Source organism: Dasypus novemcinctus, chromosome 24 (assembly GCF_030445035.2).
Source record: "Dasypus novemcinctus isolate mDasNov1 chromosome 24, mDasNov1.1.hap2, whole genome shotgun sequence".
Classification (NCBI taxonomy): Eukaryota; Metazoa; Chordata; class Mammalia; order Cingulata; family Dasypodidae; genus Dasypus; species Dasypus novemcinctus.
The window spans coordinates 67,423,226-67,527,482 of NC_080696.1; the positions used below are offsets into that span (position 1 = coordinate 67,423,226).

The 104,257-nt window shown below is 52.3% G+C and overlaps 1 protein-coding gene across 2 annotated transcripts; it reads left to right on the forward strand.

The window, feature by feature from the left end:
• The first annotated feature begins 5,758 nt into the window (after nt 1–5,758).
• On the forward strand, nt 5,759–97,287 carry MYT1 (myelin transcription factor 1). Of its 2 annotated transcripts, none has more exons than XM_004464920.3 (23): nt 5,759–6,059; nt 23,955–24,055; nt 31,501–31,555; nt 32,300–32,330; nt 36,041–36,103; nt 36,368–36,588; nt 37,512–38,315; nt 40,391–40,525; nt 43,886–43,976; nt 45,016–45,129; nt 47,075–47,289; nt 48,673–48,797; nt 49,082–49,357; nt 52,323–52,477; nt 54,105–54,167; nt 54,276–54,344; nt 58,530–58,592; nt 58,949–59,032; nt 61,365–61,586; nt 62,169–62,260; nt 62,686–62,789; nt 94,875–95,018; nt 95,314–97,287. In XM_004464920.3, exons 3-23 carry the CDS (start codon nt 31,501–31,503, stop codon nt 95,452–95,454), a joined length of 3,267 nt encoding a protein of 1,088 aa, XP_004464977.1. In that variant the 5' UTR covers nt 5,759–6,059; nt 23,955–24,055; the 3' UTR covers nt 95,455–97,287. The 2 variants fall into 2 exon arrangements, with proteins under 2 accessions (XP_004464977.1, XP_004464979.1); XM_004464922.3 differs by lacking the exon at nt 5,759–6,059 and adding an exon at nt 6,351–6,547.
• The last annotated feature ends 6,970 nt before the right edge of the window (nt 97,288–104,257 follow it).

Below are 104,257 nucleotides of genomic sequence, written 5' to 3' on the forward strand. Positions count from 1 at the left end.
CTTCCAGGACTGCGTGGCTGCGAGGCAAAGGCCAGCCCTTAACCTCAGCCAATGCCTCTGTGTGCCCCAGGACAGCGAGGCCGACGGGCTGGACTGCAGGTGGCACCGTCTTCACCCCTCAGGCACGTGGGGCACTCGGCTCAGGACTGGCTTCACGTAGGGGACCTACGTGACAGTGGGACTTCTGGACCCCAAGCAGGAGGCTGTGACGCTGGAGAGCCAGCCTGAAGCGGGCCCTAGTGGCTGCCCCGCTGTCCCTGCTGACTTTCCAGCGCCCTCCCTCACTTGTCCTGGAGCCATTCCTTCCCTTCCTGAAGCTGAGGATGCTTGTCCTTCCACACAGCAAACGAGCAACTGTGGGATTCCTTCCCCAGGTTCCTTCCTGGGCCAGGTGCTACCTGGTCCCCACCTGTCAGAGACTCAACCAGCAAAGACGGGGAGTCCCCAAGCCTGGGGCACGGGACAGACAGGAAGTTACCTTGAGGATGAGCCAGGTGAAGCGGGTGAGAGTGAGGATTTCTTCTGCACGGCCAGGAAGCCAATGAGAGAGCAGCAGGCCTGGAGTCGGGTGTCTGTGAGGCCAGGCTCATTGCTCCAAATGTCCGCATGGCAGAGAAGGGTCACAGCCCTGGGTAAGACAGAAAGCTTCCAAAGAAAGGATACTTCTTCTCACCTCTTCCACATCCACGTCTGCCTCCATGTCCACGTCCACCTCCACGTCCTCCACCACCTCCCACCTCCACCTCCACATCCACCTCCATCTCCATGTCCAAGTCCACGTCCACCTCCACATCCACCTCCATGTCCACATCCACCTTCACCTCCATGTCCTCCACCACCTCCACCTCCACCTCCGCCTCCACATCCATGTCCACGTCCACCTCCACATCCTCCACCTCCACGTCCACCTCCACCTCCACCACCTCCCACCTCCATCTCCACCTCCACGTCCACGTCCACGTCCACCTCCACGTCCTCCACCACCTCCAACTCTACCTCCACTTCCACATCCACATCCACGTCCACATCCACGTCCACATCCATGTCCGCCTACTACCTCCATCTCCACCTCCACGTCCTCCACCTCCACCTCCACCTCCACCTCCAACTCTACCTCTAACTACCACCTCCCACTTCCACTTCCCACCCCCACCTCCCGTCTCTACCTCCCACCTCCCACCTCCCACCTACCCGCCCTGGTCTGGATGGAATTGACACAGGGTCCAAACCCAAGCTCCTCCAGCTCCCCTTGCCCCTCTTCCCTACACATCTCGATTTTCTGCCTGCAGGACCTTGATTCAATTTTGGGGTTGAAGCTGCTCCTGCTCCTGGAATTACCGTCTCCCTTCACCTCCCCCCAACTTCCCCCCATTTCCTGCCCTGGGACAGGTAACAGGGAGTGGACTTTGCTCAGTTACCTGCCCTTCTATGGCTGTGGACCGTGTTGGGGGGAGGCCACAGTCCCTCCAGAACTGACCCCCACCCTGCCGCCATCAGGAGCGAGGCCCGATCTAGCACTGACAATCTCACCTGCAGCCCATGCTTCCTGGGGTTTGTCTACCAGCACTTCCTGTTGGCCCCTACACCCTGGGACCCACCACCTGAGGCTCAGATTACTTGGGGGGAAGGTGGGAAGGAAGCAAAATTTCTGCTTCCATCAGCCTCCCCGGTGGGCTGTGCTCTTCTCCCACTCCCGGTCGTGAGGAGGGGAGGCTGATGGGGCTCTCCCAGGGAGGGGCGTGCTGTGCCTTCGCCTCCGTTCGGCAGGGGAGGCCATTGTCTGGGGTCTGAAGCCCATTGTGTAGCGACTGGCGGCTCTGCGAGCCTCATTGGCAGCCGCAGGGGCATTAAGTGGCGATTATCCTCTCCCTGGCCGCGGATTGGCTGGGTGCAGAAGGGCCCCCACGGCTCCGGGACCCAGAAGTTTGTGCAGCAACTTTTCCAGCGTGAAGTGCCTCGGCCCGGCTCCAGCGTGGAGGTGCGCCTGCCAGCAGGATGAGGCTCTGCAGGACCTTCCTGGGTGCGTACCTGCCCGCAGCCCCGCCCCCCGCCCCCTTCACGGGGCTCTGGGGAGAGGCCAGGGCACCGAGGAGCTGTGCCCCCCTCCCTCTCGCGCCCAGTGCTCCCTTCTGGGCATGCAAGGAGGTGACAGACATGTTCCCTCCTGGGCAGGGGCCAGGACCCCCGAAAACACCGGGCATTCTTCCCCCAGCTGACCATGTGACCCGCGGGCTCACCCCCTGCGCAGAGCCCTGTCCAGGGCTGCCTGTCGCCGACTCGCCCTCTGGAAGGCTGGAGTGGGGGCTCGGAGGGTGGGGCGGCGAGGGGCTGTGCTCTGCTGAGCCACCCCCGTTCAGGTAAGGGCGAGGTGTGTCCCCTCACACCCTCGACCTGCGTGTGTGCCCGGAACGACCATCTGGGACCCACCGGGGCTCCTGCACACCTGCACCAAGGTCAGCGGGTGTGTGAAACAGTCACCCAGTGTTTGAGCAAGAGTTTGTGTGTGTTTACCCTGTTCACACAGTGTCAGAAAGGGTTTGTGTGTCTGATGGCTCAGCATGAAACAAACTCACAATATGACACAAAGAGTGTATGTGTGTGAGAGAGAGTGAGAAGGTCTTGCAACCTGGGTGCCAAATGTGTATGAGTCTGGGGAAGAGTGTAAGACAGGCACACAAAGTCAGCCCAAGTGTCAGCAAAAGTGGCTCCACGTTTTGTTTGCTCCATCTGCCAGGCTGCCTGGGGCAGCGCCCCCCAGGCCTCAGCTGCTCGTATACAATATTAATGCTGACCATCTCACGCGCTCACACGGCCCTAATTGTCGTCAGGCGCCCATCTGCAGGGAAGCTTTCAGAGGGAAACAAGGAAACCCTCGCCCCAGCTGGTCACCGGAGAAGGTGGTGCCAACTACAGATGCAGAAAGTTTAGACCAAAATTACTTGAAAGAGTTTTTATAAAGCAAATGAACTGACACTTGGAATGTCTGTGTGCAGATTTGCACAAGTAATTGCACTTTATTTGGAGTGATCTTACCAGCTCAGCGACGATTAAGCCTGCTTTGCCCCAGCTCACACAAAGCTTCCTCAGAGCCCGGCTGCCGCCGTGGGTTGGTCCTTTGCATCCCTCCACCCGCTGCCCGCAACACAAGCACCCACCAATCGGGCAAAAGCTGCTTCCCTGTGGATCTTCCCGAGCTTAAAAAGTCACATGCAACTTCCCTGCAGATTTTTATGAAGTGAAAATTAAAGGAACAAAGTATTCTGTGCTTCGTTATGGAAAACAATTTATGATTGAAAAAATCGTGACTCTGTTTTTACCCATGTAAGAATTTTGGAGCACAGTTTGCTGTTGCCCTTACAAGCAGGGATCTGTTCAGTTCGGGAGGCTTGGGTTTGGAATTGCCTCTCCCAGCCCGGAGTTCAGCCACCACCAAATGCTGGCGCTAACTCCCCAGCGCTGCCGCGAGAACAAAGGGCGCCGGGCGGAGGGCGCTGTCCAGCGTGCTGGCCGCTGCGCCGCGGGCCTCGGCCGCCCCAGCCTTCTGCAGGGACTGGCTGGAAAAACCCTTCTCTGCCCTATACCCACCCCTTTGTTCTCTTGATGGTTCAGCTGAAGACTTAGACCCTGTGCTCGTCAAAACCCACCTTCTGAACTGGCTCCTCTAATGGGAGGCCCAGGGCACTGAGTGCTGTGAACAGACACTGAGTGGAAGTTTCCGGGTCTATCTGGGCGGTCAGCCCTGCGCAGCCTCAGGTGGGGTCTAGAGGTCGCATCTCCACCAGAGCGCCTCATCTCAGGGAGCTCATTGTTAGTCAAGGGGAGAAATGCTAAGTGCTGAAAGACAAGCTTGTGCAAATACAATTTCTGTTACCTAAAAAAATAGTTATGCTACACAAAGTCTTTTTGCTCACATGTGGGTTTCTCCCCATGGCCTCCTCTGTTTTGTTGTTGTTTTCTTAAGTTTAATTATTACATATATGAGTTAAACAGCTTTCACAGAACATTGGGTGTTGTTGTGGAGTAAGGCTGATTCAGCACCGACCCTCCCTCTGATTCTATCTGGAGGTGGAACAATGGAGCTCCGCGTTGCCCCTGAGCCTGCAGCTTGCCGATAAGGTTTAATCGAATTTCTGAATGCCAAAGGTTTGGGATGTAAACTATCCCAGTGCTCACAGCGTGTCCAGAGGAGATAGAAAATGGCTTTTCAGGAGTGCTCTCAACTGAATAAGTCCTTTTATGCTAATGGATGTGCACTTATGAAAGAATTAAAAAAAATGGTAGGCAGTCATTGTAGGAGCTTCAAACTGTTCTCATTTGGCTAATTAATATTTCATCTCAAGTTTGACCAGTGTTGGTTTGTACTTATTTCTTCTTGCTCAATCGGAAAGATTTCCATGCATTTTGTGTTTTATTTGTTGAGAATAATATGTGTATGTGTGTGTAGATATAATATGCTTGCTTTTAAGATGAAGCTCATTGGTCTATATGTAACCATGAGAGCACACGCTGCATGTTATAATAACTGCTTTTGGAAGAAGAGTTTTAGTTGATTTTCAAAATATGTTCTCTTAGAGAAAGCTCTTTATTCTAGCTCTGTTTCCTTCATGTTTTTGGCGGCCTGAGCCCTTCAGTGCTAATTTAGTTTGGGGGAGTTGTGTTCCTGCAAAATTTACCATGAAATAATATTTGCTGTCAGTTGGAATCTCTGCACTGAACTTCTGTGCCAAGATCTGTCCCGGGCTGTCGGCAGCTCTGCCCCTGTCACTCGGTTTGCGTCCTTGTGCTTCGCAGGGTATTTCTTAACGTCCTGGTCATGATAATGGCCACCTCCTTGCCTGATGGACCGGGAAGGAAAGGGAATTGTGATAGTTGGCAAGAACACCCTGGCTACTGGGTGCTCTTCCTGAGGAAAAGCCACATTTACCCCCAAGAGTGGAAAAAATCCACAACCTGAGATGAGAAAGTGATCCGGGTTTGCCTAAAGAGTGGGTGGAATTTCCCGTTGTGTGTGTTGTGGATTTCTCCTCTTGATTTTCATTGGTTAGGTCATTTCAGGCAGTTTAAAAAGGACTTGGGAAAAGACGAACAGGAAACTTGAGCGACGCGCTTCCTCCGGGGGTGAACCGTGTGGTGAGGAGGTCTCCAAGTTCTGGTTGAGAGGATTTTATTATTTTAAAAATTAAGACAGAAAAAGGAAGTGTGAAAAGAGGAAAATGCTTTTTCCTGATCTATCCTTTGTGTGTCTTTTTTGTGCCTGTGGCCATAAACACATTTTATGCACTTAAAAAATACAAACTCTTGAATATTCAGATGAGCCGACATGTAGTATTGCCAGTGCATCTGGGAAATAACTTCTGCAGTCCGTTCTTTATGATGAGAGGTCATATTCCTAACCACCAATAAATATTGTGAAGCACTTTTGCTGTACCGTGCTAACCCAGGCATCTGTCATTCCCGGGTTGCTGCTATTAGGAATTATTGGACTGTACCACCGGCAGGGAAAGCAGAGGGGGGTGAGGATGGCAGTTGCAACCCTCTCTGCCCTTTTGTGTGTTTTGCATAAAAGAACCCCAATCATGCTGCATATAAATTATGAATCCGTGTGGGCAAACTCAGGCACCTCCTGTTGGCTGAAGCTTGGGACACGGAGGTAAGGGTTTCCGCTGGCCTGAGGCGCCTCTCACTCCTCAAGTCAGCAGATCCATCTTTTTGATGCTATACTGTAAATTTATTTCACCTCGGAGAGTAAACAGATATATTGGCGCCCCAAGGGTTCATGGGTAGCGTATTTACAAAGGAGCCTCCTCCGCCAGCCGGTGCCACTGCCGCTAATGAGAGCGGTCATTAAGTAAATGAGACGTCGCCTGAGCTGGCTTAGGAGTTCGCACACGGAGGGGAGAAGATATTTAATTGAAACCCGCACACAGTCGTCCCCACATGTGACCGCAGCACGGGAGGCAGCTGCTCCCCCAGTCCACCCCTCACCCCCCATGTAAATTTCATGATTGCTTTTCCGTGATGTCATTTTGAAAGAGGACAGACAATAGCTGTGGGGAAAGGTAAGTCAATATTATGTTCTTTCGCTGACAAAGGCAGATACCCAGTGCTTGGCTCTTCACCTTGGACGAGGCAGGGCGAGGGTGTGAGAGCAGAGCTAATTCTAAGAGGAAGGCTTTCTTTGCAGGAAGAGCAGGTCTGGGGTGGGTTTTAGAAGCTGCTTGGGGGGTCTGAGGGCTCTCTTCTCCCGGGGATGTTTTCCTCCTCTTTCCCTGCCCCTCCCTGCTTGCTCGCGTTCTCGGCCTCTCTGAGATTCTCGCGGACATATTCTGTGTCTGACAGAAAAGACGCTTAGTTGGGGGGGAGCCCGGTACCAAGACAAGAAACTTTATGGGTATTTCCGGACGAGGTACAGCAGACATGTCTGCGTCGTGGGACCCGGGGGCGGCACGTCTGGGGCGAGGCTGACCCTGTAGGCAGAGCTCCCCGGAGCAGGCTTAGGACTTGCGGTTTGTCTCTGGAATTTCTCCTGCGGCAGCTGGACACCCAGGTACCGGCTGGAATGCTCACATGGCATTCTGCCTCGGCGTGCCCCCGATTTCCAAACTTAGGGAGCACCGCCTAGGGTGGAAAGATGTGCAGAACTAGATAGTGGCCATTTCTCTCAGTTTCTTTGCTCATTATGTGAGCATGGGGTTGGGGAGTGGACTTGTCTATGGTGTTGGTGCAACTGGATTTTCATATTTAAAACTAAAAATCAGGGTTTGCTGAAGCTAGTTTGGGCTTTGAACAACCTAATGTTGTCTGCAGGGCAACGTGCTGGGGGCCTGGACGCTGTGCTCCAGATTCCCTCCGTGAACCAGGACAGCAAACAGGCGCAGCCACGCCTGTTCTCAGTGTGTTCCTCGTTCTGTGTTCCGAGGGCTTTTCTTGTCTCACCTTTGACGCCGTAGAGTTGGGCATTTAATTCCTGGAACAAAACATCCTGAAGCGGGGACGAGGGAGCCGCATGTGGGCTTGGTCTCTGAGCCTCTGGCCGTGCTTCTAGAATGACAGTGATGATTGCAATGATCCTTTTGGGAGAGGGAGGCGAGGAATTTTGCCCTGGTGGTTTAATGAAATCCTAGAGAAATCTTAGGGCACCTCTGAGGCTAGTGGGCGGAGTAAACAAAAGCAGAGCTTCAGCCGCTGGCAGCAGGGAGGAGCAGCTGAGGATGCATTTCGACTTTCCTCTCTGGAGGTGCCGGCCGAGCCGCTCGGACCTGCCCTGGCCAGGGCAGGGGCTGTGCTGTGCCTTTACCCAGGGCTGCAGACAGAGGCGCCTGGGGCCCAGGACCTGCCCTCAGGGCTCCTGCCCTGGCCCCCTAGACGGGTCCTCTCCTTCCATGTGGCCCAGCTCACTAATGGTAAACGAAAGGGCGGAGAGCAGGCACCAGGGGGCTGGCGACTGGAGGCAGACCGGCCCGGCCCGGTCCCCTCCCCCACGTGGCTCACTGTGCAGGAGGTCGGGTCAAAGAGAAGGGGGCAACTCAAGAAGGCTTCTGTTCTGTGCGGTGGTGCCTGAGGCCCCTGGAGGGACCCCCACCCCTGGACACCTGAGCAGGTCTCTCCAGGGAGCGGGTGCTCCTTGAGGAGGCGTGCCCTGGTCCAGGGGACTGAGCAGGAGCTGCAGAGTGGGGGGCAGAGAGGCTTGGGCTCCCCTACCTTGGCCTCCGGAACCCAGATGCGGCTTGGGGAGCGTCCATCGAAGGGCAGCCGAGGGGCTGTGGGGCCCTCAGACCCTGCCCACAGGCCAGAGGCAGCCCTAATGCCGAGAACCTTGCTCCAGGCCTCTTGGAAGATCGGGGGGAGGCAGCAGCCACTACTGCCCGAATGCCGCCAGTGCCCGATTTGTGGACAGCCGCCTCCAGAGCCCTGCACCGTGGGTAGAAGTCACTGTGGCTGCAAAATTGCTGCCTGGAGATGATGGTGGCCTTTATGGGGCGCAGCAGAAGGTGTTCAGGCACTCGCCTTGGTTTGGCCCCTTGGTGGGCTGACGGGCAACGGTGCAGATGGGGAGGGGCCTGGGAGTAGGACCTGGGAGCTGACCGGCCGTCAGGCGCTCTCCCTGGTCCTGCCTGGGGCACCCCCCTCTACCAGGCCCATTGTCTTACTCCTACCTGTCTTACTCCTACCTGGGGGACGCCGGGGGGGGGGGGGTGAGGACATGGTGCCCAGCGTGCGAGCATGTGGGCAGGGGAACCAGAGGAGGTGGGCACAGGCCGAGCTGCCTAAGGCTGGAGCCCCCCTCGCCCCCAACACAGTGCCGGTGCTTCAGAGCATCGCCCCTGGGCAAGGCGCAAGTGGGAGCCGAGCAGGGGCCGAGTTGGGGGCTGGGGGTGGGGCCAGGAGCGACATGGACACCTTGCCACCGCCGGACCCGGAGAGGACAGGAGGAGAGGACAGGAGGACGGCTTCCTCGGGAAGAGGCCAGCTGGGGAGGGGGGGTGGCGCTGGCCTGGTGGTTGCCGGGCCGTGGCTGCCGAGACTGCGCTCTACTCTGGCATCTTGGGGAGATGAACGCTCTGCCAGTGCCAGCTCCAGACCCCCTTGTTGTTGGCTTTTCTCTTTAGGAAGCTCGGCGGCCTGTGGGTGGTGGGCACTGCTCCCCCAGCTGCCCGTAGCCCCTGGAGGCTGTGCTGCAGTCGCTGGGACCCTCACTGCCACGCTCTTTCCTGAGACCTTGCTCATGACCAAACCAGAAGTTTGTCTGCAGATGTCATTTTAAGGGGACTTTTGTGGCATATACAGGAAAACGGTCTGTGCATTGGTATGATTAGACCAGCCCGAAAGCACCGCGTTTCCCAGAAGGAACAGGAGCTGCTCCAGGGGCTTTCCCCTCCCAGAGACCCCCGGGCTGCTCAGGGAGAAGCCCCTCACCTGGGTCCCCGGCCTTGCCCCTAGCCCAGGCCTACAGAGGAGTTTCCTGGGGGCTTGGGGACAGAAGGTGCCGCCTGTGGCCTTCGCTGTGTCCTGAGAAGGTCTGGGCATATTTTCTGTCTTTAATGGATGGCTGAGCCGTCCAAATGGCACTTAAACTCAAAACAAAAATGAGGGAGAGGCATTTTCACTTGAATCAAAGTGTTTTCAATCTCAAGCTTCCACTGACCTGCTCTAGAGGGAGTGCATTAGTAAGTACTTTCAGGTGGAAACCGCAGTTGACAGCGTCTTCCTTCTCGCCTGGCTGGTCGGGTCCCCTGGCCAGCTCTGGAGTCTTCTTCCGCCAGCAGGACAGTGAGGAGCCCATGCTTTTCTTGAGAGAAGAGGGGCTTTGCCCGTCCCTTTTTCACTTTAAAATTTGTGCTTGAAAAAAAAACCCACAATGTTATTTTGATCAGATGAAGGGAAAGTAAATGACAGGGAAGGTCTAATGTGCCCTGAGGAAGGCTGCCAGGGCGTCTGCGACAGCTATGGTTGGCATGGAGAGGGAGCGAGCTTTCAAAGGGGGATGCCTGTGGTCTCCCCACCCCTCACCTTGCAGCCCCCACCTCACGAGCACGAGTCTCCACGTGCGTGCAGGTGGTGGGGGGCGTTGGCCTGCGAGGCCAGTGTGCTGGGGCTTTGTCTGGGGCCACCATCTGGGCCTGAGTGCCCAGTGGCACCTCAGAAGGCAGTGACAGCTCAGAAACGAGGAGACCGAAGGGCTCGGCACTGCCGCTGGTGACAGGGGAAGCTGCACATCCGAGCTGGAAGCCTGGGAGGAAAAGCAGCCGTGCCATATGGCCTCGGCTGCTGGAAATTGGCCGCCCAGCTCCCACCTCGCCATCACGCTTGGCTACACACCTGACAGCTTCGCTTGGGGCGGAGGGCTCTGGCAGAAGCCATCTGGGTCTGCTCTCATTCCCCGATCCTACTGCCTAAAAAACACACACTGGCAGAGCAACGTGAGCTCGAGGGGCGACCTGCTGCAGCGGCAGCAGCGTCCTGGAGGTACAGGAGTGGTGGGCTTGTGCCGCCCTGCCAAGCTTCTGGTTCCCCAGCCCTGCACATGCCTCGGTCTTCCTCGCGCAGACGCGGAGCCCAGTGCCCAGCACGGACTCCTGTCCTGCGGGAGGCCCCTGAGCTCTCCTTGCTGGGTTGGGGGCTTGGTACACTCTGGTGAAATTGAGCCCCAGACCTCAAACTGCAGCAGCAGGAGCCTGGGGTGGGGGTCCCTGAGGCTTTCTTCCTCGTCTCCACGTGGGATTTGCTGAGTTGACTGGTCACAGCACTTAGGTCCATAGGTCTTAACTCGCGAGTTCTGAGAATCAAAGGGTTTTTGGAACCCTGCTATCCTGGGCCTCCCCCCGTCGTTCCTAACCCAAGGTGCTCTGCTAGACCTGGGGGCTCACCTGTGGTGTAAATCCGTGCTTGTGGGCGGGCTCCAGGCATCCCAGGGGTCAACAGTCCCGGGGCCGCCAGGCCTGGTGGTTCATCTGCGGGTGCTGGATTTACAATTTCCCACACATCTACTCTTACCAAAGTTTTCTTTAGCCAGAAATAGGGACTTGAAATTGGGAGGTCTATTTACACTAACCTGGGCCCTCACTGCCCTCGACTCTCCAATGGAGCAGACACATCCTCTGGGGAGAGAGGGACCGTTCAGCACGTTTGGTGTAGCTGCTGCAGTCACCGTGTTGGGATTACGTTAAGTTAACTCATTTAGTTCTCCTAAAACCCCTTGTGGGTAGACTTTGTTACCATTTTGTTTACCCACAAAGGCTGGGACGTACAGCCATAGCTGGAGTGTGAAGTGCTCTCAGAAGTGCCTTCCTCTCGAAGGCCCAGCACCCCGCCTGGCACCCCAAACCCAGAGGGACCATCCTCAGACAGCTCTGCCTGCACCGTGTCTGCCGCGGCCCTTTCTCAGGTCCCCAACCCGGCCCCCACCTGCCTTCTTCAGCCCGGGTCACCAGACCCCTCAACACGCCTCCTCTCACCTGCAGTTGGAATTTTACATCTGTCCCGAGGCTGAGCATGGAGGCTGCTCTGGGAGGCTCTGTGAGTCTCGTGTTTATTTGTGGCTGTCTCGAGGGCTTCTCCAGACACTTCCACGGTCAGGAGGCTGCAGACCTGACCTCCCTCAGGCCTGGCCCGGGAGCCTCCAACTCCTTCGATTTCAGTGCAGGGTGATTGCCTGGGCCACCCTGGTAGACACGGCACGGGCCCTCCACGTTGGAGGCGGAAGTTTTAAATGCAGGCTTTGTGGGAACAGGTGAAAGAAAGAGCTACTAAGTGCTCAGTGGAAAAATTTCCGTTCTGAGTTTTCCTCTGTTATCTGCTTCTTGAGGTTGGTTCTGGTGAAGGGGCTCATGTCTACACTAGTAGACGATCCCACCTAAAGAGGCTCCTCTTTTTTTAGGGCTTGGATTTTGTTTTGTCTAGATTATGCAGCGATTTGTGTGTCCTCGAAGGCTGCACTCTGGTGCTAGCTAGCCTTCAGGGTGTCCGGACCCAGCCATGGGGGCTCCCCGCCAGCTTGTTGCTGCATCAAAACAGACGCCTCCCCCGACCAGAGAGCCTCATGGTTTTAAGAGATGTGCACTGCGAGTGTCCTGCCTTCCCCTGGAAACAGGATTCAGCAGCCCAGAAGCCCCGGAGGCCTCTGGGGGAAGAGAAGAGCAAAGCTGATTGTTTGGGTTGTGCTCTGCAAGCTTTGCAACCCCTGGAGAAGGTGCAGAGCTGGTGGCGAGGACACTGTGCTCTGGGCACCTCATCCACAGGACCCCCACTCTGGCCCTGCCCGAGGCCTGGACTCAGACACGCAGCTCCAAAGCCCTGAGCCCACCTGACACGGCCCTGGGTTTGCAGTTCTCCCAAGGGTCAGTGCTTTCCAGTGTTCTGAGGAACCTGGATTTGTTTTGACGTGGGAATACTGAGCCCAGCTCTTCCCTGGGAGTGTGTGATGTGCTGGCTCCTCCCCTGCCACCCCTTCCAGTGGACGGCCCAGGGTCACCCAGACGCGGGGCAGAGACCTGGGACCACAGGAGCACTTCTGCTCTCTCCAAATTCAGCTCAGAGCATGGCGCCCCGATGGGAAAATAAGCACAGCTGGTTGTCATGCCCATCCCCCAGCATTTCTGAGCTGAAAGGGGGTGGGGGGGTGTTGCTGGGTGGTGCCAGGAGGCAGACGGGGCACCCCCGGACACAGTTCCCCTGGCCACGCAGCCTTCATGCCGGTGCAGTAGCACAGCCCAGGGTGGTGCCTGCTTGGCTCCTCTGGGAGGGGAGGGCTGGGGTGGGGGGGGGGCCTGGGGCTGTGGCCCCATGCCAGCAGGCTCTGCCCAGGCCTCCTGCTGCTGCAGCAGTCGGGGCCAGAGCCCGGGCACCCTGGAGAAGAGCAGAGGCTGCTCCTGACCTGTACCACGGGCCCCAGAAGGCGCTGCAGCCTTGACTTCATCCTGCTCACCTGGTGACAGCCCGTTCTCATGGGGCTGTCTTCCAGGACCTGGACCAAGGGAGGCTTCAGTAAAGAAGGAAGCGGCAGTGTCTCCTCTTGCTTGGTGAGAGGAGCAGCTCGGCCCAGGAGAGAAGCTTCTGGGACTCGGGGATGAGAGACGCTGAAAGAGGATTCCAGAGGAAGACTCCTCTTGATCCCCCAAACCCAGAGGAGGGCTGCCTCGGGCCGCAGCCTGCGGGTGCTGGCCGCAGCTATCTGGGGACCCTGGCGTGAGATGCAGGGCCAAGGGGGCCAGGGGCAGGAAGTCTGAGTGGACGGCGCCCACTCGGACCTTCCCATTGGCTTTGTGCAGCCCTGGGGCTTGGACGAGGTGCTTCAGCTGCAGCTGCTCCAGCGAGGCGAGCATCTAACAAGGCTCAGGTGTTTGAGGCCGCAGGGGTCTTTCTCAGGGAGGAGGGCCCCTGCCGGCTCCCCTTACCGCCCCAGAGGCCTTTGATGAGCACCCAGTTTGTGCCAGGCCCTGGGCCAACCTCGGGGTGCAGCGGCCACAGGCCCCGGGGGCAAGAGTCCCTGCCGTGGGGGCCTGGGGCCTGGGGGGCCGGTCGGCTGTGGGCAATGTGGGGGAGCTGGGCTGGATTCCACAGCCGGGGGCCTGGCTCTCCGGTGTGGTCAGGGTGGCAGCCCCCACCCAGCGCCCGAAGCTCCTGCCCGGCCCTGCCTGCCCCATGGCCTGAGCCCAGACCTTGGGAGGCCTGGGGGTCGCCTCTGGCTGGATGGCTGGGTCAGGGGTCCTCAGCCAAGTGTGCCGTTGTGGCTCGATCCGCATGGTGCAAACAGCGTGGGCTGGGGGCTTGTGGACTGACCGGGGTGCGCCGGTGGGTCCCCGGGCCTCAGTAGGCAGGGACGCCCTTGCCGGCGACCCCAGATCATGCCGACGTGGCAGGCAGCGTGCCCGGCCTGGGGCTGACACCCCTCCCCGTTTTCCTGAGAGCCTCCCTGCCGGCCCGTGACAGGTGCCTGGAGAGCGTCCTGTGATTTGGTTTGGAAAGTCGTTATTACGGCAGCAGTTTAGCTGTTGTTTTTACAGTGCTCGTAAGGTTAAAAGAAATAATAATAATAATAATATAAAAAAGACTCAGCCACAGTAACTGCCTGCAACATGCTATTTGCATTTTTAAGGAAACACTTCTTTGAGACAGGCTGGGTGAAAGGTCACTATTTGCATATAAATGGAAGGAAAGTGGGTGATGGGGAAGTTACATCTGTATCATTTTCTCAGCAGCGAGCTGCTGTCGTAGAGATTAAGGGACATGCTGCATTTGGCTTTTATTGAATAGAGAAAGTACCAGCGAGGCTGATTTAGAAGCAAAATAATGAGAGAAATGTGCAAAGCTATAGAATTGCTGGCTCCCCTCCCCCCACCTCTCTCTTCTCTCATTTTCACCTAAACTCAGCAAAAGCAGGTCTGTCTTTACTCCACTCAGCAAGTCTTCATTTTACTTTTCTGTGAATTCCAGTTTAAAGAGAGAGACAGAGAGAGAGAACAAGCAAAACTTTCCTTCATTTTCCACCCTGCCCTGCTTGCTTGTCTAGCAAAAGCTCTTCTCAGACCCCAAGCCCAGTCACGGAAGCCCCCACAAATCTGGGCTCTGAGAAGGGAGGGGTGAGCAGTGAGAAGTCAAGGGTGAGGGGTGAGAGGCTGGGATGGGCACCCTGGGGGTACAGCCCTCCCCGCCCTCCCTGCCCCCACTTCCCGGGCAGACGCCCCATTTCCAAGGCACAGGCCCTTCTGTCCTGCTGCGGCTGCCGGACCCACTCGTGTGGGGGCTGCTGCTCCACGGCGCCGTCCCTGCCAGCGGCCCCTGGGACAGGGTGGAGTGTGCGCGTGGACGCCCTTGTGCCTATTTCTCCACTGTGGAAACCGTGAGTTCTGATTGTTCTTTCTAGATCTCTCCCCTGCCAGATGTGTAATTCCTCCTCCAGCTGTGAGAAGCTTCTCCTCCATCATCCTTAATCTCCTTCCTTATTTATCAGTCCCCGGAAGGGAGCCCGCCCTGTACCTACTGCTGCCTTCCTGTACCAATGCTCCCTCACCCCACCTGGGTGCTGACCCCTGCCCCCGGCCCCCCAGGGATCCCCATGCCCTGGCTCTGACCCCCGCCCCCGGCCCTCCCAGCGGACCCCCACCCCTCTGCAGGCTGGCCTCTTGGGGACCCTTCTCATCCTGCTCAGGCCTTGCACTAGGGGTGACGGGCTGGCTGGACCCCGCCTGGTGCCCCGTGAATGCAGATCTGATGCTGGATTCTTCCAGAAGGAGTGGGGCTCCTCCTAGGTGTGCTCATAGCAGCCTGCTGCTTCTTCACGACATCCCAGCATCTTCCTTTTAATGCTTCTCTCTGCACCACGGAGCATACGCCAGGGTTAGTGCCCACGCAGGTCTGGCTGTCTGGCAGGTGACAGTCCCTGCCCCTCAGTGTCCGGGGCGCCCGTGGCTGATCCCCTGTGCTGCACCAGCAGACCCCCAAGCACCCAGTGTGATCCTCCCAGACGAGGTCAGACGAGATCTTCCAGAGGCCCCCAGCCTCTGCCCAGGGCACCTTGTGGTCACCCCTGACCTCCCGTCACCACCCTCGAGGGCACCCCCCGTCCTGGACCCCATCCCAGGCCTGGTTTGCGCCACCCTCCATGGACACACACCCAGTAACGCCCTGATACGGGTAGCCCGGCAGGTGCATCTTGGGACCTGCCTTTCTCTACCACTTCCCTTCACTTGCATTTTGTCTGGCACAGAGGGTGGTGGTGGGTTTTCAGCTTGAAGGTGAATTCTCAGGATCTTGCTCCGCGTGTTTCAGCATCACGCTGCTGCTGAGAAATCAGGTGCCATCTGGTCAATGTCTCTTCTGGGAACTTCTCCCTGGAGGTTTTTGGGACACTCCTCCCCTCCTGGTGCTTTAGCACGTCACAGGCTGGGCTTGGATGTGGGTCTTACTCGTTTCCTGGGCTGGGTGCTTAATGGTTCTTTTAATCTAAAAATATAATTCCCTTTAGTTCTGGGAAATAATTTTTATATTTAATTAATACTCTTTCTTGGTTGTCTCTTTCCGGAACTCCCAAGTTGATGTCAGGTCCTCCATTTTTCTCAAGTTTTCCTCATTATTTTCCATCTTGTCTTTTTATTCTCCTTCCTAGTAGATTTCTTTGCCTCTAACTCCAACTCTTCTCTTATATTTTTCAATTTTCTTCCATATTTTATTTCCAAATTGGGAAGTCAAACACAACAGTGTTATGCCTTCCAAATCAACTGCCATGCCAGCTTCCCGTCCTGGCCACTGTCTGGCCTTGTCCAGTCGCCCTGCTCCCACTCTAAGCACCTTCCACTGGAGCGAGCTGCAGTGCAGCTTCCTGGACACCCCCCACCTCCCCCAAGTTCCTGGCCCCCAGGCCCGGCGTTGCCGAGCTCTCCGAGGCTGGGAATGGAGACCTCATGCTGCCAAGCCCTGGGCCTGCTTCTCTGGCCACCACCTCTGGATGCTGCGGTATGGGTGTGCCTGTCCCAGGCTCGTCCTCAAGTGGGAACAGTCTGGACCTCAGGATCTCCTGGGTTCTGGGCCACATCTGCTGTGGCCTGTGTGTGGGTTTTGTGGAGGCTTTGTGCTCTTCTAACCCCTGCTCCCAGCCTGGCTGGGTGTTACCTTAAATCTGAGCAGCAGCAAGGAGGGGATGGGTGAGAGATCGAGATGACAAGTAGGAAACCTTTTATCCTTCACATGGCAAGATGTCCCACATCTTCGTACGGGAGTCCAGGACCAAGCTCTCCAATGCCAACGTTCGGCCTCTGGCTTTGAGGGTTGGGACAAGAGGGAAGAGGGGTCGGCATTGCCGGCATTTCCTCTGCATGAGGAGTGATGGCGGCCCAGGGGTCTTCATGAGTGGCCGCGGCATCCTGGGCTCTGGCAGTACTCGTGTCCCAGTAGACCGTGGAGAGGTGCAGCTGGGCTCGTCGTCAGCTTGAATTGCCCTGAGGTCGTCCGTGTGGTTAGGGGCTGACCCATCCTGTTGTGAAGCCAGGGCTGTGTGTTGTGCCATTTATTTCATGATGCCACCTCCGGCCACCTTGTGGGCACAGAAGTAGCTGCTTTTGCTTGTCTGAGCCTTGGCTTGGTCCGTGGGCAAGACCACCTGTGTTGGCTGAGTGTAGCCACAGCTTGGACACCGAGAAGCCTCTGTGGCCTGTCCTGCGTAACTCACCACCATCCCCATGTCTCTGGACCCAGCCTTCCCTGGCCTCCAAAAGCGGCTGCTGGGTACCTGGAGAAGGGAGGTATGTGGTGTCCAGGGGTTCCAGCTCGGAGTGGTGGTCACAGTGGACTGGGCTCCAGGAGGCAGATTCCTAGCTTCCCTGCTCTGTGCCACTGGGAAGGGTGCTCATGAGGATGGCAGGAGAAGGGCCCTCTCACCAGGCAGTTCCTCGTGTCAGGAAATGATTTTGAGATGAGTGTCCGCCCAGTGATTCCCATAAAATGACATTGAACACACTGACCCCCTTCCTTCTGACATCCCCTGGAGCTTGACACAGGCACGCCCACCCTGCCCTAGTTTATAGAGTGTCTTGCCTTCCCATCATCATCCGCAAGTCTGGGACATGTGGTGTCAACCCTGTCCACAAGCTGGGAGCTTCTCTAGCACCGGTGTGGGCCAACCCTCTGACCTACGTACAGGCTTCCTCACATGTGCTGATCACTTAAAATAAAAACAAAGCAACTTTATTGGGATATAATTTACACTTTAAAATTTTTTTTTATTTTTTTATTTCTCTCCCCTCTTCCCCCCACCCCAGTTGTCTGTTGTCTGTGTCTATTTGTTGTGTCTTCTTTGTCTGCTTCTGTTGTTGTCAGTGGCATGGGAATCTGTGTTTCTTTTTGTTGCATCATCTTGCTGGGTCAGCTCTCTGTGTGTGCGGAGCCATTCTTAGGCAGGCTGCACTTTCTTTCGCGCTGGGCGGCTCTCCTTATGGGGCACACTCCTTGTGCGTGGGGCTACCCTACGTGGGGGACAGCCCTGCGTGGCACGGCACTCCTTGTGCGCATCAGCACTGTGCATGGGTCAGCTCCACACGGGTCAAGGAGGCCCGAGTTTGAACCGTGGACTTCCCCTGTGGTAGACGGACGCCCTAACCACTGGGCCAAGTCTGCTTCCCTAATTTATACTTTATAACATTCCCCCAGTTGACATGTACAAGTCAGTGGTTTTTATTATATTTAAGGAGTTGTGAATATATCACCACAATCCTATTTTACAGCATTTTCATCACACAGAAAGAAACCCTGCAACTGAAAGTGCTCATTCTCCATTTGCGCTTGGCCCACTGCCCCCCACCCCAAGCCCCTGGCCACCAGTAATTGACTTTCTGCCTCTATGGATTTGCCTGTTCTGGACATTTCAAATAAATGGAATCATAGTGCCAAAGGGGTGCTGATGCAAAACACCAGAAATCTGCTGGCTTTTATAAAGGGTATTTATTTGGGGCAGGAGCTTACGGATAACAGGCCATAAGCATAAGTTACTTCCCTCACCAAAATCTATTTTCATGTGTTGGAGCAAGATGGCTGCTGACGTCTGTGAGGGTTCAGGCTTCCTGGGCTCCTCTGGGCTCAGCTCCTCTGATTTCTCCACAAGGTCAGCTGTAGACTGTCAGGTGAACTGCTCTGTCTCTTTCCCTGGGGTTTCTGCCACGTCTAAGGAGCCATCTCTATTCCTCTATGTTCTTCTCCTGGCTCAGGTGCTCTCTTCCCGGGCTTGCTTCTCTTTCCTCTGTGTGTTTACTTCCTGGGGCTCCAGCTTAAGGCCTCAGCATCAAACTCCAACATCTAAACCCCTCAACTCTGTCCTTTGCCTTTTCTCTGTGAGTCCCCACCCACCAAGGGGCTGGGACTCAACGCCCTAATGACATGGCCCAATCAAAGCCCCAATCATAACTCAATCACACCCAGTAATAGACCAGATTACAAACATAATCCATATCTATTTTTGGAACTCATAACCACATCAAACCACTACATGCAGCATGTGATTTTTTGTATCTGCCTTTGTTTACTCAGCAGAATGTTGCAAGGTTCATCCATGTTGTAGCCTGTGGCAGCACTTCATTCCTTTATCCGGCTGAATAATACTCCATTGTGTGGCTAGCCACACCCTGGTTGTTGGACCTTTGGGTTGTTTTTGCTTTGTGGCTAGTATGAATAAAGCAGCCATGAACAGCTGTCATGAGGCTTTGTGTGGACATTTTTCCACTTTCTCATTGACACTTGTTATTGTCTGTTTTTTATTTTGTTTTATTTTTCTTAATGGCCATCCTGATGGGTTCCTAGGATACCTAGTGAAGTGGTATCTCCTTGTGGTTTTGAATCATATTTCCCTGAAAACTAATAATGTTGAACATCTTTTCATGTGCTCCTTGGCCATCTGTATCGTTGGAGACATGTCTATTTAAATCTTTGCCCAATTTATAATTGCGATAATTGTCTTATTATTGTGTTCTAAGAGTTTTTCTTCATGTATTCTGGATACAAGTTCCTTATTAGATATGCTATTTGAAAATATTTTCTCCCCATCTGTGGGTCGTCTTTTTTTAATAAAGATTTATTTTTTATTTATTTCTCTCCCCATCCTCACCTCCCATTGTCTGCTCTCTGCATCCATTCATTGTGAGTTCTTCTGTGTTCGCTTACGTTCTTGTCAGTGGCACCAGGAATCTGTGTCTTTTTTGTTACATCATCTTGATGCGTCAGCTCTCCGTGTGTGTGGCGCCACTCCTGGGTGGACTGCACTTTTTTTGCATGGGGCGGCTCTCCTTATGGGTGCACTCCTTGTGCATGGGGCTCCCCTATGCAGGGGACACCCCTGCGTGGAACGGCACTCCTTGCGCTCATCAGCCCTGCACGTGGGCCAGCTCCACACGGGTCAGGAGGCCCTGGGTTTGAACCCTGGGCCTCTGGTATGGTAGGTGGACGCTCTATCAGTTGAGCCAAGTCTGCTTCCCATCTGTGGGTTGTCTTTTCATTTTCTCGATGGTGTTGTTTGAAGTACAAAAATTTTACATTTTCATGAAGTCCAGTTTGTCAATTTTTTTTCTTTTATCACTTGTGCTTTTGGTGTCATATATAAGAACTCAAAGTGAGGAAGATTTACCCTTATGTTTTCTTCTAAGAGTTTCCACTCTTACATATAGGTCTTGAGCCGCTGTGAGCTAGTTTTTGTGTATGGTGTGAGGCAGAGGTTCTCCATTCCTCTGCGTGTGGACATCCGGGTGTCCCAGCACCATTTGCTGAAAGCACTTTTCTTTCTCCATGAATTTTCTTAGTGCTCTTGTTGAAAATCAATGGGCCATAGATGTATGGCTTTATTTCTGGATTCTCAGTCCTGTTCCATTGCTCTGTACCTCTCTCCTTATGCTAGGCCCACGCTGTCCTGATTACTGTCACTTTGTAGTAAGTTTTAAAATTGTAAAAATTGTAAGAACTTTGTTCTTCTTTTTCAGGATTGTTTTACCCATTCTGAGTTGCTTGAAGTTCCGTATGAATTTTAGAATCAGCTTGTCAATTTCTGCAAAAAAAAAAAAAAAGCAGCTGGAAGTTTGATAGGGCTTTTGTTGGTCCAAGTCTGTTTGAATCTCATTTCTACCACCCCAAGTTTTAGCCAATCTTTCCAGTCTTCTGCCTTATTCCGTCTGTTGCCTCCAGGGCACACCTCTAAGACCATTTGCTGCTTCCAGTCACTCCCATGTGCCACACATGCAAGGCACAACTTGAGGTGACCTCAGCTGGACCACACTCTAACTGCTGTTCCCGGGGAGGACTCTGCAGTGGCCCTGTACGTACACATCTTCCTCAGTGATACTTAAATTCCATCAAATGCTTCTCAAGTTAGGGGAGTGTGTGGCAATTTTGGTTTGCAGCCCACTGCTGCAGGCCTCCCCGCCCCCGGCAGTTCCAGTATATCCTTTCAGGGGTCACACCTCTCTTTTCCACTGTTCTAGATGCCAGGCACAGAGATGAGGCCTGGAGACAATCATTTGGACTGGTCTGATCACAACTTGGTGTCTTCTCATCCATCCACCCACCCATCCATCCATCCATCCATCCATCCATCCATCCATCCATCCATCCATCCAACAAATAGCTACTGGGCAACAATGACAGACCTGGCCTTAGGCTGGACTTTGGTGATGAAATACGAGTGAGACATGAGCTTTGCCTTCCAGGAATTTATGGCCATCTGAGGAGGTGGCTGTGCCATGACGAAGAGCACACACAAACGCGTGTGCATGTATAACACACAGCACATGCATGCACATGTGTGAGGCACACACAGCATTTGTGCATGCAACATGCACACATGCACACACACAGTTCACTGGTTCACACCACAAGTCCTCACAGCCTGACTGTGCCAGAAGGAAGGAGCGGGTGCCCAGCCCAGGTGGAGAGGACGGCTCCTCCATGAGCAAGGCCCTTCTCCCCTGATCGGGGAGTGATGAGAGGACAGAAGAGGGGAGGACACCTCCCTGTCTCACAGAAATGCAGGGAGATCCCCCATGAGTGTGGGGGGGCACAAGAAAGCTGAGAGGTGCCCCCTCCCACGATGACCTCCGCCCTTACACATGCTGGGGGTGGATGGCTATAACAGCTCTTGACCCTAGGGCCAGCCGTGGTCCCCAGAGACGCAAACTCCAGGGTGACTCTGGAGGCTTTTGACTCCCCATGCTCCCCACCTGGGCTCTCTGAGCCTCCCTGTCATCTGCTTTTGACTTGGGGAGGGGGAGGGGCCTCCGTGGCTGAGTTCACAGTCTCGGGATGCACACTCCCAGCAGGACCTACAAGGCTGTGCCGTCCAGGGGGCCTCATGGCTACGCCTGACCCACGGAGGCCCTGCAGTGGTGTGGTTGGACAGGCCTGGCTCCAGTGGCAGGACATGCGTGTTGAGTGTGGGCCAAGGGTCCTGTGGGCAGGGTGGCAGTTGAGAATGGTCATCGTGGCAGGTGGGCAGTGGCGGGCAGGGTGGATGCAGGGGCCTGAGACTCTTCCTGTGCCACTGGATCAGGCCGGCGTCCATCTGGTCGGCTGTGGAGCCGAGGTGGGTGGGGGAGGTCCAGGCTGAGGCTCTGTCCAGTGTCTTGTGCACAGGGCTGGGGTCTCAGGCCAGTGGAGGACGATGCCAACTGACCCCCTCATGGGCCCCAAGCATCGCCGATGTACTTTACTGGGCTTCTACTAGGAACCACAATTTGCTGCCAAGAAATTCCCCAGAAAAGGAAAGTGGAACCATGGTGGAGCTGTGTCCTCGTCTGTGGGGCTCGGAGCTGGGAGCTATGCTCGCTTTAGCGCTGCGCCGCCTCCCAGGGTGAGCTGAGGATGCTGCTGGGTGCCGGGCAGCAGCTGCTGGGAGGTGCAGCACTTAGCGCTTCTCAGCCCCTGCCCGAGCAGACGTGGAGCCCCAGGACTGGAGGGGCCAGAGCTGCCCCAGGGCCAGCGGGCCCAGGGGAGGCGGGCAATGGCCGCGGGCGCCACTTCCCAGGTGCCCAGGTGTGTGTGCAGGTGTGCACTGGTGGAGCAGTGGTGGGAACCGGAACGCTGAGAAGCCTGTGCCCACCTCTGCCAGGCTGCTCTGTAAGCAGGGCTGAGGTGGGTGGGTCTGAGGCAGAAAGAGCCCCGGAGCCGTGCGTGGGGATCCAGTCCCGGGCGCGGCGAGCAGGAGGCACTTCTCCAGAGGTGCCTGGTTGGGGTGGCAGGGGGCACAATCCTGCCGGCCAGTGAACTTCCTCCCAGCTGTCAGCGCAGCCCGCTCCAGTTGCCTCGCATATCTACACCCGTCACCCTAACCAGAATTCCACTCAAGCCTCAGCTTTCTGCAGCGTCTCCAGGACCTACGTGCAAAAAGTGGCGTGGCAGGGCCACACAATAGCTTCCACCTGCCACCTTCAAGGAGAAGCAAAGAAAGCTCAACTGTTACTGGTCACCGTTTTCAAAGTTGACTAGAATGATTCCTGCTTACTGCTTCCAGAATCTTCCAAGCATGCTTTCCTCTCCCTCCCCAGGGAACGAGGCTCTCTGCTCCCTCCCCTGTCTCCCGTATGTTGCTTTTACATCCTTTCTGGGGGCTCAGCTCCCAGCACCTCCATGTTCCTGCCACTGGTTTGGGAATTTGATCACTTGGTGGACAGCCTGTCCTCACGTAGAAGCAGCTCCCACCTGCTTGGTGCTGGCGGTGATGAACCCCATTTTACAGATGGGGGCCCCCAAAGGGCCAGAGACCTTGGGTTCTTGGGAAGTTGCCCCGCTTCCTCCTCAGGGAGAAGTCGAAGCCCTAGTCCTCTCAGGGCTCTCCTGCAGCTGGTTCACAGCAAACGAGGGGCAGCACAGAGTAGGTGCCAAATACTAGCAGTTTCCCCCCAGCCCGCCAAAGACCCGTGCGAGGCACCTGCCACCTCCTTGATGACCAGGTCCACTCTCCTCCATGTTTATACCCACAGAGTAATAAGGAGGCATTTCCAGAAAACAAGGAGCAGCTGTGTCCAGTCCCAGGGCTGTGTGGGGCCCACGAGTGGTCGGATTCTGTAAACGGCATTCGGGGACACATACCAAAAATGCAAGGAGAAAAAAAGATGATGGATGTGGCAACAGTGCGCTAGATCTGCCTTCAGAATTCAAACCTCTTAGAAGAAAAAGTGGTTCAGAATGCAGGAATATTCATTTCCTGTTTTTATTGTTGGTTACTTAATGACCTTCTTTTGAAATGCCGCAATTGTAGAGGGCTGGTTGTCATGGAAACATGGAGTGACGTGCAGGGAATAGGTGCACAGTGCGTTTCTTTGTCATGTCCAGCTGATACATTCGGCCTCTGCTTAGACGTGTGAATTTATGTGAGGAATTAAATATTAACTGGAGGGATTGCCCTGGAGAGAGGCCGTGCACAGGGGAGGGAAAAACACGAACTAGGACAAAGCAGTGCCGTGCCGTGGGCCCTGTGGCCCCTCTTGGGAGGCGAAGTGCGGGAGAAGTCGACTTGGGGCTGGCAGGGTGTCCTCACTTTCCTCAACCAAGGGCCTCCAGCGCAGGCGTGCAAAGCAGTCTTTATTGCACATGGGTCTGCACTGGGAGTTCTATTGGGGCCCTGAAAGACCCGGTTGTGATGTGAATAATTACTCAGTAGTGAGCTCATTTTCAAAGTTGGAGCACTTAAATACCAAGCCTGCCCAAGGCAGACTTCACCTGGACTTGCACCTCCCTCCCTGGTTTGGGCTGGCTGTGTCAGGGGGCAACAGGGCGCCAGAAGCCTGGGAACAGCGCTCAAGTTAGAGGGTGCATTTTCTCAAAGGGCTCATTTCTCTGGTCCCTGAAACATGGGGCTGCTGACTTGGTTTCCAGAAAGGTGGGGCTGTGTGAATGGGATGTGCCTCCTGCTTTCTCGACATGCACCAGCACGGCTCATCAGCAGCCATCACGTTTTCCTTCTCTGACCCTGTGCTTTTTCAAACCCTCAGAAAATGAGTTCCGGGGTGAGCTGCTGAGTCAAAGGTGGACACGCGAAGACAAGGCCAGTGGCTGCAGGACCTCAAAAAGCCTTCTGGGCAGACACAGCAAGGTGAGGCACTCAGAGGGTAGGGGTCTGCGCAGAACCCCTCTGGGGCCCCCCGATAAGCTGTCCATGCAAAGTTCTTCTCAGCTCCCAGGCATCAAACACAGAGTCCAGATCTGGCGAAAGATAAATGGGAAATAGGACAATCAATGTTCTGATCACTTTAACACTAAAGGAAGGAAGATGACTTGGAATTGAATGAAACTAAATAGGGAGAGAATGTGGCCCAGTGGTTAGCTTCCCATGTACGTGGACCTGGGCTCAGTACCTAGTACCTCCTAAAAAAAGGTAAAAAACCCCAAACAAACAAGCTAAAATGGCAAATAGTTTTATCTCCCCACCAGACCCCTGCTTTGAGGCGTGATCACATGTGAGCTCCACAGTGTACCCCTGTATTCCATTCTCCATTTATCTTGGGCTGGGTAGAGTCCCATCAGGCTCTGAAGGCAGATGTGGCTGGCAGATGTGCATGAGGTCTGCTGACCTTAGTCTATTTCAGTCTTCCTGGGGGAGGCAGAGGGTGCACGCCCTTCTCAGACCTGAGAGCCCTGTCAGCCATGTGATTCTTGTTCTCTAGCCACACCCTCGTTCTAGAGCCTCCCGCTGACCCACTCAGGTGAAGCCAGGCCCTTGGGGTCTGGCAACTCTTGGAGATGGAAATGGAGGTGGATTCTGACCTGCCACCTCCATGACATGTAGAAACATTCTCCATCAAGGGTGGTGCCAGGGTGCAGATGGGGAAGTCCGCCTTCTTTGGGGTGGGAACCTCGCTGGAGGGTGCTTATATTTTATTCTCAAAGCTCAACATTTTTCTTTTGAATCTTGTGACTGGAATGTGCACTTATATGGTCTGTCTTGCTAAGCCCCTCCACTCATATTTTTATTCCAGTAAGATTATCAGTACCCTGCTGAGCCATATTGGAGCCTGGGACAAAAAAGAAAATCAGCAATACTGGTCCTGTCTTTTATTGAAAACTTTGATATTGGTTAATTGTGGATTTCTTGCATTACTTTTGATTTAAAAATATTGCATTAAAATAGTATGCATTTTGATACCTGAGTTTTTGGTCCCCTTTCAACTTTGCACTGAAGAAGATGCCTCGTTCACTTCACCCTACTTCAGCGCTGAGGACTCAAGGAGAGCTCCTTTGACATGAGGCCATTTGGCCATCAAAGTCACCTGATTGAAGGCCATTGGCCCTGGGTGAAGGGCTGTTCCAGTTGTCTGGGATGGGTAGGAGCACTGGCCCTCCCTGTGGCCCTGGAATGACGTGCTCTCGGGCTCCAGGACCTGCTGTGGACCACATGTGACTGTTCAAAACCCACCACTGTGAATAAGCTCAGAGCCCACTCAGCCTCTCTGGCAGCATCGACACTGTCCCTTTCCTGGTTTCAACTTGAACAGAGAATGGTGACTGCTCTGAATGAAGAAACAGCAGTGAAGAGTGGGTAGGAGGCACTGTCTGTGAAAGGGCTGATATCCCAGGAGGATCAGGGCTGGCAGGGGTGCCTCTTGAGGGGGCTGGGAAGGTGCAGGACGTGGGAGTGGGGGTGTGCAGAGAGCAGCACCACGCAGCTTTGCCATCTCAGATCCAGGCCCCGGAGGCCAGGGTGATTGGGAAGGGAGGGGAACGGCGCACCCCGAGGCGCTCACAGGCTGCTGCGAGCCTCTGGTTTCAGCACCAGCATGTGGACAGCGCCAGGTGGTCCAGTGGCTGGAGTTGGGGGAGGTAGGAGGTGGAGATTTGGGGAAGGCCTGGGCACCTGCATCGATGGTAGTTCCTTACAATCCTTTTTGGCCTTGAAGAATAAAATATTTGGGTGCTGCAGATCTAAGGCATCCAAGAGAAATCTGGTGATAGGAAAGGTCCTGCCAGCCTACCTTCCTGTCCCCCCACCCCGAGTGAAGCCTCTGTCAAGGACGACAGGGCAGATGCTCCTGCTTAAGGGGGAGGTACGGCTTTTCTGGCCGAACTCATTCAACATTGCTGCAAAACCCTGGGTGGGTAGAAATTCCACTTACGCTGGAGTTTTTAACAGATGGAAGCAGACATGGCTTTTTCATTAGGACTTCTATTGTAGAGCTGTGATTTGTGACCTTGGGGTTGGAGTGAGCCATGGTCCCATGTCGAAGGATGTCAGGAGAGTCTCCTGAGATGTGAGTTTAGTAACATCGCATGGTGGTGTCCTTTCTACAGCCCAGGGAGAGGCAGGTGACAGCCGCTGGTTTATTCAGCTGTCAGTAGGTTGCACAATGGGTGGATGTGAGAAGTTCAGGCATACAGTGGCCATCTCCCAGAGGAGGGGCCAGAGGCTCACTGCGAGGAACTGGGGTGCTGGAGTACTTTAGGGTGCTTAGAAAGGAGGCAGGAGAACGTCTACATCCTTCAGTAGGAGCCTGCTCGGAGGGCAGTGATGGCCGTGCGGCTGCAGCCTGGGAGGGGGGAGTGCGGCATCCCACTGGAGTGTTGGGGGGCAAGGAAAGTACCCAAGCCATGGTTCCTGCCAAATGCCAGTACTCCTCTTCCCTTCTCGCCTCCCATGTCTTCCCTGGGTTCTTCCTCCTGGGCAGGGGCTGCCTGTGCTTCCTGGGAGTCAGGCAGTGGTCCCTCTTCTTCTAGGTCTACTCAGAGGAAAAGAGTCATTCCAGAAGCTCAAGCCTCCACAGGGACACTGGGCGCTGGCGGCTTCCAGGGCTTTCTAAGCTTCGTGGCTGTTGGAACACACATTTTAAATGAAGTAAAACCTTAACCTGCCTCCTCCTCCCGCCCAGGACTGGGGGGTGCCCTCCGAGGTCTCAGGAGGCCCAGACCCCTGCCCCTGGCTCCCATGCTCCAGGACCTGCTCAGCCCCCTCTGATCACTCCTCGCTGTATTCCAGGATTTCAGAGACATCCATTCATCTGTCCGTCCTTCTGGCGGTTCGTAAATCGTGTGTACTGAGCACGTCCGTGTTTTCCCGGGGAACGTAGTGCCCTGTCCTCTTAATGCAGGAGAGGGAACAATGATCTGGCTGGCCCAGATCCAGGCAAGGGCCAGGAAGGAGACAAGCAGAGGAAGGCGAAAGAGAGGTGGCTGAGGGGCCTGGAGGGAAGGCACAGCCGCCTGAGGGTGCTCCCAGCTCCCCGGGTCTGGACGCTCCCATCTGGGAATGTCTTCCTGAAACATCTTCAGGTCGTCGCCCCATCCAGGCCCCCGAGCCTTAGAAGCCCCTGCCACCTGTGTGCACCCCTGCCCGCCCCCACCTTGGTGACCCACCTGAGTGTCCTCTCAGCTCCGCTCAAGGTTGTCCTCCAGGAAGCCATCCATCCTACCTCATTCACACCCATCTCTCGCTTCCTTAAAATCCTTGACTTAGGCTTACACCATGCACTTGACTCTGGGAGGCTTTCAGCTACAAGTAACAGAATCCAAATAAAAATAAGTAAGGAACGTTCATTGCTCCTCCGACAAGAAATCCCAGTGTGGGTGGCTCCAGGCTGGGCATGCCAGCCTCTCCCCACTCTGGGGTTTGCATCCCACTGGCCACAAGAGGACAAAGCTCAGAGTATCCTGGATCCCCGCACCCCGTTTCCCCATTAGGTCCTCTCAGCTGCACTTTTCTCCACTTCCATCACCAGGAAGCTTCAGTCCGATCAGCTGAAGCCTCCCCAGCCTCCCCGGGTCCACACTGGTCTCCACAGGGCTCATGGAGGAGCCGGTGCCAAGCCGGGGTCCCCAGCCCGGGGCAGGAGCACATCTCGGGCTGCAGGGCCAGCACCTCCCAGTGGCCGAGGCAAGTTAGATGATGGATGAAGAGACAATTCTCTCTGGAATGGTGCAGCAAAACAGTGTATTGGCATTTGCAAGTGACCTTCCTGCAGTTTTCATGTTTTCCTCTTGAAATACTATTGCAAGCGAAGAAACGGTTTACAGGGCATAGGGAGGCGTGGAGCATGGTCTGAGCGGCAGAATCAAGTTGATATGAAAGAAACAGGAAGTTCAAATGTCCCGCTTGGCTGAGAGTGTCGGGTCCCACAGCGGAGCGGGAAGTGGCTGCCCTGCCCTTGGCTTGGCTGTGACAAAGGGGCCTTTTCACCCTGCAGGCTGGAGGCCTCGATCCTGGATTATATAAAAACAGGGACCTGCTTGGTGTGTGCTGGGTTCAAGTAAAGGTTTTTGGAAAAATAAATCTATGAAATTTTGGGAAGTGACTCATTGCCTTTGCATCAACGAGCTTCCCTTTAGGGCCCCTGGAGTTGCCATAAACCCCATGAGTATCGTGATCTGGTGCTGTGTGCTGGGTGCCGGTGCCAGGTGCAGGGTGCTGGATGCCATGTGTTAGGTGCTGGGAGCTGGTTACTGGATGTTGGGTGCTGGATGCTGGGTGGTGGGTATTAGGTGCAGGTTCTTGATGCCAGGTGCTGGATGTTGGATGCTGGTGCCAGGTGCTAGGTGCTGGGTGTTAAGTGCAGTGTGTTGGATGACAGTTGCTGGGTGCCGGATGCCAGGTGGTAGGTGCTGGGTGCTGGATGCTGGATGTTGGGTGCCAGATGCTGGGTGCTGGGTGACAGGTGTTAGGTACAGGGTGCTGGATGTGGGTGCTTGATGTTAGGTGCTACATGCCAGATATTAGGAGCTGGGTGCCAGATGCTGGGTGCTGGATACCAGGTATTAAGTACTGGGTGCTGGGTGCTGGTACTGGGTGCCAGATACTGGATGCTGGATGCCAGGTGCTGGATGCTGGGTGCTGGGTGCCAGATGTTGGGTGCTGGGTGCTTGGTGCCGGGTGCTGGATGCCTGGTGTTAGGTGCAGGGTGTCTGATGCCAGGAGCTGGCTGCTGGGTGCTGGATACTGGGTGCTGGATGCTGGTGCTTTGTGCTGGATACTGGATGCTGGATACTGGGTGCTGGATACCAGGCATTAGGTGCTGGGTGCTGGATACTGGTGCTTGGTGCTGATTCCAGGTGTTAGGTGCAGGGTGTTGGATGCCAGGAGCTGGGTGCCAGCCAGGTGTTGGCATTGGATGTTGGGTGCTGGTGGGCTCTAGCCTGGATCTGCCACAGGCAGAAACTTTCCATCTACTATGCGGGGCCTGCCAATTTTGGAGTCAAGAGGACAGCAGAGAACCCATCTTTGAAGTGCTGAGTTCATCCAAGACGGAAATGACCTAAAATGGCTGGCGGTAGTTTTTTTTACAGCTCTGCCTCCCACCTGCTCTGCAGCCCACCACTGATGGTTTCAAACAGCTCAGAAATCAAAGTCCCTGCTTCCTCATTGGAATCCATGTCACCCAGCTCTTCACAAACTCATTCTAATATTTAAGAGCCTGATATTTCCTCTGCAGTCCAGGTGCCCCCTTTTAAAGTCAAAGCTACATGCATGAAGAGAACTTTGTGCTGCTTGACCATTTGATCCAGGTAAGTTGCAGATAGAAATGTGGTTGGCAAGATAAATGCTGCAGCCGGACACACAGTCTGCAGGCAGCACCACTGCACGTCTCTGCAACCTCCTTATTCTCTGCTTTTTGAATAATTTATCTACAGGAAATCCAAATTGCCAAGGCTCGCTTTAACCTAGCAGATTGCTTGCCAGTTTCCTTGGGAAAACTGACAAAAAAAAAGAGCTGTAGATTGCATTTCAGCTGAGCACAAGTGCCTGGCAATTAGCTCCGTGGTATGGCTTGCCTAAGAAGGCGCCAGCCAGCTCCCTGGCTCAGCGCAGCACATTCGAAGGCGCCTGAATGTAATGAAGCCCCTTTGACACCTGCTCCTCTCTTCACTTTCTATGTGAGCCATTGGTCCGTAGGGAACCTCTGCTTTAAAAATAGGAATTGTGGTAATAGTCTTCTGCACTATTTATTGGAAGGTGGTAATGAACGCAGGGCTCTGAGCACTCGCTCCATGGCCCCTAGTTGACAGGATGCATAAATTATGCCAGGTTTTGATTTTTCTCCTTTAACAAATCACACCAATCGTGTGTTAGTGCTGCGGCCGCGGGGTGCACGTGGTGAATTCCATCTTCCTGATTTGGGCAATTCCTTCTTCCTGCTGGCACCTTGGAGACCTGCCTTGTGCTCTCAGGGACTGAAGCACCACTTGAGCCAGGGCCTGCCTGCCTGGTCCTGCAGTCCATCCACCCCCTCCTGCTGTGCCCTGGGGGTGGGTGCCCTGGGGGTGCCAGCTCGCAGGGACAGGGCTGAAGCTGGCCAGTGCCCTCGCCCCTGCGTGCACACCCCAGCCCCACTCCCCAAGCCTGGACACCCCGGCCTGGCCCCTCCCCTGGAAAAGTGTCTCCCAAGCTGAGCACACTGGGGCCTCGTGCGCTGGGGCCCTGCCTGCCCCGGTTTGTCACGGGGGCTGCCAGACGAAGGTGCTGCGGCGACGACCCCTTGTTGCCCCTCCGGGCGCCCGGCACGTGTCTGGGGCCGAGTCCCTCCTTCACAGGAGCTTGTCGAGGCACAGCGCCTGCGCTGTCTGGGCTCAGGCGGGGCGGCCAGAGGTGTGGGGTCTGGTGTGAGGGCTGGGAGGCCTGGCCTGCCTGGCCCTGGAGCCACCACCCGACTTGGGTCACGGGCCACATGTGGCTGGTCTGAGTTGAGATGTGAGCACAAGGTGCATGCTGGATTTCTAAGTGTTAGTACAAAGCAAGAATGCAAAATACACCGTTAATATTTTTTATATTGATCATGTGTTGAAATGACAACATTTTGGATATATTGGGTTAAATAAAATTTGATATTAAAATTAATTTCAATTGCTATTTTTTTTTAACCTTTCTAATGTGGCCACTGGAACTGTCAGAATCACCCGCGAGGTGTGGTCGTTCCTCGTGGATGGTGCAGCCCTCCAGGCTCCTCTACTGCTGTTTCGTGCACCTCCACGTCCAGCAACACAAGCTGGACACTCCTCCCTCTTGGGGCAGGTGTGGACAGGGGCTCGGTCCCTGAGCTGAGGCCACCTCTTGCTGGACTCGGTCTGCAGCAGGATGTTTTAAACACCCAAGGTGCCCTCGCTGCTGCTCAAAGGCGCTTTCTGGGACCTGGCGCTGTGTGTTCCTACCAGGAAGGCCCTGGTGGGTGCGGGTAGTTAGGTGGGTCTGGGGGCTGGCCCTGCTCTGCCTCGGGCCTCGAGGGGCTCGCAGTGTGTGGGCTCCCAGGCAGTGGCAATGGGGAAGAGTAGGGGGCAGCTTTCGTGGGGGGCCAGGGGCCGAGAGCTGGGAGGTGTGGGCTGGAAACTGAGGCCCCGGCTCTTCTGGATGCCCAGTGGCGCCTCCTCCCTGCCCTGCCCCAGCCCTGGCCCTGGCCTTCCTGATGTTCCTTGTCCTGCTGGGACCACAGCTCCTGTGCCTTCACTGTCAGAACTGCAGGCGGACAGCGTCCTCGGCACCTGCTGGCCCCAGCTGGGCCCTATGTGTTTCAGGAGCTGGGGGCTGATCTTCCCCTTGACATCAAAGCTGTTTACTTCTTGCAGATGAGCTTAGAGAATGAAGACAAGCGAGCTCGCACACGGTCCAAGGCTGCCCGAGGTGAGTCCTGCCCGTCGGGATGGGCCGCCCAGGCCCCGGCCACTGCCCCTTGCAAGTTGTAAAGGCTGCTTCCCCTCAGCAAAGGCTCGAGCTCCCCACATGCCTATCCTCCAAGCGCGGCACCTGCTTTCACGGGAGTCTTGGGGGCCTGACGCCTGTCCAGCCCCTTCCGTCCTTGGCTGCTGACTGGGGTTTGGAGGTGTTGGGATGGACCTGGGGCGTGGGATGGGGGTGCCGTGTGCTCTGGACATGCTGCAACCTGCTCTGCGGGAGCAAGCCCCCAGCCGCGGCCAGTCGGCGGAGGGCACACACATGCTCCCACGCCATGTGGTCTCGGTGTGCGCCGGGTTCCAAGCGCCTCCAGGCGACTCCCCCTCAGACTGCGCGGCAGTCCACCCGTGGCCCTCGCCGGTCACCTGGGACGGTGGGCCCAGCCGCGGGCCCGTGCCTCTCTCCTCTGTCCAGGTTTACCGGGCGGGTCATGTTCCTTGCCAAGCAGACTTTCCCTGCAATGAGAGGAGATGCACCCTTGGCTCCAGGGGCAGAGAGCCTTGAGCGCAGGGGCAGGTGCTCCGTGAGCCCTTGGAGGGAATTCCCAGGAGGCAGGGGCCTGGGAGAAGCAGCCATGTGCAGGTGTCTTCCGGCAAAGCTAGTCTCCGGGCTTGGCCTGGTTGGGTGCTGGGAGCCCCGTGGCTTCTCTGCCCTAACTCCCACCTGTGCTTTTCTCTGTCCCTCTTCTACCAGCACCCCCGGAGACCACAGGTGCAGACCTCAGGTAAGGACGTGTTCTCATTAGCGTGGGATTCACCCGGCGCCCTGTGGCAAACACTGTGGGCTGCTTCCTCAACCCGATGATGTCCCCACCATCCCCAACCCTGGGTGGGATGCTCTAGGATGGACACAAACCCTCCCGCCAGCCTCCTTCCCGACGGAGGCGTTCCTCCTTGGCTATGCCCAGTTCTTTTTATCCCTAGTCTGGTCTCTGCCCTGGCCCCATCATGTGAGTGTCCCAAGCCCAGGACAGGACACCGACCTGCTCACACCTAGTCACCAGCAGGGCCCGAGCCTCTCCTCGACCCTGAAATGGTCAGCAAGGGCTGCAAGTGTGCCCAGCAGCCAGCAGGGAGGGCGCAGGCTCGTTCCACCTGCAGCTTCCTCTGGGCTGGGACGGAGCCGCGAGCCATGACCCAGCGCCCGAGCACGGCCTGATGCTTGCGCCTGAGCGTGGCCTGACGCTTCCAGACCCCAGCAGAGTCCCGGCCTCACAGTGGCGGAAGGTCTGCCACCTGGAGACCAGCTCCTGGGGGCCGTGGCGCGCCTACCCACGCCTGCTGGCTCTCACCGCGGGTCTTGCCTGGGTGCTCCTGCTCAGGCCAAGCGTGGGTGTGCGTGTGCCCAGCAGTGGGTGAAGACTGCTGCCCCCACATGCCCCCTCCCCTGCCGAGGTGGTGACAGGCACTTGGGCTGAAGCACAGGGAAGGACGGGAGGTGACGCTTGTGGAGGGCTGGTCTGGGCACCCCGTCCAGCTTTCACCGGTTCCCTGCAAGGCCAGACCTAGCAACCGACCAGGGCCTCGCCTCCAGGGCTGACCTGCCCTCCCAGGGGCAGCTCGCCGTGCTGCCCTGCAGCCGGGCCACGTCCTGGTGCTGGGTGGGTGACAGTTGCACCTCGGTAGAGATTCCTCTGCGCTTCCAGACATCCACGTGGGAAGCAGGTGCAGCCTGGCTGATGGGCTGCTCTTTGCTGCTCCCTCGACCTGGCCCCAGAGCACACTTTTGCCCATAACCTGGCAGGCTTGATGGTCTCTGCCCGTCCTTTAGGAGGAAAGATTCTCATCAGACTGATCAAATCTGGGGTAGGAGCCACCTGTCCCCGCTCACCGGATAGTAGCTGAACGATGGCTTTTGCCATCTGGGCACATGAAGCCCAGAGGCAGAGGGCCACAGGGTCCCCCAGCAAGCCCCAAGCAGAGAAGGGGCAGGAGGCCAGGGGCCTCTCCAAGGGCAGGAGGCCAGTGTCCTCTCCAAGGGCAGGAGGCCAGGGTCCTCTCCAAGGGGCAGGAGGCCAGGGTCCTCTCCAGCACTCGAGGCTGCAACGCGGAAGCTGAGGGCCGGGGCGAGTGGCCTGATGGCACCCATGCTCCGGGCCTGGTGCCCGAGGCTCCCTGTTGGTGGGGGGATAATCGAGGCTTGGAGGGCTTGAAGTTGTCCAGAAAATCACATCTGACTGCTTGCTCAGACCCAGCTGGGCTCCGGTTTCTGGCCCTCGGTTCCCAGGGCTCCCCGGAGCACAACTTCCCGAGGCAGGGGCTGGCACGGTGCGTCGTCCCTGTGGAAGGGCAGGTGATGACGACACCGAGCAATGCTTGTGGCAGCCGGCAAGCACAGAGGACCACATGTGGTGTCTGCCTCGGGGACATCTTGGGGACACTGGGGGAGCGGGGCACTGTGCAGGGAGGTTCTGGGCCTTGGAAACAGCAGGTAACGTGGATGATGGGTGGCGCAGTGGCGCAAGTCAGGAAGGCCAGCCTGCTGGTTCGGCCCGGGTTTCCTGGGTTAAAATGCAGGAGAGGGCACCTCTGGGCAGGCTTGTTGGTTCAGAAGCTGCGGGAGGACTGGGCTGCTTCCCCGTGAGCGCCGAGTGACAGGACAGCGAGCCTCGGGCTGAGGGTGTCCCCGGGAGGCTGCAGCCACTTCTACGTGAGCATCTGGATTGCGTCCACCTTCACCAGCTTACCTGGAACTCGTGAGGCCCCGAGGCTTTTAAATGGAGGAATTTGGGATGAACGTGGTGCCGTCCAGTGTTGAAGCAACATCCCGTGGAAAATCGATGCTTCAGGCCCAATGGTACAACGCTGTGTCCAGGGTCAGCTAAGGGGAGGGCCGCTGTGTGTGCTCACGTGTCTGCTGGCAGCCAAGCGGCACGCAGCGTGGCCGTGGCTTGTGGTGGGCCGTGTGGGCATGGCGGCACGTTCTGTGCAGGCTGTGCTTGTCCGGCCCCTGGCTCCTGGCACTGGTGGAACAGTGGGGAGGGGCCTGCAGGGGCCTTGGACATGAGCTGTAAGGTAAACACCAATTTGTGAAATGCCTTGAAGGAAGACGCGCCTGTGTGGCAACCGTGCACAGAGGATTTACTTCGGGAAGAGGCACTAGAGACCCGTGTCCCCAGACCTGCGCATGCCCGGCCCTCCGCCCGGCCCCAGGGAGACTCCTGTTCTCCAGGCGGTGGCCGGGGGTGTCGGCAGGGCAGCCGTCAGGCAGTGGCAGGTCCTGAGCCCACGGTGGGTTTCGCTGTGCACTGCATGTGCACTCGGAGAGCCTGGGGGCACCCTCCCCTGCTGCAAGGCGTCCTCAGAGGCTCAGCACGAGCTGAGGGAGGTGGCGGGCGGCACCTTCTGCTGTCGGCAGTGACTGAGCCCACCGAGGGCATCGGAATGGAACGTGGACAGAGCGTGGATGCCAGTTCTGGGAGGGACGACCGGCGCACCTGCCCCTCAGGGCCGGGGGCTGGGCCGGCTCCTCTCCTGCCTCGGCTTCCTGCTGCAGACAGACGCTGGCCAAACCTCTGTCCTCCCGAGGCGCCGACTCCAGTCCAGTTTCTCACAAGAACAGGCCTTGCCGGCCGTGCCCACACCGAGCTGTCACCACCTGGGGTGGTGCGAGGCGCCAAGTGGGGACCAGCGCCTGGACCGGCCGTGCCTGCCCTCTGCCCCCGCCAGGGCAGGAGGCTCGTGAGGGCCGTGCCCGTGCCCCTCGCCCTGTGGCCCTGACCCCAGCCGAGCCCGGTGGGGCGCTCCGTGGACGCACGACCCTGGAGGGCTGCCAGCACCGAGCCTTGTGGGGGCCACCCTGGAGGCTGCCACCTAATTGCCTGATTAACTCAGGGATTCATCGACTAATTGGGGCCTCGGCTCCAGTCCCAATGACAAGGAGCTTTTTGTGAAAAGTCTCAAAACTGGAGACAACAGGGCGCAGTGATTAGGATAAGGCCAGCCCACAGCAGCTCCTCTCCGTGCGAAAAGGAAAATCCTCCATAAAACGGGCGCGCCTGCCTGCCCCCCTTCTGGACTCTCTTCCCTCTCGCCCGGGTGTGGCTTTGAAGCGGGCCTTCCCACCCCCAGCTGGGGGCCTTGGGGCAGCCCCTGAGGCGCGTACCCTGAGCTCTTCCGCCTGGGTGACCCCGGGGACCCTCAGCTGTTACGCCCTGGACTTGGGGCCGCGACTGCCGTGGGAAGTGCCTGCCGGGGGGGACCCTGGAAACGGAGGGGTCGATCGGCAGGTGCCCAGCTGTAGGGGTCTTGCTGGTATCTGTAACTAAACATGCGCAAAACTGTAATGAGCCATTTATTTATTTAAGTGGGTTAGTTATTTCATTAATTTTAGCGAACTGCTCGCAGCCCCTCTGAGAGGAGTGGTGCGGGTGCTCTGCCCCCGAGGGCGATGGCTTGGGGGGCCCCCGTGCTGACGTCTCCTCCTCCCCCGCAGCTGCCCCACACCAGGGTGCACCGGCTCCGGACACGTGCGGGGGAAGTACTCCCGGCACCGAAGGTAAGGCTCTGGAAGGGGGTCTCGGCACGGGGCCTGGCCCTCTGAAGCCCCCGATGGCGCCCACAAGTGCAGCCCTGTGCTCGTGGGAGCGCCCGCTGTGGGGGCAGCAACCCCTAACTGCAGGTGTGGCTGGCCCAGGGCGCTAGAGCGTGTGGTTTCTCGAGAGACGCTGAGATGCAGTGAAAAAGCACCCCTGGGAAGGGGCGGCCGTGAGGGGGACGCGGGGGGCACAGGCGTCCGGGTCTCACGCAGCCCGTCCTCCAGTCTGCAGAGCTGCCCGCTGGCCAAGAAGAGGAAGCTGGAGGGCGCCGAGGCGGAGCACCTGGCGTCCAAGAGGAAGTCCCAGCCCCTGCGGCTGGCCCTGGACGAGGGCTACGGCGTGGACAGCGACGGCAGCGAGGAGGCCGAGCTGAAGGACGCCTCTGTTTCGGGTGAATCGGAAGGAACTCCGGAGGAGGAGGCCCACCGCCCAGGCCCAGCTGAAGGTGCTTTGTCGTCTTTCTCCCGGAATAAAGGGCGCTTGGTGCGCCTGGGGGCTCGCAGCCTGCAGGCCGGGGAGGGGGCTTGCGTCTGGGCGAGTGAAAGGGCCGCAGAGAAAGGCCTTCCTGAGAACAAGGCCGGTCTTGTCCGGCATGTGCCCGGCTTCCTGGGAGAGGGGCTGCTCGGGGTCCGCGGGCGCGAAGGGGGTGTGGCGTGGTGTGTGTGCCGGGGGTGTGCCTGTGTGTGCCTGCGTGGGCTGGAGATCCCGCTGCCTGGTCTCCCTGAGCCGCCTGGGCTTGGGAGGACCTGCTTGGCCCGTGGTTTGGCAGGTGACATGTGGGGGCACCTGGGAGGAGCTGAGGTCCCTGCTTGACCCCTTCCTGTGGGGCCCACTGGGACTGCCACACAGGCCCCAGTCCTCGGTCTGTCTTGTGCGAAGGTGGCCACTCGCCCCTGGCCTCTGTCATTGGGCGGACTTGAAGGGGCTATGATGGATTTTTATTTTGCTTTGGAAGCCCATCAGTGAGGGTGCCCCCTGCCCCCCACCTGGACATTGGCTGTGGCGGAAGTGGGCACCTGGCCCTTTGGGGCAGCACATTAGGGTCGTGGCCGGGGGTCCTTGTCGATCAATCCCACTGACCTGAGCCCAGTAATCCTAGTTATTGTTGCTGAAGTTATGAAATGAGTTTTAAAAATAAGATATGCACTTTGCTTGGGGGAGTATCTCGATTTTGTAAAATGGAGTTTTACCTAAGTGAGCAAATACACGTTCGTTTACCAAAAATATCAATGCCGTCCTCGGCTTTAAAGCTTTCCCCGTGGTCACCCCTCCTGGAGGAAGTCCCCCGCCTCCCGGGTTCAGGCGGTGGGGCTGAAGGAAACGCCAGCAGGCTCTGCCTGCGCCCACACTGCGTTCTGCTTTGCGCAGGGAGGGGCCCCGCGAAGCCGCGCTGTGGAGCCAGCCCTGCGAGCAGTCCCGCCGGCTCCTCCAAGGGCAGCTACAGCAGCTATCAGAAAATCATCGCCTCGTCTCTCTTGAACCTGGGCCAGATCGCGGACGACAGCCTGCCAGGGGCGGACGCGGGCCAGGCGGGCACCAGCACCGCAGCCCTGGCTCAGGAGGGGGCCGCGGACGGGGCCACCAGTGACGAGGACGAGAGAGACGTCTTCGTCCAGCCGGAAGATGCTGAGGAGGTCGTCGAGGTCACCACCGGGCGGCCCCAGGAGCTGCGCCCCGAAGCCCTGGAGGGCAGTGCCTGGGGCCAGTGCGGCCAGCAGGGGGGCAGCGAGGACCCCGAGGAGGAGGAGGAGGACGAAGAGGAGGAGGGAGAAGAGGACGACGAGGACGAGGACGAGGACGAGGACGAGGACGAGGACGCCACCCCCGAAGTGATGTGCGAGGACGCCCCCCGTGCCTCCGCCCACAAGGCCCCTGAGCACCCAGAGCCCCCCAGCCCCAAGCCCGAGCACCCCGTCGTCGTGGAGGTGCGTTCTGACGACGACAAGGACGACGGTGCACACTCCCCGCAGTCGGCCGCCACGGACGTGTCTGAGATGGACGACGTGATGACTCGTGGCAACCTGGGCCTCCTGGAGCAGGCCATCGCCCTGAAGGCGCGGCAGGTGTGCGCGGCCCGCGAGCCGGGCGGGCAGGGCCAGCAGGGCCAGCAGGGCCCGGGCGACGGGACGGCGAGGGCCCTGGACGCCTCGCGGAGGAGCTACTACAGCAAAGGTAGGGCAGGGTGTGGGGAGCCGGGGCGGGCGGAGGACACGCCCCCAGGCCTCCAGGTGGGCGGGCGGGAGGCCAGCACCTGAGCGGATGGCAGGTGCAGGGGCCGTTCCTCACCGGCACCTGGACGGGAGGTGAGCTGGGCCCTAGTGCGAGGAGCCCGCTGGAGGGGGTAGGAGCGGGGAGCCGTGCCGGCAGAGGCTTGGGCTGACACCGGCCGCACCTGGATGTGCACCTGCCTTCCGGTTTGCACAGCAGGGCTGGGGCATCCCTGCCCTCTCCAGGAGGCAGCCTGGCCAGGCGGGCCCCAGGGGGCGTGGGTGTCTTGCTGCTGGCCCCGCCTCTGCCTCAGCCGTGCAGGGTGAAGGAGAGACGCCCCCAGCCTCACGGAGTGGCCCGTGCCGAGGCGAGGATGGTCAGGTGGGCTGCGGGGAAGGGGCTGGAGGCAGAAGGACTCCTGAGACCAGGCCGGCTCTGCCCGGTCTGCCCATCTCAAGTGTCTGCTTGACCTGAGGGCTGGGGACAAGGGCTCAGGATCCACTAAGGACAGGTGTCCGGGGCTCGGCCCTGCTAGCCCCCTCAGCCTGGTGCCAAGGGCCCTGCCTGCACCTGGAGCCTCTTTGCCAGGGACCGGGGAGCTGGTCCAGCCACAGCATCTCCCCTCCCAGCTCTGGTCAGAGCTGACCTCTCTTGGGCGGAAGCAGCAGCGGGAGAGCAGGGAAGGAGCTGACAGAGAACCAAGGCTGTCCGCTGCCCCTGGGTACCAAGTCGATGCTGCAACAGGAAATGAAGACGTGGGGGGCTCGGGCCCCAGGGGGCCACTTAGCCAGGCTTAAGCTGGACAGAGCTCAGGGGGACCACTAGCTGGAGGCAGAGTGTCAGGACAGGTTTTCTAGGAACAGTCGTGCAGGATAAGAGAGGCTCAGATGATTGGTATTGAGGGGTCAGGGCTTTGGGTGAGACAGACTTGGGGTGTAGCTGTTGGGCCGCACGGACTCAGGAGACACAGAGATGGAGGAGGTTCTGCTGGATGGTGACGCAGACCTGGGGTGGGCACTGAGGCCCCGGGCGGAGTGCCAGTCATGGGGCAGCTGGCCCAGATCGGGGTAGACGCTGGTGGACCCTGTTGGGGAGTACAGACAGAGACCCCCAGGAATCGACACATGAGGGACTCAGGGCAGTGGGAAAGACTTGGAGAATGCAGGCGCAGGGTGTCCTGCCTTCAGGGGTAGACTCTGAGGGCAGGGGTCCAGGGTGAAGTAGGGGCTGAGCTGGGAGCTGGGCAGGGCTGGGTCAGGGCGAGGGGGCCATGCTCATAGGATGCTGGTTTCCAGAGACGGATGCTGGGGCGCACATGCAGGGTGGAGGGATGACCCTAGAGTGCCCAGAGCCGCTCCTGCCTGGCCTTCCTGGGTGGTGGCAGGTCTGAGCTTGGCCTGATGACCCTGGCACCCTCCAAGGGGGAGAAGTCTGCCTGGAGGAGCCCGAGGTGGTGGCCATGCCCCGGGAGCGTCTTGCGTCCTGGCCAACATCCCCTCCTGGTCCCCACACTTGACAGCACCCTCCCCTGGGTCAGGAGGCAGTAGATGGGCTCAAGAACTGATATTTGGGTTTGAGTCTCTGCCCAGTCACTGTGAGTCATGCAGCCGAGGGAAAGCCACTTACCCTCTTTGTCCTCCTTGTTTCGGAAAAATCACAAGGACAGGTGGGCAGCGGCGTCACGTGCCTCGGTCCATGCAGAGGCCACTGTGAGGGGCTCTTGCCGGCTGGGTCTGCTCCCCAAAGTTGGCAGGTTCCACGTGGTGCCAGCCGCAGGGAGGAAACAGGAAGGTGCAGCCACCACCCGAGGTTCTTTCAAAGCACTGTGTGTCCTGCTGTGTGGCTGGCATAGGCCGGGCAGTGCTGGGCTTCCTATTTCCAGGGCAGCTGGCATGGACCAGGCTCTTGAGGGAACCCCCCTGCCCTGGATTCCCGGGCGGTGGATCATTCTTTTCTCTGGATGCCACCCACCCCCTCTGCTTGTCACCTACCCCCAGCTGCCTTGCCTGCCACCAACCGATGCTTCCTGTGCATTTCAGACCCTTCCAGAGCTGAAAAGCGCGAGATCAAATGTCCAACGCCAGGCTGTGATGGCACCGGGCACGTGACCGGCCTGTACCCACACCACCGCAGCCTGTCGGGCTGCCCCCACAAAGACAGGATCCCCCCGGAGAGTGAGTGGCCACCCCAACCACGCCCAGACTGTGGTGCTTGGGCAGCGTCCTCAGGGAGGAGTGGACTCCCTGGCCCTGCCCGCCTTTCGCTACCCCAACAGCTAAGCCCCACCTTGAGAGCTGCGGCCTGGGAACCCACCCCAGGCCCAGCTGTCACCTTGAGATGCTTGGGCCACAGCCACGGAGACTGTCACGGACACCAGAATGACCAGAGTTAGGGGAAATGGGTGTAGAGGGGACTGCGGGGGATGGGGAGAGGGCAGAAGGAGAGGAAAAGGACAGCGCAGCAGCTAACTCCAGCCGTGAAAGCCTCAGAGGAGAAGGACACTTGTCTCCACTTTTAGGTCAGAAGCAGTAGTTGTGAAAATTAAGGTAAGAATGTAATACACTTGACAATCAGATGGGGCTCAAGCAGTTGAGCACCTACCTCCCACATGGTAGGTCTTATGTTCAGTTCCTGGTGCCTCCTAAAGAAGATAAACAATGAGCAAACAACAAGCAAAAACAACAGGGAGGACAGCAAGCCAACAACGAACAGACAATGAGCAAAAAGAAACAAATGAGCAGGGAGCAGATGGTGGCTCAAGCAGTTGAGTGCCTGCCTCCCACACGGGAGAGCCTGGGTTTGGTTCCCAGTGCCTCCTGAAGGAAAAAAAAAGAATGTGATATACCACATAAATAGAAAAGAGGGGAAAACCCCACATGATTATCTCAATAGATGCAGAAAAGGCATTTCATGAAACCCAGCACCCATTCTTGATTAAAAACGCCCAGAAAACTAGGAAATTTTCTCAACATGCTAAAAGGTCTTTAAGAAAATAACATAGCTAACATCAAACTCAATGGTGAAAGATTGAAAACTTTGCCCTAACTATCAGGAACAAGACAAAGATGTCTACTTTCACCACTGCTACTTAACATTGTACTAGAAGTGCCAGCCAGAGCAATTAGGCAAGAAAAAGTAAAGGCATCCAAATTGAATAGTAAGAAGTAAAACTATTTCTATTTGCAGATAATGTGGTTTTATATATAGAAAACCCAAAGGAATCCACAAGAAACCATTTGAGCTAATAAATGAGTTCAGCAAAGTGGCAGTGTACAAGATCATACACAAAAATCAATTGTGGGGAAGTGGATGTGGCTTGAGCAATTGTCCTTCCGTCTATCTTATGGGAGGTCCAGGGTTTGATTCCTGGGGCCTCCTGGTGAAGGCAAACTGGCCCACACAGGAGTGCTGGCCTGAGTGGAGAGCTGGCGCAGTAAGATGAAGCAACAAAAAGAGACACAGAGGAAAGACAATTAGAGGTGCAGCAGACCAGGGAGCTGAGGTGGAGCAAAGGATTGAGAACCTCTCTCTCACTCCAGAAGATCTCAGGATTGGTTCCCAGTGCTGCCTAAAGAAAAGACAAGCAGACACAGAAGACTGCACAGCAAATGGACACAGAGAGCAGACAGCAAGAGGGGGAGGTGGGGAGAAATAAAAAATAAAGAAATAAATTGTGTTCCTATACATTAGCAATGAATAACCCAAAGAGGAAATTAGGAAAACAATTTCATTTACAATAGCATTTAAAAGAATAAGTTATCTAGAAATAAATTTAGCCAAGGATATAAAAGACTTGTGCACTAGAAACTATAAAATCCTGCTAAAAGAAATTAAAGACCTACATAAATGGCAAGATATCTCATGTTCATGGATTGGAAGAGTTAATATTATTAAGATGTCAGTTTTACCCAAAGATTCAAGGCACTCCATATCAAAATTCCAGCAGCCTTTTTTGCAGAAATGGTAAAACTTATCCTCAAATTCATATGGAATGGCAAGGGGTTCCAAATAGCCAAAGCAATATTGACAAAGATAAACAGGGTTGGAGGAATCACACTTCCCAATTTCTAGTTGTACTACCAAGCTATAGTAATCAAAACAGTAAGGTACTGGCATAAAGATAGACCAATAGACAATGAAACAGAATCAAAAGTCCAGAAATAGATCCTCTACTATGGCCAACTGATTTTCTTACAAGAGTGCTGAGTACATGCAATGGGAAAAAATGGTCTCTTTAAGAAGAGGGACAACTGGATATCCACATTATGCCGTATAGAAAAATAAACTAAAAATGGATCAACAACCTACATAAAAAGCTAAAACTCTAAAACTCTCAGAAGATAACATGGGGGCAAATCTTCATGACTGGGATTCAACAATGGATTCTTAGATATGATACCAAAAGAATGAAAAACAAAAGAAACAATAGATAAATTCGACTCCTTTAGAACTTCTTAAAAGATTTTGTGTATCAAAGTAAATTATCAAGAAAGTGAAAAGACAGCCTGTAGAATGGGAGAAAATAGTTGCAAACTATATATTGGATAAGGTTTTAATATCCAGAATATATAAAAAACTTCTGCAATAAAAAGACAAACAACCCAATTGAAAAATGGGCAAAGGACTTGAACCAATATTTCTTCAAAAAGACATCCAAATGGCCAATAAGCATATGAAAAAATGCTCAACATCATTAGCCATTAGGGAAATTAAATCAAAACCACAATGAGATACCACTTCATATCTGCTAATATGACTATTAAAAAAATCAGGGGAAAATAACAATTATTGGTGAGAATGTGGAGAAATTGAAACTCTAGTGTGTTGTTGGTGGGAATGTAAAATGGTATAACCATTGTGGAAAGCACCATGGTGATTCCTCAGAAAGGTCAATATAGAATGAACAAATGACTTGGCAGTTCCACTCCTAGGTATACACCCGAAGAAAGTGAAAGCAGGATCTCGAACAGATACCTGTACTAATGTTTGTAGCAGCGTTATTTACATTAGCCAAAAGGTGGGAAACAACCTAAGCATCCATCCACAATTGAATGTCTAGACAAAATGTGGCATACAAACAATGGAATATAACTTGGTCATAAGAAAGAATGAAGTTCTAATACATGCTGCAACAGAAGAAACTTGACAACATAATGCTCATTGAAATAAGCAAGCCACATAAGGACAAAAATTGTATGATGTCACTTCTGAGAGACGTCTAGAAACAGCAATTCGCAGAGATAGATGGCAGGTTAGAGGTTACCAGGGGATGGGAGGAGAGGGGAAAGGAATATTTGGGAAAAAGTTAAGTTTAGAGGTGCAAAATGCAGAACAGCTGGAGTTTTAAAGCTGAGTTGGGCTCTGTCGGGGGTCAGGAGTCACACAGGGTGGGGTGTGGGTGGGGGCAGCCTTGAGGGACTGAGGCTCTTGGGGCTGGGGCTGCCCCCAGGCCGGGCCCAGCTGCTCCTGCTCCAGCTGTGCTGCCCGGCCCGCTCTGCCTGCACTCACCATGGCCCCGTCCCCTTCTTTTGCAGTCTTGGCCATGCATGAAAATGTGCTCAAGTGCCCCACGCCTGGCTGCACGGGGCAGGGCCACGTGAACAGCAACCGTAACACGCACCGAAGGTAGCTGGACGGGTGCCCCACTCGCCTGCCCTGGGGATGGCGTGGGATGTGGGGGCATGGGGGCCGAGCAGCACCCAGAGGTGCTATTGCCTGTGCCCTGTGAGCTGGAGACCCCGAGAGACGAGAGGGGGCGGGGGCGAGGGGAACCGCCTCAGGTCAGTTTCGAGTTAGGGGACACAGACGGGGCAGCTCAGGTGGGTGTGCTGAGGCCAGGTGGAAGCTTCTGGATCACACACTGGCATTCGCTGTGTGCTGTGTGCCCGCCTTCCAGGACCAGAGACCGCCCCGAGGACTTGGCCCTGAGGCGAGGTTTGGTCCCGGCTGGCCGAGCCCTGCCTTGCCCAGCCAGGCTCGCCTCGGCTCCGCCACGGCCCTCGAGGCCACTGCTTTCCAGGTGAAGTTCTGGAGAGTCGCTTGTCCCCGCTCCAGGCGGAGCCAGGCCTGGCTCCTGGAGCTCGTGGTGACCTACTCCTGACAGGCGAAGCCTCTCCCTCAGTGGCTACAAGGGCGCCTTTATGGAAGGGCGTGTCTCACCACCCACCTGGGGGCCTCACACCTTCCGGATGTCATGCAGAGCCCTCGTGGGGCCTGTGGCCCTGAGTCTGCTAACCTCCCCCCCAGCGCAGTGTGAGCCGAAGGGGAGGGCAGCGATGGCCCCCGCTCAGCCTGGGGAGGGCCTGGCTAGGCCCACGTGGACGGACCCTGCAGAGCGGTGAAGCCTCTGAAAGTTGCTTCATTTTTTGTGTCATTGGCTTGGAATTTCCCCAAACAGGAACTGAGCAGCTTCCATCCACATTGAGGGTGTGAGAACACAGCCTGTGAGGGGTGACACATTCTCTAAGCACCTACTGCAGGCCGAGAAGGAAGATTCTGTGCGCACGTTAGCTGTCCTGCTAAGTGGGATGGTGTCTTTTCTGTTCCCTCACACCCTTCCCCGCAGCCTCTGGCCTCTTGTTCCTGGGGTGCGTGCATCTGACTGCTCACGCTGGGGAAGGCTGGCCTGGGGTGAATGCAGAGGCTCCTCCTTGTCTTTCTCTAGTTTGTCTGGGTGTCCCATTGCTGCTGCGGAAAAACTAGCCAAATCTCACGAGAAGCAACAGCCACAGACGGGGGATCCTTCCAAGAATAGCTCCAACTCAGACCGGATCCTCAGGTGAGCAGAAGCCACCGCTCCTCGGGGAGCCTGCAGGGCCTTCCCTCCCTCCCAGCCTGCTGTGTGTGCACACACATGCACACACATCAATGCCTAGTGCTGCCCTGGGGCCTCCGAGGGCTGGAGCTGAGGGCACTTCTGGGAGGGCCCCAGGAGCGGCCTGTCTGGGCCTCTTCACAAACCACCACGTGCTGCCCCGCCTCGGCACTGCCCTGCCTGCTCCTCTTGAGGTGTTGACCTGTCCCTGAGACCGGCCGTGACACACGTGGAGATGTGCGGTCCTGCTGGAAAGCGCAGACTCCACTAACCTAGGGCCACCACTGTCCAGGCAGCTGTGGGCTGCTGGCCCCTGCCTGTCCCGCCTCACCCCAGTGGACCGACCAAGGCCGAGGGACAGTGCAGGTAGCACTTGCTCCTTTGTGACCTCTGAGCTTCTGAGACAGCTGGAAGCATGTGTTCGCACATGTCTCTACATGTATGTGTGTGTGTGGGCAAGTGTGTGTGTGCATAGGTGCCTGTATGTCTGTGTATGTGCGTGTGGGCGCACATGCCTAGGACATGACTCTTGTCAATAAAGGGTCCTTCTGAGAGGCCACTCAGAACCATCTGCGTGGCGCCCCCGCCCTGCCCTGTGCATGGCCTCTGACCCGGGCGCACTCCCAGCGGACACCTGCGTGTCCTCTCCGTGTGCCACCGCGCCTTCCTGCATGCCAGCCGGGCTGAGCCCCTGGCCTCTTGGCTCGTGCTGGCCTGCTGGTGCCGCTCTCAGCCCTGCTGTGCAGACATGAAAACTCTCCAGGGCTGCACTTCTCAGCAGGGGAGCCGGCATTCAGGCCGGGCAGCCACGGGGTAGGCTCTGTCCCCATCTGGAGGGCGAGAGCTGGAATCACTCCCAAGCTCCTCGCATGGTCTCCAGACCCCTTGCTGCAGGCCTGCCCCGGGAGAGCAGGGCGCAGGGGCTCTTCCTTCCCTGCTGCCTCTGCTGCACCTTCACCGCCGAGGGGTCTCCAGACTGAGACCTCGTGGGTGCAGGGAGGGGCCTGGGCTCTGCTCGTCCCCACCCACATGGGGGGCCGCCTGCAAGGCCCCGCTGGCCCCTCTCCGCCGGGCGATGAAGGCTGGCGCTTTCCCCACATTTCTACGCCTCGTCAGTTGCTGATTTGATCCTTACTCTGCCTTGATCGATCCCTGATAAATGCCCCTCAGTCAGGGTGGGGAGGGAGGAGGAGGCCCTCTGGGCCAGGCCTTGCTTTTCCCGCAGCCCCGGGGCCATGGCTGATTTCAAATGCAGAGGCTGCGCCCTTGACACTTGGACCTTTTGTGGCCTCAAAAGAGAAAAGTCTGTTTTCCACTCAGTCTCCCTCCAGGCTGGCAGGCAGTTGTGGCATTTCCCTCCCGTGGCCAGGGGCTGTCCTCCCTGGCTCTAGCTGCTGTGACCCTGGACACAGGCTTCGGTTGGGCTAGGTCGACTCGAGCCACGGTGGCTCGATCTGGTCCCACGTCCTGGGGCCAGTGCTTTGGCTTCCCTGAAGGCCAGAGCCGTGGTCCGGCCAGCCCATCAGAAGGGGCCTCGGCATGAAGTTTAAAAAACTAGCTTGCAGTGGCCAGAAAGGGGACCCCTCGAGTCCACCCCAACCCCAGCAGGTGGCAGAGGCGGGCTGAGAGTTAGAGGGGCAGAGTGTGGAGCAGGTGGGCCTGCCCTGAGCCCAGCACCTCTGCTAGACCCTGGCTCCTCCTTGCTGGGAATTGCTGAGGGTTCTACGGTGAGACTTCTCCCGCCGCTGGACTCTGTCCAGGGCTCACACTGCCGGTCAGTTGTGCTCCCACGAGCTCTGGACCCCTGTCCTGCGTCTCCGTCCTCGGGGCTGTGTGGGGTCCCTACAGAGGGCAGAATGCGTGGGCCTGGCGTCGTCGTCACGGGCTCTGTCTCTGTCCCCGTGCCCAGGCCCATGTGCTTCGTGAAGCAGCTGGAGGCCCCTCCGTACGGGAGCTACCGGCCCAGCGCGGCCCCCGCCACCTCCAGGGCCAACCTGGCCAAGGAGCTGGAAAAGTTCTCCAAGGTCACCTTCGACTACGCGAGTTTCGATGCTCAGGTTTTTGGCAAACGCATGCTTGCCCCAAAGATTCAGACCAGCGAAACCTCACCCAAAGCCTTTAAATGTAAGTTGGGGAGAACCATTCGTCTTCCTCTTCCTGCGTTGCTTCTGGGAGGGCCAGTATAGGAGGGGCTCTTGAGCCCCTGTGGGGTCCCCAGAGGAGCTGGTGAGTCCCTACATGGGGGCTGACCGTGTCCGGTAGGCGTCGTGCTCACTGCGTGGAAGCCCAGAGGCTCAGGAGCACAAGCTTGCCGGCCCCCACCCTGCCGGACGTCCTCTTTCCTGCTGTCCTCACCTCGTGTTGGTTTAATCAGCTTCTCTCTAAAGGGAGCCCTTGCTTGAGACGGGCTGGGGGCTCCCCACCCTGAGTACCGGCAGGCCAGGCAAGCTGCACCACGTCCTCCCCTGGCCACACAGCCCTCTGCTGTCCTGCCTGGGACCATCTTGCTGGATGCAATGTGTTGTCTGTGATGTTAGCAACAAGTTTTCTGGGTAATTGTACTGGCAAAAATCGTTCCTACAAAATTTCACGGACAATCCTTTCTGCTTTCCTTGTCACTTATTTCACTAATTCGTGGACTGCAAGTCCATTAGCCTCAGAAGTGCACATGAAATGGAAAGCATCCCTGAGCTTACACAAGCTCAAACTCGGCAAGCCCGCCCTGCGGGTATCGGCTGCCAAATGCAGCTCTTACTGAGCAGGATGAATGTCCTACGCGTTGACAATAAACATACCCGACCGATGCCCTCGCCTCCCTTTGGGAACGTGTTTGTTAGGGTTCATGTGCACATACACCCACTTACACGAAGATACTGCCACGATGCCCGTGGAGAGCACAGACTTAGTGTCTGCAATTTAGACACTTAGACCTTCTGGAACATGCCTGTGCAATGGTCACTATGTGTGAGTGACAGGCTACGATCCCTAGCAAGAAAACATGCCATTTTTATGTTTTACAATATTTAAGCAATAATGTTGCTGTAAAGGCAGTGACCATCACTGGGAAGTCAAAGTCTGTCTAAATATGGCAACCCTCTTCGAGATGTTGTTATAAATGCCCTTACATGAGCCATTTCAGGGCATTGCATCCTGCTGGAGGAGTCTTTGATTTCCCAGTAAGCATTTGCTGTTAGACATGTTTTTGTTGGCACTATCATGGCTGCTGAAACATCTCTGGGTGGTTTTCTCTTTTTCTCCAAATTTTGATCAGGCCAGAATGTGACTGCCTCAGTACCCAGCAGGCTGGCAGGGAGGGAGGGGGTGCACGGGGCTCTAGCTCCTTGCAGCGCCCTCCCCACTCAAGTGCCCTGGCCGCCTGCAGCGCTGCCTCCTGGTCCAGCTGAACCTCCTGGGGCTTGTTCCCTTCCCAGCCAGACCCCTCCCAAAGGCCTCTTCCTGGTCCCAGCCCCCGGTGCCTTTGTGAAGAGGACCCCGCCTCTCCCGCAGGCTTTGACTACGCGCACGACGCTGAGGCTGCACACATGGCGGCCACTGCCATCTTGAACCTCTCCACACGCTGCTGGGAGATGCCCGAGAACCTCAGCACCAAGCCGCAGGAGCCCCCCAGAAAGGTGGGTCTGTCCCCGCAGGAGCCCCTTCTGAGGGGGCCAGAAGGGGCCACACTCTGCCCCACGTGTTCCCTGCTGTGTCCAGTGGCCGTGCTAATGCCAAGTCCCTCGCGCCTCCGCTGAGCCCTGTGGTCAAGCACACGAGTCCTGTGTATCCCCTGCTGAGGCCCGTGGTCGAGTGCATGTCGAACCCCACGTGTCCCCTAATACTCCCTAGCCCCACGTGTCCCCTAATACTTCAGAACGTACTGGAAGGCACATATGCCGATTTCATCTTTTCATTGCAGTCTGTGGACATCGAGGTGGACGAGAACGGAACCCTGGACTTGAGCATGCACAAACACCGCAAGCGCGACAGCAGCGGCGCGCTCCCCAGCAACAGCAGCTGCAGCAGCAGCCCCAGCCTCAAGTCGCCCGAGGGCCCCCAACGCCTGGCCAGCACCAGTGCCACCAGCAGCTCCCTTACCTCCCCCCAGTCCAGCCAGGCCTCCCGCCAGGATGAGTGGGACGGCCCCTTGGACTACACCAAGCCCAGCCGCCAGCGCGAGGAGGAGCCCGAGGAGGTGGGTGCTGGCATGCGCACCGCGGGGCCGCGGGGCCGCCAGGTCATGGTGTCACGGGGTCGTAGGGTTCTGGAGCCGTGGAGCGGCAGGGTTGTGGTGTCACAGGGTTGTAGGGTCACCAGGTCGTGGGGCTGTGAGGTCATGGTGTCATGGGGTGATAGGGTCTGAGGCCATGGGGCTTGGGGTCTCGCTTGGAGGTGGCGGGTGGCCTGCCGTGCCTGAGGCCTGGCTAATGGTGGAATCCTCCTTGCCATGAGCTTCCGACAGAGCCTCCTGTGGGTCCTGCCCGTGTCCATATTCAGAACACTTTCCTTCCCCCCACCCGCCCACCTGCGAGTTTTCAGCCTGGGGGCTGTGCTGCACCTTGCTCTGTTCAAGGGAAAGATGGTCTCAGACCCAGAAGGCACTGGGTCTGGGGCCTTAGGCAGAGGGGAAGCACAGGGCTCCTGGATGCCATAGGTGGTGCCCCGGAGGCACTGAGCTTTCCCGGGTCTGTGGGCTCCCACCATGCTGCAGGGTGCACCTGCTAGCACAGGTAGGTGCTTGGCAGCACCCCAGCTGGCCACAGGCCCCGAGCCCAGAGGCCTGCCTGGCCTCTTGAAGAGCGGCTCGATTGGACAGAGCTGGTCTGTGGCTGGGCAGCACAGGGCACTCTGTCCTTCACACAGAGCTGTGGGCCCTCCTAAGAGAGGTGTGCGAGCTGCTGGGCAAGCCCAGGTCCCAGGATGCTCAGATCCCTGTGGCTGCATCAGGAGTGGGTGTGACTGGGGGCGGGGCTGCAGGTGCAGGTGCCGGGGTGGCCCCTGAGCAGCTGGGTTGCCCAGCCACACAGCCATGTCTCTAGACCAGCTGGTCATTGCCAGCCCATGGGGCAGAGGCCGCTGGCTCTGCTGCAGGTCCTGCCCTCACGTGGGGGGCCCTCGGTGGCCACTTTTCTGATCTCGTGCCACCTTGTGCACCATATTCTACGTAGGTGGAGGTGGCCTGCATTTAGGTGCCCTGTCTTGGGTCCCATGGCCAGTCTGCCCACCTGGGCCATTGGCAAAGGAGAGGGAGTGGCCCCTGAGGGGTAGGGCTGCCCCTGGCTTGCATCCGCCTGAGCTGTGCTGGAGCCACCCTGTCCCTCAGCCTGGGCCTGTTTGAGGTTGGGGGATGCTCAGAGTGGCTCCCTGTGCACCATGTGCCTGCCAGGAGGCCTCTCCACGACGGCCAAGTGCTGCTCCCAGGGCTGCGCCACACACCCTGGCCTGTACCTTCCCTGAGTCTGCTCTGGTCCTTCCTGTCCTCACTGACCACCTGTGCCGACAGCACCTGACCTCAGCCCCCTCATTGTCCCTCCTCAGGACTGTGGCCTCTGTCCCCAGCAATGGCCCACTCTGTGAACGCCACAGCTCAGCAGCTGATGGCTTCCTGGCTCTGACAGTGACACTGTTCTGTCCTTTCTCTCATGCTCTGTCACCCCGGCTTTGAAGCACCATTCCCTGAGCTCCTCCCTGCCCAGCTCCTTGTCCTCTACCCACCTGCTGGAGGTTCCCTGGGGCTGGTGTTGCCCTCCTCCTCCCCTTCCCAGGACGAGACTTTCATCTGTGGGGCAACCCCAGGCAACTAGGCTCTAGGTCATGGCTCAGTGGTCCTGAAGTCATTGGCCAGCCCCCAAGTTTGGACCCTCTGGCCACCCCAGGCAGAGGCACTGCTGGTGGCTCGGGTCTCCAGCAGAAGCTTGTGGTTCCCTCAAGCCTTTCCTTGCCCCCACCCCCTGTTCTGCCCCGTGGTCCTGCTAGGCCCTCCTCAGAAATGCCTCCTGGCTCAGCTTTCCTGGCCCCTCTGCCACGACCCGGGACCCAGACTGAACTCTGGCTCTGCCTGTAGCTTCTTCCCACCTGCCCACCCTGACTGGGGCCCCTTTCCTTGCTCCTCAGCCTCCCTCCCCTGCCCCTGCCCCTTCTCATGGCTCCAGAGCACTCTGGACACTTCCCAGCCCAGGATGCTGCTCCCTCTAATGGGGAGCTCCCGTTTATCCCTGTCCAACTTGCTCAGGCTGGTTGGTTCACCTTCCCGGGCTAAGCACCTGTTCAGTGATAGTAGCAGTAACAGCCCATCCATGGCACAAACCATGTGGCTGGCACCCTTCATTGTGCATATAGGAGGCTTGATAGGTGTTTCCTCATTTCATCCCTAATTAAGCCTGTGAGGGGTGCTGTTATCTCAGATGAAAGATGTAGAGCCTGGCGCTGAAGACTTGAGCAACTTGCCCAACAGTGCAGATATCTGAACCTCTGAACCATGATTTTAACCCCACATGCAGCAGCCTCACTGTCCTTATGCTTGATGTTGACTTTTATTTCCTGCTGACTCTAACTAAAGCTTGAACCCTGATGGCAGCACTGAGTCCAAGGCTGCACACCTGGCATTGAGCTCACAGCTCTTCCCAAGAGCAGCTGTGGTCAGAGTGCTGCTCTGGACGGTGGAAGCTGGGCCAGGGAATTGCAGGTCCTATCATTGTTTTCATCATAATTCATGGTTTTTATATTATTCCTCTTGTTGTGCCATGAGGAGTTGAGCCTCATCTTCACGGTGTTTTAAGGAACATTTTTGTAGTGCGCGGTGTCCACAGAGTCCCGAGCTTGGCTCAGAGGAAGCTGCGTTTGCCTTGTTTAGAAGTGCACCCCAGGCTGACAGGGCCAGCCCTAGGCTTTCTCATTTCTGGGCTGGCCACCTTCTCTGTCCAGGCAGTAGGCCAGGAATGCAGCCTCTGGCTGGTAGGGTGGGAATGGGTGTCCCAGCACTGTGGAGGCCTTGTCTCCTGTGTTTTTGGGGGAGTCAGCCCTCCTACATGGTCAAGAAAATGGGACACTCCAGAAGATGCCTCTTTGGAGATGGTCCTGAGGTTTCCTCTGCCTTGGCCCCACCGGGTTACCACCTCCCCGCCAGCCAGTTAAAACATGTCCCTGCTGGTTTTTTGCAGTCAGAGCCAGCAGCCCATTCTTTTGCTTCTTCTGAAGCAGATGACCAGGAAGTGTCGGAAGAGAATTTTGAGGAGCGGAAGTATCCTGGGGAAGTCACCCTAACCAACTTCAAGCTGAAGTTTCTCTCCAAGGACATAAAGAAGGAGCTGCTTACGTAAGTTGCCCTCCTCAGCCAATAGGACTTCTTGGAGCAGCTTCTACAATGTAGAAAGGAGTACACCCTTATCTCAACCTGCACCTATCAGATCTGCTCCACTGGGGCTTTCCACTCACCCAGGCCCTGGGACTCTGACCACCCTCCAGCCCTCCTGAGCTGGGCAGCAGGTGGCAGGTGAAAGAGGTTCCTCAGCACCTCTTCCCTGCACTAAATTCTGACAGCATGCACTGGAAGTGATTATGTGCAAGACAAAGCTCCAGCCCAGCCATACAGCAGGACCAGGGTGGAGGCTGTGGAGAGTTCCTCGGTGACCAGGGGCTGTGCCCAGACTTGTCCCCAATCCCAACCTCATTTTGACCTTGTCCCTGAGCCTCACCTGGACTTGTGCCTGACCTCATTCTGAGCCCAACCTTGTCTCTGAGTCCGACCTTGTCTCTGAGACTGACCTTGTCCTTGAGATTGACTTTGTTCCTGAGCCCAACGTCGTCCCTGAGCCTGACCTTGTCCCTAAGCCTGACCTTGTCCTAACTTCATCCCTGAGCCCAACCTCACTCATCCTGACCTCATCCCAAGCCCAACATCATCCTGAGCCTGACCTTGTCCCTGAGCCTGACCTTGTCCTAATCTCATCCCTGGGCCCAACCTCATCTTCACCTCATCCTTACCTCATCCCAAACCCAAACTCATCCCGAGCCCAACCTCATCCTGAGCCCAACTTCATCCCTGAATCAAGTCCAACCTGACTTCATCCCTCAGCATGCCATTGTCTCCAAGTCCCACCTCATCCCAGGCGTGACCTTGTCCTGACCTCATCCTTGAGCCTGACCTCATCTCGACCTTGTCCCTGAGCTCGACCTTGTCCTGAGCCTGACCTCCTGACCTCCTCCTGAGCTGCTCCTGGGTGAGCAGTGGTTGGAGACTGCTTTATGGCTCATCACTCGGCTCTGCCACTCCCCCTGTGTCTAGGGATCCCCCAAGCTCATGAGTGTCCAGAGAAGGGACAACCCTCTCTACCTGCATTGGATCTGATGTAACTGGAAAAGCACAGGAGCCGTACTATGGCTCTGAGTCATCCCAAAGCCAAATGCCAGTGGCTTTCTGACTAGTCTCCACTCTGAGCTGCCCTTCCTCAGAGGCCAACTTCTTCCACACCATGAGGAGGCCATACTTGATCCCTGGGGTGCAGGTGGTCCAGAGACCCAGCCCTCCCATGTACGCAGAGTCCACTCCCAGGGCCCCCACCCCTGCCTCAGCCCTGTGGCTTCCTCTTCCACTGTTGCTGCCCCCCTCAGGGCCCACCTCCCTCCCCAGTGGAGGCTGTGCGGGCAGGGTTGCCCTGCCTACATGTCCATTGGCATGCACACTTGTGTGCACATGCTTCAGAGATAGCCTAACTTGCAGCTCAATTTTGCCTGGATCCCTTTTCCTTCTTAAATTGTATGGGAGAAACCAACAGTCAAAGGCAAGAGGTGTGCTCTGAGGAGAGAGGCGAGGACAAGGGGTCATCCAGGGCTCATGGCTGAGCCAGGGGTCAGTGCCAGCCCAGCCCTTCCAGACAGGTGCAGGGGCAGGCCTGGAGGCGCTGTGCTGCTCTGCAGCTCTGACGCTCTTTTCCTTTGTCCAGCTGTCCCACCCCCGGCTGTGACGGCAGCGGCCACATCACCGGGAACTATGCCTCCCACCGCAGGTTCGTCCCGCCGGTCTGGCCTGGCTCGGGTGCTGTGTGGTGGGTCTGGCCCTCCTCGCTCCCTCTCCGCTCCCCTGCTCCCCCTGATATCCGCCTCTTCTCTTACAGCCTCTCTGGTTGTCCTCTTGCTGACAAGAGCCTCAGAAACCTCATGGCTGCTCACTCTGCTGACCTCAAGTACGTTTGCGCTCCCTGACCTGCTCCTGCTGCACCTTGCTTTCCTTTCTGCTTCCGGGAGGCCTCAGCCAAAACTGGCCTTCTCCAGGGCTCCAGCCCCAGGCCGGCCTCTGCCTCCTGGGATGGGGGCAGCAGAGACCAGGCCTGGGAGCAGCTGGTCTACTTGGCTAGGGCTGCCCCTAGGCCTTTGCCCCCACCCCCTGCTCTGAGTACCCTGTCCTCACGCCTCAGGGCAGGGGCTGGGGTGGCCTGGCCCAGCCTTACGCAAGGACCCCTGGTGGGTGGCCTGGGCACTGCTTCCTCACTGCCCTGGAGATTTAGGAAAAGCCCACACTGCCTGTGGCTCATCAATCCCATGTGGCCAGTGGGCCGCAGACGGTGTGGCTTTTGCTAAATGAACTGGACATTGATGATGACAGATGACCACCCTCCGCTGCCACTCCCACTGCTGCTGGCTTGACCCCTCCTCTGTGCTCACCCCTTCCCTTGGCTGAGCCCCCTCGTCTCTGCTTCTGCTCCTTCCTGCCCTCACAAAGGCCGGCCTCATGGGCACCAGCTCCCCACTCTGACACCCTGTGCTAATGAGGCTTCCCAGGTTTCTCTTTCCTTGTGGCTGGAACCAGGCACTGCCACTGCCTTGGCTATTCGTGCCTGGTCTGAGCTGTGACATCACAGCCACAGGCCGAGCCCAGGGTGCTCATCAGGGCCCATGGACTGAGCCGAGCTGAAGGCTCTGGCAGAAACTTTGGTGGGAGAAGGACCTGCCTTGTCCCTCAGCTCTCCCCTCTCCAAGGGCATCGTCCTTCCCATGGGCCTCAGTTGGGGACCCTGAATCCAGTTGGCTCATCCCATCCCGGGGTCCAGTTGGAAGCAGAGACGGTGTCTCTAAGATGAGGGGTTGGAGGTACCCAGGCTCCCAGAACCTGAGCTGGATTAGAGCGGACAGAGTGCTCCAGACCTCAAGCCCTTGTGGGGCCCATGCAGGGAGGAACGTGTCACTGCATTTTCTGAAAGCCAAGATGTCCATGGCAGGCCCATGCGTCCATGCATGCATCATTCACTCGTTATGCCCCACCCACCCCCTGCAGGCCCCAGAGTCAAAGCCGGGGGGGGGGGGGAGGGGGGGGCTTTGTCCCTGTGGCCTCAGGAGCTTTCCCCTCCTTTCCTTCCTCTTCTGTGCCTTCTTTCTTGGGCTTATGTCTCCAATTTTTGCTTCTAATTCTACTTTCTTTCCTACCTAGAAAAAACATTTTCTTAACTTTCCAGTTTAAGGGTTGAATTATTTCAGTGCTGTGGACATGGCCACATGGACAGCTGGTGATCCTTCCATGTTGCAAAGAGCAGCTTGGGCATGATCTGAGCCCGGGGGTCTGGAAGGACAGACCCTCTTAGGACAAAGACCCCAGGAAGGACTTTAACCCCCAAACTTCTTTTGTAACAGCAACACAAAATCCCTATTGGCAATGGTGGGGTGGGTGGCTGAGGCATCCTCCAGTCCCCTCCAAATGTCCCTCCCTGCCTAGGGCTGGGGTGTGTCTTTCCCTGGGAGCCCGCCTCCTGGCCTCCTGGGCTGGGCTGGATGTGGACTCTCCCTGGCCCTGCTCTGGGCACTTTTCCTTCCTCTCTGCTCCCACTGTGGGCGTCTGTGCTCCACCAGCCAGTGGAGACCCTTGAGCTGAGGTGATCGCGCCCATCAGGTGGCTTCCTGTTGGCCGTGGTGTGGCAGCAGTGTCAGGTGAGGGGCAGGCTTGCTGTTTTTACATGCATCCCAGGCATCCATTCGTTCCATCCACCAGCACTGGCCTTCCCAGCCCAGCATTGTGTGGGGTCTGGGGACCTCCCTGGGCCACAGGGCTCTCTCTGTGGCTCCTGCAAGGGCACGATGGGCTCTGACTTGGGGGGGTGTCCACCCTATCGGTCGGACCTCAGGTGGCCACCAAGCGGAGCGCCCTCCTGAGAACAGGAGCTCTCCCTCCACGCCCAGACACCGTGCCAGCAGCAGGCGGTAGTAGGGAGCAGGGCTCCGGGCTCTGCAGCTGGTGGGGGTTGTCAGGAGTCCCGAGGTTGCTGGGGACACCTGCTCCCACAACAGTGTGAGCACCTGCCTCTGTCCCTGGGCATGCTCTTGGGGGAACTGCTGAACTGCACTTCATGAGAGAATGGGGCCAGCCCCACCGTGGAGGAGCAGATGCTCACGCAGCTCAGGGGCTCCTGGGGGCCCCAGCCAAGGGGAGGGTGGACTTCTGGCCCGTGGACACTGCTCCTCCTTCCTGTGATCGCTCACCGATGTGTCATGGACACAGATGTGGATATGAACATGGACACAGACAGTGGGCATGGATGTGGACACAGGCACAGATGGCAGACATGGATGTGGGCACGGGTGGTGGACGTGGACAGGGATGGCAGGCATGGATGTAGGGTGATGATGGACATGGACTCAGACGGCAGACACGGATGGGGGACATGGAGAGTAGATACAGGCATGGATGGTGGACATGGCTGTGGACATGGTGGCACCCCTGGGTGCCAGCACAGTGGCCAGCACAGGGCCGTCTGGGTGTACTTGCCCTTGCGACAGGCGTTGGTGGCACGTGCTTGCATCGTCACAAGGGTGACCGGGGCTATGGAGGCCATGCCCACTGCTGCCACCTCCTGGAGCACCATGTCTTTGGCCAGTCAGTCCCCTGAAGTTGAGAGGAGGTGCCCAGGTGGAGACCTCTGTCATCGTGGCTTCCTGGGACTGAGCTTTCTCAAGGGCTGGAGGGGCTCTGGCTGCCCTTGCCGGCCCAGGGCTTGACTGACGCAAGGACACCCACACACACTGGCAGTGCCCATGTGCCATGTCTGCAGAGCTCTCACAGGCCCACAGCACTCCAGCTGATGTGTCCACCCTGCCCTGAGAGCAGAAGGCCGGCTGCAGGGAACATAGAGTCGTCTGAGCCATCCCTCGGTGGAGGAGGGGTGTCTGTTAAAGCAAACCCTACCTTGCCCAAAGTGACCAAATGTGACCAAGCAGGAGTGGTTTTAGCAGAAAATGTGTTTGCTTTACTGCAAGACACAGAGGAAGACAGATTTGGTGGCCAAAGGCATCTGATGAGGGACTCCCCCAGATGGGCTGATGGGGGCTCAGGGAAGCACCCCAAGAAAGGTCTGAGGAGCTGCAGAAGGAATGGGTGGGGCAGGGGGAGGCGAGCCCCGCCCATGTCCGCATGGCCGTCCCATGAGGCCTCATTGATGGGAGCCAGGCAGCATCAGCCTCTTGGGATTTGGGGGTTCGCACAGAGGCCGTGGGGCTGTGCCCAGACTTGGGGTCCTGGTCCCTGCAGGGGCTGAGGGTGCTGGGGGAGGTGGCAATGTGCTCCCAGGACGCGCCTGGCTGCCCACGGAGTGTCGCCTGGATGAGGAGACCCCACCGGCACCCGGGCTCTGCGTCTGGGAGCTGAAGATGTGGCACTCTAGCCAAGCCAGGCAGCTGCAGGCGGGTCTTGCTGAGGCCGTCCAGGGCTGAGGCCGGCCGTCGCCATGAGGCCGGCCACCCCTGCACGGCTCCAGCTGCTTCGCTAAGGTTCTCCCACCATGTGATGATGAGGCTAGGGACGGCCTCTTCAGACAAAGCACCTGCCACGGCCGGTTCCTGCAGGACTGCAGTCACCCATCTTTAGCATATGCAGAAACCCACTTTTCCCCACTGGATGTTTGGAGAAAAGCACCGTAATAAGGCCCCATGCTTGTAATGTAAAGGAGAGCTTTCACCACTTCCTATGACGCATTCATCAACCTTTCTGGGCGTATATGTTTGGTTTTGTGCGTCTCCCCACCCTACCCACGGAAGCATCTACATCCCCTAAATAGGGACCAGTGCCATGTCTGCACATAGTAGGCACTTAATAAAGGCTCACAACAGCTCTCTTATGATAACGAGCCTCCTCCCAGGCGTCGCTGTTTCGTAGAGGCTTTGCGTGCAGGCGCATCTCATCCAACCTAGAGGTGCCGGCCGAATTAGGAACCTGGGGTCTGCTCATGGGTTGAGCTTCCAGCCTTCCAGGTCCCCTGGGGTGGGGGTGGCGTCCTGAAACCACCGTGCACCCACGCTAGAGGGCAGTGGGTGGAGGACTCCGCGGGCAGTGCGGGCTCCTGGTGGGCCTGTGCTTGGGCCCGGCCCCAGGCTCGCTTCCTCCGCAGGTGCCCCACGCCTGGCTGCGACGGCTCTGGACACATCACTGGGAACTACGCGTCGCATCGGAGGTAAGCCCGGGCCCGGGGTGGGCGGCCAGCTAGGGGCTCCTCCTTAGACAGCTAGGGCCCATTTGTCTCTTCCATCTGAAGTGTCGACATTTCCAGAATCTGCAGGTTGCTCTCGGGAGGATTTGGAGCCAGGGTCAGGTGCGTGTGTGTTGGCAGCCCGCCGCGCGCCTGACCGGCCATCCTGCCAGCGGCCAGAGGCCGTCAGCCACAGGCCCACCGCGGCCTCTGCTTGGCCTGGCCCGTAGCCCCCGCCCGGGGTGTGAGTCACAGAATGAGCCAGACGACATCGAGGGAACTCCGGGGCGCAGCAGGCGAGGCCGCTGTGGGACGAAAGCCTGTTCCTCTCTCACCTCCAGTTTGTCTGGTTGCCCCCGGGCCAAGAAGAGCGGGGTCAAGACCACGCCCACCAAGGACGACAAGGAGGACCCCGAGCTCATGAAGTAAGCCGGCAGGCCCTACCGGCGGGCGGGCGCGGGGCCAGGGCCGCAGGGCGTCTGAGCTGTGTGCTGGCTCGCTGGGTGGTGACGGCCCCCCCCCTCCCCTTCCGGGCTGGCGGCTGAGGTCAGCCCTGAGCTCTCGAGGAAAGAGCCCGGTGGGCCCGATGACCTGGGGGCTCAAGCTGTGCAGAGCCTGGTGCGAGCCTGCCCAAAGGAGCCACTCAGTGGGGCTCAGACCACTTCCAGCTTGTTCTCCTGCGGGAGCATGCCTCCCGGCACCCCCACTTTGGGTGGGGGCAAGGCTGTGCCAGAGGCACAGACAAGGTGGCCCCATCTGGTTTCCCGTACAGGGGACTCTCAGTGCCAAAACCAGGGGGGTCCTGGACCAAGCAGATGGTGGTTACCCAGAGAAGCAGGGGATCCCCAAAGCTGCCCTGTCACCCTGCCGTGGGGGCCGGTGCTCAGGGCTCATGGCAGCTGGCTTGTGCCCTGGCAGCTGGTGGTAGCATCTTGTCCTTCAGAAGGGGCATGGCTCTTGCCAGCTGTTTGATGTAATAAGGCTGTGGCTTGGTTAGTGAGTTGTTTATCTTTTGCAATAAAACTGTAACAAACGCTAAATTAATGATGTAGAGCACTTGGTTGCTGGTATGGAGAAGGCTAACTGCTGGGGTCAGTAAAAAGTACTTTCCCTCCTGAGTGCAGAAATTTGCTAGAGATGATAGAAATGCTGGCAGGACGTTAAAAGCAAATTGTGCTGCATTTGCAAATGATTAAAATCAAGATCAGCATTTTTTAAATTAACATGGAAAAACGGTTTTCCTGTTTCTAATGTGCTGTCAGTTATGCTTTATAAAAACGACAAGATTTCTGCAGCCCCGTGGAGGGGGTGATTCTAGAAGCAGTTGAGCGCATCTGGGAGGGATGGTGTTCCTGACGGACGGCTCTGCGGCTAGCAGGGGCAGCACCTGCGCAGCACCTCCGCGCCGTGGGCCCCACGCCAGAAGCTTTCCCTGCTTTAGCAGCTGCCTGGCCTCTCTGCAGCCACAGCAGGGACTGGAGGGGACCTGGCCTTGCTGAACAGCGACGTCTTAGCAGGCGCTGACTTTGAAGGGGCTGTGGGGAGGCGGGGTCTTCTCTGCCCTGTTTGAGATGAAGTTGTGTCAGCATTTTGTGGTAAATTCCTTTTGCCGCAATTTTACAACTGGCCATAAAAGTCTTCAGGGATTCCAGCACGTGCTCACAAGCCAGCTACACCCCTGCCTTCTGCTTGCCCCGAGAGGCCCACACTCCAGGCCACGTGTCCTGAGAGGGCAGGCAGCTGCCCCGGCCTCCCAACACACACCTTCACCCGACAGCTTTGGAGATTCTGATTTTGGGCTTGAGGGAAAGAAATAATAAAAGTGACAATGTGCACAAATGAGAAACAGCGCATGCAACTCTAGCAAGACATGGCAATTCCTTGGTACCAGAGGAAAGGGTCAGGGTTTTGCAGGAAAGCGGCAGGAGGCCTGTCGCCCCCACGCTGCGGCCGAGAGGAGCTGCGGTGGCGAGGAGCTGTGGCCGTGAGGAGCTGCAGCCATGGGGAACTGGCTCTCAGACTAGGAGGACTGGACATTGAACGTGAACCGCTGCCTCCTCTGGGACCGACCCCTGCCCAACAGGCTCTGGGTGGGCCACTGGGATGGCCTTGGAAATTCCAAGTGTCCGAGGACCCAGTGGGTGGTGGGGTGTGAGAAAAGGAGGTGCAGAGGCCCTGGGGCAGAGGGGGTGCCCAGGTGGTCCAGAAGGTGTCCAGGTTGCCGCGGCACAGAGCCGAGGCTTGGACCCCTCCTCCCTGCCAGGGCTGCATGGTCCTCCTGGGGGGCAGTGAGGGGGTGCAGTCCTCCTGGGGGTGGTCCTCCTGGGGAGTCCTCCTGGGGGGTGGTCCTCTTGGGGGTTCCTCCTGGGGGTGGACCCCTGAGTGGTCCTCTTGGGGGGCAGTGAGGTGGTGCAGTCCTCCTGGGGGGTCCTCCTGGGGGCTGACATGGCTCCCATCCCCTTTGGACCTGAGGTGCAAGGTGGAGTCTGTCTCTCGCAGGTCTTGGCACCTGCCCCCTCGCTCTGGCCTCACCTTTGTGCCTTTTCCTCGACCTCCCACCTGGTCCCCAGCAGCTCCCACCTACCTCCTTGGTGCCCAGTCTAACCCAGAGGCTTTAGTTGGCTCAGGCAGCCGCTCCCCACCGCCTTGACCCCTCTGCCTGAGCCCCCTCCTCAGCACAGCGGTGCCACCTGGGAAGGGTTAGGGTCAGGGTTGTCAGGTCAGCTGGCACCCACTTCTGGCCTCTTTCATGTGCAGGTGCCCGGTTCCAGGCTGCGTGGGGCTTGGCCACATAAGTGGCAAGTATGCCTCTCACAGAAGTGCGTCTGGCTGCCCGCTGGCTGCCCGGAGGCAGAAGGAGGGCTCCCTCAATGGCTCGCCCCTCTCCTGGAAGTCGCTGAGGAACGAGGGGCACACGTGCCCCACTCCTGGCTGCGACGGCTCTGGCCACGCCAACGGGAGCTTCCTCACTCACCGAAGGTGACTGCCGAGGCATGGCATAGCAGCTCGTGGCCCTTGGGCTCTGGGGATGAGGCAGGCAGGGCAAGGCCACAAACAAGTGAGCAAAGTGCCTGGTGTGGAACTGGTGGTGAGTGCTGTGGAGAAATGGCAGGGAAGGGAGAAGACCTCTGGGGGTCCTGGATTGGCCTGAGGGCCGCAGACAGGAGCAAGGGCTGGGGGGCCCAGGTGGGGGGCAAGGAGGGGCTGTTGGTGGACAGAGTGCATGGTGGGCCGAGGGCATTCCAGCTGGAATGGAGGTACCTCTACTCAAATGTTTTGGGTTCCTTTGGGATAAAATCACTGCATAAAAGTGAAATTATGCATGTGAAGCCACATGTTTTTATGTATTTTCCATCAGAAAGTCCATATCTGAGGTCTTTTCTCATTTAAGCTCATCCTGGGGTGTGCAACACCCCTGCTTCCTCTAGTGTCTCCTGGGGGCTCTGTGGCTGCAGCAGAGGGGGTGGGCAGTGGAGGCAGAGGAGTTCAGCCAGGGCGAGTCCCCTGAGGATTGTCGGGGGGAGACAGGACTGTTTTCTAATGCCGGTCTTTCTCTTCCAGCTTGTCAGGCTGTCCCAGAGCGACTTTTGCTGGAAAGAAGGGAAAACTCTCAGGGGATGAAATTCTCAGCACCAAGTTCAAGACGAGTGATGGTAAAAATGCCTGCAGGCCTGACAGGCGAGGCAAGATGGGGGGACTCCCAGCCTTGGCCCAGTAAAAAAGAGGCTAAGCACATTCAGCATCACCTGGGAAAATCTTGTTTTATTGTAGCAGTTAATTCCTGCCAGTGTCACATGTTGCCCACCTGTGACCGAGGCCAGGAGGCAAACCACAAACACAGCCTAAAAGCTTCCAAAGTAAACTCAGATTCTTGATCCCAGAATGAATATGACAATATGAGCGATTGAGAAAGATAAGCGTGGACCCTGGGTTTGACGGCCTCTGCTTGCAACGGGGCAGTGGTGGGGGTGAGAGGAGATTCTAGATCTACCTGGGAACCAGGTCTCTACTGCAGGCCAGCTGTGGCTTCCATGTATGGGGTTTGAGGCAGAGGCATGACCCAGTTCTCTCTGTGCAGTGCTTGAGAATGACGAGGAGATCAAGCAGCTGAACAAGGAGATCCGTGACCTGAATGAATCCAATTCGGAGATGGAGGCCGCCATGGTGAAGCTGCAGTCCCAGGTGAGTGCTGCCTGGCCCCTGGCTCCCTGCCACAGGCCATTGCCCTCCCTAGCCCCCCACTCTGTGACACAGACCCCTGCTCTTCCCCCCAAAACACTCGGTTCTTTGGTGCCGTGTGGCAGTGAGCACGTGGCAGGAGCAGATGCCCTTGAAGTGCCGTCTCTTGCTCATTGCCCTCTTCTGTGAGGTGGGCAATAGTGGGGCCATGGGTCAAAGTTGTCCCAGTGACTGAGCTGGGTGAGGGTGGTGCTCCAGTAGTGCTGGTCACTAGTCCTGCAGGGGTTAAGTGTGCCGTTAATGTCGGTAGATCTGATGGCGTTTGCAGGTCCTCAGGGTGGGGGCCGTGTCAGGTCAGTAAGTAATCCTGCTGCTCCATCGGTGAGAGGTCTTCTCAGTGTTAATAGCTAGGTTAGGGTACTAGTCCTTTCAAAGTTAGTAGGCCTGTTTGTGTTAGGAGTATATCAGTAGTCCTCTCCACTAGTCTAAGCAGGTGGGTAGCCCTGTAACCAACAGTTATCACAGTGAGTATACACATTAGGGTTTGTAATCCTGTTGGCATTTCAGATTGGTTGTCCTGCCAATTTTAGGACAACTATTAGTATTATACTCCTGTCAGTGTTGGAGGTCCCTTTAGGTTTAGCAGTCATGTAATGGTTGGGTCTAATCATGGTTAGTTGTTGTTTTACTTTCCTAGGCTGCTGAAAGAAGATACCATGTAATGTGTTGGCTTAGTTGGAATTTATTAGCTTACAGTTTGAGGCTGAGAAAATGTCCAAATCAGAGCATCATCAAGGTGATGCTTTCTTCCTGAAGACCAGCTGCTGGCAATCCTTGATTCCCCTGTCACATAGCAAGGTGGCATCTGCTGGTCTCTTCCTTCTCTTCTGGGTTTCATTGCTTTCATCTTCTTGCTTCTATGGCTCTCTCTCTCTGTATTCATTCCTTTTATAAAGAATTCCAGTAAGAGGATTGAGACCCATCCTGAATGAGGTGGGTCACACTTTAACTGAAGTAGCCTCGCCAAAAGGTCCTACTTACAGTTGTTCCACACCCACAGGAATGGATTAAATTAAAGAACATGTCTTTCTGGGGTACAAACATCTTCAAACCACCACAGTTGTTATATCAGCTTTAGTAGTCTTACAAGCATTAGTAGTCTATCAGCATTAGTATTCCTGTAAGCGTTAGTTGTCCCATCCGGGTTGTAGTCCTATAGCTTTAGAATTCTTCTTGGTGTTAATTCTCCTGTCAGAGTTTATAGTTCTGTAGCATTAATAGTCCTGTCTGAGGTAGTATTCCCTGTTTGTGTTAGGAATACTATTAGTTTCAGTTATCCTGTGAAGTTCAGTTGTCCTTTCAATGTTAGTAGGCCAATTGAGTTAGTCCTACTGTCAGGGTTAATAGCTCTGTCAGGGGTAGTAGTCTTGTTAGGGTAAAGGAGACCTGCAGGGATAGTATTCCAGTTAGGATTAGTAATCCTGTCCGAGTTGGTAGTCCTGTCAGAGGTATTAGTTCTGTCAAGGAGAGTAGTACTATTAATATTTTAGTCCTGTCAGGTTTAGTAGTCATGTTAAGGGTAAAAGTCCTTCAAGTTAGTAGTCCTGTCGGACTTAATAAATCTGTAAGGATACTATTTATGTCAAGGATAGTAGTCCTGTCAGGTAAGTAGACCTGTCAGGGGTAATATTACTTTCAGGTGTAGTTGTCCTGTCAGGGTTAGTAGTCCTGAGAAGTTAGTAGTTCTGCCAATGTTTCAAGTCCTGTTAAAGTTAGTAGATCTGTCAGGGTAAGAAGGTCCATTAGGGTTAGTAGTCCTATTAGGGTATTAAATCTGACAGTGTTAATAGTTCTCTAAAGGATAGTAGTCCTATCAGAGTTAGAAGTTCTGTTAGGGGCAGTAGTCCTGTTAGTTTAGTAGTCTAATTAGGTTAGTAGTCCTATTAGGGAAATATTTCTGTCAGTAGTAGTAGTTTTGTCATGATGAGAGATATTGTAAATATTCATAAACTTGTTAGCTTGGTTAATAATCCTGACAAGTTTACTAGTTCTGTCTAGGGTAATAGCCCAGTCAGGTTTAGTGGTCCTGTCAGGAATAGTAGCCTTGTCAAGGTTTATCATCCTATCAAGCTTAGTAGTCTTTTCAGTGGAGTTAGACTTATCAAGGTTAGTAGTCCTGTCAGAGGAATTAATGTCATTAGGATTAATAGTTCTGTCAAGGGTATTAGTCCTGTCTGATTAGTAGTCATAGCAGGGTTAGTATTCCGGTTTTGTGTAGTATTCCTATTGTGTATAGTAGTACTGTCAGGTTAGCATTCCTGTCAAGGCTAGTTATTCTGTTGAGGATAATAGTTACATCAAGGGGTAATAAGATTGGAAATGTAAGTAGTCCTGTGGAGTTAGATTTATCAAGGTTAGTAGTCCTGTCATGGATAGTACTCCTGTCAGGGTTAGCAAACTTCTTTGGGGTAGTAGTTCTGTCATGTTTATAATCCTGTAAGGTACAGTGGTACTGTCAGAGATACTTACTTGTCACCGTTAGTGGTCTTGTCAAGGTAGTCATCCTTGGGGGTAGTAGTTATGCCTACCCTCAAAGATAGTAGTCCGTCAATGTAGCAGTCTTGTAGGGGTTAATTTCCCATGAGGAGAGTAGTTCTATAGGGCTGGCGGTATTGACAATGTTATAGTCCCTGTCATGGGTAGTAGTCCTGTCATGGTTAGTAGTCATATCAAGAGTAGCAATGCCATCATGGTTTATGGTTCTCTTAGCATTAGTACTCCTGTCAAGGATAGTTGTTCTGTAAGGTTAGTACTCCTGTCAGGACTTACCTGTTCTGTCAGGAGTAGTGGGTCTGTCAGAAGTACTAGTATTGCCAGTAGACTAATCCTCTCAGTATTAGTAGTTCTGTCAGTGTTAATATTCCCTCAAGTTTAGTAGGCCTGTCAGGGATAGTGTATCTGTCAGTGGTAGTATTCCTGTCATAATTCCTTGTCCTCTCAAGAGCAGCAGTCATGTCTCAAGAGTAGTAGTCTTGTCAGGGTTATTAGTCCTATTAGAGATGGTACTCCTGTAAGGGGTAGCATGCCTATCAAGATTATGAACTCTGTCAGAGCTAGTATTTTGGTCAATCATGTCAGATACGTAGTTCTTTCAGGGTTAATAATCCTCTCAGGGTTAATAGCACTGCCAGGGTTAGTCATCATGTGAGGCATAGAAATCCTGTCAAGGCTGGCAGTCCTGTTAGGGCTAGTAGTCCTGTTAGGGGTAGGGTCAGTAGTTCTGTCAGGTGTATTAGTCCTGGTCAGTTTAGTAGTCCTGGAAGGGTTTCTGTTTTAATCATGGGAGGTAGTCCTGTCAGGTAAGTATCCCATCAGGGTTAGTATTCTTGTCAGGGGTAGTAGTCCTGTTAGGAGTGGTAGTCCTATCAGTGTTAGTAGTCTTTTCAGAGGTAAGAGTCCTGTTAGGGGCAGGAATCTTGTCAGGTTAGGGTCTTGTCAGGGTAGGTGTCCTATCAGGATTGTCGGTGTAGTCATTCTTTAAGAGTTACTAGTCCTTTCAGGGATAGTAGTTCTGTCACATTTTCAGTCCTATCAGGATAAAAGTCTTGTCTGAGATAGTAGACATCTTGGGAGTACTGTTCCTGTCAGAGTTAGTAGTCATCATTATTAGTAGTCCTCTCATGATTAGTAGTACTGTCAGGGTTAGGAGTTCTGTCTTGTTAATAGTCCTGATAGGTTTGTAATCCTGTGGCATTTAGTAGGCTTGTCAGGGGCACTAGCACTGTGAGAGTTAGGACAGAAGTCTTACCAAGTTAGTAGTCCTCTTAGGGTTAGTATTCCTCTGAGGGATAGTAGTCCTGTTAGTGTTATTAGTCCAGTCAAGGTTAGTAGTTCTTCATGGTGACTACTCCTGTCAGCATTAGTACTCTTGTTCGGATTGGTACTCCTGTAAGGGAGTAAGTATGCCTTTAGAGTTAGTAATCATGTTAGCAGAAGTGTTCCTGTCAGGTTAGTAGTCCTGTCAGGGTTAGTAGTCCTGTCAGGGATAATAGTCTTGTCCTGTTAGGGATAGTAGTTCTGACAGGTTTGAACTGTTGGGGTGGGTAAGCCACATCAGGCATGGTATTCTTATCAGGTAGTAGCATTTCAGGTTTAGTAGTCCTGACAGGGATAGTACTTCTGTCAGGCATAGTAGTCTTGTCCATTTTAGTAGTCCTGTTTATGTTAGTAGTCTTGTCAGGATTAATAATCCTGTCAGGTGTAGTCAACCTATCAGGTTGTAATCCTGTCAATGTTAGTCATTCTGTTAAGATAAGTAGTCCTTTCAGGAGTATTTGTCATTTTGGTTTGTAGCCCTGACAGGGTTAGTATTCCTGTCAGGATAAGTAGTCCTCTCAGAGTTAATATTGTTGTCACAGTAGTAATCCATTCAGGAGTAGTAGTTTATTTAGTCTGTAGTAGCTGCACTGTCAATATTAGTAGTCCTGAAATATTTAGTACGTCTTTCGGGGTTAGTAGTCCTTTCAAGTGAGTAATCCTCTCAAGCTTGTTAGTCCTGTCAGAGTTACCAGTCCAGTCAGGTATAGTAGTCTTTTTAGGTGAGTAATCCTATCAGGTTAGTAATTCTATCAGCAGATAGTAGTCCTGCCACATTTGGAGTCCTGTCATATTAGTCTTGTCACAAGTTAGCTGTCCTGTCAGATTTAGCAGTCCTTTCAAGGTTAGTATTACTGGCAGGGGTAATATTCCTGTCAGTTTACTAGTCCTGTCATGTTATTAGCCCTCTCAGATATAATAGCAGTCCTATCAGGTTTAGTAATTTTGGCAGGGCTAATATTCCTTCCTGTCAGGATTAACAATGTTGTGAGGGTTAGTAGTCTGCCAGGTGCATTATTCTTGTTTGGGGTAGGAGTCCTATTAGGGGTATTATTCCTGTCAGTGGTAGTTGTCCTGTAGGAATATTGACCCATCATGCTTAGCAGTTCCATGAGGGCTATTAGTATTGTCAAGTTAGTAGTCCTTGCTTCTAAATATTACTGTAATGATAACTGGTCCTTTCACTTTTGTATTATGGTCAGGGTTAGTGGTCCTGTTAGGGGTAGATGTCCTCTCTGGCTTAGTAGTTCTGACAGGGCAGTAGTATTGTCAGGTTAGTGCTTTCAGGGGCAGTAGTTTTGTTAGGGGTAGTATTGCTGTAAATATTAGTAGTCCTGTAAGGGTTAGTAGTTGTCTCAGGGATAGTAGTCCTGTTGGGTTAGTAGTCTTTTAAGGGGGAATAATCCAGTCAGGGGTAATAGTCCTATCAGATTTAGTAGTTCTATTAGTGTTAGTAGTCCTATCAAAACTAGTAGTTTTTTCTTGGTTCATAGTTGTCTTATTGCTTTTGATACTCTTACAAGGGGTAGTACATCTGTAAGGGTTAGTAATCCTGACATATGTAGTATTTTGGTCATGCTACTAGTCCCACTAGGTATGTAGTCTGGTTAGGGCACAGTTCTGTCAGCATTAGTATTACTGTCAGTCGTTGTAGTCGTGATAGAGATAGTAGTCCTGTCAGGTTAGTAGTCCTGTGAATGTTAGTAGCCTTGCTGGGGGTAGTACTATTGGTGTGAGCACTACTGTCAATATTAGTACTTCTATCAAGGTTAGTAGCCCTGTCAGCAGTAATTCTTCTATCAGGTTGGTAGTTAAGTCATTGTTAGTAGTACTGTCAATGTTGGTATTCCTGAAAGGGTCAGTGTTTCTGTTAGGGTTGGTAGTTCTGCCAGGGATACTAGTTCTTTCAGATTAGTAGTCCTGTCAGGGGTAATAATCCCAGGGTTAATATTACTGTTATGGGTTGTATAACTATCAATTTTAGTAATCCTGCAGGTTAATATACCTGTCAGACTTAGTAACTCTGCCAGGGGTAATAGACCTGTCCAGGTTGTAGTCCTGTCAAACATAATAGTAATCTTGTCAAGTCAGTAGTCCAGTGAGTGACAGTAGACCTATGAGGAGTAGTAATCCTGTTTGGTTAGTAGCCCTATCAGGATTAGTCCTGACAGGTATAGTAGTCCTGTCAGGGATAGTAGACTTGTCAGGGGTGGTTTTCTTCTCAGTTACTGGTCCTGTCAGTTGTAATAATTCTGTAAGGTTAGTAGTCTTGTAGGGGTAGTTATCCTTTTGGGTTGTTAGACTTGTCATGGGAAGTAGTCCTGTCAGGGGGGATAGTCCTGTTTTGGGTATTCATCTTTACAAAGGTAGTGCTATTGATAGGGTTAGTAGTCCTATGAGGTATAGTTTTACTCTCAGGGATAGTAATCCTGACTGGGGTAGAAGTCCTGTCAAAGGTAGAAGTCCTGTGAGGTGTAGTAGTTAGGCAATATATATTAATCTATCCTGGTTGGTAGTCCTATCATGGTTAATTGTCCTACCAGGTTTATTAGTACAGTCAAAGATACTATTCCTGTTAAGAATAGTTGTTCTGTCAGTGGTAGTAGTCCTATAAATGTTAGTGTTTTTTTCAGAGTTTGTAGTACTGTATGGATAGAAGCAATTTCATATTAATAGGTTGACAAGCATAGTAGTCTTGTTAGATTAGTAGTCCCATCAAGGGTAGTAATGCTATGAGGGTTAGCAATCCTCTCAGGGTTAGTGCTCTTGTCAGGGGTAGTAGTCCTGTCAGGGTTAGTAATCCTATTACTGAACTAGTTCTATCAGGTATAGTAATTCTGCCAGTATTACTAGTGCTGACAGGGTTTATATTTCTGACATGGTTCGTAATCCTACCAGGGGTTGTAGTCTGTCCCATTAGTAGTCTTGTCTGTTTACTAAATCTGTTAGGTTTAGTAGTAGTGTCAGGGGTAGTAGTACTTTAGGAGTAGCAGTACTGTCAGGGATAAGAGTTATGTCACATTTAGGAGTACTGTCAGGGTTAGTAGTCCTTTTAGTGGCAGTGTTCTTCTCAGGGGCAGTGTTCTTATCAGGTTAGTATTCCTGTGGGTATGGCAATCAATGCACACTTAGTAGCCCAGTCAGAGTTAATAGTCCTGTCAGGGTTAATAGCCATGTCAGGGATAGTAATTTCATCAAGGGTAGGAGTCCTGTGAGGTTTGTAGCTCTTTAGTAATATGGTCATTTCAGTCATATTAGACCTGGGCAGGTATATTAGTCCTATCAGAGGTGGTAATCCTGAGAGGGTTTGTATTTCTCACACAGTTAGTAATTTTCTCATGGACAATATTTCTGTCAAAGTTAGTCATCCTTTCAGAGTTAGGAGATGATCAGGGGTAAAGTTTAGTCAGGGTTTGTAGTTCTCTGTCAGGGGTAGTAATCCTACCAAGGTTAGTAATCCTCTCAGGGTAGTAGTCCTGTCAGGGTAATAGTATCATTAGAGGTAGCTGTACTGTTTGGAGGTCCTTCCAAGTTGAATCATGTAAGGTATGCGGTCCTGACATGTTTAATAATCTTGTTACTATTAGAAGTCCTTTCAGAGGTAGTATTGCTGTTAGATAAGTAATCTAGTCAGGGTAAGTATATCCTATTTAGGATAGTAGTCCTGTCAGGGTTTGTAATCTGATAGATTTAGTAGTCTTCTCTGGTGTAGGATTCTGGTTTGTGTTAGAAACAGTATTAGCTTTAGTTGTCCTTTTGGTGTTAGCAGCCCAGTTAGCGTTAATAGTCCTATAAGGGTTAATATTCTAGTAAATGTAGTAGGCCTGTCAGGGGATAGTAGCCCTATTAGGTTTAGTATTCCTGTTAATGTTAGTAGTCCTGATAGGTTAGTACATTTGTGAGGTTTTGTTGTCCTGGCAAGGGTAGTACTCCTTCAGCATAGTCTCATAAAGTGTAAAAGTCCTTTCAAAGTTAATAGTCCTATCAGATGTAGTAGTCTCATAATGGTTTGTAGTCTTGTTAGCATTAGTTGTCCTGAAAGATTAGTAGTCCTGTCTGGGATAGTAGACATGTCAAGTTGGTTGTCCTGTCAGATTAGTAGTATTGACAGGGTTAGTAGTCATTTTAGTAGTGGTAGTCCTATCAGGGAAAATAGTTCTGTCATGATATTAATCTTGTCAACTGCAGTAGTCCTGTCATGGTTAGTTGTCCTCTTAGGGGTCATAGTCCTGTTAGGTTACTGTACCTGTCAGGGTTATTAGATTTGTTAGAAATACTAGTCTTGTCAGAGTTAGTCATACTCTCAGTGGTAGTAATCCCACCATATTTGTGGTTTTTGTCAGCATTAGTCCTATAAGGGTTAGTAGCCCACTCAGGGATATTAGTCTTGCAGGTTAGTAGCTCTTTCAGGCTTAGTAGTTCTGTCAGGGTTAGCAGTCGCATCAGGAGAAATAGCCCTGTCAATGGTAGTAGTCCTGTCAGAATTAATTTTATTATCAGATTAGTAGTTACGTCAGCATTAATGGTCCTTCTAGTGGTAGTAGTTCCACTTACTTTCCAGTCTGAGTTAGCAGTCTTATCAGGGGTAGTAGTCTTGTCATGTTAGTAGTGTCAAAAGGCAAATGAGAGTTGAGTTTACAGATTACAACATTTTATTTGGTACACCAGAAGTTTAGCTGCAGCATGGAAGCTTGATCGTGTGTTAAAAAGGAAGTAGCTTCCATCTTCTAGGCAAATACTTTTTTTTTTTTAAGATTTATTTTTTAATTTATTTCTCTCCCCCCTCCCCACCCCTGCCAAGTTGTCTGCTCTCTGTGTCCATTTGCTGTGTGTTCTTCTGCATCTGCTTGTATTCTTGTCAGCGGCACCTGGAATCTGTGTCTCGTTTTGTTGCATCATCTTGCTGTGTCAGCTCTCCGTGTGTGTAGTGCCACTCCTGGGCATGCTGCACTTCTTTCACACAGGGCAGCTCTCCTTGCAGGGCACACTCCTTGTGCATGGGGATCCCGTATGTGGGGGACACGGTACTCCTTGTACGCATCAGCACTGTGTGTGGGCCAGCTCATCACATGGGTCAGGGGGACCTGGGTTTGAACCTTGGACCTCCCATGTGGTAGGCAGATGCCCTATCCATTGGGCCAAATCCGCTTCCCAAAGCAAATAATTTTTATAGCAACAAAAAGGAATTTCATTTGATTCCTACTGATTGGACAGGGTTTTGTCCATATTCTAGGGATGGGTTTAGGGCAGATGGGCTTTGATTTTGTACTGGGTCAAATATAATGAGTGGTGAGGAGAAACTTGATTGGCTATCTGGGTCAGTTGCCTTGGTGGAGATTTCTTTTTCTTTTCTTTTTTTTTAGGAGGTACCAGGGATTGAACCCAGGACCTCATACATGAGAAGCAGTTATTCAACCACCAAACTGCTATATCTGCTCCCCAGTGAGAGTTGGTTTGTTTGTTTTTAGAAGGTACTGGGGCTTGAACAGGACCTTGTGCATGGGAAGCAAGCACTCAACCACTTGAGCTACATCCTTGGTGGGATTTCAAAATGTCAAGAGATGTTAAAAGGAAACTCAGAGGGAGTTCAAAGAAGAAGTAGGGCACAGTGGTTTTTTTTTTCGACCTGGGGACATCTAGGACTTTCAATATATAATTTTATCAGCAGTCTGTCAAGTAAGTTGTCCTGTCATGGGAAATTGTCCTGTCAATGGTATTCCTTTCAGCATTAGAAGTACTGTCAGAAGTAGTAGACCTGTCCATTTCGTCCTCCTTTAAGGGGTTTTAGTTTTGTCAACATTACTATACTGTCAGAGGTAGTTGTCCTATTAGAGTTAGTAATCTTCCCAGGGTAGAAATTCTGTCAAGGGTAGTCCTGTCGGGCATAATAATTTTGTCAGATGAAGTAGTCTATAATGGTCAGTTGTCCAGTCAGAGTTAATAGCCCTGTCAGTTTTAGTAGTACTGTGTAGGGTATTAGATACTAGGTAATGTTAGTAGTCCTGTCAATATTAGTAGTTTGGTCAGAGTTACTAGTACTGTCAAGGGTCATTTCATGGCAGTAGTCTTGACAGTGTTAGTAGTCCTGTCAGGGGTAGTTATCCTGTTAGGTGAGTAGTCCTATCTTGGGTATTCATTCTGTCAGGGGTAGTAGTCCTTTAGATTAGTAGCGGTAACAGAATTAGTAGTCCTATCAGGGTAAGTAGTCAGGTCAGGAGTTGATGTCCCATTGTAGTATGTGGTTTTGCCAGCATTAATAATCCTGTCAGGGTTGCTATCCAGTCAGGGGTAGCAGTCCTGTCAGCATAAGTAATCCTATCAGGGTTAGTAGTCCTGTCAGGGATAGTAGGCCTGTCAGGTTTTTCACTAGTCCAATAATGGTAATATTGCTTTCAGAAGTAGTGGTTGTGTCAGTGTTAGTAGTTCTGTCGAGTTTAGTTGTCCTGTCAAGGTAGTAGCCCTATCAGGGATAGTAGTCCTCTCATGGTTAGTAGTCCTCTCTGGGTAGTAGTACTTTAAGGGTAGAAGTCCTAGGTAGTAGCCCAGTCCAGTGTGGTAGTGCTATAGGATTAGTAGTCCTGCCAGGAATTGTAGTCATGGTCAGGGGTAGTAGTCCTGTCATGGGTAGTCATTTTTTTAGGGGTAGTAGTCATATAGTAATTAGTAATCTTCTCAGGTTTATACTCCTGCCAGGGACAGTAGTTATATAAATGTTACTTGCACCGCTATGGTTAGTAGTCCTGTCAGATGTAGTAGTCCTATAAGGGATAGTATTCCTGTTGGGGGTAGAAGTTCTGTCAAGGGTAATATTTCAGTCATTGGTTAATAGTTCTGGCAGGTTAATTGTCTTCTCAGGGTATTAGTCCTGTCAGGGTAATAGCCTTTCAGGGGTAGTTGTCCTGTTGTGCTTAAAAATCCTGTCAGATTGTAGTCATGGAGTAGAAGTCCTACAGGGTTAGTTGTCATTTCAGTTTTCATAGTCAGAAAAGTATTCCTCTAAGATTAGTAGTCTCATTAGGGTATGTAGTACTGCTTGGGGTAGTAGTTCCACTAGGTTTGTGCCTTGTAGCTTTAGTAGTCCTGTCTGGAATAGTATTCCAGTTTGTGTTAGGAGTACCATTAGTTTTAGTAGTCCTGTGAGGCTTTGTTGTCATTTCATTTTTAGTAGTTCTGTTTGGGTTGATAATCCTGTCAGTGTTGGTGGTCTTGATAAGGTCGTAGGCTTGTCAGGGGTAATAGTCCTGAAAGTTTAGGGAATCATACTGTTTGGTTAGCAGCCTTGTGAGGTTTAGTTTTTCCACCAGGGGTAATACTCCTAATGGGGTAGTTAACCTGTTAGGTAAGTAGTCATGTCATAGGAAGTAGTCTTGTCAGCATTAGTTGTCTTGTCAGGGTTAGTAATCCCATCAGAGGTAGGAATCTTTCTAGGTATAGAAGTCCTGTCGGGGGTGCAAGTTCCATCATGGTTTGTAGTCTTGTCAGCATTAATATTCCTGTTAGGATTAGACTTCCAATCAGTGTTAGTAGTTGTCAAGTTAATTATCTTATCAGATTAGTGGTCTTGTCAGGGTTAATAGTCATTTTAGGAGTATTTGTCCTCAGATTGAGTAGTCCTGTCAGGGTTAGTAATTTTGTCATTTTAGTAGTAATGTTAGAGGTAGTAGTCCTGTTAGGTTAGTAGTCCTGTCAGATGTAGTAGTGTTGTCATAGTTAGTTGTCCTCTCAGTGGTAGTAGTCCTATCAGCGATAATAGTCTTATCATAGTTTATGGCTTTGTGAATATTAGTCCTGTCAGAGTTAGTAGTCCTGATAGGTTAGTAGTCATATAAGGATTAATCATTCTGTCAGTGGTAGTAGTCTAGTAAGGGTTAGTAGTCATGTCAGGGTATTAGTTCTGATTGGGTAGTTCTCCTGTTTGATGAGTAGTCATGCCATGGGAAGTAGTCCTATCAGGAACAGTAGTCCTGTCTCAGGTATTCATTCTTTCAAGGGTAGTATCCCTTTAGATGAGTACCGGTGATAGGATTCGTAGTCCTATCAGGAGTAGTAGTCTTGTCAGGGTAAGTAGTTTGGTCAAGAGTTGATGACAGGAAACAGATTTGGCTCAATGGATAGGGCGTCCGCCTACCACATGGGAGGTCTGCGGTTCAAACCCCAGGCCTCCTTGACCTGTGTGGAGCTGGCTCATGCTCAGTGCTGATGCGCACAAGGAGTGCCGTGCCACGCAGGGGTGTCCCCCGCGTAGGGGAGCCCCACGCGCAAGGAGTGCGCCCCATAAGGAGAGCCGCCCAGCACGAAAGAAAGTACAGCCTGCCCAGGAATGGTGCCGCACACACAGAGACCTGACACAACAAGATGATGCAACAAAAAGAAACACAGATTAAGGGTGCCACTGATAAGGATAGAAGTGGTTGCAGAAGAACACACAGTGAATGGACACAGAGAGCAGACAACTGTGAGGGGGGTGGGAAGGGGAAAGAAATAAATAAAAATAAATAAATCTTTTTTTTTATAAAAGAGTTGATTTCCCTTTCCCATTACGGTATATGGTTTTGTCAGCATTAGCAGTCTTCTTCCTCTTCTTCTTTTTTTTTTTTATAAAGATTTATTTTATTTATTTTTCTCCCCTTCCCCCGCTGTGTGTTCTTTGTCTGCTTCTGTTGTTGTCAGCGGCACGGGAATCTGTGTTTCTTTTTGTTGCATCATCTTGTTGTGTCAGCTCTCCATGTGTGCGGCACCATTCCTGGGCAGGCTGAACTTTCTTTTGCGCTGGGCGGCTCTCCTTACGGGGCGCACTCCTTGCGCATGGGGCTCCCCTACACGGGGGACACCCCTGCATGGCAGGGCACTCCTTGTGCGCATCAGCACTGAGTATGAGCCGGCTCCACGCAGGTCAAGGAGGCCTGGGGTTTGAACCGCAGACCTCCCATGTGGTAGGCAGATGCCCTAACCACTGAGCCAAGTCCGCTTCCCAGCATAAGCAGTCTTGTCAGGGGTTATAATACTGTCAGGAATAGAAATACTGTCAGCATAAGTAGTCCTTGTCAGAGGTAGTAGTCCAGTCAGGGATAGGAGACCTGTTAGGTTTGGTAGGCCTATAAGGGGTAATATTCCTGTCAGAGGTAGTAGTTCTATTAGTGCTAATAGTTCCGTCAAATTTAGTCATCCTGTCAAGGTAGTAGCCCTGCCAAGGGTAGTAGTCCTCTCATAGTCAGCACTCCTGTCTGGGTAGTAGTCCTTTTACAGTAGTAGTCTTGCTATGAATAGTAGCCCAGTCCAGTGTGGTATACTATAGAACTAGTAGTCTTGTCATTTGTAGTAGTCCTGTCAGGGCTAGTAAGTAGTCTTGTCATGGGTAGTCATTTTTTAGGGGTGTTATTCATATAATAGTTTATTATTCCTTTCAGCTTTATACTCCGGCCAGGGACAATGGACCTGTTAGTAGTCCTGTTATGGTTAGTAGTCCTATCAGGTTTAGTATTCCTGTCATGAGTAATAGTCCTATCAGTGTTAGTGGTACTGTCAGGGGTAGAAGTCCTCTCAGGATTAGGAGCACTGCTAGGGGTAGTACTCTGTAGGGTTTTTGGCCCTGTCAGAGTTTTTAATCCTCTCTGTTTAGTAGTCCTGTAAGGGGTAATACTCTTCTCAGGGTCAATAGTCCTCTTAGGGGTAGTAGTCATGTGACCTTAGCAGTCCTTTCAAGTTTAGTAGACCTGTCAGTATTAGTAGTTCTGTCAGGATAATAGTTCTTTCAGGGGTAATAGTCCTGTCAGTTTAGTAGTCTTGCTATTAGTAGCAAGACTTCCAGGAGCAATAATACTGGCCAATTAGAAGTCATGTCTGGGTTACTATTCCTCTAAAGGGAAGTAGTCCTGTCATAGGGAGTAGTCTTGTGTGGTTTACTTGTCAGGAGTAGTAGTACTTTTGGGTTGGTAGTCCTGACAGGGGTAGGGTAGTAGTCCTGTCAGGGTGAGTAGTGTGGCCAGGGGTTGAAGTTCCATCATGGTATGTGGTTTTGTCAGTCTTAGTAGTCCTTGTCAAGAATAGGTGTTCTGTCAGTCATAGCAGACCTCTTAGATTTAGTAGTCCTGTAAGAGTGGTATTCCTGTCAGGATTAGTGGTTGTGTCAACGTAAGTAGTTCTGTAAGTTTAGTCATCCTGATAGTAGTCCTTCAGAAGTAGAAGTCCTCTCATAGTTAGTAGGCCCATCGGGGTAGCAGTCTTTAAAGGTAGTGGTGCTATCACTCATAACAGTCCTGTCAGGGATAATAGTCCTGTTAGCAGTAGTACTTCTGTAAGTGTAGTAAGTCTGTCAGGGATAATCATTCTTTTAGAATAATAGTCATAAAGTAGTTTATAGACCTTTCAGGTTTGTGCTCCTGTCAGGGACAGTAGTCCTGTAAGAAATAATAGTTCTGTTGGGTTAGTAGTCCCCTTAAGCTTAGTAGTCCTATTAGGGTTATTGTCCTATCAGATATAGTAGGCCAGTCAGAATATTTTTCCTGCCGGTGGTAGTTGTCCTGTTAGTGTTTATTAGCACAGCCAGCATTAGTACTTCTGTCAGGGGTAAAAGTACTATCCAGGCACTAGTCCTGTCAGGGTTAGTATTGCTCTTAGGGGTAGTAGTCCTGTCAGGCTTAATAGTCCTGTAACTTTTACTAGTCCTGTCAGGTATAATATACTGTCATATATAGTTCTATAAGGAATAGTAGTCTTGCTAGTGTTAGTAGTAATTTCAGGTGTAGTAGTCCTGTCAGAGGCAGCAGATTTGTGAGGTTTAGGAGATGTATTAATCAGCCAAAAGGGTCCTGATGCAAAATACCAGAGATCTGTTGGTTTTTATAAAGGGTATTTATTTGGGGTAGAAGTTTACAGTTACCAGGCTGTAAAGCATAAATTACTTCCCTCACCAAACTCTGTTGCAACGTGATGGAGCAAGATGGCTGTCAATGTCTGCCAGGGTTCAGGATTCCTCTCTCCCTGGGGCTCGTTTCTCTCCTGGCTCAGCTGCTCTGCTCCCTCCACATGGCCAGTTTTAGACTATCAGGAGAATGACACGTCTCTCTTCCCAGAGACTTTGCTGTGCCTAATTGAGCCTTCTCTCCTTCCTCACATACCTGCTTTTCTATGTGTTTACTTCCCAGGCTCCAGGATTAAAACTCCAACTAACTCCTCTGCCATGTAGTTTTCTCCATGAGTCTCTGCCCACCAAGGCAGCAGGGACTCAACATCCTACTGATGTGGCCCAATCAAAACCTTAATCATAATTTAACCAAGGAAGAGTCAAACCTCTGAATCCAAAACAATCTAATGTACCCAGAGGAAAAGACCAATTTATAAACATAATCCAATATCTATTTTTTGGAATTCATAAATAATACCAAACTGCTACAGGAGATATAGTACTGTCAGGGATTGCAGTCTTTCATGTTGAGTAGTCCTGCCAGTGGTAGCAGTCCTGCAAGTGTTAGTGGACCAGACATGTGTCCTCTTAGGTTAGTAATCTGCCAGAGTTAGTTGTTTTTTCAATGTTATTAGTCCTCTCAGGTTAGTAGTCCTGTAAGGGTTAATAGCCGTGTCGGCTTATTAGCCTTGTCAATATGAGTAGTCTTGTCAGGGTTGGTAGCCCTACTGTTGGGAATAGTAGGCCAGGTAGGGACAGAAATCCTATTAGCACTAGTGGCCCTGTCAGGTTAATAGCCCTGTCATTGGTCGTAGTCCTATGAACTTTAGTGTTGTCAGGGAAAGAAGTCCTTTCAGGGTTAGGAGTAGGGTCAGAAGTAGTAGTCATGTCAGAATTAGTGTTTCTTTCAAGGGCAGTACTCCTGTTTAGGGTTAGTAGTCCTGTCAGGGATATTTGTCCTCTCAGTTAGCTATGTCAGGGTCAATAATCTTTCAGGGGTGATAGCTGCTTCAGCTTATTAGTTCTGTCAAGGTTAGCAGAACTGACAGTGTTAATATTCCTGTTATCAGTGCTCTCAGTAGTAGTAGTCCTGTCGGTTTAGTAAGCTTTCTAGGCATAGCATGCCTGTCAGGGTTAATAACTGTCAGGTTAGTAGTCCTCTCAGGGTAGTCATACTGTCAGGTGAGTAAGTAAGATTGTCGGAGGTAATTATTCTTGGGAAGCAGTACCGTCAAGGGGACTTGTCCTGTCATGAGTATTTATCCTGTCAGGGTTAGCAGTCCTTTAGGGTTAGTAGTCCTGGCAGGCATAGTAGTCCTGTCATTGGTGGTAGTTCTGTCAGGGGTTAATAGTACTATCAGGTTAGTAATCATGTCAGGGAAGTTATCCTGTTAAGAGTCCTGTCATGGGAACTAGTCCTCTCAGGGATATAATTACTGTAAGATTAGTAGTTCTGTCAAGATTAGTGTCCTGACAGGTATATTAGTCTTGTCAGGGGTAGTAATTCTGTGAATGTAGTAGTTCTGTAAGGTTTAGTAGTCCTGTCATGGGTAGTAGTCCTGTGAGAGATAGCGGTCCTTTCAGGGTTAGTAGTCTTATCATGGGCAGTATACTGTCAGGGTTAGAAGTGCAGTCAAGGAAGTAGTTCTATCAGGTTTACAGTCCTGTCAGTTATTAGTTTGTTAGGGTTTGTAGTCCTTAGCTTTATTAGTCAACTTTGGAATAGTATTACTCTTTGTATTGGGAGTACTATTAGGTTTAGTATTTATGTAAGTTATAGTTTTCCTTTAATGGTGAGTAGTTCTGTTAGGTTTAGTAATCCTGTTAGATAGTGGTTATTTCAGGGGTATTAGTCTGTCAGAGGTAGAAGTCCTGTTGTGATTAGGAGTCCTATCAGCATTAACGTTCCTGTTAGGGTTAGAAGTCCTGTCAAGTTAACAGTCCTCCAGATTAGTAACTATTTTAGTTTTCTAGGCTTTTGAAAATAGATACCATGAAATGAGTTGGCTTTAAACAATGGGAATTTATCGTTTACAGTTTGTCGCTAACAAAATGTCCAAATCAAGGCATCATCAAGGCAATGTTTTCTTCCCGAAAACCAGCTGCTGGCGATCCTTGGCTCCCCTGCCATATTGCAAGGCACATAGCGACATCTGCTGGTCTCTTTCTTCTCTTCAGTGTTGCTTTCAGCTACTTGCTTCCATGGTTTCTCCACCTCCCCCGCCCCTCCAGATTCATTCCACTTATGAAGGACTCCAGTAAGAGACTTAGGACCCATCTTGATGAGTGGGTCACACCTTAACTGAAGTAGCTTCATCAAAAGTTCCTACTTACTTTGGGTCTACCATACAGGAATAGATTAAATTTAAGATTATGTCTTTTTGGGGTACATAAAACTTCAAAGCAGCACAGTAGTCTTGTCATGGGTAGCAGTCCCATCATAGTTTGGGATTTTGTATCATTTATAATTTTGTAATGATTAGTAGCCCTGTTAGATTTAGTAGATCTATCAAGTTATTAGTCCTGGCAGGTAATTAGTCCTAGCAGGGTTAGTAGTCATTTTAGAGACTGTAGTCCTGTCGGGTTAGTTGCGCTGTCAGGATTAATATTGCTGTAAGGGGTAGTAGTCCTCTCAGGCTAGTAGTACAGTCAAGGTTAGTAATCCTGTCAGGGTTAGTAGACCTGTCAGATAGTAATCCAGTGACGTTTACTTGCCCTCTCAGGAGTAGTAGTCCTGTCCATGAAGTAGTTTCGTGATGGTTTGTGGTTTTACCAGCGTTAACAGTCCTGTCAGGATTTCAGTCTTTTGAAAATTAAGTCTGATAGCATTAGTAGTTCCAGTAAAAAGATTTATTGGGAAATGGGGGCAAAGAACAGAGTTTGCTGAGAAATAGGAGAGAAGTATGAAAATATGCACTGAGATTTGGTATGGGATCCTCTAGGCAGAGAGAGCAAGTTTTAGCTTGTGTGGTCACCTTTCAAGCTATTAATTATTCCTCCCCTTGCTAATGCTAAGGGGAGGGGCCCAGCTGTTATTGCCTACCCTACCAATGGTGGGGGCCAATGGTGAGGGCTGTTTGGAATATCTGGGGCCTCCCCTTGATACCTCAAGGTCAAGCTCTTGGTGGGGTCTTGCAGCCATCTTGTCTGTCAGCCATATTGTGGCTCGTCTTCTCCTTGTTTCCCTGTACTACCCTGGCTCAATTCCCCCCTCAGAGAGTTCATGCTCTTATTCTTAAGGGGGTGCTGAGGGGCAGTGGTCCTTCTTCTGTAGTCCTTCCTGCTGTTTAGAGCAGAAGTTCCTGCCTGACAGGGTGTAAACCTCTCTGGCTATTCTACTGAGGTTGAGGAAAGACAGGTTTGGCACCCTGGTTGGAAATGGATGAAATCCTCACATGACTAATAAGGCATTGATTCTGAAAGAAATACACTTAATTAAAATTTTGAAGCTACGTGGTCCTATTAAAAGGATAAAGAAGATGGTAGTACTGGGCCCAAGAAAGGAGCCATCCGTGAAATACTGGACCATGAGAGTGAGAAAGGTCAGGTTGCCTTTGGAGGCTGCATCCTCCCAAAGTTGATGGAAAACAGCATTCTCCCTTGAGTTCTTTTATGCTGTTAACTCTAGGGAGAGACTGTGGTAGGCCTGCTGGGTTGGGATAAACTGCCAACCCCAGTTCCCATGGTGGTGGTTATACCTAAGACAGCTGGGAGAGGTATGAGGAGAGGCACTGCCCTAGACATAAACTCACAAAGACAGTATAGGCAACAACAAGACAAGCATATGGCAAGCAAAATGAAGACAACACTTAAGAGAGACATTCTCTTGTCTTATAGGCACATTCATTAATTACTTAGAAAATGCATTAAATTTACCAGGATTTTAACATGTTCAATATCCCTCTACATATCATCTAGAAGAGATATTATCATAATCATCAGGCATATAGGTACAATTCTTAATATTAATCAACACAAGTTCCTCTTTGAGCTGCAGTTAATAGATCTAAGCTCCAGGTTTGCAATACCTTATATGTTATCTCTCCATGGGAGCAGGCCATAATGCCAACTGTGTTTAAGTTCTACTTAACACTCCGGTAATCATTGCTCCACATGGTGTGTCCTTCACACAGGCAGCATGCTGCAACACCGTTGACCCTAGAGAGAAGCTAGAAGGTAGGCTCCAGTGTTTCACTGGCCTGGTGCATACTGCCCTTTGGTGCTATGAAACAAAGCCAGTCTGGAGGCAATGTCCATTGTACATCTGGCCGTATCGAGCCATTGTTGGCTGCTGCAGGAGTTTGAAACTGTACCTCCAGTCACTTCAGGAGCATGTTCAGAGATGTAGATACTTTTTATTGTTTTAGGGGCAGGACCAACCTAGCCAATAACTCAAATGAAGAGATACCATGCAGGCTATTTGGGTCTGGGTTGAACTCAAAAGAGAATTTGACTATACAGAAGTCTATCTCTTAATCTTTATACACTTTCTAAACACTTCCAATGCAATGTGTAACATATCAAATGAACTTAACTTTTAGTGCTTTCCTTTTACTTCTACACCTTTACCATTAAGACATTAATTAACAGGCATTTTACTTTAGCAGTTCAGAAAAAACTACTTTCTCGATTATTTTTATGAAAACTGAAGATTCCCAATGGAATCAAGATTGTCTTTCCTTACTGCTGCGAGCTTCTTCCCTTTGGGCCCCACTTTGGGTGCCAGTTGCTGAGATCAGCTCAGTGATAGGTTGGCTTGAAGGGAAGGCAATGCAGAACTTACAGAAAAAAAGGACAGAAAGAGACACACACAAGAGAGATAAAGATGGGACCAGGGGACTCACAGTTCCTGGAAATGAGAGCCTCGACCCTAGTTTCCACCTCGTATTTATTGGAAACTACCAAGAAGCTGTTTGCTATCAGTACTGCAACATCATCTGCAATAATAGGGAACAATTGCCATATCTATAATACAACAGGTGTAATATTTACAATAAAGAACAGGTAAACCAGTGTCCTACAACACCTTACCATCACTTTAACATGCAGGTTGAGGTGGTCTCTGACATGTTTCCCTGTTATGAAGTTACTTTTTGTTATTAATATCAATTTAGGTTTCTAATTACTAATAGCTTCCTAGAATTAGCCATTCAAATGCTTCAATTTAGAAGATGCTTTTATAAAACTCCTTATAATTAATCATAATCACATAGACTATTACTTTACCTTTAAATAAGCTTATTAAGTTACAATTAGCAACCAATGAAATTGACTTTATCCATTTAAGAGAGGACAGATCTACATTTCCTCCTTTAACTTAATTTCATTAGACATGAACTTACAATTTCGTCATCTTAAAGATATAATACACATAATGTTAATTTATTTAATTGGTACCCTATAAACTTAGGAAGATCACACCGAAGCTAAATAAAATTGAAACCATTGTAGTTCATGCCAGGAATATTCTTTTTTCCTTCCTTTACAGGAAACCTCTTTTCTTTAATAAAATTCTAAAACTGTGAATAATCTTAAAAGCATACTGACTGCTGGGTTCTGGACTATATTATAATTGTTTCATTTGTTTTAATCATAATTTAGAAAAGACCTTTCCATAGCTTTCAAGGACTTTTCCTTTACTTGCTGACAATTGGACTATTAACCACCCTTATTTTAAGGCTGGTAAAAGGTTTAAATTCAGGAATTACAGGGCAAATTGATTCTTTTTCTTTTTTTAAGCAAAAAATTTTATTGTCATTTTAAAAAAGATACATAGATCACACAAAATATTACATTAAAAATTGTAAGACATTCCCATATACCCCACTCTCCACCCCACTCCACTCCTCCCACATTAACAACCTCTTTCATCATTGTGGCACATTCATTGCATTTGGTGAATACATTTTGGAGCACTGCTACACAGCATGGATTACAGTGTATGTTGTAGTTTACATTCTCCCCAGTCCATTCAGTGCGTTATGGCAGTATATATAATGTCCTGCATCTGTCCCTGCAATATTATTCAGGATAACTCTAAGTCCTGAAAATGCCTGCCACATCACACCTCTTCTTCCCTATCCCTTCCCTCAGCAACCCCCGTGGCCACTGTCTCCACATCAATGATACAATTTCTTCAATTGCTAGAGTCACAATAGTTCTATAGTAGAATACCAGTAAGTCCACTCCAATCCATATTATATTACTCCATCCTGTGGACCCTGGGATGGTGATGTCCACTCCTGAAATTGAGAGGGGGCTCAAAATCAAGAGGAGGCTTAGATCCCATTTGACTGAAGGATGTGATTCTCCTGATTGCAGCTGTAGACACTCTCAGTTCCCTGGTGTGGTGATTGACCATCTTCACCTCCCTGTTAGCTGACTCCAAAGAACCGGAGAGTAGGTGTTGCAACTCTGCTGAGGCTCAGAACCCAGCTGGCACATGGGCAGTCCAGAGATTCAAGTCTCCTGAGGATACACCAACCCCAGGGCGAACCATAGGTTCAGTAAAAGTGGCAGAAGAGGCATGTGTAGAGAGGTCACATCTGAGTCCAACTCCATCACACTCAGGAGCACAAATTCCAAAGTAGGGCCCACTCACAAGGCACTGAACTCCAGAGCCATCTGCCATGACCATAGAACCTGTGTGTCTCCGTAGCCCTCAGGAGCACCAGTACCTGGGGCTGTTATCTACTTTGTCTCTGGGATCCTGCTGAGATATGCACTGCTGCGACCCCTCTGATGACCTCCTGACTAATTTTGAAGTTTCTTAGCCAGATAAACTCATTTGTCTTTACCATTTCCCCCTTATAGTCAAGGTCTTTTATTAGTTGCATCACCTTGCATCACCAGCTGGTGATTAACAACCTCTTTCTTAATTCCCCAGCGTAGAAGGTAGAGTTTCAATCTGCCACACCTAGCTCCTCCCTCAGAGCTCTTGCAAAGAGAAGGCCTTGGGGCCTGGGTAGGGCAAAGAGCTTAGGAAAATCTTTTTTCCCTTTCCCAATAGTTTCCATATTCAGATTTCTATATGATCTTTCCATCCCACTTAGTCTAATTTGGGCTCCAGGAATATTCTTTCACATATATAATATAACTGCATATTTAATTTTTAACAATTTGAATAGAGCTCTTTTAGGAATTTACATTTGTTGATTTGAGATTATCATCCCAATGTATAAAGATATACGCTAAGCAAAGAGGCAGACATAAATAGAGTTAGAAGTTGCTTATGATTTTCATTCTCATACAAAAGAAATTTAACTGTAAATTAACATTTAAAATATCTCTTTGAAAGCTATTTCTAATTAATCTGTACTATGACCACACAGTTTTGCATAAGAATTTCATTCTTTTTAATCATTGGCTTATAACCAAATTGACCCCAATGCTTTAAAATACAATTTTCCTTTACTTCAGAACTTTACTTATTTCTCATTTTGACCTTGGATGAAAAACACTGATTCCAGTATGTATTAGTCAGCCAAAGGGGTGCTGATGTAAAATACCAGAAATTGGTTGGTTTTTATAAAGGGTATTTATTTGGGATAGGAGCTTACAGATACCAGGTCCTAAAGTATAAGTTACTTCCCTCACCAAAGTCTATTTTCAAGTGTTGGAGCAAGATGGCTGCCGACGTTTGTGAGGGCTCAGGCTTCCTGGGTTCCTCTATTCCAGGGACTTGCTTCTCTTTACTCTGTGAGTTTATTTCCTGGGGCTCCAGATTAAGGCTTCAGCATCAAACTCCAACATCAAAAACCCTCAACTCTGTCCTTTGCCTTGCTTTTTATCTGTGAGTCCCTACCCACCAAAGGGTGGGGTCTCAATGCCCTAATGATGTGGCCCAGTCAAAGCCCTAATCATAACTCAATCATGCCCAGGTACAGACCAGATTACAAACATAATCCAATGTCTAGTTTTGGAATTCATAACCATATCGAACTGCTACATAATATATTCTCACCGAGGCAATTGAAGCCTCAGGAAAACTGGTTTCTCTCATCAACTGCTGCTTTTAGGAACATCAGCACTTGAGGTGGGATGCCCACTTCCCCAGTCTTCGGCCACTGGACCGGAAGAGTGGACATCCTACCTAGAGGGTCAAGAATTCCACCAGGCAGCAAACACCTGGAGTCAGGAGAGAAAGCAGGGTTACTAATACCAGTGGAAGTGTTACGGGATTTTGTTTTAGGTTCTTGGCTACGCTGCAGAAATGAATTTCAAGAGCACATCAGGTGAGTTAGGCCAGTAATATTTTCAGGCAGGGAAGGATGAGAAATGGGAGAAAATAACAGATCAGGTATAAGAAAAAAAGAAATCTTTTTCTGGAAGAAAATAAGGCTCACCTGATTGTGGAGAAGAAAAGAATTTATTTTCAATCTTGCAAGAAGGGGTGCACAACCAGAAAAGGTGGCTGGCGTCCCAAACAAAGAAAAATGACACAATTTATACCCCTCAGCCTAGCACGCAAGCCTAGATCGGATACTTCAGAGGTTTCAGCCTATCTGAGAAATCTAACTTTCCCTCACAAAAGTTTTTGATTAACTGCTTCCCCTATCACATTCCAACCATTTTAATTTTTACCTGCTCCTTTTGCCAAATAGGGACTGGAATTTAGTGCTGAATTGGCATTGACTTAGTCCCTTTTTTGTGCATCTTTTTAACTGGCTATAAGACTGGCTTAAACTGGTGTCCTTTGTTCCTGCTTAACCCAGGAGTGGGAGACTGAGGCAGTAGGCTGCCAGGTTACATTAATTAATATATTTTTTTCTTTTTGTGAAAACTAAACTAATCTCCGTTTCTTACATAGGGGTTTCAGGTAGAGAGGATGAGGTTGAAAAGTGATAAAGCCGGCTGATTTTTACAGACTGCAGTTTCCTATTACAGATTATAAATCCCTAGGTTTACGTGCTTAGTGATCCAAAAAGGACAGAAGGCAGCCAGATTTCCGGTCCAGAGGCCAGAGAATGCACAGGAGGGCTCAATCAGCCTCATGCCTGGTTTTTTGAAATGTTAATTATTCCCCCCCTTTGCTAATGGCAGGGGAGCAGTTCCCCTGTTTGCTGTTTTGGTTGATTATCCCACCCATGGATTCCCCCGTGAGGGCCCAGTGACAAAGTCCTTGGGGAATATCCGGGGCTTCTCCTGGCTTCCAGAACAAGGCTTTGTTCTAAATGGCAGAATCTTGGGGAGGGTCCTCCAGCAGCCATCTTGGGGTTATTGATGTCCACGTGGACTCTCTGCCAGGTTCCAGATCCATCTATTGATTCATTATTTTACTAGCTGGCTTCAGAAAGACAGGAGACAGGGGTGTCTTAAATTTGCCTTTCCCTGAGCCGTGGGTGGCAGAAGTTGTCATGGAATAACCAGAAGCAAAGGTAAGGGGTAAGGCTAGACCTGAAGTAACCATAAACAAAGGCAAAGGCAGTTTATAATTACCATCACAACAGCTTAAGTCCAGGCTAAATCCACCCAGTTATAACAATTTCAGATATTATTGTTCTGCTGTTTTCTAATATGAAGCCATCTATATAATGATCTTAACTCTTAGTTACAGTTTCTGGTAAGTTTCCACTTAAAAACAATTTGGGCACTTCTGTTTATTAACTAAGCAACTAAAACAATCTTATAGTAACAAATTTGCTATTTTTCTGCTTTTTCAGAAGCTGAATTAATTCTCCTTGTGATTTCTTTTATACATCAAATTCAATCGCAAATAGTATTGACATTTAAAGACTCATTTTTAAGTTACCTTTCACTGTTACCCAATTTGTAACAGTTGAACCCTAAATCTGATTTACAAGTTCCTATTCATGAGCACACAAAGTTAAAGCAAGAGCAGATCAGAAGAGAGAATTTTATACACTTAGCTTAGTTTAGGGAAAGACCTGCCTTTAGAATCACCTGGATGCAAAGCTCCCGGTGTCTGTCCACAGCAGGAATCTCGTGCAGGACACGCCAGCTTAGGTCCTCCAGGAAAGTCCCTGGGCAGCTGCTAAGTACGGAGCTAAGAGGTCCAGAGAAGCCCTGCCCCTGACAAGACATGAATTGGGGCCACTCTGGGGGCTGCATCCCATTAGTTACCTCCCACAAGGGGTAAAACCCTGCAAATCTTTTTCACTGGAAGGACTGGAGTGTTACAAGAAATGGGCAGGGAGTCAGGAAAGCCAGGAAACTTTTAGTCTTAACTGATGGCTCATGAGGAGGTTCTGTGCCCTACGGGGAGAGGTTTAGCAAGTGGAGCTCCTGTCCTAGTCCCTTTAAGGAGGCATGGCCACATGGCTCCGGCCCTCAGGTCTGTCCTCTCCTCTCCTTCTCTCTTACATGGGTTTAACTGGAATTCAGGGTCCCATACAGAGCCCACCCTCGGCCATACTGTGGCCACTGGTGTGGCAGGAAAAGACTAATTAGTTTTTTCTTTTTAAACCATTAGTAGGCAGGTTGTCTTGACTTATGAGAAGGCACCCCAATGAGGAGTCTGCTGGAATGCTGGAAGAGCCGCCCGTTATCCTAGGGCAGGATAAAACACGTTTGTCAGTCTGGAAGCGTCCCATGCTAGACCTGACAGCTCATGGAGCCAGGGTCCTGGAAATTGGGGAACCCTACTCACTGTTCCCACGTTCTGGGAATCAGGAGCTTTATGTCTCCTGAGTCCCTGGGGCCTTAGAGGTCTTGGGGGTGTCTGGGTCCAGCTCCCAGACCAAACACCCAGGCGGGGCTGACCCTAGGACAGGGGCTGGCTGGCGGCCTTTCTTCTGCCTGCTTCGCAGAGGTCTTAGGAGCTGGCCAGGAAGGAACTCACCTCCTAGCTTCCCCCAGGGACCTGAGGTCCTCAATTAAACCCAACATAAAAAACCCATTAAAAAACTAGAGACTAATGGTCCTGTGATTTACCAACAAAAAGCCTTAATCCCTCCCTCCCCACCCCCCAAGCAATCTCAGGGCTTCCCAGCACTGAGAAGAAACAAAGCCTCCCGGGTGCTACCAAGGGGGGGGGGCTCATGCCTCGGCCAACAAAAGCATTTTCTGTTTCTAAGACATTCTAAAGCTTCTCACAGACCCAAAATGAAGAAAGCAGAGGTTGGAAGATTAAAGGCTCTTCTAATTAGGAGTTAACTAGTGGCTAAGGAAATACTTCAACTGGTGATGGCCATTCTAAACTCACAGAGGGCCTGGTAGACTCCCGGAAGACGCCTGCTCGACTCAGGCCACATGCGCAGTCAGGTCTGAAGGACGGTTTCACCCGCCAACCAGAACTTCCTTGGATCGGCTCAGCTTGGGGCCCTTACCCCTACCAGCTCCTAAGAGGGAGCTGGAAGCCTGAGCAGACCGCGCTTACGTCCTATGGGAGACTAGGAGCCCCTTTAAAATGGCAGAACCAAAAGACGGCACAGACAGGGCTTAATTAAAACTTACCAAAAAATAAAAATAAAAAAGACAAAACACAAAAAACAAGAAAAAAATGCAAAAAACCCAAACTTACAAGTCTCGGGTGGGGGTGCAGGGAGCACCACTCGCCTTTCTGTCTCTTGGCAATGGCTCTCCAAAAGCTGGGGAAGTGGTGGATTCCTCTGGGTTCTTGGCTATGTCACATAAAAGAATTTAAGAATATGCCAGTTTAGTTAGGCCAGTAAAAAGAATTTATTGGGAAACGAGAGAAAAGAACAGAGCTTGCTGAGAAATGGCAGAGAAGGATGGAATTACGCACTGAGAATTAGTGCAGGCTCTTCTAGGCAGAGAGACCCTTTCTGGAGGGATAGTAGTCCAGTGAGGTTAATATTCATGTCAGGTTGGTAGTCCTGTCAGGATTAGTTGCCCTATCAGGGATGTTACCAGCTTTTGACTAGGTTCTTAACTATGCTGCAGAAACGAATTTGAAGAGTATGTCAGGTGAGTCAGGCCAGTAATTTACTCAGGTAGGGAGGGAAGAGAAATGGAAAAAAGTAACAGATCATGGGTCCCAGGTGAAGAGGAAGGGGCTGAAAAGTGATAGAGTGGGCTGATTTACAGACTACAAGTCCCCATCATAGATTATAAATGCTCAGATTTTACTTGCGTGGCCATCATGGCAGAGGAAAAATGGCAAGAGCAGGGTACAGAGGGCAGGAATAGGGTCCAAAGGCAAGAGAGCATTCAGACCTTGCGCCTGCTTTTTGAACTGTTAATTATTCCACCCCTTTGCTAATGGCAGGGGAGGAGTTCTAGCTGTTTCCTGTTTTGATTGATTACCTCACCTATCAATACCCTGTGAGGGCCCAATGATAAAGTCCTTGGGGAATATCCCGGGCTTCTCCTAGCTTCCAGAGGAAATCCTGTACTGAATGGCAGAATCTTGGGGAGTGTCTTCCAGGAGTCATCTTGGGGGTTGTTGATGTCCATGTGGACTTCTTGCCAGGTTCCAGATCCGTCTATAGATTCCCTATCTTACTAGCCGGCTTCAGGGATAGTAGTCCTGTCATGGACAGTAGTCCTTTCGTGTTTAGTAGTACTGTCAGGGTTTCAGTCCTGTGAGCAATAGTAGCCCTGTGTCAGGGGTAGTATGTCAGGATATTAGTAGGTCAGGATATTAGTACAGTAAATGTTGGTAGTAATGGATAGTAGATCTGATATGGGTAATAATCCTGTCTTGGGTATTAGGTTGCTAGGTCTGTAAGGTTTAGTAGTACTGTCAGGGTAAGAAACTGTTACAGTTTGTAGTACCATCAGAGGTAGTGGTCCTGTCAGGTAGTAATAGTGTCATGGCTAGTAAACATGTCAGTGGTAGTAGTCCTGTCCAGGTTAGTAATCCCCATCAGCTGTAGTAGTCATGACAAGTTATTAGTGTTATGAGGCGTAGTTGTCCTATTATAATGTCAGAGTTAGTATTCTCGTGAGGGGTGGTAAACTTGGCAAAGATAGTAGTCCTATCAGGTTTGTAGTCCTGTCAGGTTTATAGTCCTATCAGAGTTACTGGTCCTCTCAGGGATTCTAGTCCCACTAGAGGTAGTAGTCCTGATAGGTGTAGTGTTCTTTTCATGGTTAGAAGTCTTCTCAGGGGCACAATTTCTGTCAGAGTTAATCATCCTGTCAGGGGTAGTAGTCCTGTCAGGGGTAGTAGTAGTCCTGTAATGTTTTCTTGTTCTCCCAGTGGTAGTAGTACTGTATATTGTAGTAGTCCCACCATGGATTATGGTTTTGTTAGCATTAATAGTCCTGTCAGTGTTAGTAGACTATTCAGGAGGTATTTGTTCTGTCAGGTTAGTAGTGCTGTCAGGGTTTTAGTCCTGTAAGGATGAGTAGTCTTTTAGCATCAGTAGTTCTGTCAGAGTTAGAGATCATGGATGGAGTAGTACTCCTATGAGTTCAGTAATCCTGTCAAGCTAGTTGTCTTGAAAGCATTAGTAGTCCTATGAGCTGTAGTAGTCCTGTCATGTTTAATAGTCCTGTCGGGGTTAGTAGTCCTAACAGGGTTTTAGTTCTGTGAGGATGATTGATAGTCTGTTATCATTACTAGTCCTGCCGGTAGTAATATTCTTGTCAGGGATAGTAGTCTTGCCATGGATAGTCATTCTAATATGGGTCATAATCCCGACAAGAGTAATAGTCCTGCCATGATTAGTAGAACTGTCAGGTTTTTAGTCTTATCAGGGTAGTATTCTTATCAGGGGTAGTAGTCTTGTGAAGTTAGCAGTACTGCCAGAATTCATAGTCCTGACATGGTTATTCTTCTTTCAGGGGTGATAGTCCTGTTGGGAGTAGTGTCTTTTCTAGTTAGTAGTCCTGTCATATTTACTTTTCCTCTCAGAGGTAATAGGCATGTCAAGGGCAATAATCCCACCATGGTTTGTGGTTCTGATAGCATTAGGAGGCCTGCCTGGGTTAGTAACCTCTCAGGAATATTAATCCTGTCAGGTTAGTAGTCCAGTAAGGGTTAATAGTCCTGTCAGGGGTAGTAGTCCTGTCAGGGTTAGTATTCAACTCATTGGTAGTAGTTTTGTAAGATTAGTAGTCCTGTCAATTTTAGTAGTATTTTCAGAGGGAAAAGTCTTGTCAGGATTAGGAGTATAGTCAGGAGTAGTAGTCTTGTCAAGGTTAGTAGTACTTTCAGGGGTAGTATTCCTATCAGGGTTAGTAGCCCTGTCAGGGCATTTAGCCTTCTTAGGTTTGTAGCACTTTAAAGGGTTATAGTTCTGTCAGGAACAATAGTTCTGTCACAGGTCATGGGTAGTAGTTGTCTGTCATGTTAGTATATTCTCAAGATTAATAGTCCTGTCAGGGTTAGTAGTCCTGTCAGTTTTAGCAGTCTTGTCAGGGGTAGGAATCATGTCAGGGGTATTAGTTCTGTCAAAGGTAAAAATCCAGTGTGGTTAGTAGTTGTTTCAGAGTTAGTAGTCCTGTCAGTGTTAATAGTCCTATGAGGGAAGTAGTCCAGTCAGGTTTATAGTCCAGTCAAGGGTAGTAGTCCTATTAGGGTTAGTAGTCTTAGTATTAGTAGTTTTGTCAGTGATAATAGCACCGAATAGGGTAGTGGTTCTGTCAGGGTTAGTGGTATTTTTGGGGTAGTAATCCTATTATGGTTATGAGCCCTGTTAGCGTTAGTAGTCTTATCAGGGTTTATAATCATGTCATTGGTAGTAGTACTGTCATGGTTAGTATTCCTGTGAGGGGAGTAGTCCTGTCAGCATTTATAGTCCTGGCAGGATTAGTAGTCCTGTCAACTTTAATGGTTATGTCAGGGTATAAAATCCCATCATAGCTTTTGGTTTTGTTGGTGTTAGTTGTCCTGTCAGGGTTGGTAGGGCTATCTAGTATAGTAGCACTTTCAGGGTTAATAGTCCTTTGAAGGTTAGTAATCCTGTCAAGTTAGTAGTTCTGTTAGAGTTAATAGTTCTCTCAGGGGTCATAGTCCTATCAAAGGTACTAGTCCTATCAAAGTCGTAGTCCTGTCAGGGATAGGAATCTTATTAGGATTTGCAGTCCTTTTACTGTTAGTTCTCATGTTAGGGTTAATAGCCTGTCAGGTATAGTAGTCCTGCCCTTGATAGTAGTCCTCTTACTGTTAGGAGTACTGTTAGGGGTAATAGTCCTCTCCAGGTAATTAGTCCTGTCAGGGCTAGTAGTTCTTCCAGAAATAGTAATTCTGTCAACATTAGTAGTCCTGTCTGTTGGCAGCATTCCTGTCAGGGTTATCAGTCTTCTTAGTGTGGTGCCTAACATGTCCCCTTAAGCCATGTTCAAACCCCAACTCAGTCTGGGCCCAATGTCCTTGGCAAACTTCTCAGCCCCTTAGTTCCACGACTTCCTCATGAGTAAAATGGAGGTAAGAATAGGAAGGAGTCTACATGATGTTGTGAGATAAACGTCATACTGCATGGAAAACCCTTCACACAAGATCTGAACTAGAGAAATTGCCATATCTAATAGCTGGTGTTGCTGAAGGATAAGATTGCAAATTACTTTAAGTGCATGCATCATATATATCTGATTTTCCCTTTCCTTTATAATCAGAGAAAAATCTGTAAACATCTTATTTTAAAAATTAAACTCCACTGTCCTCTCTCTGCTGAGTTGGGGCTGATTTTGGCCGACCAGTGTGGCCAGAGGAGAGTAGGCAGCTGGGAGGGGGTTAGGCACAGGGTATCCTCTGTTCTGCAGGAAGGAAAAAGGGTGGGTGGGTAGTGGCCAGGCCCTGCAGGGGAGGGAATGGGCTTTGTAATGGTGTGAGGCAGAGTCCCTTTTGTGAACAGAGGGTACAGGTGGGAAAATGCTAAAGCCCCTTCTGGCTCCTACAGAAGACAGGTTTTTCTCACAACATTGTAGACGCACCTGCTTTGTTTCAGTGCTCTTTTCTCCACTGGCAGTCTTCATGTGACCTCTTTCTAATCAAAAGCCTGTGTGAGTATTGCATCTCCATGTGCACCACCTGTTGTGCGTATGTAGATGCAGCGTTTCAGGAGCAGCAAAAGCAAGGGATGGGGGTGACAGAGCCGGGTGCCTCCTGCCTGGGCCCTTCCCCAGTCTTCTGGAGAGTCTCTGGCTGCTGGAGACACAATGCCCTGTGGGGCTGGCAGGATTTGTCCCTCCTCAGAGTCTCAAGGGCCCTTACTGATGTCAACATCCTTGGGTAGCACGTTAAATTTCTCTGTATTTGTCAATAATCCATCTGTTCAATTGTTGGACAGATGTTAATTGTCATTAGCTTTCCTTTGAGGGAGCGCCTGGAATCCTGTGCTCTGTGGTAGGGCAAAGGCAAAGCCAGACAGGCCCCCAGGCGCCTATGTAATCCTTTTATGATCAAGGTGCTGGTCAGTCAGATTCTGTAAGTGCAGTGTGCCCAAGTCACAGAGCCTCGTAATTGGGAGGAAAGTGTTCAACCTTGTCCATAGCCCCCAGGGTGCATTCCTTACGTTGGAGGTAGCGTGGCACTTTGCACACATTGTCTCTGTGGGAGCTTGGGTAGCATCTGTCCCCAGGGTGCCAGCCTTTCGAGAAGTACCATCAAAAGTTGCCAGCCTTTCAAGACATACCGTCTTCAGAGTTGATGGTCCCTCAACACTGAAGGCAGCTGCTAGGCCCTCCTGGCGTGTCTTCTCAGGAAAAACCCCAGACATGATGTCTTAGCTCTCCACCCTGGCCGTGAGTCTGCACAGGGCCTTGCTGGCCATGAAGCCTTGCTGGTGGCCTGAGCTGCCGAAGCAGTTGAGACTGTCCATAGCCTTTTGCCCTGTTGTCGCTACCCCTTCTGGGATTTCAGGTTGGAGCCCAGGGTGCCCCTTTGGCTTCTGATGGAGGTCCCCTCCTCATGCCCTACTGGGTGCAGGCAGAGGGAATGGCGCTGGGCACGCTGGGACAATCAGGGCTGTGCAGGAAGAGTCGACAGTCTGGCTTCGCTCTGGGGTGAGTTTGCAGAGGAGATGGATTTGACTGCTCTGCTTGCCAGAGTTTTATTTAAGAGCTCGTTGGTCCTTTGGGTGAGGGGAAGACTCAGAGTTAGCCCTAACAGGGTGAGGTGGGTGCTTTTATCCCCACTTTACAGAGGAGGAACATAAACCATAGCAAAGGTGGGTCATCTCGCCCCAACCCTGACCTGGTGCCAGCTGGGTCGTACCACACAGCACTCACCTGGTCATCACGCCCCTCCTTCTGCTTCCCTGGAGGGGTGCGATGCTGCCGGAAGATGTCTTTCATCTGGCCTAGAGAGATGTGACTTTGTAGCTTGGAAGCACACCCACTCTCAAGGAAGGCATAAGCGTCCTGCCCTGGGGCACAGAGAAGGTACCTGGGCCTGGAGGGAAAAGGGCAAGTGGCACCCCCCTCTCTCTCTGGAGCAGATATCCTCCATGGAGAAGAACCTGAGGAATATTGAGGAGGAGAACAAGCTCATCGAGGAGCAGAATGAAGCCCTGTTTCTGGAGCTGTCTGGCCTGAGCCAGGCCCTCATCCGAAGTCTCGCCAACATCCGCCTGCCTCACATGGTAGGATCCTGGGGCCCTTGGAGGGCAGGGTGGCGGGTGCCCTTGGCCTCCAGGTCCAGCTGCTCTGGGGGATTCTCTCCCCTACTGGTGCACTCCGTCCGGGCAGTCAGCCCGAGCCCAGTGAAGAGCCTGAATTAAAACCCGGAGTCATGGCCCAGCAGCAGACAGACACACAGAGGTGGTTGGTTGCAGGCCACGTGGGGACGAGGGTCTGACACCCCCCACTGGTCTCCACTGCATTTGGAAACCACGGGGCCCTCAGCAAGGGGGCTGTTAATCCGGCTCTGTTTTCCAGGAGCCAATTTGTGAGCAGAATTTCGATGCATACGTGAGCACCCTCACCGACATGTGCTCCAACCAGGAGTGCTACCAGAACCCTGCGAACAAGGACCTGCTGGAGAGCATCAAGCAGGCCGTGAGGGGCATCCAAGTCTAGGCCACGTCGCCGATGAGCCGCCTCGCCAGCACGGGCCGGACGCGTCGTCTGCTCCCTTCAGTTGTTTACTGCCCGCCCTGTGCCTCCCCGTGGCAGTGGGGGCTCTGGACTCACAGTGACTTTTCCCTGGGCAGCCTGGGGGGTGCCGGGAGAGGCCGGGCCCAGGGGAGGCCTTGGGCCGCGTTTATCCAAAGGGGTGCCTAGAAATCAGTGTTTCCCACGTTGCTGAGCAGTGGCTGCTCAGGGCCCTGGCCACAGAGGGCTTGGAGAGCTGCTGAAGGGGAGAGGCACTGAAGTATTACAAAGTGATTTATTTTTGTTTTCTGAAAGAAATCTGAAGAGCAGTTCAAAACCTCCAGTGGAAAGCTCAACGGAAAAGGTTCTCAGGGAAGCTTTTGGAGTTTGCAACCACAGTATTCCTTTGTCTGTCGTAGCTGGGAGTGTTGCCGTGGGTGGCAGGTGGTGTGCGGTGCAGGGCGGGGTGGGGTGTGTTTCAGTCTGAGGGTGCTTCAGCCGGGACCATCCCTGACCCGTGAGGGCCATCGTGGCAAGTGCGTTTTTAAAATTTTTGTTTGATTCAGTTTTGTGTTAAGGACTGAACAAAGCACTGTTTCAGAGGGAAAATAATTAGGAATAGACTTCCAGAGAATCACTCTTTAGACCATTGATGAGCATCTGTGGCCCCTGTCAACTCCAAGTGGGTTAGCGCCTGTGCCCATGAAAGCCAGCCCGGAGGGGCGGTGCCCGAGGCTGTGCGGCCCCCGGGGCCTCTCTGCCTCTGCTGCTGCGGCTTGCAGACTCCACTTCTGGCTCTGAGGCCCGAGACCACCAGGCCTGGGGCCTCCTGGTTTCCTGTGTGCCCACAGATTCCCAGGAAACAGTGTGGGCTCGACAGCCGTGACGGGGTGGGCCGCGCTGGCACCATCAGGGACTAGATTCCTAGTGGGGGCCACAAAGACTTCGCTTCCTCTAAGATCCGTTCAAGATGCTAAATAAATAAATAAATAAAAGGTAAACTTTAATGTGTTAAAAACACAGCATTCCTAAATGTAAATAGAGTCCAGATCGATGGTGACTGCAATTCTGAGTTAGTATTTAAAAGTAGAGAAATTGCACTTCCTGGAAGAAAGAAGAAAAGTAGTTAGTTTAATTATTCTGTAAATTATTTAATTTTGTCAAGATGTAAGTATTTATATTCACAGCCTCTTATGTTAACATTTGCTATTTATTTAACATTTTTATTTATTAATTTCATACTATTCCAACTCGACCCCACGCCAAGGCACCATGAGAGGGAAATAAATGAAATAAAAGCAAAAATAACTGTGTAATTATAAGGTAGGCCATGAAAAAATCATGATATAAACTTCTAGTTATAATTTTGATGCAACCAAGTTATTTTTTATATATTTTGTTATTTATTCTTTTAATAATGGAATTTTTAAAAAAGTATTTTATAACTGAGGAGTTTTGATAGTTTGGGTTTTTCCCTTGGTACAATGGAGAGAGAGTCTTTCGTTTTCTTTTCCCTTTTGGGTTCCTTTGGCTTCAGGCCCTGGTAGTGGTAAATGGCGTCCTGTCTTATTTATTTACTCTGTAATGCAGATGGCGTGTGCTCTGGCCGTGTTGCTTGTGTCATGTCTGTGTTGGTCCTGTGGTGGCTGAGTCGTGTTTCTGTGAAGGAATACTGTCGATATACAAGCAGTCCCACTGCAGCGTTCAGCGGACGGCTCTGATACTGTGACCCCCCTTCCTCAGGAAGCGTGTTAACCCACAGCACTTCGAGATGTATTTGCAGGGTGATTTCCTAATAAAATCCACTTCTGATTGTGAGTTGGTGCTGTGTCTGTGGTGAAGACGCTGCTCACTGTTCCTGGCCAGTTCTAACTTGACTCCCAGGCCTTAGCTCTCGCCCTCTTGAGGTGTGGGTGGGTGGGGTGGGCAGATGCCTCCTGAGTCAGCTCTGGGGGAGGCAGATCCGAGAGATGGAAGGAGAAAGGTGGAGGAAGAGAGAAGGCTCTGCTGACAGCTGGCAGCCCTGGACCTCCCAATCAGGCCAGGCAATGACTTCCATTTTTCGTTTGTTTTGTTTTTGCATAAGCTGGATTGAGTTGGCTTTTTGTCCTTGCAAGGCATCTCACTGTTTTCTACTTTTGTTTCAGGTGGACCTTTAGCCCTCCCAAGGTGAGACTGGTTTTGGTTAGAACTTCTAGTTAGATTCATTCTGAGCTGTCAACACACACCTGCCCTCCCTGAGAATCTGGCTTTGGAGGCCAAACGAGCTCCCACCCAATCTGCAAACAGGAATGTGTTTGGGGTCTGCAGGGCTCCAGCTGCCGCCTTCCCTGGCCAGAGCAGGAGCCAAAGCATGCACGTGTTGGGGGGATCTGTGCGGGCACATACGGGGGCTTCCCGAGGAACGGGGTGCAGCCAGGCGGCGCCTTCCCCGCTCGAGGCCCCTCTAGGGACAGGCTTCTGCCCCTTTGGGTCACCCATGGCTGATGTTGAGGTGCTGCCTGGTGGTGGGCAGAGACCAGCACGGCCCTGAACAGTGCACTGCGGCTGGGAGCCCGTGCAGCCCACTGGGAGGCACCAGGCAACGCTCCTCGCCTTAGTCGGCCATAGCTCCCTCCGGCACTTGGCTTTGTTCCTTTTCCATTTTGAAGGTTTATCTGGCGCCTTCGGCTCATTCTGATTTATTTTATTTATTTAATCCCCCCCCTCCCCTCCCCCCCCCCCCCCCCCCGCCCCGTTGTCTGCTCTCTGTGTCCACTCGCTGCGTGTTCTTCCTTGTCTGCTTCTATTCTCATTAGGCAGCTCGGGGAACCAGTCCTGGGATCTTCTGGAGTGGGAAAGAGGCGATCTTTCTCTTGCACCACCTCAGCTCCCTATTATGCTACATCTTCTCATTGTCTCTCCTCTGCGTCTCTTGTTGTGTCATCTTGCTGCACCAGCTCTCGGCATTGGCCGGCATTCCCGTGCAGGGCGGCATTCCTGCGCAGAGCGGCACTCCTCATGGGCCAGCTTGCTGCGCGGGCCGGCTTGCCTTCACCTGGAGACCCTGGGCATCGAACCCTGGACCCTCCATATGGTAGACAGGAGCCCAACTGCTTTAGCCACATCTGTTTCCACATCCTGATATTGAGACCTCACATTTCAGGGGTGCTGATTAAACGGGAACCTCTCCCTAAGGCCACACAGGAGTGGCTGTGGCATTTTCCCCCCAAGAACCACCAGTGCTCGCAAAGGCGAGTTGTTTGGTGCTAGACGTACCTGGCAGAGCTCAGTCTCCAATTTGGTTCATTTTTCATGCGCTCTGTTGGGATCTGATGACTCTTTCACCCACCTTTGGTTTAAAGAACCATGAAAACAGGTAGGAAGGAAGGGCCTGGGTCCTAGGGGTATCAGGGGGTGTGAGGGGAGGCCCAGAGGCCCCAGAAAGCCTGGTGGGAGCTGGGGACCACGTGGGAGAGGAGGCGGGGGTGGGAAGGGCAGTGGGGAGGGCCCTCGTGGCAACCTCATTGCCAAGTCCATGGGCTATACTCAGCAGAGAGCACCCAGCCAGAGCTGGGCACAGGGGTAATGGAGGAAATTGCAAGCATTCGAGCATGTATCATTGTCCAAACCGAGTGCCCGGCCCAGGGGGCTGCAGCCAGGGCAGAGCCAGCCCCGTGGCAGTAGCCTTGGGGCCAAGGCTGGGTGGAATGAGGAGGGGCCATCAGCTGTGGGGTCTTGGAGGGTCTCCAAGGGAGGAGATATTGGGTGTGGAGGCCCCTGCTTCCCCCCTGGCCAGAATTTGGGCCCAGGTCTTCAGCATCTCTCACAGGAGAGCTCTGCATCTTGCTTGCTGGTGACCCCTGAGGGGGGACGTCCCTCCTGCCACAGGAAAATGGAGCCTGCTGCCATTCCTGTCACACTGGGAAGCTGTGCCTCCCTGGACAGCCACTGCACAGACCCTCCCAATCCCACCACTGGGCCCACAGCATTTCTACTGTGAGATGAATTGGGGGTCCCCAAATATGTGGATGTCCTGTGGATGTGACGTATTTGGAAACAGGGTCAACACAAATGGAATCAGGCAAGTTAAAATGAGGTCATACTGGAGTAGGGCCCTGAATCCAACACGACCGGTGGTCTTCTCAGAAGAGGACTTTGGACACAGAAAGCGAGACCCAGGGAGAAGGCCACAGACTGCTGGCCACCTCCAGAAGCTGGAGGGGCATGGGACAGATTCTTCCCTAGAGGTTTTGGAGGCAGCATGACCCTACAACTCCTTAATTTCAGACTCAGATTTCCATTAAGCCCCATGCCCAGTCACCATAGAATGCTTAATAATAGCTTTTTCCTACTTTCTATTTTTGGTTTTGTATTTATGGGTGTTAAACCCATATGTAGCTAAGAATCTCATAATTCTACAACGTTGGTGTGAAAACTGGTGTCCCCTGCCTTGCCCCATTTCTCTCCCCCAGAGGCAACCCTTTTATCTCTCCTAGGTGCTCATTTGGTGTTTACCTCTATGTCTTTATATAATATATTTGAATGGCTTCATTTTCAATCTGAGGCTTTCTCTGTGAAAGATGAGCATTTAGTTGTCTGTCTTTCCACTGCCCCATCAGAGTTGCACCCTTTCTGTCCCTCCATCCTCCCAGCATATTGTAATTTTGGTTGAATCAATAGTCGGTGTTTATATTATTATGAACTCTACAATTGAGTCACACGGTAAACAATTGTTACTTTTCTTGAATGATTTTTGGTTTTTATTGGCGTTAGTAAGTGTTATAGTTTTTTGTGTATCTACCACTTTTTAAACAGTGAATTACCCAACAAATGAATAAATTTAACTCTTTGGCAGTCATCCAAATCTCTTCCCAAGATGTAAAGTGCATCTGGGGTTTCTGCCAGCTGCCTCTTTGCCTGCCAATCCTGCTTCTCCTCATGCTTGGCCTCACCTTTCTCCACCCCTGAAGAAACTCACCCACTTCCCTCCCTTCCACTCAGCACATGCCATGTCCACGCCTGGGTTTGTGCGTCTCTTCTGAGGCCTGGCTCCTCCTCTCTCCAGCACCTTCTATGCTCCCTCATCCTCCTATCCTCCTTCCGTCCTGCCCGCCCCCCTCAGCCCCTTGCTGATTCCTTGTTTCCCACTGAAGGGGTCCGTGTCTGGGGAGCTCCCACTCCCCTCCCTCCAGGCCTGCCTTTCCCTGCTCTGGCGCCTCCTGGCCTCCCACAGACTGTCAGGAGGCCACCAGGTCACCACTGCAGCTGCTTGGGCTCCAGTCACTCACCTGTCTTCTGGCCATGTGTCACCTGAGGGGCCTCACACTGGGGAGGCAGTGCGGGTGTGCCTGCGCGGGGGCTGGGGGTGGCCCCCAGCCAGGCGTGGGGAGTGCTTTCCTGAGTTCCGCGGGAACCCCTCCCAGTGGCGGCCTGGCGTTTGGCCGATGTGGCTACTTTGGGCTGATTGTGGCTTCTGAGGGCAGTGGGGGGACCACTAGAGCCCATCAACAGAGGCAGGGTGTGGTCTCCGAGCCACCAGCACTATGCTGTGGGAAAGGGGCCCCCACAGACCTGCCCCCTGTGCAGGAGCTGGAAGCACGTCGAGAGGCACCTGTGGCCCCTGCACCTCCGCCTGCAATTTCTCCTCATTGGGCCAAACACAACATTGCTCTCCTGCTAAACTAGGCAAATATTGCCAAAAATGTCTGCCTTGTCTTAAATTTTGTCCGAGCTCTTTCTGTAGAAGTTGTCAAAATAGCAGAGGGCAAACCTGCTAGCGGTTATGACTGAAGGTGGTAAGGAGCTCCTCCAGGGCGTGCCTGCCACGTCACGAAGACCAAGCAGAGGTGCTGCTGCCCTCAGCTCAAGCTGGGGACCTCAGATCCCAGAAGGGCTTCGGCATGGCCACTCCAAGTCTTCCCGTGGACAGGAGCCTGTGGGACCTGCTCTGCCTGGGGCTGCGTGGGCTATAGGAGCAAAACCAGCCCTAATAGCTAAGCACATCCAGAGCCAGCGCAGGTCCGAGGACCAGGGCAGGAAATGGAGGATGGAGACGCTGATGCTCAGGGTCACACCAAGGTCAGCTGCTTAGTGGGGTTTGTGCCCTCTGACCCCAGGGCCACTGCCTTGAGTGCCATATGACATTGTTCACGGCATGCCCCATCCCCGCCTGTCCCTCCTCAGAAGGAAAGGGCTTCCAGCCTAGAAGGATCCCCACTAAGTGGTCAGTGCAGGCAAGAAACCTAAAGACCAGAGGAGAGGGGGGCTGCCAGCAAGATCCCCCAGCCACTGAACAGAGGGCTGGGTGGCCACAGTGGGGATGCAGCAGGGGCTGGCCCTGCACAGGATTGTACTGCCTGTGCCCAGTCAGGGTGCCCAGAGGGAGGCGGGGCGGGGGGAGGCACGTTAGTGTGGAGTCCCCAGGGTCGGGGTCTATAGCGGGTGGGTCGACACCAGTGCATGGGGCCATGCTCCCCCAGCAGTCCTGCCCTCGAGCCCACCCTGGATACTGTGTCCCTGGGGGAGTGGCCAGGGAAGACCCAAGCAGTGTGCTGGGCTGGCTCTTGAATCACTGAGTGCAGGACGATGCTGCAGACTTAAGTCAGAGCCTGGAAAGTACAGGTGCCTGGGAAGCAGCACAGTGGGGTGGGGGTGGGGGGCTGCAGCAGGCAGAGGGGGCATGAGGCGAGATGGAGAGAGGAAGCAAGGGGCGAGTGGTGAGCACTCTTTCCAGGGTTTGGCTCTGAACAGGATGGGATTCAGCAATTGTTTTTGTACTGGTATGGTGGGGGTACACAACCCAGCACACAGGTGAGATATCAAGGGCAGGGTAGAGGAAGAGGCAGGGAAACCAAATGACTTTCTTCCTAGTACCTGTCACTCCCTGAAACTATTCCCATCCACTCCCCCATCCATCCTCCATCCATCCAACAAGTGTTTATCAAGCACCTACCGTGTGCCAGGCAATTTTCTAGCTATATGTTTACCCATGCAATTATCATGCCTAATGCTCCTCATTCTTTTGTGTAGATCTATTCTTCATCTGGTATCATTTGCTTTCTGCCTGAAGAACTTCCTTAAACATTTCATGTTGCATGGACCTGGAGCTGATGAATTCTTTTAGGTTTTGTAAGTCTGAAAATATCTTTATTTAACCTTTGATTTTGAAAGATATTTTTGCTGGGTATAGAATTCTAGGTTGATGTTTTTTTCCCTTTTTGTATTTTAAATACATCATTCCACTCTCTTCTTGCTTGCATTGTTTCCATCAAGAAATCAGTTGTCATCCTTATCTTTCTTTATTCCTTTGTATATAACATCTTTTTTCTCTGGCTGTTTAAATTTTTTTTTCTCTTTTTCACTGGTGTTGAACAATTTGATTATGATGTACCTAGGTGTCATTTTCTTCATGTTTGCTGTGCTTGGGGTTTGTTGAGACCTATAGTTTTCAGCAAATTTGGAAAAATTTCAGCCTTTATTTCTTCAAATATTTTCTCTGTCACTCTGTTGCCTTCTTTTGGGGACTCTGATTACATGTGTATCAGGGCACTTGAAATTGTCCCACAGTTATCATAAGTGCTCAGCTATTTCTTTTTCTTTTCTCTGTGTTTTATTTTGATACTTTCTATTGCTATGTTCAAGCTTACAAACCCTTTCTTTAACAATGTCCAACCTGCTGCTAATCTCACCCAATGCATTTTTCATCTCAGACATGATTTCAATTTATAGAAGTTATGGTTCCATCTTTCCTTATAACCTCTATGTCTCTACTTAACTTTTTGAATACGTAGAATACAGTTATAATAACTGCTTTTTTTATAAACTTTTTTTTTAAAGATACATGGATCACACAAAATATAATAACTGTTTTAATGTCTTTGCCTACTGATTCCAAGATCTGTGTCTGTTCTGGGTAAGTTTCTATTGGTTTTTCTTCTCATTTAGTTGGATGCCAGACATTGTAAATATATATATGTATATATGTATATGTATATACATATATATATATCCATGAGCTTTGTCCTGAGACCCTGTTAAGTTACTAGTAAACAGTTTGAACCTTTTGGGTTTGCTTGTTAGGTGGGACCTGAACAGTGCCCAGTCTAGGGCTAACTAGTACTCACCACTCAGGCAAGAAAGACTCTCTGGTGTACTCCCCCAGAGTCCCGTGAATCAAGAGATTGTCAAGTCTAGCAGGTTGGGACAACACTATTTCCTGCCATGTTGGGTGTGGCTACTGTTCCCTCTAATACTTCTGGGTGATTCTTTTCCAGCCTTGGGCATTTCCTTACACACATGTCCTGATCAGTTCTCTGCTGAATACTTGAGGGAAACTTGCTGCAGATCTCTGGGCTCTTTCTCTATGTAGTGTTCTCCCCACCAGTACTCTGGCCTGCAATCTGTAGCCACTATTAATTAATTAATTAATTAATTATTCTCTCCCCTTCCTCCCCCACCTTGGTTGTCTGTTCTCTGTGTCTATTTGCTGTGTCTTCTTTGCCCGCTTCTGTTGTTGTCAGTGGCACCGGAATCTGTGTTTCTTTTTGTTGCATCATCTTGTTGTGTCAGCTCTCCATGTGTGCAGCACCATTCCTGGGCAGGCTGCACTTTCTTTTGTGCTGGGCGGCTCTCCTTACGGGGCGTAGCCACTTTAATACCCCTGGATTCTCAGCTCCGTCTCCCCGATTTAGGGAATCCTTGAGGCTCTTCTTGGGCTCTTCCTTCCTGAGGCCTAGAAGCTCACACAGCTGTGACCTGGGGAGGACATAGGGCTCAGCCTGATGGTTTTCCACTTCTCAGGGATCAC

Coding starts and splice junctions, on each gene's coding strand:
- MYT1 (XM_004464920.3), top strand. CDS start 31,501: ATGAGCTTAGAGAATGAAGACAAGCGAGCTCGCACACGGTCCAAGGCT. Junction 48,798..49,081: donor CGCAGGAGCCCCCCAGAAAG/GTGGGTCTGTCC, acceptor TTTTCATTGCAG/TCTGTGGACATCGAGGTGGA. Junction 54,345..58,529: donor GCTCACTCTGCTGACCTCAA/GTACGTTTGCGC, acceptor CTTCCTCCGCAG/GTGCCCCACGCCTGGCTGCG.